We start from the raw sequence: 144,179 nt of genomic DNA, 5'->3' as shown, positions 1-144,179 counted from the left end.
GGTCAGTGTATATGGTGAATTCAGCCCCCTCAAGGTAGTGCCTCCACTTTTCAACAGCCCAAATGACTGCAAGACACTCCTTTTCAGAGGTGGAGTAATTGCATTCTGCACCACGCAGCCCCCTGGATGCATAGGCGATCACCTTCTCCCCTTCAGCTGTTTTCTGCACCAGCACGGCCCCCAAACCCACATCACTGGCATCTGTGTAGACTTCGAATGGCAGGGAGGCGTCAGGCTGCATGAGGATAGGTGCGTCCACCAGCACCCTCTTCAACTGATCAAAACTCTGCTGAAATTCGTCTGACCAGACCCACTCCATGGCCTTTCTCTTAAGACGATTCAATGGGGCAGCCAGGTCTGCAAAATGGTCAATAAATTTGTGGTACCAGCCCACAAGTCCTAAGAAACGCTGGAGGGTCTTGATGTTAGTGGGCTTGGGATATGTCGTCACTGCCCGTGTCTTTTCTGGATCCACCTGCACGCCCTTGTCCGATACTTCATGACCCAAGAACCTCAATTCTTGCCGGAACAATACACACTTTTTGAGATTAAGTGTCAGTCCAGCCTTATGTAGCTTCCCGTGCAGATCCCGGAGATGTTGTTCCTGCGTGGGTGAAAAGACTATGGGCCCTTTTTTAAGGATCTGAAACGCAAGTGGCAAAGCACAAAGCGCAAGTAACTTTGTGGGCGGGTCTTGGCGCTGTTGCTATTTTCCCGGCGGGAAAAATGCCTCTTGCGCCCGGCGCAAATCTAAAAGGGGTTGGTCTGAAGTAGCTTCATTATTCATAGGTGTGGTTTGGGCGTAACGTGAAATAAACAAATCAGAGCATCATCTCACATTCCCTTTAAGAGCAGGCGCGCTTGTTCCATGGCGGATTGCTATTATAATAACGGCGGATTTGCCAGGCGCGCGCCAGGAGTGGTTCACAGCCGAGGAGATGTAGACAGATGTCAAGACAGACGTTCTCGTCAGGGCCGCTAAAGACAGAGAAGTGACATTGGGGATGGGACAAACCCACCCAAATTAGCTTCTGTTAAACATGCATATAATCATTTGGGTAAATGTGTAAGCTTTATGCCTATTTTTCACATCGTCATGGACACAACAATGATTTCCCGCGTGTTTTAATATTTTTCTTTATAATAACGTATAATTTGCAAAAAGGAAAATGCATCTGTGTAGATGAGAGAATCATCTACAGTGTATGCGCATTGTTCACACTCTGTATTATGGCCAAGCATGCGCGCTTAAAATATCATCTGAATGTACGTGCAACGCGCCACTGACTTTAGACAAGGTTTTTTCTGGTCAGCGGCGCAATTGTTTTATGGAACTGCAAAATAGCATGAGGGAACGTTTGCGCCGGAACACGCCTCCTCTTTGCGCTGAACCGCCCCGGGGAGCGCAAGTGTATTTCTTAGTTAACCGACGTGTGTCTGTGGAGGGAAAAGTCTGCTTTGCGCCGGTGCAAAACAGGAATGACACATGTGTCAGTGTACTAAGTCAATTGCGCTGGGTGCAAGATAGGGCCCTATGACATCATCGATGTACACACAGCAGATATTCCCTCTAAGTTCCCCCAGGACCTTCTCCATCAGCCGTTGAAACGTGGCTCCGGCATTCCTGAGCCCAAAGGGCATACACTGGAACTGGTAGAGGCCCATGGGCTTTATCACGGCCGTCTTGGCCTTACTGTCTTTGGACATGGCGACCTGCCAATAACCAGACTTCAGGTCAAGCGTGCTGAAGAATACTGCACCATGCATAGACTCCAATAGCTCGTGGATAATAGGCATGGGGTAGGCATCTGGATGGGTTTTGGCATTAAGATGGTCATCTGGTTTCTTAACTAAGACCACCGGAGCACCCCATTCGGACTGTGATGGCTCAATAATGCCATCCTTGAGCATTTGCTCCACATGGTTAGCAATGATCTGCCGCTTGAAGGGCGAAACCCTGTATGCCCTGCAGCGGACAGGCACCTCGTCAATGGTGAAGATCCGGTGTTTCTCAACCCTGGTCTTGCCCAGTGTCCCAGAACACACCCTTGGCCAGGCCTGGAACAGTTCCCTGACCTCTGAAGGGTGGTCTGGAAAAACAGGCAGCATCACTCCCAATAGTGGAAATGGGTCCAAAGAACCCAGGTAAGGAATAGCTACATATAGGCTGGCATTGGAACAAGCTTCAGGCTCCTGCCTCAATGTTCCCTCCAGCGGGTGAGACAGAAAGGGATGGAAAGTATAGCCCCTTGGTCTCCCATATGAATGATGGTGGAAGTTTTTCTGAGGAAGTCCAAACCAAGGATGATAGGGAAAGCCAGATGGTTATCAGCCATAACGAACATCTCTATCGACCATATCACCTCATGCCAGATGCACAAAATCTGTGTCTTCCCTTCAGCACCATAAGTCTTCCCATCAGCGGTTATCACTCGATTTCAGTCGCTCACCTTCACGAGCCAGCTCCAACCAGAGACTCTGCGGCATAAGTGAGTAGGTGCATCCAGTGTCGAACACAGCATGGCACTGCTTTCCCCTCACCCCTACTGGGACATGGAGGAGCACCATTAGAGACTTCAGTCCCAGCTGCACTACTGCCACCACATCCGCGGGTTTCTTGGCTTCCTCAGCAGGCCCCTTGTCCTGGGTCTTCTTTAAGCCCTTCTCCTTGGCCTTTTGTTGATCTACCTTTACCCAGTATTCCTTAGACGAGGTGCAGTCTTTCTCCACCAGAGTGCCAATCTGAACCAACTGGTCCACGTTTGTGACAGTACCCCGGAGACATCCAGCTATACGAGGATTGCAGTTATTAAGGATCTTGCGCACCAACTCGGTCTCTGTGATGTCCGGCTTCCACCTATTGAAGTGATAGTGAGGAGAAGAAATAGCAGACTAAGAAATAGACATAAAGGACAGAAGAATAGAAACAGAAAGGAAAACAAAACAAAGAACCCCAACCCATGTTATGTCCCCGCATACTATGTGTCAATTCACGTCTATGTGTAATCATTTAAAATGAACCCCAATCATCTAAGAAAAGAAAAAAACTAATAAGTCTTCTACCGGTGCCTTGACTCGTTAAGTACTTAACTCCTCAAGTTCCCGGCCAAAACAACAAACAAAAATAAACGTTGATGTTAAAGGATCCTATCCCTTAGGGTTGTAAATCAGTAAGCAAGTGTTCATTGTTTGTGAGGTTGTGTTTTGTAAGTGGTATGGTATGTGTTAAATCTCCTATTTCACTCTGTATGTCCCATTCTCGGTTCTATCTATCTGGTTAGTAATAACCATTTTAACAGGTTTGGTACTCTTCATTCTGGTAACACATATGATGAGTTGTATTGCTAAGAGAAACACCAAAACTCCTAGCATAGTTAAAACGATCCATTCCCACCATGATAGATTTCCTGGAATTTGTGTTAATTTTCTCTCAGACATCAATTTAGCTATTCCATTTGCTACGATAACATGACCCATTGCTTGAATTCCCTCCTCTTGAGCTGCTTTAACACTCTTTTTAACTCTTCTAACCATTTCAAAGAGTTCAAAATTACTTTCTTCTACTAAATCATTATTCCACCATTGTGGATCTAACTGCAACAATTGCACATGTGGAACATGAATTCCACCCAAGTGGAGAGAATCTCAAGACAAAATGGATCAGGAGGAATTGGACACAACTTCCCTCCATATATCATATTTTCACTTATTCCATCATGTAGTATGCACCACTGTGCTTCTGACACCTGCCATGCACCTGTGGTTTGATCTAAAGGAACTACTTCCCAAACTGCAGAACCATTCAGAGATAGACTAAACATTGTAGAGCATGAGCAAATTACCCACTCATGTTCCTCAACACAACAGTCTGTGGTAGAAATCATCGGTGTTTCACCTTCAGCCCAATATCCATTCCTTCCTAATCCAATTACTGAATTTCCTTGTCTAACACCCATTGATTGGAATTGCCTAACTGTCATAATATTGCGCTTCCCATACTGAGGCCATATCATAGTCAAAGGTAATATTCCATTTGCTGACAACGAATTTTCATTAATGCCGATTTTAACTAATGGGACATGTTTAGCAGAAGTCAAATTAAGTTGATTACCAAAGACCACTAACAAAGATTCCGCTATTCGCTCAGGAACTTGACCCATTCGAATAACCTGAATATCTTCTACCATTTGATCCTTTAAATTCTGAGCTAAAAATAAACGCCGCACGATGTGTCTCAAAATCAGACGACTTTGTTAATGCATCTGCCAATTCCTTTGCAGCATTATTAAGATGCTGACCTGCTGCTATAATATGTAGAGTACCTTGAAGGGCCTTAGTGAGTCCTTTCCCACTCATTGTTCCCACCCACTGAGTGTACTCGCTTAGTTGATTAATTTGAGCGGTATTACAAATCGAATTGACAGAACCAAATACCCCCGCTATGTCTCCCCATATACTTCGAGATTTACGACTTTTACTACTCAGAGGATCTCTAGAGGTATAATATTTAACTTCTTTTTCTAACCAACTCCTTATTTGAGTGAAATTTCCACAATAAGACTGATCAAAAACAGTAAGAAGGGATTTCAGGTTATAATGAATGCGTTGTCGCACCATGTGAGCTTCATTTATCAAGGTTTTGGTTTCTTTTGCCAACAAAATACCATGAGCTGGTGCAATAGTTGTATTTGGGCATGTTTTAGCTTTGTTTGTCTTTTCCGCAGAAAGATAAAAACACCTTCCAATTTCCCCAGTTTCTAGTTCAGTCTCACAATATTCATTCTCATCTTCTGAATGCCATACTCGTACATAATTTCCCTTGAATCTTGTTGTCCCCGAGGAAGTATCCCTCAGAAACCCTTCACATGGCAACACTATGGGATAAATACACCCTTGGGCTAACGAGTCCCATATTGTAAGCATGTGAGTACGATTCAAAATGAAATTAATTTCCACATTAGTAGATGTTATGAGGTTTAACCCCACAATTTCACATTGTTCTTTTGAACAAATTTCTCGTCTTTGAGCACTACCAGTATACCCCCCATCTTTCACAGGCCAAAGTACTCTGCTTTTGTAACATTGATGATAAAAGTTACATCCTCCAAAGATGTCCTCACGATATTTAGCAAGGTCTTTATCATTACGTGGCACCCAATCCCATAATCCCCATTTGGAAATAAAGGGTAGATTAAAATGTTGGCCAGATTTCAGAGTCGCATTCCGAGTGATTTCTTGAACTCGAGGAGTCCATAAAGCTTGGCTTTTTTGCTTAAAAATAAGCATACCATTGTCGTTGGGTATTGAGAATAACTTGCAACCATCTCTAATCAATGTCAATGGAATTGATTCCTGAAATGGAAGCAGAGAAATAATTAAACATCACTTCTGTGTTCCCAGTCTTTAAAGATAATAGATGAACATTGCTCAATCTCAGGCCATAAGCCGTCATTATCATTTTGTTCATTCACTAAGCAAGGTTTAACTTGTGACCAATGATACCATCTATCTGTTCCTACACCCTTCCCTTTAAGGCAAACACTTGTTTCAGTTGTTAAGAGTATCTCGTATGGTCCCTCCCACCTAGGTTCTAATCCTTTCCTAGCAATACGTTTGACCATAACAAAACTGCCTAACTTGGGAATGTGTGGAATATCAGTAGTGGTATGTTTTTCATCCCATTGCTGTTGAGCTTCTCGCACTTTCTTATTATTGTTTTTAGTAGCTTTGTCCAGCATTGTGAGATATCGTCGTAACTTCTCTTGGAACAGAGTAGAATCTCCTCCTGCTCCCGCAGGTGGCGGAGCATCAGGAGGTAGAATCATTGCTCTTCCAGTCATCAATTCAAAAGGAGTTAGACCTGTTACTCTGTTTGGAGTTGCTCTCAAGTTCCACAGAATAGCAGGTAATAACTTATGCCAACCTTGGCCAGTTTGCAGAATGGCTTTGGTAAGAGCGGTTTTCAACGACCGGTTCAACGACCATTCCTGAACTTTCTGGACGGTATGGAATATGACATTTCTGTTTAATCCCCATCAATTTCATTGCTTCCTTCATCAGTTTTCCAGTGAAGTGAGTTCCATTGTCAGAATCAATTTCATATGGAAGGCCCCAGCGAGGTAAAAAATTATTCTACCATTACTCGTGCCGTCGCTTCAGCAGTGCAAGTTTTCGTAGGGAATGCTTCCACCCACCTAGTAAATCTGTCCATGATTACTAGAATGTATTGGTACCCTCCACTGCGTGATAAAGGGTCTGTAAAATCAATTTGGAGATGTGTCCATGGACCTGTTGGTCTGGGTGCATGTGACATTCGCACCTTTACAGATTTTCCCACATTTGCTTTCATGCAGATCAAGCATCTCCTACAGTAATCATCAATGTCTCTCATCATTCGTGGCCACCACCACGTCTCGCTGATTTGAGCTTTCATTGCTTTTGCTCCAGCATGCACTTTTCCATGATACAGCTGCATTAGTTCTCTCCTTGTTCCGACAGGCATCACCACTTGTCCTGTTGGAATTCTCCAGATACCTTGATCATCTTCTTTCGCTCCCGCTTTTATCCATTGTTCTTTCTCTTCATCTGTCTCCGTTTGATATGACAGAAGATGGAGCTCAGGATTGTCTTTACTGTTTTCCCTTACCAAGGTAACAGGATTAAGAGGGAGTAGAGCTGCTTCTCTAGCTGCTGCATCTGCTGCCGTGTTTCCTTGACTTTCTTTGGACTTGTCAGATTGATGTGATCTTACTTTGATCACGGCTGCTTCTCTGGGTAAGTAGCATGCTGTAATCAAACGACGAATTATGGAAGCATGCTGTATTTCGCTCCCACTGCTAGTGATAAGTCCACGTCTTTTCCACAGAGCCAGGTAGTCATGGACCACCCCAAAAGCATAATGACTATCTGTATAGATGTTGACTCGATCTCCTTCCGATTGTTCAAAAGCAAGGGCTATGAGCTCAGCTACTTGTGCTGAAAATTGCCCAGAAAGAGCTCCTTTCTTCACAACAGTTCCATCAGCTTCCACTACAGCCCATCCAGTATGTCGTTTCCCATCAACATAATAACTGGATCCATCGACCCATAACTCTTTATCTGGATTTTCAAGAGGGATTGGATTAACAGGACCAAGACTTTCCTCTTCAACTTGTTTTTCACACTCGTGTGGTATTCCCTCATGTGGTTCCAGCATCATTGTTGCAGGGTTAAGAGAAGTGTCTCTGATGATTTCCACTCTCAAATCCTTGTTCAACAATGTTTGTGTTGTTCAACAACGTCACTATACTGTGTGGAGTATGCAGTATGATAGTTTGTGCTCCTATCAGATTTTCCACAGCATCCACTGCCCATGTGGCACCATCGAGAGCTTGTATACATCATGGTTGACCAATCATAGTTACAGGAATTTTTGTGGAAAAGTATCCAACTGGTTTGTATCGATCACCTGGTTTTTGACACAGTACTGCTGAGTAGGTCTCATCTCCCACCCTGGTCCACAAATGAAATGGCAATTGTCCATCAGGAAGTCCCAAGGCTGGGGCTGAAGTCAGTTTCTCTTTCATATAAATAAACGCTTCCTCAGCTTCCGGTGTCCAATTTATCTGTTCCACTCCAGGCTTTCCTCCCTTGTACAAGTCGATAAGAGGGCTTGTGATGCTGGCAAAATCAGGTATATACTGGCGACAATAGTTGAAAAGTCCCATCACTTTCCGTATTCCTGTAACTGTTCGAGGTTTTGGAAGTTGTCGTAATGCCTCTACACGCTCTGTTGTCATTCTCCTTCCCTCCACAGATATTTCTTGGCCCAAATAGATAACCTTGGTTTTGGCCACCTGTGCTTTGTCGGGGTTGACTTTCAGTCCTCCTTTCCTAAGGGCTTGTAAAGCAACATTCAGAGCAAATATATGGCTGTTTTCATCTGGGCTTGCAATCAACAAGTCATCAACATATTGGAGGCAAACACTTCCTGAACTCTCAATTTCAGCTTTTTGCTCTGTTAAGAACTGATCCAAAGTTCTATGAAACACCACAGGAGAAAGATTAAGACCTTGTGGGAGTCTGTTCCAAACATACTGTTTTGCGACTACTGTGAAGGCTAATTTCTCTTGAGATCTTTCATCAACAGGTATAGACCAGAAAGCTGACAGTACATCTAGTACCGTGAAAATTCTTGCATTTCCTGGAATATCATTCAAAATGGTGGCAGGATTGGCCACAATAGGATGTGGTTTTGGTGTTACACTGTTAAGTCTTGTGTAATCAATGGTTATTCTCCATGAGTTATCCGATTTCTTGACAGGCCAGACAGGACTGTTAGTGGTTGATGATGTTTGTCTGATGATTCCTTCAGCTTCCAAGTCTGCCACTATCTCTTCCACGGCTTGTCTTGCTTCAGGTCGGATAGGGTATTGTTTATGAGGGGCATGTATCAGTCCCTCAATAACAACGGGGTCAATGTTGGCTCTGCCACAATCCAATTTGTGTTTAGCTCGAACATCTGGATATAAACTGCACAGAAGACCCCACACACCGTCTTTTCCCCAATCTCTGATGATTGGTTTTGCTGCACCAATGGAACTTAAATTACATGTGCGATCTTCGTGCGGTATTATCCCAGCTGTTGTAGCGATTTGACGACTGTCAGTGAATATGATCATGTTCAACAATGGAAGAATGTCCATGCCAATAAGGCTTCCTTGTGAATTCGGCCCCACCCAGAAAGATGTCCATAAGACTTCATCTTCATGTATTTGCAGAGGAACTTGTATACTTTTGTGAAATTTAGTGATACCTCCTCCAACTCCTTCAACTTCCATAGTTTCATCTGTTGTAGGTAGGTTCAGATCTGTTATTGAAATGGCTGCTCCTGTGTCGACCAAAAAGTCACATGGGTGGCCCCCTATTAATGCATTGATGAAAAGGCGATTGTCTCTTTTCTTATTAATACAGGGGGCCGCTGATTCCTATTGCGGACTCATAATTCCCTCAATGAGCTGACGGACTTGTGCTTCAGTCCACGTCTTCCCTTGAGAGGTTTTATCATGGTTTTTCGCACTGACATGTTTAAATGATGGACCTTGACCTTCTGCTCCACCTCCTTTAGCCCAGCAATCTCTTATTGAGTGGCCACGCCTTCCACAGTTGCTGCAGAAAATAATCCTATTCTTTGTGTCCATGTTGTATTGAGCTGTCGCCACTCCTCTTCGATATGACTTGTTTCCTTCTTCCTTGTTTGATCTCATAGCCATCTCTAGGCGGCCAGCCCATTGCATAATTTGGTCAAATGTCTCGCCTGGATTGACTCCAAGTGATAAGGCGTGTTGGTATTTTGTGCTGAAGCCATCCACAAGTGTGTCAGTGAACTGCACATCATCTCTGTCAGGTTGTTTCTTAGCACAGAGGGCCCATCTCTCATAAGCATTCCATTTACGCAGAGCATATTCATCTGGAGATTCATCATCCTTTTGCTTAATCAATGTCACTGATGTGAATGGAATTTTACCACTTCCCAAGATTTCTTGGATTACTTTTCGGAACTCATCTAATGCTTGCCAAAGACCCAGGTGTCTTCCCTGTCCATCAACCCACAAGTCTACCCATTGGGCCGTTGTTATCGACGCTGGCAAGCGTTCCCATCGGTCTCTTGGGATTTTAGCTGTCACAATGGTATGTACGTCTCTTAATGTCATTTGATGTGCTTCGACCAGAGAGTCTAATTCTCGCCAAAAATCTGTGTTCGGATCTTGTCTCTTCAGAGGAGGCAAGGCTGTGAGAATGGCTTGACGTTCTCCTGGTGTGAAGGGTCTCTCTTCTGTCATCATTTCAGATTGTAATTCTTCCCTTTTAACAGCAGGTGAAGAAAATTCAGGACCAACCTTGTCAACTGTGATCATGTCGTCATCTCTTGTCTCATCACCCCAGTCAGATTCATAATTGCGAGCTGGTGTACATCGTAGCATGTCTCTGTTTGGCTGGGCTGATTTAGATCTTGTTATTATTGGAGCTGCTTGTGCAGATGCAATATACATTTTGTCAACTAGACCTCCATTTGATCTCGAAGCTTGAGGCTGTGTCAAGGCTTGAGGTTTAGATGAACTTTTACATTGTTCAGGCAAAGTTGGATAAATTGGGTTGTAAGGAGGAGGCGTTACAGTTGTTGCGGATTTCACTGGTGGTTGTGAATATTTTCTTTCAGCTTCAGTTATTATATTTGTCCAATTTGGATCAAATGAATCATCACTGGTTGTATTTTCTTCATCTGAGCATTTAATAGACATGATTTTGTTCAACTTGTTATATGCTTCAATTTAAGGCTTCATTGCTTCAACAAGTGGTACTGGACCACCATTTATATCACAACATATTCCACCTTGTTTCACTATCCAATGAGCTGCCAGTTTTGGAAATGCTTTTGATTTTATCTTGTCTTTTTGGGACTCTAACCAGCTTAACTGCGCATCCATAGATGCATTGATATCCAGTCCTTTTTTCAAAAGTTTAGCTTGTTTCTTGCTCATCCGTTCCAGGTACCAAGCAGATATTGTTCTGCTATTACAGCCACTTTCTGCCATTTTGCTAAGTATTTGTCACTCTGTATCTGTGCGATCAGAACAGCAGGGATGTGTGTGTGTGTGTGTGTGTGTGTGTGTGTGTGTATGTGTGTGAAGGTATAGCAAATTCCGAAGGGAGGGGCTGCTTCACTCTCTCTCTTCTCTAAACGCTATAGGAACTCAGGGAAAAGAAAAAATTAAAGAAAAGTTAAAAACAAAGTTAACCCTTATATTTATATTTTCCCTTCTTTCTTTTTTATACCTAGTTTATCTCAGATTCATTGATTTAGTTTTTTCCTTTTTTTCTTTAAGCTTACTCAGATCAGCATCCTCAAATATTTGAATAGCTTTACGGTCAACATTAGAATGCCCGCGATCCTAGCTAGTTACAACATGCCTTTTATACTTGTATTACTTCAGCGTGTTACAATGTTTTAGAGTTTATTCTGCCCTCGTTTTTACAGCCTCGCCACATTTAACCGCGTTGGTCAATCAAGTATCGCTTGTGTCACTCTTCCTCGTCTCCTTCTGAGAACGAATCTTCAGTGTGTTGGATATATTTTAGGGATTACTCTGCCATCGTTTTTACAGTCCCGCCACAATCCAACCACGTCACAGACGTAACCAAGCAAATTTTCTAGCTTAACCGTCTTATAGCCAATTCTAAAGGGTCTTCTTTCTAAAAAAGATCCACTTTTTACCACTGCATCATTCAAATATTTGTAGAGGTTTACTGATCAGAGGAACTTAAATAAGCCAATTAAACTGAATGATCAAAATACAAATTATTTTCTTATTTTACTATGTCTGACATATATTCATTGGCAACACAACTGGGACTTTAAATAACACAGTTCTTTTAAGCAGTCTCAGTCAATGTCTCTAATCATCAGGCAGACTTAGAATTATTTTAGAATTAAATAGTCTTACCTTGAATGATTGAGACAAATGCCTGAAGATGCGATCCTGTTGTTTGTGACGCCAAATTGTAGACTTGGAATGAAGCCTTTTCACCGTTATTATTTGATTCACAGGACTGGACACCAGTTATCTTGCCAAGAAAAATCTTTATTCTTATATGTCAGGAGAGAAACCCTGAGAAGATGTTATATTCATGCCAGGTCTATGCGTTTCCGTGTTTTCACCCCGTCATCCCGTTTCTCTGCTGTTGTACATTAAGATTGAGCTTAAATACACAACTGAGCAACTTTCAACTTCCTTGTAAGGTAGCAAAAACATGTTGCCTATGGTTAAAATTGAAATGTATACCTCATGTTTCCACGTGGTACAATCCACTATTCCTATGTATACATTAGTGGTATATTTGAAATCCACTATTCATCTGTGTATCCATAAGTGGTACATTTACATAAGTTGAAACATTCATTTCCTTGCAAAGAGCATACCAACTGTACACATTTGAAGTATAATCATCATTAGAACTCTCTCCTAAGTGAATATTGCATACCTTTACACATACCTTTAAGCAGAATACATAATCCTCCCAGTTACCCTCGTGTCTAAAATATGTTCCTTAAACACGTGTCCATGCAATCTACAGTCTAACTCGTGCATTTAAACTTCATAAGATAATACAACTGATTATGAATAATAATACAGATACATAATATTTGAATAATGAAATTATATTCAAATATGAAATTTTAAGTCTTCAGGTGGATGAGAAAGTGTTCCAGTGAATGGTGTCTGCATCTGGGCACCTACCACACTATGAGCTGGTTGGCATGGAATGAGCTCTTGATCATAAGGATTCGTGGACTGAACAGTACTGTCAGAACTAGCCGCCATGTCTGGAGTGGTCATGTTGTTAAGCAAAGGAGGAGTGATCCTACTTAAACACGGGGTCATAACAGGTACTCCCATACTCAAAGGAACACCTGTTTGTGCGAAAGCGCTGGAAGAAGCTTGAGCAGGTGTTGAGCGGCTATGAATAGTAGCTCCTGTGCATGGAAGAGGCCTAGGGAGAACAACAAGGCTGGCCCGTTTCAGTCGTTCATATTCTGCTTTCCACTTTTCATCACGCCTCTGTAAGCACTCCACTAATTTTTCCTCAAACTGTTTCAGTGTTGATATCATACATTGCTCCAGCGCCTCAACACTTCAGTCAACATAACTCCTTATGCCCCCTTCTCTGTTCAATGCACTATTAACAGAATCTCTGAAGTCAGTCTCAAGTGTATCTAATCTGTCCATGGCTGAACCTAAATCATTGGTAATGGTAGTGAGAGCGGGAAGTGTGAGATAAGATGTGTTTCCCTCATCTCCAACAATTTGTTCATTCTCTTCCTGATCTGATATGTAAAGTGAACTAATCAGCGATGTTATCTCCCCCACCAGATTTCTTCTAGTGACCCATGCATCTCCCCTTGATTCATGGTGCTGTTCACTGGCCCCATGCCCTGATGTAGGTGTAGAAGCCCTGGTGCCATTCTCAGTTATTTCCTCCTGGTATTCATCAAGGTCCACCAGTGGTGCAACACTTTCTTCTGACATTTTTTTTTTTTTTTTTTACAGTGTAATACCAAACAGAGCAGAGTATTTGCAATAATTGCTTAGTGGAAGTATTCAGCGAGATCCAGGATATAATTACAAAGTAACTTCAACCAATATTCACATCACTATGGTAACAATAGAGCAAAGTTACAAAAATTGCATTTCATTCCCTGTACGGGCCACCATCTGTAACACTTCGCCCTTTAATGTTCTTTTTAAATGGCGGTGTTAATATATACGCACAAGAGGATCTTTGGAATGAAAGCAGTAATCACACTGGTATCACAACGCTTCAATAATGTCACAGACTCAATGTTTTCTCAAATAGATAAAGATGCATAAGAGCAGGTGTAATGGAATTAATAAAGCTCACAGCGACAAACAAATATTCAGATGGTGCTGAACACCATTCAAACAAAAGACGCATCAAACAGTTCCATAGAATGACGCACTTAGCGCGGTATATTATACAGGATCAATTATCCCGTGCAAACACACAATTTCCCCCTTTTGTCCCAGTCCACAAAATTAAAACTGAAAGTCCAAACTAAAGAAAACTTTCAGGCTGGCTCAGAAGCGCGCTACAGTTCTTTCCGACCAGGAAAAAGTTAGTCCGTGAGAATAATCCTCTGTTTGGAACGTAACGAAAAAAACGTAATCCACAAAAAAAAGAAAACAATGTAGAGTGTTGATCCAGTGGTATACCACGCCAAAAAATACAAGAATGAAGCTGATCTCACCAGACCCGTAACGTAGATCGTCGGGCAATGTTAACCCACACACTTAAACAGTTTGGGATCGGTCGCGTCCTCTTGCCGGCGACGTGCACATGAATAAACAGTCCAGGTGGTTAAAATATGTTATGTCCTTCTCTCCACCATTAAAGCAGTCTCTTAGGTATTGTTTGAAAAGGCTCTCAAACCATAAAGAACAAGCTTTAAATGTCCATAGCTGCAGCAAACAATAATGGCGCCATGTATTCACAACACACCTCCCTTTCTGTTGATTTCTCTTCACACCCTCAAGTAAGCTTGAGCGCACCTTCCTTCAAATTAAGGGCTAACGAGGAATTAAAGAGACATCCCCAATATTACCAAAATACACAGTGGAAACTAAATAAATTACAAAGGAATACACATGAGTATCATTCATCATACAAACATTATATATAACCCATACAATACTTTAAGCAAGCATATAGGTTGCCGTTTCAAAAGGAACACTTAACTTAATGTGACGGTGTCACACAGGGCTGAGGCAAAGAGAGAAATCCGAGGAAACAGGCAGAGAATCAAGAGAACCAGGACACGGGTGAAACGGGATACAAACACTAAACAAGACTTGTCAGAGAATGAATGAGAAAACCAGGCTTATATAGTGTGAGCTAAACAGGATAATGAGACACAGGTGAAAGTGATAATGGATGATGGTCTGGGCAAAGGATTATGGGGAATGGAGTCTGTGGAGTTCCCTCTGATGGTAATCCCGGGCACTCTCACTGGTGACCGTTACATTTATATTATTATGAGACGCATGTGACCGTGCCAAAGGAGTAATCTCCGGGAGAATCCAACAGGGGCCCAAATCAGAGTTTGACTGTGACCCTCAGCAACATTTCTAGAACGATCTGCACTGTTATTCAGAACCTGTAGACATGATGTCAACTCATTATATAGAGTTTCTGTATCCTACCATAAACTCTCGATCCTCTCACTCATTTTCTACTCTGACTTCAGAAAACTCTCTCTCTGTCAACTCATATTAGTGTAACAGCAGATTAGTGTGTTTATGTGGTTTAACTGTTCTTCAGTGATTAGTGTGTTTATGTGCTTTAACTGTTCTTCAGTGATTAGTGTGTTTACAGTATTGTTCAAAATAATAGCAGTACAATGTGACTAACCAGAATAAACAAGGTTTTTAGTATATTTTTTATTGCTACGTGGCAAACAAGTTACCAGTAGGTTCAGTAGATTGTCAGAAAACAAACAAGACCCAGCATTCATGATATGCACGCTCTTAAGGCTGTGCAATTGGGCAATTAGTTGAAAGGGGTGTGTTCAAAAAAATAGCAGTGTCTACCTTTGACTGTACAAACTCAAAACTATTTTGTACAAACATTTTTTTTTTTCTGGGATTTAGCAATCCTGTGAATCACTAAACTAATATTTAGTTGTATGACCACAGTTTTTTAAAACTGCTTGACATCTGTGTGGCATGGAGTCAACCAACTTGTGGCACCTCTCAGCTGTTATTCCACTCCATGATTCTTTAACAACATTCCACAATTCATTCACATTTCTTGGTTTTGCTTCAGAAACAGCATTTTTGATATCACCCCACAAGTTCTCAATTGGATTAAGGTCTGGAGATTGGGCTGGCCACTCCATAACATTAATTTTGTTGGTTTGGAACCAAGACTTTGCCCGTTTACTAGTGTGTTTTGGGTCATTGTCTTGTTGAAACAACCATTTCAAGGGCATGTCCTCTTCAGCATAGGGCAACATGACCTCTTCAAGTATTTTAACATATGCAAACTGATCCATGATCCCTGGTATGCGATAAATAGGCCCAACACCATAGTAGGAGAAACATGCCCATATCATGATGCTTGCACCTCCATGCTTCACTGTCTTCACTGTGTTCTGTGGCTTGAATTCAGAGTTTGGGGTCGTCTCACAAACTGACTGTGGCCCTTGGACCCAAAAAGAACAATTTTACTCTCATCAGTCCACAAAATGTTCCTCCATTTCTCTTTAGGCCAGTTGATGTGTTCTTTGGCAAATTGTAACCTCTTCTGCACATGCCTTTTTTTTAACAGAGGGACTTTGCGGGGGATTCTTGAAAATAGATTAGCTTCACACAGACGTCTTCTAACTGTCACAGTACTTACAGGTAACTCCAGACTGTCTTTGATCATCCTGGAGGTGATCATTGGCTGAGCCTTTGCCATTCTGGTTATTCTTCTATCCATTTTGATGGTTGTCTTCCATTTTCTTCCACGTCTCTCTGGTTTTGCTCTCCATTTTAAGGCATTGGAGATCATTTTAGCTGAACAGCCTATCATTTTTTGCACCTCTTTATAGGTTTTCCCCTCTCTAATCAACTTTTTAATCAAAGTACGCTGTTCTTCTGAACAATGTCTTGAACGACCCATTTTCCTCAGCTTTCAAATGCATGTTCAACAAGTGTTGGCTTCATCCTTAAATAGGGGCCACCTGATTCACACCTGTTTCTTCACAAAATTGATGACCTCAGTGATTGAATGCCACACTGCTATTTTTTTGAACACACCCCTTTCAACTAATTCAACTAATTGCCCAATTGCACAGCCTTAAGAGCGTGCATATCATGAATGCTGGGTCTCATTTGTTTTCTGAGAATCTACTGAACCTACTGGTAACTTGTTTGCCACGTAGCAATAAAAAATATACGAAAAACCTTGATTATTCTGGTTAGTCACATTGTACTGCTATTATTTTGAACAATACTGTATGTGCTTTAACTGTTCTTCATTGAGCAGATTAGTGTGTTTATGTGCTTTAACTGTTCTCGCCCAACATTAGTCATGGCCTGCGTCCTCTTTGTTTATAACAACACCACTCAAGACTAAAATATGTGAACATAATCTTTTATACATTCCATTATTGTTCCAGAAGACAAGTTTTCCTACACACACATTTGTCCTGCACCTGTTTAACTTTCATTTCTGCACCAAGTGTGTTTTACAGGAAACCTGTTTGAAAAATGCAGGAATAACAGGTTTGTCGTGTAACGGAAAACAACATTGTGTTGTCGGTTCACATTTTTACATGTTTCCAGAGCACCTCACAAAATATGAGTACAAAATATTGTGTTGTGAAGAGGGATTAATGAAAGGAAATGTGAAGCTGAATGTGAAGAGGGATCCAGTAGATTACAGGGGTGTTTATAAGGCTTGATCCCCTGAAAATATAAAGTTTTTCTACATACGAAGATATATTTCTATAGCCAAGACGTCTGAAATGGGTCGTACATTAACATTACCTGAGCGATTTAGTTGAATACGCTATGAATCTTGACTTAAGGACAAGGACATGAAAAGGCTTAATGTCGAACCCTGCACTGTAAAAAGATATGTGATCAATAAGTTATGACAACATATGCTTTTAGAATTCTTTAACTCATCACAATAAGTTAATCAATTTTCAACTATTTTTATACAAGATTCAACTCCTTTAAAGTCAGTTTAAAGTCATTTAAGTTGAAATGACTTAAACATCCAATTTGATTGTATTTAATTTTTACAGTGTGAGTTATATTTTATATAGGATATTTACTAAAATGCTCCCAGGAACATGCATATGATGAAACTAGCTGTTTTAAAGCATATCTAGCTCAGAACAGCGTTTCTGAGTGAGAATAGCATATTTCTAGTGGCAATGTAACTTTTCATGCAAAAGTGACCAATTCTGCCTAAAATGCTCCCAGGAGCATGCATATGATGAAACTAACTGTTTTAAAGCATATCTAGCTCAGAACAGCGTTTCTGAGAGAGAATAGCATATTTCTAGTGGCAATGTAACTTTTCATGCAAAAGTGACCAATTCTGCCTAAAATGCTCCCAGGAGCATGCATATGATGAAACTAGCTGTTTTAAAGCATATCTAGCTCAGAACAGCGTTTCTGAGTGAGAATAGCATATTTCTAGTGGCAATGTAACTTTTCATGCAAAAGTGACCAATTCTGCCTAAAATGCTCCCAGGAGCATGCATATGATGAAACTAGCTGTTTTAAAGCATATCTAGCTCAGAACAGCGTTTCTGAGTGAGAATAGCATATTTCTAGTGGCAATGTAACTTTTCATGCAAAAGTGACCAATTCTGCCTAAAATGCTCCCAGGAGCATGCATATGATGAAACTAGCTGTTTTAAAGCATATCTAGCTTAGAACAGCGTTTCTGAGTGAGAATAGCATATTTCTAGTGGCAATGTAACTTTTCATGCAAAAGTGACCAATTCTGCCTAAAATGCTCCCAGGAGCATGCAAATGATGAAACTAGCTGTTTTAAAGCATATCTAGCACAGAACAGCGTTTCTGAGAGAGAATAGCATATTTCTAGTGGCAATGTAACTTTTCATGCAAAAGTGACCAATTCTGCCTAAAATGCTCCCAGGAGCATGCATATGATGAAACTAGCTGTTTTAAAGCATATCTAGCACAGAACAGCGTTTCTGAGAGAGAATAGCATATTTCTAGTGGCAATGTAACGGTAACACTTTACAATAACAGTACATGAATCATCATTTACTAATACCTGAATTAATAATAACTTGACTATGAACTAATGATGAGTTAAGACATGTATTAATCAAGAGCTAATGAAGAACTAACTTAACTCTGACATGAGTCATATGAAATACTGCATGAATAACACTACCTTAATTACATGTTAGTTCCTGCATGATAGTTAATGTATTAATTAACACTTTGAGAAAAACTAAACCACACATGTTCTAGAAGCAAGATGTATGAAAATGGTACAATTTATACATTTGCCACCAGCTCTGTCACAAACATCAGTGAAAGACAGTGGATTTATTGCAATATTTACGTTTAACCTAACTCAACCAACGCACAAGGATGCATTTATAATTAAAAACAATTTGATCATTCGGTTTTGAGTGATGCCACTGCTGCTGTCCTACAATAACATTAAGCAGACGCAATTTTCCAAATTAAAATCAGTTAGCTTAGAGATGCTGATTATCACTTTTGTTATGTTATGGATTGGTTTACTGTCTTTATATCAGACGTTTGTCTGGCTCTTCTTTTGGGCCACTATCTGCACTTCAAATTATCAACTTTCCTCCTACCGTTCAGTTCCTTCTCCATCCAACTGCAGCCACAGGACCTCTGCTCTTCAACTTATTTACAAACCACCGAAAAGGACCAAATTCCTGACTTAGATGAGCTGAATATGGATAGAACATGTGTAATTGATAACTTTTTAAAGATGTGCCACACCAAGACAAGTCATGACATAATGATACATCAACAAGTCATGAATTCATGTTACTTTATCAGTAATTAATGATGAGTTAGTAATAATGTGCCCCCCCCCCCAGTAAAGTCATGACATAATGATACATCAACAAGTCATGAATTCATGTTAGTCTATGAGCTGTTAATGATTTAGTAATGTGTAGTAATGTGAAGTCATTATCTAAATAATCTCAATTAACATCTACCAAGGAGATTCTTATTTTGCAACAGTATATCCAAGATGATTACTTCAAGATACACATTACCCAGCACTTAAAACACAGAAATTAAAAAGGCAAAATACACATTTTATTTAACAAAGCTTTTAAATATCAGTGCACCTTAAATCAATGGGACAAGTTAACAGGTATTTTACAATCAAATGTTCAGTGTGTTGTCCTCTTAACAGGAAATTGATGTTGAATATCTTTTATTAGGCACCCAAGTGTCCCCCGTTAATTTTTTTCACCAAGCCAACGAGTCCACTCTATGAGAGAGAGTTGATGTTTCAGCATGTTCTCTGTCCTATTCTCTCTTAGTCTCCATACACTTGTTTTGTATGTCAACCAAGCTCTTTCCATGTGTTGTGAGTGAGCTCCACTGTGTGGGTCTACAAACCACTAGGAATGGTTCACTGTAAAATGTTTGTAGCCCATATTGGCCGAAGCCGTCCGGTAGGCTCTCCACTCATCGGGAATAATGTTAGTTCCTTGGATGCACGTTTTGCAACTATGGGGATGAGGTGAGGTCTTGATCTTCTTTTCACAAGCCGCAAGATTGGGTGTCTGCATTTATCCCTCACACCTAGCATGCCAAAGACCCATTTTTTCACCTCCATGTTGTTGATGCTCTCCCTCGTCCATACTGTAAAAAGTTAAATATTTAATTAAAAAGAGAAATACTACAATATTATGCAATTATATTCATTTAACATGTTTACACATACAAAAGGGTGACCAATTAAAGGAAAATCTGCAGGAGCTTTATAAATGGCAAACCAAGAAGTATGAAGATGAAGAAAGTACCTCTATCCACATCCATCCATCATAAACATTGGGGGCTTTTCATTTGAACAACCCTCTACATTGTGAGTAAATCACTTGCTAATCTTCACTCTGGGCGACTAACTGATATGTAATATTAGCCAATGGGCTAATAAACTCTCAGATTTTACTCGTCAGTGTGTAAGTTGAAGGCCAAGTATAGGTTTATCACAAATATATTTTCACTTGCCGAACACACAGACTGAGCGCTTCAGAGTTTCAGGATCGATGCTATTTTCAGTTCATCTCAATGGATGCACAGCACACCTGTATTTGATGTACCATAAACTTTAGTGTAAAGGCGCACGACTCATCACTTTGGTGAAAGCAGAGAGCACGAAAGTCATATGTACACATGCAGAATTGACACATTACATGTAAATGATATTTTTTGTTTATTTTCCTGTTAAAATAACAGAGATCCTTTGGATTTTTCCTGCTTTTAAGAACTGCCAATCAAACTTTGAAAATACATTGTAACATTTTACTATTCCTTCTCTGCTGTCCGACAACAGACTCACCTGTAAATGAATATTAGCCAAGATGACAAGCTGAGTTTTGATCTCTCGAAGAGAGACCCGACTCGCACTGATCGGCTGGTTTTCTTGCCTCAATGACTTTTATGTCTGCACATCCTGTGATGGTGACAAATGTCAAAACATGGTTATGCAGACAACAGTATTTTACCTGGACTAAGAATGAATAAATTGTGGTAAAAAAAAAAAATCAAAAGCCAATGTATTTACTACTACTGCAGAAGTAAAGCCCATTGCCAAAGCAGGAAGCTTTTGTGCAGTCTTTTCTGTAAAATGCGGTCTTTGTTTCATGTGCAAAGCTTACTACTTTTACTTTTTACCAATTATTAATTTAATATTAAATGGATAGTTTGCCCAAATAGCAAAATTATGTCATTAATAACTTACACTCGTGTTGTTCCAAACCCGTAAGACCTCCGTTTATCTTCAGTACTGCACATGTGTGATTCAGTGTGAAGCAGACACAGAGCATCTGAAATGAACTGATTCTTTTGGTGATTGATTCTGAACTGATTCTGAGCTAGTGTTATCAGCGCGGGTAAACCATAGACTGTGAAAGAACTATGGACGTAGTGTCCGTGACGTCACCCATATACTCCTCAATAGCGGTTTTGAAGCCTAAAGTGTGCAGAGCGGGCCGTCGCCACCTTGGCAGCGCGTCACCACGCGACCCTCCCGGATATTCGAAAATGGGCAAAAAGGCGGGAGCTGATTGCTGACGCCACGCCCACCTAGCACGACGGCATTGTCAGCAGCGGCAATCCACCTGTCACTCAAGTGGCCACGCCCTTAATTATGCAGAACTTTAAGGCTTAATATAATATAAACAGAGTTATAAAAACATTCACCCCCCTCACAGTTGTCATGAAAGGCAAAATTAGCAATATAGACCAAACTCATTTTTTGAACCAGGCTGTAAACATGTTTTTTTTCTGCTGTAAAGTTGGGCAACTTTAACATGGGGAGTCTATGGGACTGACTCCCTTTTGCAGCCAGCCTCAAGCGGCCAGTCGATGAATTGCAGTTTTAGTCACTTCCTTATTGGCTTCACTAGAGAGAGTGAGAGGTTGCCGCTCGGGGTAAACCGAAGGATTGAATCAAGGACAATCATCGCCAATGACGCATTACGTCGAGCGCAAAAACCGGTGAACCGTTTTCTTCAACCGCTTTATTGAATCGAACTGTCCGAAAGAAGTACTGGTGATCCGAGAACCAATGCAACCGGTTCTTGATTCGTGAACGAGTCATTATCTGGTCGGTGTTCATCTTCAGTTCTCTCTTCACAGCAGTTCAGTCAGTCACTGTTTGAGTAAATGAATTACTCTGGGATATTTGATTGTTTGAACTCAGAGGGAGTGTCAGCCACATTAAAAAAGTTAACAGCTTAAGTCATTTGTGGATTAATGCGTATTGGAGACGCGAACCGTTTAAAACGATTCAGTTCGATTTGGTGAACTGGTTCAAAAAGATCCGGTTACATCGAATGATTCGTTCATGAACCGGATATCACAAACTGCTGTGCTGTGAACGCGCTCACAACAGACACGGAAGAAAAGACAATGCTGAATAAAGTCGTTGTTTTTGCTATTTTTGGACAAAAATGTATTTTCGATGCTTAAAAAAATTCTAGCTGACCCTCTGGTGTCACATGGACTACTTTGATGATGTTTTTCTTACCTTTCTGGACATGGACAGTAGACCGTACACACAGCTTCAATGGAGGGACTGAGAGCTCTCGGACTAAATTATCTTAAACTGTGTTCAGAAGATAAACGGAGGTCAAGTTATTAATGACATAATTTTGCTATTTGGGCAAACCATCCATTTAATATTAAATTAATAATTGGTAAAAAGTAAAAGTAGTAAGCTTTGCACATGAAACAAAGACCGCATTTTACAGAAAAGACTGCACAAAAGCTTCCTGCTTTGGCAATGGGCTTTACTTCTGCAGTAGTAGTAAATACATTGGCTTTTGATTTTTTTTTTTTACCACAATTTATTCATTCTTAGTCCAGGTAAAATACTGTTGTCTGCATAACCATGTTTTGACATTTGTCACCATCACAGGATGTGCAGACATAAAAGTCATTGAGGCAAGAAAACCAGCCGATCAGTGCGAGTCGGGTCTCTCTTCGAGAGATCAAAACTCAGCTTGTCATCTTGGCTAATATTCATTTACAGGTGAGTCTGTTGTCGGACAGCAGAGAAGGAATAGTAAAATGTTACAATGTATTTTCAAAGTTTGATTGGCAGTTCTTAAAAGCAGGAAAAATCCAAAGGATCTCTGTTATTTTAACAGGAAAATAAACAAAAAATATCATTTACATGTAATGTGTCAATTCTGCATGTGTACATATGACTTTCGTGCTCTCTGCTTTCACCAAAGTGATGAGTCGTGCGCCTTTACACTAAAGTTTATGGTACATCAAATACAGGTGTGCTGTGCATCCATTGAGATGAACTGAAAATAGCATCGATCCTGAAACTCTGAAGCGCTCAGTCTGTGTGTTCGGCAAGTGAAAATATATTTGTGATAAACCTATACTTGGCCTTCAACTTACACACTGACGAGTAAAATCTGAGAGTTTATTAGCCCATTGGCTAATATTACATATCAGTTAGTCGCCCAGAGTGAAGATTAGCAAGTGATTTACTCACAATGTAGAGGGTTGTTCAAATGAAAAGCCCCCAATGTTTATGATGGATGGATGTGGATAGAGGTACTTTCTTCATCTTCATACTTCTTGGTTTGCCATTTATAAAGCTCCTGCAGATTTTCCTTTAATTGGTCACCCTTTTGTATGTGTAAACATGTTAAATGAATATAATTGCATAATATTGTAGTATTTCTCTTTTTAATTAAATATTTAACTTTTTACAGTATGGACGAGGGAGAGCATCAACAACATGGAGGCGAAAAAAAATGGGTGTTTGGCATGCTAGGTGTGAGGGATAAATGCAGACACCCAATCTTGCGGCTTGTGAAAAGAAGATCAAGACCTCACCTCATCCCCATAGTTGCAAAACGTGCATCCAAGGAACTAACATTATTCCCGATGAGTGGAGAGCCTACCGGACGGCTTCGGCCAATATGGGCTACAAACATTTTACAGTGAACCATTCCTAGTGGTTTGTAGACCCACACAGTGGAGCTCACTCACAACACATGGAAAGAGCTTGGTTGACATACAAAACAAGTGTATGGAGACTAAGAGAGAATAGGACAGAGAACATGCTGAAACATCAACTCTCTCTCATAGAGTGGACTCGTTGGCTTGGTGAAAAAAATTAACGGGGGACACTTGGGTGCCTAATAAAAGATATTCAACATCAATTTCCTGTTAAGAGGACAACACACTGAACATTTGATTGTAAAATACCTGTTAACTTGTCCCATTGATTTAAGGTGCACTGATATTTAAAAGCTTTGTTAAATAAAATGTGTATTTTGCCTTTTTAATTTCTGTGTTTTAAGTGCTGGGTAATGTGTATCTTGAAGTAATCATCTTGGATATACTGTTGCAAAATAAGAATCTCCTTGGTAGATGTTAATTGAGATTATTTAGATAATGACTTCACATTACTACACATTACTAAATCATTAACAGCTCATAGACTAACATGAATTCATGACTTGTTGATGTATCATTATGTCATGACTTTACTGGGGGGGGGGGGCACATTATTACTAACTCATCATTAATTACTGATAAAGTAACATGAATTCATGACTTGTTGATGTATCATTATGTCATGACTTTACTGGGGGGGGGGGGCACATTATTACTAACTCATCATTAATTACTGATAAAGTAACATGAATTCATGACTTGTTGATGTATCATTATGTCATGACTTGTCTTGGTGTGGCACATCTTTAAAAAGTTATCAATTACACATGTTCTATCCATATTCAGCTCATCTAAGTCAGGAATTTGGTCCTTTTCGGTGGTTTGTAAATAAGTTGAAGAGCAGAGGTCCTGTGGCTGCAGTTGGATGGAGAAGGAACTGAACGGTAGGAGGAAAGTTGATAATTTGAAGTGCAGATAGTGGCCCAAAAGAAGAGCCAGACAAACGTCTGATATAAAGACAGTAAACCAATCCATAACATAACAAAAGTGATAATCAGCATCTCTAAGCTAACTGATTTTAATTTGGAAAATTGCGTCTGCTTAATGTTATTGTAGGACAGCAGCAGTGGCATCACTCAAAACCGAATGATCAAATTGTTTTTAATTATAAATACATCCTTGTGCGTTGGTTGAGTTAGGTTAAACGTAAATATTGCAATAAATCCACTGTCTTTCACTGATGTTTGTGACAGAGCTGGTGGCAAATGTATAAATTGTACCATTTTCATACATCTTGCTTCTAGAACATGTGTGGTTTAGTTTTTCTCAAAGTGTTAATTAATACATTAACTATCATGCAGGAACTAACATGTAATTAAGGTAGTGTTATTCATGCAGTATTTCATATGACTCATGTCAGAGTTAAGTTAGTTCTTTATTAGCTCTTGATTAATACATGTCTTAACTCATCATTAGTTCATAGTCAAGTTATTATTAATTCAGGTATTAGTAAATGATGATTCATGTACTGTTATTGTAAAGTGTTACCGTAACTTTTCATGCAAAAGTGACCAATTCTGCCTAAAATGCTCCCAGGAGCATGCATATGATGAAACTAGCTGTTTTAAAGCATATCTAGCTCAGAACAGCGTTTCTGAGAGAGAATAGCATATTTCTAGTGGCAATGTAACTTTTCATGCAAAAGTGACCAATTCTGCCTAAAATGCTCCCAGGAGCATGCATATGAGGACGGTGCTATCTTCCGTGTCTGGGTGTAGAGGTCTGCACGGGCATAAAACACTTATGCTGCGTTCCAGGCAACCTGTAACCCGTGTTTTTTAAAGTCATACATAGGTTAGGCAGATCTATGTGTTTATTAACGTGAAAAAACATTATTATTAGGTCTCATTAAACGACTAATTAAACCCAATGTACTATTTAAATCGATTGCTGGACATCTGATTTATGATTTAGCAGTGTATTAGCAACATTCCCCCTTACAAATACGGCCACTGATAACAGCTACAAGTGCACTTGCTGTTATGCAGGCAAATCGTCAAATAGTCAGGATTTACCCTATAATTGACAGGTCAAACAGCCACCCACAAATCGGAATTCACATGAACAACAGTTAAATTATTCGTCCGGCTACAGAAGAATACCATAATTCCTCCGTTTAGACATCGAGAGTCACGCAGACCTATAACAACTCAGCCACCACACATACCTGGGAATAACGTGTATAATCCATGATGATCACAGTACACAAAACCCGTAACTTCCTTCTTCCTTCAGCAGAAAAGCTTTATGAAGATGCTTTATGAAGATGATTTTCAGCAGGATTTTCACCTGCCCACACTGCCAAAATAACCAAAACCTGGTTCAATGACCATGGGATTACTGTGTAACTACAGTGTGATTTCATGTAATATTCAAATTTTCTGACATTTAGATTTTGTGGGTTTCATAAGCTGTAAGCCATAATCATCACAATTATAACAATTATGACCTCTGACCTTTACCTGGACTGTTCCCTGCTGGAGGAATGACCTCTGACCTTTACCTGGACTGTTCCCTGCTGGAGGAATGACCTCTGACCTTTACCTGGACTGTTCCCTGCTGGAGGAATGACCTCTGACCTTTACCTGGACTGTTCCCTGCTGGAGGAATGACCTCTGACCTTTACCTGGACTGTTCCCTGCTGGAGGAATGACCTCGGACCTTTACCTGGACTGTTCCCTGCTGGAGGAATGACCTCTGACCTTTACCTGGACTGTTCCCTGCTGGAGGAATGACCTCGGACCTTTACCTGGACTGTTCCCTGCTGGAGGAATGACCTCGGACCTTTACCTGGACTGTTCCCTGCTGGAGGAATGACCTCTTAACTTTACCTGGACTGTTCCTGCTGGAGGAATGACCTCTGACCTTTACCTGGACTGTTCCCTGCTGGAGGAATGACCTCGGACCTTTACCTGGACTGTTCCCTGCTGGAGGAATGACCTCGGACCTTTACCTGGACTGTTCCCTGCTGGAGGAATGACCTCTTAACTTTACCTGGACTGTTCCCTGCTGGAGGAATGACCTCTTAACTTTACCTGGACTGTTCCCTGCTGGAGGAATGACCTCGGACCTTTACCTGGACTGTTCCCTGCTGGAGGAATGACCTCTGACCTTTACCTGGACTGTTCCCTGCTGGAGGAATGACCTCGGACCTTTACCTGGACTGTTCCCTGCTGGAGGAATGACCTCTTAACTTTACCTGGACTGTTCCCTGCTGGAGGAATGACCTCGGACCTTTACCTGGACTGTTCCCTGTTGGAGGAATGACCTCTGGCCTTTACCTGGACTGTTCCCTGCTGGTGGAATGACCTCTGACCTTTACCTGGACTGTTCCCTGCTGGAGGAATGACCTCTTACCTTTACCTGGACTGTTCCTGCTGGAAGAATGACCTCTGACCTTTACCTGGACTGTTCCCTGCTGGAGGAATGACCTCTTACCTTTACCTGGACTGTTCCTGCTGGAAGAATGACCTCTGACCTTTACCTGGACTGTTCCCTGCTGGAGGAATGATCTGCCTAACTCAACAAGAGCTGCTGAGTCCGTAGCCATTTTCAAGAAGCAGCTGAAGATGCATCTTTTTCGGCAACACTTGATCCATGAATACTAACACTTTATCTTCTATTCTATTTATAAAAATTAATAAATAAATAAAACACATGTACTGCGTTAGATTGAACTGCGAAGGGTCATAGCACTGACATTTTGTTGTTCTACTGTTAGTTTAACAGCTTCTATTGTTCTCATTTATTAGTCGCTTTGGATAAAAGCATCTGCTAAATGAATAAATGTAAATGTACAACTAATTTGTTGATGTGTTTTTGATGTGTTTTCTGCCATTTAAAGGCCGTTTAGAAAAGCGAAGACATTCTGATGCTTTTGATCGGGTCTTTAGGCTACAGTCTATCTAAGAGTGATACAAATCTGCACCAGTGCTGGAAATTAGAGAAGTTATCAAAAATCATCTTATTACTTTAATAAAGTAATTGAAATAGTTACACTAAATTGAAATAGCTTGTAATCTGTAACTGATTACATTTCCGAAGTAACCTTCCCAACACTGTGCTAAAGAGGCAAAATACACACAAAATTATGAGTTTTGCAAGACATTAAAGTATTAAATTGCAATTTGTAAATTAAATAAAATGTCCTATTGTAACAGTTATATTCTATTACAGGAGAAATGACTACAAAGACACACTTAACAACAAGAAAGGTCATGATTATCAAAAATCATTTTAAATACTATTTGGCTGAGAAAACTGTAGTTTTAGCCCGGGTGTGAATTAAACTCATCCGTCCTTTCATTCAATGACAGCATATATTAGTGACAACAAATCTACACCAAACATATTCATCCGCTGCTACTGACTGAAGATCATAGATGATAGATGTTATGGTTATGTGAGAATGATGAGGAAACAAAGAAAGCAAACAGATCAGATTCCTGAACTGGCTCATCCTGATCAACAATGGGCAGCATCATCAGTAATCAATGAAATATTGTAAAGAGAATATTTGTAGAATAGCATGAATGACACGATAGGCTTGCCACTATTCACACCCAGAACATCATATATAACCTGTGTTGTGTTCAGGTGTCTGTGTACTGAAGACTGCTTGAGCTCATAACACTGGAAACACTGCTGTGAACATCAAGGTATGTGTGTCTTTAAATAACTTTGAGTTAGTGAACTTCATATGGTCAGTGGTTATAAGGTCTACATTTAGGTAAGTGTTTGTTATTGTTACAGCTTTTAACATGGTTGTGCTGTTGTATATTTAATTATCTTCATAATAGAACATAACTTATTAAGAAACTGCATGGAAATGAAGTAATTCCAGGTGTTGAGCTCATTACAGTTCCACATCAGTTCAGTAAACTACTGTTATTTCAAAGACCCATACAGTCTACTGTAAAAACAATAAACATAGACACTCAACAAGCATATGACTTTAATAACCCATGCTCTCTCTCTCTCTCTCTCTCTCTCTCTCTCACTTTCAATTAAATTCAATTCAAAGGGGCTTTTGTTGGTGTGTTTCTGTGTACGTGTAAAATGTATCAGCAAAATTCTGCATGAAGAGATTCTGTTGGGTGTTTGTCCCAACGGGTGTAGCTCTGATGACTGAGTGGACCCCATATTTCACTACCGTACAGCGCAATGGGCTGGATGACACTGTCAAATATTTTAAGCCAGATTTTAATTGGAATTTGGAAATTATAAAATGTTCTCTTAATTGCATGTATAGCTCTTCGAGCTTTTTCTTTTAGTGCATTCACTGCCATGTTGAAACTCCCTGATGCTGATATGGTTTTACCAAGGTAGGTATAGCTCATGCTGTGTTCAATGACACCATTATTAATGGTGAATTGATGTTTGTTCTCCTGACATCTTGGGTGTTTTGGGAAGATCATGATATTAGTTTTCTTCATATTTACAGCCAGAGCCCAGTTCTGACAGTATTTTTCTACTATGTCCAGCTGTTGCTGTAATCATTGTTTAGTAGGGGACATTAGAACGAGATCCTTAGCATAAAACAGGGACTTCACCTCTCTATCTAGAAGGGAGAGGCCAGGAGCAGCACATTGATCTAACTCAACAGCAAGCTCATTGATGTAAATATTAAATAATGTTGGACTTAAATTGCAACCCTGCCGAACACCTCTTCTCTGGGTGAAAAAATCTGTTTGTTTGTTGCCAATTTTAACAGCACACGTATTTTCTAAATACATAGATTTAACTAGATCATACATTTTGCCCCCTATACCACACTGTAGAAGTCTGTAAAAGAGACCTTCATGCCAAATAGAATCAGAAGCTTTTCTGAAATCAATGAAACAAGAGAATATTTTACCAATTTTAGTTTTAGGTGTACATGTTTATTAATTAAGGTGTGAAGGGTATATATATGATCAGTGGTGCGGTGTTTTGGGAGGAAGCCAATCTGACTTTTACTTAAGATGGAGTGTTCCTCAATGAAATCTAGCATTCTTTTATTCAGAATGCTACAGAATAATTTGCCTAGACAGCTGCTGACAGAGAGGCCACTGTAGTTATTAGGGTCTGATTTGTCCCCACTCTTATGAATGGGGGAAATGAGTCCTTTGCACCAAATGTCCGGGAAACATCCTGACTGTAGAACAGCTTTAACACTGCAGCCTCTGGGGTGCTGCATTTCAGCATCTCGTTTTTAATTCTGTCTGGACCACAAGCTTTCCTCGACTGGAGAGATTTTGTCTGTGTGATCAATTCTTCCCAAGTAATTGGAGAATCAAGAGGGTTTTGATTGTCTTTAATTGTTTGTTCTAATGTTTGGAGTTTTTCTTTTATAATATTTTGTTCTGGTCTAATTTGTTTAATTGGTATGTCTTTGTAGAGGTTTTCAAAATGTGCTTTCCAGATATCACCATTTTGCATGGGTAATGTCTGTTGTAGTTTTGTGTTGAACTTGTTCCACATATTCCAGAATTGATTTTGGTCAATGGAGTTTTCAATATCTTCAAGTTTCATGTGGGTATAATTTTGTTTTTTGTTCCTAATTGTACATTTGTATTTATTTAAAATGTCATTGTATCTAATGCGTAAGGCAGGGTTGTTTGGTTGGCGGTGTTTTTCATTTGCTATATTTCTAAGGTCCTTTCTGATGGTCTTGCATTCTTTATCAAACCATTTCTCATCATTTTGCCTTCTAATAGGCTTCTGTTTCTGTTTTATGAGGTCAGCTCTGATAGCTGCCTTATGGAATATTGTGTTGATGTCATCAATCGCCTTGTTTACACCGTTTTTGGTAGGGACATATTGGGCCCTATTTTAACGATCTGAAACGCAAGTGTCAAAGCGCGAAGCGCAAGTAAGTTTGTGGGCGGGTCTCGGCGCTGTTGCTATTTTCCCGGCGGGATAAATGGCTCTTGCGCCCGGCGCAAATCTAAAATGGGTTGGTCTAAAGTAGCTTCATTATTCATAGGTGTGGTTTGGGCGTAACGTGAAATAAACCAATCAGAGCGTCATCCAACATTCCCTTTAAAAGCAGGTGCGCAAGTTCCATTATGGATTGCTATTATTATGGCGTTTTTACCAGGCGCACGCCAGGAGCGGTTCACAGCCGAGGAGACTGATGTTCTTGTAAGAGCAGTGAAAGACAGAGAAGTTGTGTTGTATGGGGATGGGAGAAACCCACCCAAAATAGCGTCGGTTAAACAGGCGTGGGAGGAAATAGCCACAATTGTTTCATCGATTTTTTTTCCTGGTTCTTGACGGACAAACCAATTTGTCAGATGTCCTTATATACATATATGACCTCAAACAGGTCTGATCCTTAATTACTACAATTAGCCTGAATAATTTGTAAGCTAGATTTATGCCTATTTTTTCACATCTTCGTGGCACACCACAATGATTTCCGTCATCTCATGTGTTAATATTTTTTTTAAGTGTAACAATTTATGATTTGCAAAAATAACTGTTGCATCTGTGTAGATTACATGAGCAAAGTGTATGCGCGTTGTGCACGCTATACATTATGGTCAAGCATGCGCCCTTAAAATAGCATAATGAACAACGCGCAACGCGCAACTGACTTTAGACTAGGTTTTTTCTGGTCAGTGGCGCAATTGTTTAATGGAACAGCAAAATAGCACCAGGGATTGTTTGCGCCGGAACACGCCTCCTTTTTCAGTTCAAGTTCATTCACTAGTTTAGCGACGTGCTTCTGTGGAGGGAAAAGCGCGCTTTGCGCAGGTGCAAAATAGGAATGACACATGCGTCGGTGTACAAAGTCAATTGCGCTGGGTGCAAGATAGGGCCCATTGTGTTTGGTCATATATGAATATGTCATTCATCAGATCAGGTGAGTTCAAGGCCATGATGAGTTTGTCTCCACTGTCTGGGGCCCATCTGTAGCCAGGATTTAACTCATACAGCTTACTGGGTTCTTTTGTTTTGGAATTTAATTGATCTGGGAGTTTAAAGAACAGATTTATTTGGTTGTGGTCTGAAAGTGGGGATTGCTGTCTGACAGTGAATGCACTGATAGTTGAGGGGTCCATGTCAGTGATTGTATAGTCTACTACACTAGATCCATGAGCTGAGGAGTAGGTGAATCTCCCTAAAGAGTCCCCTCTGAACCTACCATTAACTATGTACAGGCCTAAAGCCCGACAGAGATGCACAGAGTGGCATCTCCCTGCCACTTTGATTCATTTCACAGTCAAGGTTGTTCCGATGGGTGATGGTTGGTGTGGTAAACAGGGGGGCCTGATCAAATACATGGTTGTGGCTCTGTGGGTCGATGACATCGGGTTCAATTCCTGTTCGTGCATTCAGATCGCCAATTATAAGAACATTTCCCTGGGCCTGGAAATAGGCGATTTCTAAATGGAGAGTATCAAAAATATCTTCTTCAAAATAAGGAGAATCAACTGGGGGTATATATATTGCACACAGATAGAGATCTCTATCAGTAATGCCAAGGGTTTTATCTATCCTCAACCAAATGTGGGATTTACCCTGTTTAACTGTTGAGATCTGACTGCATAGATCTCCTTTGTACCACACCAAGATCCCCCCGATGTTCTGCCCTTACGTATGTTTTTAAATTTTATAGAGGGCACCATGACTTCATTATATCCTGGGGGACAGTGAGCGAGTGAATCATTTTTACACCACATTTCTGTTAATATAATTAAGTCGATATCTTTTATAGAATTAATGAATTCAGGGTCTTCACTCTTCAGCTCAAATGTTGAGGAGTGGAGACCCTGGATATTCCAACAGCTTATATGTAATGAGCGCATTTAAAAACAAACAAAATTAACCCATATAGTAGGACAAATATCTAAAAAACACCCTCAACTCTCTCTCTCTCTCTCTCTCTTTCTCTCTCTCACTTTCACTCTCTCTCTCTTTCTCTCTCTCTCTCTCTCTTTTAGCTGAAGGCGCTTTATCATCTCAGACGTTATAATAACTTAAAAAAATTAAATGGCATGTCATCAATTATTGCTTACGTATTAGAGTAGATATTTTGATCGATTGATTTTAAATATACAAAGTCATTTTATTTAACATTGTCCTTTGAATTGTGCAGTTTAGTTTAGTTTAGTCTAGTCTAGTTTAGATTAGTTTAGTTTAGTCTAGTGTAGTGTAGTGTAGTTTAGTTTAGTTTAGTCTAGTCTAGTCTAGTCTAGTCTAGTTTAGTCTAGTTTAGCCTGGTTTGGTTTAGTCTAGTCTAGTCTAGTTTAGTCTGGTTTGGTTTGGTTTAGTTTAGTTCAGTTCACTTCACTTCACTTTAGTCTAGTCTAGTTTAGTCTAGTCTAGTCTAGTCTAGATTAGTTTAGTTTAGACTAGTTTGGTTTAGTTAAGTCTAGTTTAGTCTAGTCTAGTTTAGTTTAGTCTAGTTTGGTTTAGTTTAGTTTAGTTTAGTCTAGTTTGGTTTAGTTTAGTTTAGTCTAGTCTAGTCTAGTTTAGTCTAGTCTAGTCTAGTTTAGTTTACTGCACCAAATCAGAAGCAAGAATCTGAAATGACAGTGGGAAATAGATGTTAGTTAAACTTCAATCTGAATCAAATTTAGTGTTGAATTCCAGCTCACTTACCAAACATATATCGGTAACACTTTACAATAAGGTTCATTATGACTAAGAATGAATAACTAAGAATGAACAATACTTCTACAGCATTTATTAATCTTAGTTAATATTAATTTCAACATTAATTAATATGTTATTAAAATCAAAGGTTGTATTAGTTAACATTAGTTAATGCACTGTGAACCAACAATGAACAAACAATGAACAGCTGGATTATTATTAACTAACATTAACAAATACTGTAAAAAATGTATTGCGTAAGGGATAATGTATAGCGAGGCGATTGTTATAGCGAATACAACCCCGACAGGCTGTTTAGGAGCCCGACGCGAAGCGGAGCCTGAAGGGGTTGTATTCACTATAACAACCGCCTCGCTATACATTATCCCGCTTATTACATGGCTACCTACCAAATAAATCAGTAATTTGACACAACGTATTGATTTAAAAACGATTTGTATTGCTTCCACTAAAGAAAATAGTCAGTTCCGTCTCTACGGTTAGAATCCTGCGTCCATGGCAACGCTCTGTTTTTCATGCCAACTGTTATACTGAGCAGCGGCTGTTATCAAGAAATAACACACTGCATTCTACATTAGAATTCAACCAAGCCATGTAATAATCATGGTTAGTTTATGTTAGTAATACATTAAAGGTAACTAATGAACCTTATTGTAAAGTGTTACTTGCCCCTGATTCAGAGAACTTTGGTGAGTCTAAACAATCTCTTTTCCATAGACAAAATGATATGTTGTCTGGAGCAAAACAAACAGAAGAACTACATGTACTTCATGAAAACTTAAAGACAAAAGGAGCCATCAACCATGCTGCACAGAAACAGAAACAGTTTAAATTATTTCAGACTGTGAATCACGCCAGAGTGATCTGGGACTCAAAACTCAAACCAAAGGGTATTTTAGGGGGGCACCTGAATATCCGAAGTATTATATCAAAGAGGGACCAAATTGAAAACCTGCTTATGAACTCAAACCTGGACTTCCTAGCGTTAAGTGAAACTTGGTTGTCTACCAGTATACCATCATGCATGATTGATATTCCTGGTTACAGTAGTTATAGAAAGGATAGACCATCACAAAGAGGAGGGGGAGTAATGGTTTATATTAAGGATACTTTTAAATGTGCTGAGGTACAACTAGATATTGCTGGATTAGAATGTTTGGCGTTAAATGTTATATTGTCCCCAAAAATGAATTTTAATCTTGTGATCTTGTATAATCCACCTTCATATGATATGTCTTTTTATAATAATTTAGAGGAAATGTTGAAGTTTTTAAATGAGCGTATTGAAACTGTTATATTTGGAGATTTTAACATAAATTGGTCAGACAAACATAGTAAGCAAAAACTGAAATCAATTATAGCAAAACACAAATTTAACCAGTTAATAAAAGGACCAACAAGAATAACAAAAACAAGTAAAACTCTTATTGATCTGGTATTTACAAATAAACCTGAACGGGTAATAAAAACATATAATCTTTTGACAGGTTTGTCTGACCATAACATGATCCTGGTTGTTAGGAAATTAACAAAGAAACGTTTGCAGAATAATTTTCATCAAATCTGTAAACCAGGAAAAGTAGGTATTCCTCAGAGCAAAATGTTAAAATTTGAAAATGATATGAAAAACATAAATTGGGATGATGTATTACAAATTGGTGAATTGGACAAAAACAGTGAAACTGTGATGAGAACTATTGAAAAAACTATTCAAAAATACACACAACCGCTAAAATGTAGACAAAATGCATCTCTACCATGGTTAAATTCAGATATCTATCAACTAATGAAAAAGAGAGATATAGCTTTGAAAAAGTCATTGCTTACAAAAACACAGACAGATATGATACATTTTAAATCATTAAGAAATAATTAGTGATATGCGGAAGGCAAAAATTGCATATTTTGAGCAATTGATTACAGAATCAGGAGGAAATAGCTCATCTCTTTGGAAGTGTATAAATAAACTTTCTAAAAGAGAGGGTACACAAAGAAAACCTTTAGTGGAGCTGAACATAAATGGTAGATTAAGTACTGATAGCACTGAAATTGCCAATGAATTTAATAGATATTTTACTCAGTCTGTGGAAGAGCTTGCTATGCGTTTTAAAACTATACAACTACCTCAAAATGTAATAAATGGCACACCCTCATCCTTTCATATTTCTGAGGTTGATGAACACAAGATACTTCAAATTATTAACCAACTGAATAACTCAAGGGCTAAAGATATATTTGGAATGGATACTGCATTTGTAAAAACATATAGTGCTTGTTTGATAAAGCCCTTGGTAAATCTGATAAATTTATCAATTAGAGAAAATAAATTCCCTTCAAATTGGAAAACTAGTATTGTAACTCCAGTTTTCAAAGCAGGATCAGCTGATGAGGTTCAGAATTATAGACCAATTTCTATTTTTCCTGCAATTTCAAAAATTCTGGAAAAATTGGTAGCTGAACAACTTATCAATTATTTAGAAAAACATGATTTACTTTATTCTAAACAGTTTGGTTTTAGGCCTAAGTATTCAACAGAAATGGCAAACTGCTATCTCACAGAATTTATTAAGGAATCCTTAGATAAAGGTAATGTAGTAGGTGCAGTGTTTTTAGATCTCAAAAAGGCATTTGAGACTGTGAATCATGAAATTCTCCTACACAAATTAAAATTATTTAACTTCACTCAGCAGGCAATGAATTGGTTTAGATCATATTGAGAATCCCGAGATCAGTGTGTTAAAATTAATAATTCAAGTTCAGCTTTACGAAATAATAATATGGGTCTCCCTCAAGGGTCAATTTTGGGCCCATTGTTGTTTTCCTTATATGTTAATGATTTTCCAAACTGTTGTAAGCAAACAAAATGTCAGTTATATGCAGATGACACAGTCATTTATGTATCTGCAAAGACTCCAAGTTTAGCCTAAGAAATATTAACAAATGAAATGTTTGGTGTGTCACAGTGGTTACAGAACAGTTGTTTGACCCTGAATTGTACAAAAACGGTCTCAATGTGTTTTTCAATCAGAAAGAAGGAAATGAGTGGTTTTATAATTAAGATCAATCAAAAGGAAATTGAAACAGTTAATAATTTTACATATTTAGGTGTTATTTTAGACTCTCATTTGAAATTTGATATGCATGTTAAGAAGCTATGTAGAACAATCAAAACAAATCTGAATTGTTTTTACATGATTAGACCATATATATCATTGAAAGCAGCCAAGTTATACATGCATGCAATGATTTTTTCACACTTATCTTACTGTGTGACTGTCTGGAGTCAGGTTTCTCAACTGACTATTAAACCTGTTAGATCCTTATATAAACAAACACTAAAAGTTTTGGATAAGAAACCAACCAGATGGCATCACTGTAGCATTTTTCAAAAATATAGTTTGCTTAGCTTTGAAAATTTTATAAATTCATCTGTTATTAAAATGTTTTTTAAATGTTTAAATAATCTTGCGCCAAAAGTTATATGCAAATTAATATCAAAACAGAGTAGAAGGGGGATCGCTACAAGAGGTGCAACTACACAGAACTGTATAGCACCACAGAGAAAAACTAAATGTGCACAATCTACATTTACAGTTCAAGGTACATTGTTATGGAACAGCTTGTCAGCTGAATTGAAAATGCAAACACAGTTGAATATTTTTCAAACAAAACTGAAAAAGTGGTTCAAACAAAAGCAGATATGTGAACATTGATGGTTGTACATGGTTTTGGTTGCTTATTTTTTTTATTTCCTTTTTTTATTTTTATTTTTTATTATTATTATTTTTTTTATTTTTATTTTTAGCCTAACCAGGGACTGGGGCTGCAAATTAGCCTTTGGCTAGAAGCCTATATGTAGAGCATCGGCTGCATGAAATTGTAGCAATGTTATACTGCATTGTCCCTTTTAAATAAACTGATAAATAAAAAAAATAAATATATTAAATAAATTGTGTGTGTGTGTGTGTTTACAGTAAACTTCACAAACAACAACAGAGCATCTTCCTCATAATGGCATCTCCATCAGAAAGTGGTGACATCAGAGTTCTCACCTGGAATATTAATGGCCTGAAAGCAAAACTTAAGGAGAAGGAGCGTGAAACTGCACTACTGGAGATCTTTGACGGATATGATATTGTGCTTCTGCAAGAGACTCACATTGGTGGTAAAGACTGGGATTTCATCAATAATGCCTTAAGTGAATATACTTTAGTAAACCTGGAAGAAAAGGAGGAAGAAGAAGACGAGGAGGAGGAGGAGAAGAAGACGATGTATATGACCAACTTCAGTTCAGCCAGTAAAGGAGTCGCCATTATTGTCAACAAACCACACACACTTCTGAAAGGTTTTTGTCAGGATGGAGAATTTGCTTGGGTTCATGTTCAGATTGATAATCAGAAGTACACGTTTGTAAGTGTGTACTATCGTGGTCTTGGTCCTAATCTGATAGGTAATCTTGTGTTGAAGATTTTCTACAGCTTCTTAACAAAAGGGTCAGATGTTTTTAAATGCAGGCTTGTGATTGGTGGAGACTTTAACACAACACTTGATTCTGAACTGGATGCAACCACACACATCTCAGACCACACTGCCAGCAGAAAAACACTGAACGCGTTCTTGAGTATTTTGAAGCTGTCAGATGTCTGGAGAAAAATGAATCGTAAAAAGTGTGAATACACATACAAACATAAGAAAAAAAATTCAACACATTCCAGATTAGACTATGTGTTCATGTTGGAGAATGATGTGAAATATGTCAAAAGTTGTAAAATCCTCAAGACCATAGCTCTGTCTGATCATTCCAAAGTGAGCCTGACTCTGAACTATACAGACAGTCAAAAGCCTAGAGAAGAGTGATTAGAAAAACACTCGTGTATTTTATATGAATCTATGCTAATGAATGGTTTCTATTTATAAGTATGCAAATTAAGCTGTAAGTCTGACACTATGTCAGAGCAAATAGTCATTATCCAGGCCCATTATCCAGAATTACATGTGTTTAAGGGTGTGTGTGGGTTTGTTTCATTTATTTAATAAGCAAAGGCATTTTACAAAAAAATGTATTATGCCTTATTTTTTAAAACGTGTGTACATGCGAGTTCACTTGAAAAGTGTCTGCTAAAGAATCGATTGAAATATAATCAAATCATTCTGTACTTTCAAAGATCAAAGTAGCTTTTTAGTCATTTTTCACTTTATAACAGAGATAGTGAAATCACAAGGGGAAAATTAACACTTCTACAGCTGAAATCTACTAATGTCCAAAACTCAGACACTCAACCTTTGATTGTTGTGATGAATCTAGATAACTTTCTGTTCTGACTCATCCTCTTCCCTTTTCCATTGGAAGTGAATGAGTTAGGTTTCTTTTGACTTCTGATAATCTTATTTAATCTTTTAATTATTACTGTTATAATTATATTTTCAAGTTATTTTACTTACCTCTGTGTGATTTTCTTTTGTCATTTGACCCTTTTTGAGCCTGATATTTTGGTCTTCTGTGGAACTGAATTTACAGAAATTACCATTCAAATGTACATGTGAAATGGTTGGTGGGGTCTATATTATGCAAGATTCTTAAGTGTAATTATTTGTTGTGGATAGAAAATGTAAGTGGTAAGAGCCTTATTTCCAATTTCTATTAAGAAATTATAAATAAAAAAAAAATAAAAAAATCTCCTGGGTGTGATTTGGTCTTCATGACCGAAATTGGTGCGATTGCCCAGCTAATAAAATTATGTTCTGAGAACGTTGTGGGAACGTTGATTTGAAATGTTCTAAAAAACGTTGAAATGTCCAGTTTGCAAAAACGTTGCTGGAACGTTAGCATAATGTTGCTGGAACGTTATCTTAAGGTTGGCATAACGTTGCTGGAACGCTAGCATAACGTTATCGGAACGTTAACCCTCTGGGGACCAGGGTGTTTTTGAGGCTTTTTTCAGTTATTTATAAACATATTAATGGCAAAGGTGTAAATTCACTCTATATAGCACAAACGGGGCTATCATAATATGTGAGCAACATGTATTTACATGTTTGTATTTTTAAGAGAATAATGTTTATAATAATAATGTGCGTGGTTATTGAAAAAAAATAAAATGAAAGTTGCTGAAATAAGACCACAAAACACATACTAATTGTGTGTTGACAATATTGTGGACACATGCATCCTGTTGTGTCAAGTTCTGGCTTCAAAATGATGTGAAAATGATCCTGCCTAATCGTTCACACAAAAAACAATACATTGATTTAAACTTTGTAAGACAGTTTTTTTGTTACAACAGGTTTATGCAGTGGGAGTGGTAATGGCCTATTAATATTAATGAGATTAAGACCAGGGGTGTGACCGACACACCCACAATGGCCCATCAAGTGAGGCAGTTTGGGGTCAGTAGATTTTTTATGTTTTTAAAAGAAGTATCTTCTGCTCTCCAAAGCTGCATTATTGGATTAAAAATACAAACAAAAACAGTAATATTGTGAAATATTATTCCAATTTAGTTTTCTATGTGAATGTAGTAAACTCTAATTTATAGTTGAAATGTCATTATCCATTTCCAATCATCCAAGATGGCGGCGCCAGTGTTTACACGTTTGTCTGTGTAGTTTCCCTGTGTTTATGTTTTTTGCTAAACGGTTACCTGATTTGGAAAATTTTCATCCTGTGTCTCAGAACTGTGTTTACAAACTTTATCGTAAACAATAATATAGCGCACTTTATCAACGAAAAATAAGCTGGTCTGGCTACAACAACAATATGAGGCTAGATCAGTTTGGATTATTCTACTCCTGTTCCTTTCAGGTAATGTCCATCCAAACCCAGGCCCAAAACTGCTTGAACTTCTGAGCCCTGACGGTTTAAAAGATAGCAGTGGTTTGCGTTTTATTCATGTCAACGTACGCAGCCTGATTAATAAAATCGATGCTATTCGTCTGTGGGCTAAACTGACAGAAAGTGACGTAATCGTCTTGTCAGAAACATGGCTCAAACCATCAATCACGAGCAATATGATTCATATCGAAGGGTATAATCTCTTCAGGACGGATCGTATGGGTAAAGGAGGGGGAGTAGCTGTGTATGTTAAGGCATCGTTGGAATGTTGTTCCATTGAATCAATAACAAAGCCAAAATTCTTTGAATTATGTGCCATTAAATTAAATCTCCCCAATGGCGCTTTTCTGACTGTGGTAGGATGTTACCGCCCACCTTCGGCTGCAGCTGGAGCAACTGCTTTACTGTCTGACTTTTTGCATAAACTGTCCAATGAGTATATTCTTCTAGGAGATCTGAACTGGGACTGGCTATCACCTTCATCAGCATTAAAAGACATATGTGATGCTTTACATTTGACGCAACTAGTACAGTCACCTACACGTCTAAATCACACAAGAATGGACAAATCGACATTAATTGACGTAATTCTGTCTAATGCTCCACATAAGTATTCAGCTACTGGAGTTTTCTGTAATGATATCAGTGATCATTGTATGGTTGTGGGTGTTAGAAACTGCAAATTGACTAAAACTAAGCCACGGTATATTTTTAAACGAAATTATAAATGTTTTAATGAGTGATTTAAACTTAGTCTGTGATATGGATGATGTTGAGCTAGCCTGGAATTATTTTAAAAATAACTTTTTAGCCATAGTTCAAAAACATGCTCCTATTAGAAGATACAGAGTGAGGGGTAGAGACAATACTTGGTTTAATGACTCTATAGCAACAGCTATTAGAGAACGGAATAAAGCATGGATTAAAGCAAAAGTAAATAATAATGATAAATGCTGGGTAAATTATAAGGTATTAAGAAACAAATGCACAAGACTAATTAAAAGTACAAAAAGTGAATATTATCTGAATTTATTAAATGAAAACCTAAATGATCCCAAACGTTTTTGGAAAGTAATTAAATCTTCTTCGGGAGACGTACCTCCTCCAACTATCCCAGAAGTTATGATAGCAAGTCAGGGTGAAGTAAGGGGTAAACAAAATATAGTAGATACATTCAACAAGCATTTTATTAATGCAGGAATAGATGCTCAGTCAACACTCCCAACCAACCCCACAGATAGTGTAACTTCTATCACAAACTTGTCTAATGTAAATTTAAATAATTTTAACTTTACTTTAATATCTGTCTCTGAAGTGCAAAATGCTCTGTTGGGCCTGGACTGTAAAAAGTCTGCTGGGCCAGACCAGATTGAGCCATTTTTTCTCAAAACTGCTGCACATTTGATTGCTAAACCCATCACTTCCATTTTTAATCTTAGTTTATACAGTGGTTCTATCCCAAAATCATGGAAATCTGCATTTGTCCTCCCACTTTTTAAAAATGGAGACCCGTCGGCCTTAGATAATTATCGGCCAATTTCCAGATTATCTGTCTTGTCTAAACTATTGGAGTCTCTTATAAATGAGCAACTAAAACATTTTTTAGCTGATAACTGTATTTTAAGTTCCACTCAGTCTGGTTTCCGGAAAGGACACAGTACAATTACGGCTGTAACCTCTGTTACAAATGATATTGTTAATGCTTTAGATGGCAAAAAGTCTTGTGCTGCCCTATTCATTGACTTATCTAAAGCATTTGATACCGTTGACCATAATCTCCTTCTGCAAAGATTGCAAAACACAGGTTTTAGTAGCACTGTGCTTAACTGGTTTTATGATTACCTGAGTGGTAGAACTCAGTGTGTGACATTAGATAACTGTACCTCATCATTGCTAGAAGTAAAAATGGGTGTTCCCCAAGGATCAGTTTTGGGTCCTATTTTATTTTCTATTTATATAAATAATTTAGGTGAACATCTGAATCTAACAAAGGCTCATTTCTTCGCAGATGACACTATTTTGTACACCTCTGCTACATCATTGAAGGAAGCAATTTATCATTTACAATCTGCCTTTAATCAGGTACAAAAATCTCTGATAGGATTAAAATTGGTATTAAATGCTAAAAAAACTAAATTTATGGTCTAGTGTTAATTTCGTCACCTATTTTTAATTTAGTCTTAGTCTTGAGCCAAATGTCCTTGTTAGTTTTAGTCATATTTAGTCATTCACATGTCTTTTTTTGTTAGTCTTAGTTTTAGTCGACTAAAAGTCTCATCATTTTAGTCTAATTTTAGTCAAAAGAAACTCAATATTTCTAAGTTTTAGTTAAACATTTTTAGGTCTTTTTTTAAATAACAAATTATTTCTGAGATTATTTCTGATAACCATTTCAGTCAAAAAGTGTTTCACACATCTCAGATATTGGTTAAATGTCATAATTACCTGAAAATGCAACTAGTTTGTTAAGCCTGTCTGGTTATCTGATTTTTAAGAGAAATATTCACAAATGAGGAACTTGTTCTGAAGAGTATTTTATTTTGAACCCACACAATTCAAAAGCTGGGGCCCAACAGACAAGACCAGAGCTGGTTGTTGCAGCAGTTCTCTGATCACCAGTACAGGACTGAGAACTGTTTCTTTCGGACACGCTCGATACAGAGAACCGATGAGCTGGAGATACTGCGCATGCGTGAAAGCACCGTCTCTGAACCGAACTTTTTTTCGGCCAACTGATGCTGTGCTGATACATGAGCACGGATGAACCGAGGACTTAAATGAGCGGCCGAATTCGGCGAAATGTAAGTTTACTTAATAACAAATAAAATCAAATTGATGAAGACCAGTTTATTCACTTTATATCCTTAAAGGGGCACTTCACTGGTGGGAACATTAATCTTTATTGAAAGTGGGTCATATATGTAGTCGAAATATATAAAAAAAATCGAATTTGGTGCCTCCTGGACCGAGGAAACACAGAAACTAACTTCAGTGTGCAGTTGTATGAAAGACAACAACTCCCACAATGCATTACCTTGACAGCTCCGCAAGCCACTCCCACTAATCCAGAACACCACCATATGCGCGCGTCCGCGTTGCTGTCTCCATATCATAAGCGGGGCGAAATGGTTCACAAAACGTGTCCTCGTCTGATTCAGAGATTTCGTCCAGGAGAAATTGGTATCGATGAATTATTTTCTGCAGACGGACTCTATCTCTGTGTCTGTAGACACACAGGCCCCAGCAGTCCGCCCAGCTCGAGCCGCGACTCGCGAGCTCCTCGTCCGCGAACCTCGGCTGCAGAAGCCCCAGCAGTCCGCCCCAGCTCGAGCCGCGACTCGCGAGCTCCTCGTCCGCGAACCTCGGCTGCAGAAGCCCCAGCAGTCCGCCCAGCTCGAGCCGCGACTCGCGAGCTCCTCGTCCGCGAACCTCGGCTGCAGAAGCCCCAGCAGTCGCCCCAGCAGTCCGCCCAGCTCGAGCCGCGACTCGCGAGCTCCTCGTCCGCGACCCTCGGCTGCAGAAGCCCCAGCAATCCGCCCCAGCTCGAGCCGCGACTCGCGAGCTCCTCGTCCGCGAACCTCGGCTGCAGAAGCCCCAGCAGCCGCCCCAGCAGTCCGCCCAGCTCGAGCCGCGACTCGCGAGCTCCTCGTCCACGACCCTCGGCTGCAGAAGCCCCAGCAGTCCGCCCAGCTCGAGCCGCGACTCGCGAGCTCCTCGTCCGCGAACCTCGGCTGCAGAAGCCCCAGCAGTCCGCCCAGCTCGAGCCGCGACTCGCGAGCTCCTCGTCCGCGAACCTCGGCTGCAGAAGCCCCAGCAGTCGCCCCAGCAGTCCGCCCAGCTCGAGCCGCGACTCGCGAGCTCCTCGTCCGCGACCCTCGGCTGCAGAAGCCCCAGCAATCCGCCCCAGCTCGAGCCGCGACTCGCGAGCTCCTCGTCCGCGAACCTCGGCTGCAGAAGCCCCAGCAGCCGCCCCAGCAGTCCGCCCAGCTCGAGCCGCGACTCGCGAGCTCCTCGTCCACGACCCTCGGCTGCAGAAGCCCCAGCAGTCCGCCCAGCTCGAGCCGCGACTCGCGAGCTCCTCGTCCGCGAACCTCGGCTGCAGAAGCCCCAGCAATCCGCCCCAGCTCGAGCCGCGACTCGCGAGCTCCTCGTCCGCGAACCTCGGCTGCAGAAGCCCCAGCAGTCCGCCCAGCTCGAGCCGCGACTCGCGAGCTCCTCGTCCACGAACCTCGGCTGCAGAAGCCCCAGCAGTCGCCCCAGCAGTCCGCCCAGCTCGAGCCGCGACTCGCGAGCTCCTCGTCCGCGACCCTCGGCTGCAGAAGCCCCAGCAGCCGCCTCCTGTTCAGCTGCTCGGCTCGTAAAAGTAGCCACGCACATCTGAGTCGAGCATCAGACTTTCAAGATCCTCTTCACCTTCCGCTATTGTCATAACTTCACATCTGTCTCAACAGCGCCTGTTAGCTTAGCTTACAAACAAGATGGTGGATATTGATTTTAGTTTCTGCAAGTGAACTCCCACCCACTGATCTGTGATAGGTCTGTTAGCGCATTAGGTCCACCCCCCTATGGGCAGGTTTGAAAGGCTGGAAACTAGTGCTTGTAGTCTCAACAGAAATCCCCCCTTTTTACACTTCCTCCTACAAGGATGCAATATGAGGTCACTGGCTATGCCAGATCATGTCTGAGCTCGGAAGCTAAGCAGGTTTGGGCCTGCTTAGTACTTGGATGGGAGACTGCCTGGGAATGGCTCATGACCCCCCCAAGTACATATATCTCAAACCTGGGATGGATCGAAAATGATCAAAATGGATGGTGCCACCTGGTGGTCAAAGTGTTATTTACAGAAATTGTCATGTACAAGGCATAGTTTATTGAAATCCTGATTGTTTTATTATTTTCATAGTTTGAGTTGATGTAGCTGATGATATTCATATGGTCAAGTGGTAAAGTGTGCAATTGTTACATTTTTGTGCTGAATTAAGAAATATGTGTACACATCATCAAAGACATCAGAGCCGTTCACAGAACTCATTTTTGTGACCACCCAGGGGGTACAGCCAGTGCACGGTGGGGTGTGTTCACACCTCTGGTAGTGACGGAGAAGAAACAAGGACTTCTAGTTGCTCTGATGGGTTTCAAAAGGGATGGGATAGTGTAAAAAAAAAAAAACAAGCATTCAGAGACTCCAAAATACTGGAAATACTTTTACAACTTTTATTTTTCACCCAGATTGTGTTTCATTTAAAAGGCAATGCATGAAAACACAAGTAAACAAGATCTGTTTGGTTTAAAGCTCGCTCACCACAACAAGGTACAGATCTACGAGCGAGAACACGAGAGACAAACATTTACTACCATTTGCAAACATTTTGTTAAACATGGAAGCTGACAGACATACAAACATCACAAGGACACGCACACATAAATAACATTAATAATAATCAAAAACACTTAATTAAAAACACAAACTTTTGATTTGTACAGGCCCAAGCCCAATAAAGAACAGGATTATCCAAAGACTCAGCTCACTAATCAACAAATAAAGTGTTTTCTTTGGCAAATTTTTGTTAAACATGAAGCAGACAAAGACATACAAACAACACACGAAAAAAACACAGATTATCTGAACATGAACAATCACTTAAGGGTTATGAAAACTGATTGTGTTAGATCAGAACTGATTAAGGCTAAAGATTGGCCTTGATATTGAACATAGGCCAGAACATGTTTGTATAAAAAAAAAAAAAAAGATACTACAAAGTGCATTTTAAGAGCAACATAAAGAATAATAAAAAACAAACAAGAACATTCTAAAGTAAAACTGGAAAGTGCATTTTTTTTAACTTTTGAACTATATAAATTGTTTGTGTTTGTTTGTTTGTGTTTCAAAGTGCTTCAAGTACAATCTAACAAACAAACAAGCCTCTTTCTCTCTCCTACAGATGGCACAGGAGAAGTGGCATCACACAGGTACGTTATTTACACAGTTATTTACACAGAACCAGCAGTATGGGTGCTGCCGACACAGTGGGTGGTTCATAGGTGGACACAGCAGGCCTTGGCCGAGTGGAGGAGGACGACACCATGGGCTGAACGGGCCAGTTCACAGGAGGCACAGGCTCTGGCTCTTCAACAAATAATCTGGAAATAAAATAAAATACACATTTAATGAGTATTGATATGATGTGTGTGCTATTTGCTTTCCACAGCCAACAGGTGAAACAAAGTGCTTATGACAACTTACCCCCGCTTCTCACCACGCCTTTTTCCAGCCTCATGATGAACGTGCTGGTACTGGACCTGAGGCCGGTCTGGCGGTGGGAGGGATGTTGGTAGCGCAGGAGCTTCCGGGAACGGTGCGTCCGACAGCACTTTCAGGTGAGGCGTCACCTTCGGCAGTACCGTCGCCCCGTAGTTGGCCTTTTTCTCCTCCCTGGCAGCGAAGGTCGAGATGGACTTGGCGTTCAAGTTGAGCAGTGGAATGGCGAGACCACTGAGGATGGGGTCGTCTTGAACTCGGTCTGCAATCCTCTTATACTGTCCCTTCAAAGAAGCCGTGACCTTGCTGGGGGAGGTGAGCTGATTGGCCGGCGCTCGGTTCTTCAGCATCTTGAGGAGGAGGTATCTTGGGATCCAGCCATGTAGGGTCATCAACGATGCTGGGGGCCTCTGCCACAGACTTTGCTGCCTCTGTACACTGCAGCCTGGCCTCTCCTTGCCGGTACAAAACGATGTTGGGGTACTGGTGTTGCTGTTGATGGCTGACCAGCGATGATTTGGTGGTCAAGCTCTTCCTGCAGACATCACAGTCAAAGGTCTCCCTGGCGACGGCATGGATCTTCAGATGCCTCGTCAGGTTGGACTTTTCAGTGAAAGTCTTGTGGCACACGCTGCACCGATGTCTAGGCTTCTCCATGTTTCATCTGGTACAGTAAAACATGAATAAATGAGTAAAACTAAAAGCAGATGAGGGCTTAAATACATTTTTATAGATCCTGCAGCCCTAGTAAAAGTAGTAACCAAAAACAACCCATTCATTCATCACTTTGTTTTTAGCATGCAAATAGCAGTTGACATGTTTACATTTCTAAAGCATATTTACACATCGAATTTCAACTCCACACTACTGTAACACTATCTCTTTCATGGTCTTAAGAAGTGAGCTAAAGTGTCTGATCACATTTTTGAAGAATTTCCAGGGATCATCTTCTCCATGTTTCATCTGGTACAGTAAAACATGAATAAATGAGTAAAACTAAAATCAGATGAGGGCTTAAATACATGTTTATAGACCCTGCAGCCCTCGTAAAAGTAGTAACCAAAAACAGCCCATTCATTCATCACTTGTTTTTAGCATGCAAATCGCGGTTGACATGTTTACACTTCTAAAGCATATTTACACATCGAATTTCAACTCCACAGTGCTGTAAGACTATCTATATGGTCTTAAGAAGTTAGCGAGAGTGTCTGATCACGTTTTTAAAGAATTTCCAGAGATCGTCAGGTCATTACAGCGGCGATTGGTAGCTCATTCATTCATTTTAAATGCATTTAGCATGCTAATCGCGATTGATATTCTAACACACCTAAAGCATATTTAAGCTTTACATTTCGAGTCCACACAGTAGTAGTACATTCTTCAACGTCTCAACATGTAAAATCAATAGTCTGGTCCCATTTCAAACGCATTTCAGAGAGATAAAACCTAGCTATTTTAATGTAAACAAGCGGAGCTAAAAAGTTAGTGTCAGTACGGCGCTGACGAGATATTACCATGTAAAACCTTCAATGTCAGCCAAATTATCACAAAATATATGGAGTTTCATTCATTACTTAGCACATAATTATACCAAACGTACCTGATAGTAAAGAAAACAGTCCAATCGATCATCAATGGCCGCCAGTATTTTTAAAACAGCTCATACAGCTAGATGACGTTTACCGATCCTCGCTCAATGATTGGCCTGTTGAGCACTGAGCTCTGCTCAGCATTGCTCAACCATTGGCTGATCGCTGCTCAGCTCTGCTCAACCATTGGACGGCTGACGATCGCTTAGGTACTTGGAGGAGAATTCGCCTGGGAATACCAGGTGCTGTAAGCTAAATTTTTCACAAATTATATAATAATCTTGCAAGAAAAAAAGAAAAGAGTCAATGCCCGGTCTCTGAATAATAGCAGGTATGGGCCTGGTTAGTAATTGGATGGGAGACGGCCTGGAAATACCAGTTGCTGTAATATTTTTGGAAATTTTTACTAATTATATAATAATCTTGCAAAAATAAAAAAAAAGTCAATGCCCAAGCTTTGAATCTTAGCAGGTATTGGCTTGGTCAGTGCTTGGATGAGAGACTGCCTAGGAATACCAGGTGCTTTAAGCTTCTGGGTTTTCTTTCCTACTTATATAATGTACTGGCGATTAGATGGGCTGGTCTTTAAATAGCCCTCTCTTTGCAGCAGCCTTCGCTTGCGGCCATACCCACCTGGCTATGCCTGATCATGTCTGAGCATGTCTGTCCCCGTGTTCTCACAGTGACACTATATATTTAGTTTATATCTATGAAGCATGTGTCATAATTATTTATTTATTAATAATGTAGAAGCCAGGAGAGAGGTAAGTAACCACGGTGTATGATACATCAAATGGTATATGTGATAATCACTTTTAAATTTTTTATTTATTAATATTGCAGAAACCAAGAGAGGGATAAGTATACACGGTATGGCCAGGAGAGGGGTAAGTATATACGGTGTATGTTAAATCATAATAGTATGTCATCATCAATTTTTTATTTTTTTATTAATATTGCAGAAACCAGGAGAGGGGTAAGTATAAACGGTGTATGGTAAATCATAATAGTTATGTATGTAAAATTATGTCAATTTAGTATTATGTGTATGGATGTATATCCACCCGTAATCACACCCGTATCCATTATAGTCTATATATAAAAAAAAAAAAAAAAAATTGTGTATGTTTTATTATAAGATAGTTGTTTATATGTTAGCCATTTATGCCCTTTAACCCACGTTACGTTTCATATAATCATATAATTATTTCTATTTTTTTCAGGAGTCCAGGGCTACGTCCACCAGGGGTATGACAGGCCGGGCTGGATCCGCGCGGGGTGTGGAATCGAGGGTTTACTCGGACACAAGACGAGAGGGGTAGGTTTTAGGTAAGGTTTTGTGGTGTGGGTTAGCATAATGGGAGGGCTATAAAGCCACTGATGATACCCAGATAGCAAATGACATGTGGCCCAGTTCTGGCCCACATCTCCCATATTCTTCTGGCCCACATACCGCGCGGAATGACGGCGATGACTCAACCTGAGTCTGGCTGACATATGTCAGCCACAACTGAACCAGATCTGGGCCACATCTCAGAAATGGTGTGGGTGACATCTGGGCCAGATCTGGCCCAGTTTTGTCTGACAGAAGTCAGCCACAACTTTACCAGATCCATGCCGCATCTCACAAACGGCATGGGCGACACCTGGCCCAGATGTCAACCACGCCATTTCTGAGATGTGGCCCAGATCCGTCCCAGTTGTGGCTGACTTCTGGGTTAGATATGGCCCATATTTACCCTTTCTAGAAACAAAAGAATATGTAATTCATCCAGAATAAAGAAAACACTCATGTAGTCTAAACTGCTTTATTAAAATATAAAAATTAGACAAATAAATATACATACATGAATACAACTGCATGTATAGATATAAAACAAATACATTTACATTATTACAAAATAAAAAATACAGATAAATATTTATAAATATAGTTAAATACACATTAACATTACATTTACATTTAGCAGACACTTTTATCCAAAGCAACTTACAAATGAGGACAATGGAAGCAATCAAAATCAACAAAAGAGCAATGATATACAGGTGCTGGTCATATAATTAGAATATCATCAAAAAGTTGATTTATTTCACTAATTCCATTCAAAAAGTGAAACTTGTATATTATATTTATTCATTACACATAGACTGATATATTTCAAATGTTTATTTCTTTTAATTTTGACGTTTATAACTGACAGCTAAGGAAAATCCCAAATTCAGACGCGGCAGAGAGGAGTGAGTATGAGAAACATTCAGATACACAGGCTGATTCAGTCTTCTGAATTGGGAGTAGCGAACATGCATTATAAACTTCTTTCAAATTAGAATCTGTTGGGGAGATAAAATGTGCAAGATAACGTATATGTACTAATAAAAACATCAAACCAAAAAAAATGTATCTTTTACTCTCCAGTACTGAAAGTAGAACTGATAAGGGAGCCCTTGATACTGTGACACAGCTCTTTCAAACTAACATTACCTTTTTTTGCAGTGGCGGTAGTTGGTATGTCCATCTATAGTTGCCATCATCTAAGGTCTTTTGAGTACTGGTATCATCTGAAGTCCTCACAAGTCCTGCAAGTCCTGTGCTGTGCAGTTTCTAATAACCCTGGCATGGACATTTGCAGAAACAGGAAGGCAAAGGGAGAAAGATTAGCATAGCTGCTGTTCATATCATTTCAGGCAATGTGCACTTTTTACTATTTCATCAATGGAGTACACTGAGTACTATTTTTAATCTAGTAGCTTTAAACTGAAATAATTTTTCTAGATCCCTTAATAAACATATTATTTGTAGTCTGTTTTTGGGGAACAAACACAGTCTCTTTAGAATGGACTGCATATGCCAGAGTAACATTTAATACATTTTAATACAATTTAACTGGGAGGAACATCATAACTGTAATTTACACAACCATTCAAGAGTTTGGGGTCTGTAAGATATTTTATGCCTTTATAAATAATCTCTTATGCTCACCACGGCTCCATTTATTGAATCAAATTACAGTAAAATAGTAACACTGTGACTATTACAATTCAAAACAACTCTTTTCTATGTGAATATTATGTTAAAATGTAATTTATTCCTTTGATCAAAGCTGTATTTTCAGCATCATTACCCCAGTCTTCAGTGACACATCTTCAGAAATCATTCTAATATGATGATTTGCTGCTCAAGAAACATTTCTGATTATGATCAATGTTAAAATACAGATGTGCTGAAATTGTTTTGGATTCGTTGTTACAGACTCCAAACATTTAATGTTAGTGTTACATGCATCAAATTGTTCAAAATCATCTGTTTAAAACAAATGCAGGTCTTTTGAACTTTGTATTCATCTGTGAATCCTGAAAAATAAAATGCATCACGGTTTCCACAACAAAAAAAAATGAAGCAGCACAACTGTTTCAACGCTGATAATAAGTTTCTTGAGCAGCAAATCAGCATTTCTGAGGGATCCATGTGAGACTGAAGACTGGAGGAATGATGCTGAAAATACTCTGCACATCACAGGAATAAATTAGTTTATAATGTATTCACATAGAAAACAGCTATTTTAAATTGTAATAATATTTCACAATATTACTCTTTTTACATATTTTAATCAAATAATTACTACAGAGGTGAGCAGAAAATAATTATTACAAATTGTTTCAACTTCAAGCGTACGGTATATTTGAGGTTTGACTTACTGTACTAGTCTTGTGGTCAATAGCATCTTGGAGATGTTGTCTTACAGTAGGTTCACTCCGACTCTGCTGGATGCAGCAGGCCATCAGCACTGAAGAATCTAGGAACAAAACAAGCAATTTGACACAGAGCCAACAATATTTAGTCTGCAGTTCCAGGTTTATTAGATGGAAACAAGCTAGAAATGCAATAAATAAATAAATAAAATAACAGATTCATTGCGATATATGTTGTGAAAAAAATGCATATTAGGTTACTTAACCTTTTCAGCGCTTCCTACATCTCTGTCAGCAGCTCCCTTCAGAAATATTGAAATCTTGGACACTCCCTTCTGTTGTAGAAGGATTATTTTATTATTCTTGAAATCGCAGAACAGTTTTATGTTTACCATAAAAGATCAAAACAACTTTAGTTTTCTGCCAATTTTCGCGCTCCTTGATAACGTGACGTCATCGATAAACAGTAAAGTGTAAATGTTAAGGTTAAATAAATTAAGCAATTTCCAATCATTCATTGAAAGATTACCAACAAAACAGTCAAAAGCTATCATCTACAGATGAAGATTTGATTAAAAGCCCAAACTTTCACAAATAAGAGAACAACAGAGTTATCATACCTGACGATACGTCGTCTGAAAACGGTAGAAATGCTAACGGACTTTTTCGAAGACATTAAACCATAAGTAATATTTGTGTGATTTTATGGACTTAACTCACCTGAAAACAGTGAAATCAGCGAGAAACGGGGTGTTTCCTCGTGACATTTGCAGTGTTGCGCTCAGTTTCCATGGCAACTCCATCCGGTCCGCGCGCACGCCCATGAAAGCACGTCACGAATTAAAAGTCACACGCTTACGTTACATAAATAAACATATGAATAAACATATGCCCCTTTTTTTATTTCAGTAAGAGGGGGCGCGGCCATTTGTAAATTTAATGTATCTGGCTTTTGGTGTCATTCCAGCTATATTAGCTGTACAAACAGCTTGTGTTGCTGTTTACTGTTGCAAACTGCTGTATTACCATGTTATTTTTAATGTATTGTCTTAATTATGAACGTACTGGTTTGTAGTGCAAACAGTTTTACCGTTTACTGCACTTTGTTCTTCTTGTTATTTCCCTATAACCATGACCATAATTCTTTCACATTCACATACAATTGGTGGATAGAATTAGATCACTACATAATTCAAAATGTCGTTCAATTATGATATTGGTAATTTAAAATTCATTTTGTAGTTCTATAGCCCAGTGCAAAATGCCAGGCCTGCACATAATAGTGGGACAAAGTGGCACTTTTAAGATTTTGTATTGTTGCTTTTACGAACACTCATATATCTATTTATGTGTGTGTGTGTGTGTGTGTGTGTAAGGTGCATCTTGAAGAAATGTGAATATCATGAAAAAAGTAATTTTTTTTTAACTTTTTTTTATTAAAAAGTGAAATTTTCATATATTTCATATATTCTAAAGATTCACTTTTCTTTGATGATTAGAGCTTAATTTAATGAATGTAATTATTGCATTTAAAAGTATAAAAAAGGAGTTAAACAAATATTATTTAGGTCAAATAAATGTGTGTATGTATTTATATTACGTGTCCTAAAATATTATGGGCATCCAGTACTCAAAATAGTTTTAGAACTACTGACCGGTAAAGTAAGGTGATCTGCCAGGACGTGTCTTCAGAAAATGGCACATCTGGTCACCTGGTATAGGCCATATCTGGCCCACATACACCAAGCCAGAACTCAGCCTAAAACCGGTTTGTCACACACGGGCCAGATCTGGCCCACACACAGCAAGCCACGACTCAAATTAAAGCCGGTTTGTCACACACGGGCCAGATCTGGCCCATAAACAGCAAGCCACGACTCAAATTAAAGCCGGTTTGTCACACACGGGCCAGATCTGGCTCACACACAGCAAGCCACGACTCAAATTAAAGCCGGTTTGTTGCACACGCGCCAGATCTGGCCCAGAAACAGCAAACCACGACTCAAATTAAAGCCGGTTTGTCACACACGGGCCAGATCTGGCTCACACACAGCAAGCCACGACTCAAATTAAAGCCGGTTTGTCGCACACGGGCTAGATCTGGCCCATAAACAGCAAGCCACGACTCAAACTAAAACCGGCTTGATGTGTGTGGGCCAGAGATGGCCCATATAACCTCTGCCGCTGCCAGAACTGAGCCAGATGTGCCATAGTTGGCCCAGATGAGGCCCGGATATGTATGCTATTTGGGTATTGCCAGGGGTATCTGGGTAGGGTTAGGGGGGTGTGGGTGTGGCTATACAAGCACATTTGCCCGGGGTATCTGGGTAGGTTTTAGGGGTGGGGTGGTATGGGTATTGCCATACCCACATGCTGATCAAAGAAGATAAGAGAAGGAAAACATCACTCATTTAGGCCTCATTCAGGCCTCTCGGATGCACCGTGTCCAAACGTTTAATCCAGGTACTCTCTGGCCTGAGTCTCTCATTCAGGGACCATGCTGGATTGGAGCGCGGTGACTTTAAACGAGGACAATCCGTGGGCCAGGAAGTGCTGGACGAGGTACCGCCGCTTGTCAATGCCATGCGTAATGTTGTGAGCATGTTGATAAGCTCGGACACGGAGTTCGTTTTTCGTCTGGTCGACGTATTGTCTCCTACATCTCGCACAGAAGACCAGGTAAATACAGTTAGATGTTTCGTGAGTCAGAGGTCTGGGGATCTTGAAAATCTTTTTGTTGTATCTGCTCATTACCCATCTGGTTTGCACAAAGTATTTACAGCGACCAACGCGGCTCTGGGGTTTGAGAGTGTTCAATTTGCTACGGACCAATACGTCCTTGAGATTTGTGTTTCGTTTATAGGCCGCAATTGGCCTGTGGTGCTGAAGGAACTTTGTGGGTCCTAGGAATTTAAGAAAATTTTCTTTTCGTGCAAACTCGTTTATGAGAATTAACATTCATGGAGTTAAACAAGACTACAATTTAAAACCTTAAAACATACCTGCTTTAATCGTTTAACCATTTGTAATAGTTAGTTTATTTACCGTGAGACACAAAAGGCGTTTTCTCTATAATACACATACACCAAAACACAACATAATTCACAAAATACATCAATTTTATTAGCTTGATGTAATCCAAATCTTTAGAATCCATTCGCTTGCAAAAAAAAACAGATCCAATTCAGCCCTTTATCCAGCGATCTTCATCCATTCTCAGCTGCGACCATAAACCTCAAATCCCGCTCTCCTGATGAATTCAAATTCAAAAATTGCACTCATTGGCTCTCGCCTGCTTCGTCACAGATTTGTGACATGCCGTGTTTCAGTTCAGCGCGCGCGCCTTCACACACAGAGCGAAGCCGGATTAACATTTGAATGGATTAATAATTTATATTCTGATCTGTACCTCATGCAAAACTATTATATACTGCCAGAGAGGACTGCGACTGCAACACATTGTCATGTGAACGACTTTTGCTACCGGTATTGATATTTTCGCAATAAATCAATTATTGTGAAATACACTTGTCTGTCTGTCTATTATGTTTTTCTTCATAATTGTAACTTACGTAGTTTCAAGAAATGGTTATGGGTAGGTATAGGGGTATAAATACATAGGGCTCAAATATATTTTAATGCTTTATTGTTAATAAAACTGCAATTTCCCTACAGCTCTGTCTATTACGTTTTATCCTTTTTAAATTCAGTATAAAATGGGTAGGTTTAGGTTTGGGAGTAGGGTTAAGGGATCTTACATTTTACTTACTGAGTAAATTGTCATGTTTTCCTTAGCAACGTTGCAGGACATACGAGGTAAAAAAAATTGTGACTAACTGTTATATGGAAGGAAAGGGAATGATCTTTTACAGATTATATGGTACGATTCTGGTAATACCATGGAAATAAACAATGCTTCATTTTACAGTACAGTTGCACTTTACTTACGGAGTAAATTGTAAAAACATCTGCAAGAACATACCCAGTATTTAAGATGTGTCATGACATTAGAGAAAACTGTTCCTGTGGGGTAGTTACCAGGTAAGTGTAAGGTAAATTATTTGATAAACCTTCAATAAATGGGTGTAGCAATGAACAATGACTATGTAAGACAAGGTAATTTATTGGAAACTACCGTCTTAATTTCAAGATAGTAATAAATAAACATGGACTGTTACCAACATAACCCTAGGATAACTACAAACCTAACTTGAATTGATGGGTAATACTGGAGGTGTTTCTAAAAATTATTATTACCAACCTAAACAGGTAACAAGTACACAGTACTTTGTTGAGTTGATATTTAACAGTGGTGTTTTTTCCCCTGGTAGTTTCTCTGTAATTGCATTCTAATCACCTTAAGTAATTACACAAAATACTATGACTTACCATATATTTACCAGGTAAATACCTAGTAATTAGTTTGTAGTTTCTCTGCATTTACATACGTGTTACCTGTGGTAATAACCAACTATAACTTACCATATATTTACCAGGTAAATACCAAGTAATTAGGGGACTGTAAAAGGAAGGGTTACCCACATATTTAACTCTTTACTTTATATTTTACCCATTCATTATGAATCTATGTCGCTTTGAGGTGCACGTGGCAACTTTTTTGTCACTAAACAGAGGTAATTGGCTAATATAGAGAGTTGCATTCACGCCTACTCTAAGATATTTTGTATAGTCCTCATAGATCTGTATACACTTGAATTAATATTCAAGTGTATGATAGTAACTTTGGTTTGGTCATGCCATGGTTTCCCACGTACACTTAGCTAGAGTAACATTACATTAAAACAGAGGTAAGACTCACCCCATTTAGGTTGGTCGAGCAACATTTTGCTGTCCTTAATGGACCCTTTTAGCCTTTACAGTCTAGGTACAATTGAACTAGTGTGAAGTATTAGCTGGAGCTCTAAAATCTTAGTTGGTGATCCATATGCTCCACTCAAAACTGGACTTTAAGTCCGTTACTAACCTGACACAGATTTAAGGTAACATACGCATTCGCTTATTCTACTTGGGAAATTAATTTCAGGGTAAATCAGAATAAAATAAAATCTAACAATTTATTATTAGTCAGGTAAATGTATCATGCAAATGACAGAATCAATTCAAAGATAATTAATGCATACCATAAAATGCTCTGAGGTAAAGAGGAAAATATATATCTGACTCAGGAAAATAGTATACATAATGCTTAGTTTCTGAAAGACATTCAGCATTACAGGCTGATCTCATTAAAAGTTGTCTTGAGCCTGTTGAAACATCTCTTTGAATAATAAGACCCAGACAGAAACCTCTTTCAAATGGAAACGTGCCAACAATGGGAATTTGCATTAATCACAGTCTCCTGAGTTTGCACCTCTTGAGGACAGAATGCCATTTGTATGAAAGACCAATCCTCCTCTGCAAGCAAGATATCTCTAAACTCCTAAAACCTTTATAACCATTTGGTTTACTTCTGTGGAGACAATACCATTGTACTAGTCGCACTGAGACATTTGACATGATACCAAACATGTATAGTGTTGTATGATAATAGTTCACATTAAACCATATCGATTTTTGGGTGAATTTCATGTTATCCCAGCATGAGGAGAGAAGAGATGGCAGATGATTAGACTGTAAGGATGAGGCGTCTTGGATGGCATGGTTACTTATGCAGTCAGGATATGTGCTTTATTTACTGTATTTGACAGTGACGCTCCAAGACGAGAGACTGCTTGATGGAGTGGAAGCATTCGCCGCCTCTCACCAGTGCCATACTGCTGCCAGATCTCCTTCATCCAGAGTTCTTGGAAGTATTGGCTGTAGTGGAGAAGCAATGCAAAGGTGTCTGTGTCATTGGAGACTATGACAACTAGCACTGCTTCACATGAACAGCCCACTCTACATGCACCAGCAACCTGGCATAAGCCTCCTCAATCCAGTTCAAGAGGTCTGGCATATCTTCGCCACCAGCTGCCTTTGCTGGAAGCACCTCATCATCAATGAAAATAGAGCTGACAATGACAGTAGCATTGGCACTGGCTCAATTGCACACCATATCCCGAGCTAACAGTTGGAGATTCCGCTTGTTCTCCTCAGACACCCAGAACTTGTCAAGATGCTGAGGGATGGGTGTGTATCTGTTCATGGCAATTATGTCGATGCATGTTGTTGAGTCTGTATGCCGCATGTGCTCCACTTCTTCATCTCGATGTAGGAATCTAGTATAAGATGGATGAACTCTGGCTCTTGGCAGAGGGATGATGTTGAGCTGATGATGGCATTGATGACAGCACCTAAAGCAGGGAATTGTGCTAGAGGCATCTGTCCCATCTTCGACATGAAAGCTACCACAACATGAGTGGCATAAGTAGACTCAGGACTCCATTGGGTGAGGTCAAGTCGAGGCTCAATCTCACAAACAAGTTTTGACTAGTTGACATGAGCTGGAAGGTCACCATCAAACAGGGGAGATGCAGAAAGCACATCATGAGAAAGTATCTGCCCCGCTCCTTAGCAATGTCCATACTCCTATGTGCCTCGGCCATGTCTTTGGATGAGACTAACTTCTGCTCCTTCATACTGATTGTCTGTGTCTTCTGTGGTTGTTTGTTGAACTGAGGTAGTTTTCTCTTTGATACAGTTGTGCTAATTTTCTGTGTCTTCTCAACTATCCTCTCATGCCTGTATAAGCAGTAGACATGCTTCCCATTTTGGAGACAGCAACACTTGGTCAACAGCCTGCTTGGTGAGCAGATTGTGCACTGGAACAGGCACATTGACTGTCACTGAGTATGGATTCTGCCGCTCTAGCACAAAGTCCAGCAGCTTTGAAACATTTTGGTTGAATTTAAGGCAGTGTGTGGTGCTCAGTGCATGCTGGAGATGGCATTCTGTCTTTTTCAAAGTGTGGTTGTTGGTGAGAAAGTTGATGAAATCAGTGATCATCCCAATCTCATGGAACAAGAGCTCAAACTCTGCTGCAGCATTTCCATTGTGTGTGGCTCCTACTACATAGTGACCTCCAGGACCCCATGACACTCACTGAATGGTCTGCTCGACCTTCATGTCACCTCCCACAGCACAGAACCAGCCAGGGCGATCCTGCACAACCCACTGGGGTCTATAGAGAGGCACCGGTAGAGCTCAGGATGTGTGAACCCTAGCACCATATGAGCCATATTGAGGATTCTATGCCAATCTTTGCAGAAAACCCTCTATAGTAGCCATGTGTAGGTTCCAGTTTCCTTCTTTTTTGGAGACTACAGCATTTTTTATGAATGCCACCAAATCCAGCCAAATTCCAAAGAATTGGCAGAGCTCTGACTTCGCTTCACACTCCTTCTCAAACTCCAGAAAGTCCTGATTCAACTTCTGCACTTGTTCAATCAAGGCCTCAAACTGCTCTGGGCAACATTGATTTGCAGCCAGTGTAGTGTGCAGTGCTTCTACCTGTGCTAGCACTGGATATTCTGCTTTGTCCTTGTGTTGCCAGAACATCTATGGAGATGGTGGTCTAGTGGGTTAAACCACTGAACTGGTAAATCAAAGGTTGCTGGTTCGATCCCAGAAGCCACCACCAGTGTGTCCTTGAGCAAGACACTTTACTCCATGTTGTTCCAGGGGGATTGTCCCTGCAATAGGTGCACTGTAAGTCGCTTTGGATAAAAGCGTCTGCCAAATGCATAAATGTAAATGTAAATCTCCCACTGGAGCGACCGGATCACATCCCAGTGAGAGCCCGGACATAATGACTACCATTTCAAATGCATGAAAAGTTCAACCTTATCCTCTTATTTTCTGTGAACACTGTCTAGTGTTGTACAAATACACAGTATAAGGGCAGACTGTAAATTTGAGTTGGTTCACATGTACACGTATTCTTCAGCATAGGAAAACGACCTTGGCCATGTCCTTTCAAGGTAAAAATCACCCAATATGGTCATATCAATGGCACAAATGAATTCCACATACCATTGCTGAAGAGCTTACACCAGCCTGGCATCACCTTTTCCAGCTCTCAATTGATACATATACAGTACCAGATCTTTGGAAGAAATCTATCATAATCACAATTCCAAAAAATTCATGCCCTCAGGACAATAATGATTATAGGCCAAGCCAGAACTACTGAAGTGATATGACATTAAACAAGGACTCCGTGACAAACACTAAAACAAACAGGGTATATATACACACAGATACTAACAAGGTGACAGGAAACAGCTGTGTGCAATGATCAATGATTAGACAGAACAGGATGATGGGAAATGTAGTGCATGAGAGAATGACACCATGGGGGACAAAGACCTCTAGTGGTTACCCAGGGAAACACAAACCAGACACTGTGACACATATCTGTTTTATATCAATATTCTCAGGTGAAAATAAAGTGTACTTGAGTCCACTAAAAAAACACTTAAATACAAGAAAGTACATTTGTAGCACATTCTTATTTTTTGTGCTAAAGAAAACTGTAACAATTATACACAATAAATACACTAATTAAAAGTATATTTTTACTTTAGTACTTAAGTGTAATTGCGAAAGTATACTAAATATCATTGATATTTTAAATGTATGTGTAGTGCATAGAAATAAGATATACTATTGAAAAAATACACAGAAGAGTTTTATTAATGTATTTCTTACAAGTACATTTTTAACGCATTAAAAAAGTTCATTGTTAGTGCACTTTTAGATAGCTATCATAAGTTTAAATTAAATTGATTTACCAGATATGTTAAAAATTTATTCACAAATGTGCTATTTAAGTACACTCTATATAAATACACTAAATAGCACTAACACTGAAATTTATTTTAAGTGTAATTAGATAGTTAACCTAAATTAATTTAGTTTAAAATACATTAGCAACGTAATAGTTTAAATGAACTGTGCTACTTAAGTATACTTAAATGCACTAAATCTTAAATTGATTTTAAGTCAAACAGTACACATATTCAGAAGTGTTTTGTATTAAAAAAAGCATGCAGCGATCACTTTACATAAAGTTTTAGCATATTTAATATCACTAAGTTATATTTGGATTTTCATGAAAAATACAGTAGATATAACCTTGTGCTTAGGCTATACTATAAATGCACTAGTATCACATTAAGCATGTTACATAAAAGTGTGCTTTTGCAATACATGTTTTCCACATTTATTGTCATTAAAAAGAAAACAGATATTTGAATAATTGATTAATTTCAGCAAAATAAAGCAACAGCTTCATGAAGTGACTGCACAATGGTGGACAATTTTACCAATATTAACATTTTAACAGTATTATTTTAGCATAAATGAGGCAGAAAATGCTACTGATAACACAGTAATAGTGTACTTTACTACTTTTAAAATACACCATTAACATAGTTACATAGTTAAAAAATATTTGAAATACATTATTTACTATATAAAAAATATGTGAGCAATACATAAATATAATTTGTATATATTATATATTGTTATATTTTAAATAATTTATAAGTGTATTTAAAAATGCATTATAGATGGGTTCAATTGTACTAAAAGGGTTAACAAAATAACATAAAAATTAAGCTGAAATAATATGTTAAAAGCATATTTTAGTTAATCTTGAGTGTCTAAAAATAGCAATTCATCAAAACTACTAAACTAGTAGTTTACTGAGAGTACACTAAAAGACAACTATACTTGCAGTATAAAACTACCAAACTAGTAGTTTACTGAGAGTACACTAAAAGACAACTTGCAAGTATACTTGCAGTATAAAACTACTAAACTAGTAGTTTACTGAGAGTATACTTCAAAGTATACTTTCATAAACTAAAAATGTACTACAAGTATTAAAATAGTAAACTACTAGTATACCCATAAGTTCACTTGCAGTACACATGAGAAATGTAATTATGAATCAGTTGTGCACTTAAAGTTTACTACTGTTAAACTTATAGTACACTTAAACATATACGTTAAAATGTTAATATTGGTAAAATTGTCCACCATTGTGCAGTCACTTCATGAAGCTGTTGCTTTATTTTGATTTATTGTTGATTACTGTGAAATGAGTAAATTATTCAAATATCTGTTTTCTTTTTAATGACAATAAATGTGGAAAACATGTATTGCAAAAGCACACTTTTATATAACATGCTTAATGTGATACTAGTGCATTTATAGTATACCCTAAGCACCTACAAGGTTATATCTACTGTATTTTTCATGAAAATCCAAATATAACTTAGTGATATTAAATATGCTAAAACTTTATGTAAAGTGATCGCTGCATGCTTTTTTAATGTAAAACACTTCTGAATATGTGTACAATGTTTTACTTAAAATCAAATTTAAGATTTAGTGCATTTAAGTATACTTAAGTAGCACAGTTAATTTAAACTATTACATTGCTAATATATTTTAAACAAAATTACTTTAGGTATCTAATTACACTTAAAATAAATTTCAGTGTTAGCCCTATTTAGTGTATTTATGTAGAGTGTACTTAAATGGCACATTTGTGAATACATTTCTAACATATTTCTGCTTAAATCAATTTAATTTAAACTTATGATAGCTATCTAAAAGTGCACTAACAATTAACTTTTTTAATGCGTTAAAAATGTACTTGTAAGAAATACACTAATAAAACTCTTCTGTGTATTTTTTCAATAGTATATCTTATTTCTATGCACTAAAAATACATTTAAAATGTCAATGATATTTAGTATACTTTCGCAATTACACTTAATTACTACTTAAGTAAAAATATACTTTTGATTAGTGTATTCAGAGTGCATAATTTTTACAGTTTTCTTTAGCACAAAAAATAAGAATGTACTACAAATGTACTATTTTCTATTTAAGTGTTTTTTTAGTGCACTCAAGTACACTTTATTTTCACCTGGGAGTATAAGTCAAGTACACTTAAGTGTAATTTTAAGTATATTTCTGAGAAGTACATAAAGTATATTTTTGAGAAGTATAGTAGACTGAAAGTATGTTGAAAAAAAGTATACTAATGGAACACTTGATTAAAAGTATTTTTCGTAAGGGTAATTATTATCGCTGTGTACAAGATCAGATTCAGTTCCATGCTTATTTTATTTACTCTATAAGCTATTCCACCTGAAAACGTGTTACTATATAAACTTGAACATGTTCGTTTATAAGACAGTGTGTAATATTATGTTTTTAAAAAAGTATTAAATAAGCAAACACAAGTACAAGCCTAGAATACTTAGAATACTAATTATACTTTTAAGTATATCTCAAACAACAAGCAGCCTTTAGGCCAAATATACTTAGACTTTTCTTTCAGTATAAGTCAAGTATACTTAAGTGCAATTTGAAGTATATTTCTGAGAAGTATATAAAGTATATTTCTGAGAAGTACATTAAAAGTAGACTGAAAGTGTACTTTATTATTTTTTAGTTTAAAAGAAGTATACTAATAGCACACTTGAATAAACTTCTTTTTCGTAAGGGTAATTATTATCGCTGTGTACAAGATCAGATTCAGTTCCATGCTTATTTTATTTACTCTATAAGCTCTGATAGCCTCTGAGATCTGCACACAAAAACAATTGGGTTCTCCAACCACTCAAAACCAAAACAGGGGGTGGGTGTTGTGAGGTTTTGCGCTCTTGCACGGCTGCACGCGAAGTCAGAGCATCAATTTAAAAAACTCACAAAACCCACCCCCTGAGCCTAGGCTGTCTACAGAGATGCGTTTATTACGTAATTCGTGGCACTATGGCGGACAAGCACCTCTGTGATTTTTCATGTCTAGGGACCCACTAACTCAGTTCAAGTGAGAAATTCCCCCAACACCAAAAACTGCAAACGGGTTTACAGGTCAGGTCCATGTCCTTTGTTTCTTCGAGTTGTCATTTCTCAGTTCAGACTTTCTACATCCGCCTTACAGTTTCTTACAAAGTGCAAAAGGCATTGTTTGTTGCCCATAGAAACCTGATCCAGTTCAAGATGCTACCATCCCTGTTTGCCTTCTCTCTGCTGATTGTCCTCATTCCTAGAACCTGACAAACTTACTCACTGCTTCATTGGACTGAGCAAACATACCATAATTACATTTCTCGGATGGTTTTATCTACAGCATGTTGATGCAAGAATCCAAATAAAAAAATCCGGTATCTTTGATATCCATTTCTCTTTGCACTCCACCCCAATTTCAAATTATACCTAGTGCAAAAGGATCTTTGCCAAATTGATCAATATTTATTGAAATATTATCCCACTTGTGTTTTACATGTGACATAGTATAAAAGTGGGAGAAGTGCTTCATGGAGCATCACTGCAGCATTACTTGACATTTTGACGGCACATTCTGAAATAAACGTAAGTATTTAGCACATCCCTACATTTCAGTAAAAAAAAAATTCAGACAGTGTATATTTTGTTTTATAACTTCCAGGTCTTTAGACTTTTTTTATGAGATTATGTTCATCCAAACATGAAAATTATGTCATGATATTCTTATGTACATGCCGTTTCAAAACTGTCTGATTTTCTTTCTTGCATGAAACACAAAAGAGGATATTTTGAGGAATGTCTCAATGTCCATAGAATGGAAGTCGGTGCGATTCAAAACAAAATTGGACCCCTCTGACGGCTTCTTGTAGTGTTACGAAAGAAAGAAAAGCATACAGTTTAGGAACAATATGAGGGCGAGTAAATTATGACAATTAAAAATTTTGAGTTGAACTGTCTCTTTAAGTGAATACAATTCTGCCGGTGAAACAATATGTATAATTTACATTTATGTCTTAATATTTATTAGACTTCATTTTTCATTATTTTATTATTATAAATCAAGCCTAAGATACTGATTAAGTGCTTTTTTTGTGCTTTTCAAATAGCTTTTTTCATTTTCTTTTAATGCACAGACATATTTGACCTTTTCTGCTGATTCATTCCCAGGATTACCATGGAAAAGCTGACACTTCTGCTTCTCTTCATGACATTCTCTCAGGGGGACGCAGCAGGTTACTATTGAAATAATTATTGTTATTACAGTGAGAGCAAAGAATACATTTTATATTCTTCCAAGTTCTTCTTATATACTTAAACAGTTTATGACATTAACCCAATAACCACCATATTCAGTGTTTAAATGACCTATATGTTGTTGGATTATTAGGCATAATCGATGATTGTGTATGTAAAAACTCTCACTGTTTCTTGAATATTATATATACAGCTGATGGCTGCCCCACTGGATGGTCAGCATTTGGACTGAAATGTGTCAAATACTTCGCAGCAACACTGGACTGGATGGCTGCAGAGGTAATGTACTTACAGCACTATTATTATTATTATTATTATGCAACATAGGTTTATGCACCTCTTTATTTTGTTGAACCCTAATTTTAAATATTCTGATTTTTTTTTTTTTTTTTTAAAGCTTTGAATAATAAAAGTAGTATAACATAAATAAGTAACACAAATCTACAAATCTTATGAGAAATGATCAAACTTGCATCAGTAACTACACTTAATCTTGGCTCATGAGTTATTCTAGGGTTTTTGAAGAAATGTTTTAGATGCCCTTTCTTTGGGTATAATTTAATCTTTAAATACACTCAGAATAATGACCCACTCGCAACACAACACATTCTGTAGTAAACTTATAAAAATAGTTCTAAACATTATGTAAAAATCGAATAAAAAATATATCTATATAGAAATGGTTGTTGCATAATAATGTTCACTGAAAAAAAAATCTATAGAATTAAAAAGTTTTTTTTTGTATTGGATTGCACATGCAGAGGCTCGTATGGTCATGATGCATCATCAGCAAGAGCCGTAAGTGTCTAAAGGCTGCAAAGAATCGCTTTAGGCCAAACGAAGAGGGAAAAACTGAAAGAAACTGCCATCAGTTCTGCCCGAAGTAAAACACCATCGCCTACGCCATAGAGCTCCATTTGACCATAATGCTGTTTAAAGAGTAGACATAGTACAACACAATATTCAGTGATAAATCTATAATATTCAGTTTTAAACATTTTTTATTAGCCCAACGCACACTATTGCGCCATCAGCCTATTTCATGAAGTGGCGATCAGGCTGTGATATTACAGATAGACTGTACTACTGCCCTAACAAATTCAACATTTTGAGCAAATATAGCTTTATTAAAAGGGTCATGAATTGAAAAATCAACTTTTCCTTGAACTTTTGATATATATATAAAGTCATTGTAATAAAAAACATCTTTGTTAGTCAAATAAAAGCTTTTATTGACAGCTGGCTCATCAAACAAGGGATCTGCGATATGGTAGATCTGTGACGTCAGAAAGACCAACGCTTAATTCTGTAGTACCGCCCACCGATTTGCACATGACATGTAATAGGTAAATAACATTGGGCTACATGTCGCTAAACAGGATCAAACTACCAAACAATCAAATTTCCTTTATAAGTTCCAAAAAACTTTATAAGTTCCTGCTCGCGTGGGTAAGACATTGTGCGTTTGTTCGGTTCATTTCACCGCGGATTCTTTTGTAAACAAGACGAGGCTGGATTTGCAGACAGAATTATATTAAAAACGATGCTGTGTCTTCTATATTGGATCCGACAGGAGTGGTACAACTCACTAATGTGATAAAAATGTATTTTATTTGTGCTAGTATTGCATTGTTACAAATTGTTTGATATACTGTGATATCTACAGAATTAACGATAACTTACCACGCTGTCAAAGGCTGGAGTATCCTTTGTATTTGAGGTGTTATTGGTTCATTGTCCTGTGATTCGTAATCAGACTCTGGGTCAAATTTGTATGGGGGAATCATTGCGGTTTCCATTTTTCCACATGGGAAGTGAACTCATGGGGGTTTAAACTCATAATATGCAAATCTGTTATCCAAGTTTACTTCCAAGTCTTCAATGTAGCATGCCCAAGCGTTTCAGTAGCTAGGCGCCAAACCAGGGTGGAAAATAGCCTATTACTTAATCCTTATGATGTTTTTTTTTTTATATGTAAAAACCACACAAACGTCAGAAGTTGACCTCAGACAACAGTATACATTTTTTAAAAGCAAGTTCATGAGCACTTTAATTCATGTGCATCTATTCTCTCGTCTTCTTCATAGTAAAATGGCAGTGGCACACAAATGAAATATATATATAGTATAGTACACATAAATGTGAAGACCCTTTAGGGAAAAACACATCTGCAATGCTAAGGAATACTTAATTCACCATTATTAATGTTACAAAACACTAAAATAATTAGTTTGATTGATATCAAAAAACAATCTGCCATTTTTACAGAAGTCCTGTCAAACTTTTGGTGGAAATCTTGCATCAGTGCACAGTAAATCTGAAAACGATGTTCTGCTGAACATGGTGCCTGGTACAACACGAACTTGGATTGGTGGTCAAGATGCTGTAAAAGTAAGTGGTTTTGCAGATGATAAAACATTTGTTTAATTATTTTTACATTTTCTTAAAGTTGCGTTGGCATTTTCGTAAAGTTACTTTACATGTTGTGGTATGGAGATAGCTTAGGGCAGGCGTACTATATATGTTGTTGTTTAGACACTTGGGATGTTGTGAGCTCCTGCCCTTGATATACAACATGACTGTTCCACGTGGCAATCACATGATCTTGTAGTCCTAGTAGGAGACTGGAGCTTTTATTGTTTGTGCCATAGATTCATATAGAATAAGCAACTGTGACGAGTGTAGCATCTAACTTTGCCTAACATTTGTTTTTATGCAGATTCAAAGTAATTCACATTTTTTAATTATCTGCCTCAAAAAGACATGTAATTGTCACAAACAGTTCTGAGAGACAAAGGCTGAGAATCCAAATCCAGTATTTATCAAAAGGGTGATCCACAATCCAGGCAAAGGTCATATACAAACAAACAATCCAAAAAATACCATTTAAAGTCCCACTGAAGTGCCTTGGACCGCACAGCTTTGTTTGATGCTGTTGTGGCAAAAATTCTCCTTAAACATCATCACTGCGTAAGAGACACTCTGAAACAAATTAGATTTTATAAAATGATTTATTCTTGCAAGAAGTTCCCCGTCACCACACAGAAGTTGCCCTGTGAAGTGAGTGAGACCTAGATGGGGAGGGCTGTGCACATTTTATAGCCATTTCAAGGTTAGCTTCAGTTGCTCTTCCTAGTAGTTTTCCACAGGCCAGGACCCATTACTGCTAGCTTCACTTTATCGCTAGCTGACCCTTAAGCCCACCCACAAACTAGATGACCTCATTTTGTTGCAAAAGGGGTTTTAAAAGAATGAGCTAACCTATTAAAGGAACACTTTTTATGAATTTTGGAAAATGGGATAAACTGCAATTGGGTGATTTTGCTTTTAGTTTTCCCCAAAACTATACAGTAAAATGACTTGAAAATGAATACAGTGATAGTCTGGGTCCCTCTGAATACATATACATTAAAAGAATGAGCTAACCTATAAAGGAACACTTTATATGAATTTTGAAAAATGGTAAAAAGTGCAAGTGCAACAATGGAGTTCGATGTTTTGGGTGAATTTGCTTTTAGTTTTCTCCAAAACTATACAGTAAAATAACTTGAAAATTAATAGTGATAGTCGGGGTCACTCTGAATACATATGCATTAAAATAATGAGCTAACCTATAAAGGAACACTTTATATGAATTTTGGAAAATTGGATAAAGTGCAATTGTATATGACACTAGACCCACCTTCAGCTGGATCCGTGACACAGATTGCTGGTCTGATGCGGGACGGGCCCGGCTGAGGATCAGCTGAATCTGAAAGAGATATTCAGTACAAATCTCCATTTCCACGAATCTTCTCTTAGCTAGAGTCAGAGCTAATCTCAATGCTAACAAAAAAAGCTGACTCACCTATGAACTGCCCCTTAATGCCAGTTTCGGCGACTTCACCGCAGCCAAAGTCTATCAGTTGGACTCGGTTCGTCGCCGTGTTGATGATGAAGTTGTCCAGCTTGATGTCCCGGTGGAAGACGCCTCCATCGAGAAAGTGCTTGGCTGCGAGCGCCTCCTGGAACATCAAGCTACGAGCCTGAGATTCGCTCAGCTTTTCCCTGAAGACGAATACGTACAGGTCTCTGCTGGGCTCTGAATACTCCAGGATGAGGATGTACCGATCTTCCTCCTCAAACCAGTCCAGCATGTGCACGATGAAGGGGCTCAACGGAGGCCGATTCAGCCAGAGGTTTAACGCCACTTCTGCAAACAGAGGCTCATAAACCCCAGGCTGGCGAAAAGAGGTCAACAAACCATCAGCTGACTTTCACTCATATTTATTAAGAATTATTATTTGTGTTTCAATGTTCTATGCCAACTTACCACTGCGATGAACCTGTCTGCAAAACAGCCTGTCGAAAGCTTCTTTATGAACTTGATGGCGACCTGCAGAAGAAGAAGTTATTTTTAAGAGCAGTAGATGAAGTCACTGATCTCTACGGGACAGTTGGTGAAGGTACGAGTGATTTACCTGCTGGTCGTCAGACTTACGGATCCCTTTGTGCACAGTGCCGAAATATCCTCGTCCAATAACTTCTTCCACCTCATAAAATTCAGACAAGGGAACTGTGAAAATGTCCCAAAAGAGCGAGTTAATATATGAGATTCAGAGTCAGAGTCAGACATCTTCACCATGTGACAAACAACCCCTACCAGCACCTAAACCTAACCATTTCAACCCTCTCCTTATTGTCCATGTACTGACCAGTCTCGGACAGGCACTAACCCTACCCAGAACAACCCTGGGTAAAACAGCCCTGCAAAAAATTGCCCGCTTCTGGGCACTCTAAATACATATACTGGGTCATTCTAAATACATATACATTAAAAGAATGAGCTAACCTATAAAGGAACACTTTTTATGAATTTTGGAAAATGGGATAAACTGCAATTGGGTGATTTTGCTTTTAGTTTTTAGGCAGAATTGGTCACTTTTACATGAAAAGTTACATTGCCACTAGAAATATGCTATTCTCACTCAGAAACGCTGTTCTGAGCTATACCTAGAAAGCAATACCTAGAAAAGACTACATAAAGGCGTCAGGCTGGCAATAGTAGTCGCTTCAAATGCTTTTTAAAAGCAGAATAAGAGGACATTGATCGCAACAATGGACTTAAATCACTCCAGAGCTTAGGACCTCTAAAAGAAATATTAAATTGATGTCTTGTAGTTCGTGTGTATGGTAAGAGTAAATTATTATTGCTATGTCTAGTTTGAAATGAGTGTACATGTGAGATAGGGATAAACAAACTCTGAAAAGAGTCTGGTAGATCTTGTTTCCTATATATAAACTTATGCATAAGTAAACATGTTTGATAAATATTTACCTTATCAATAGGGAGAACTTTAAATTTATTATAAAGGGGTGCCGAAGGTGCATATCTATTTGAATGAGAAATAAATCTAAGATATTTCTTCTGTATGACTATTAATTTCTTCAAGTAGGTAGGATAGGTAGCTGCCCAGACAATATTGCAATAATTAATGAATGGAAACAAAAAACTATAATATAAGGTTAAAAAAGCTGAAGCATGAACTAAAGGTCTGTGAAGATAGTAACACAAAAAAGTGTACACTAAAACAAAAAAAATAAATTTATTAGAGTGTGTAAGTGTACAGTGTCTGCGTTCACTTTGCCCCCATAATTTTTCTCTGCCCAGGAAGAGGCCACCTCGAAGGCCGAGGCCAATTTGTTTATTTTTGAATTTTCAAATTTTTCAGAGCCTTTTCTTTGAATATATCAAGCACTTAAAAGTGCATTTTTTGAATTTAAGCACTCTTTCATCTTCCCTTACACACTCTAATAAGTTAAATTTTTTTGTTTTAGTGTACACTTTTTTGTGTTACTATCTTCACAGACCCATTTTTTTTTTACTTTCACACACTTATTTGTGTTTTTAGCACCCCTTTGTTTTATTTTACAACACATATTAATCCACATGACCATCACAATAATCCACAAGTAATCCACATGACCCCAGTCCATCAATTAACGTCATGTGAAGCAAAAATCTGTGTGTTTGTAATAAAAGAATCCATCATTAACTTTGAACGATTTGTTTTTGCCTAAAATATAAAAAAAAATTAAAAATTCAAAAATAAACAAATTGGCCTCGGGCCTTCGAGGTGGCCTCTTCCTGTGCAGAGAAAAATTATGGTGGCAAAGTGAACGCAGACACTGTAGAACAAGCAGAAGCTCTTATCACAGCTGAATTGTTTGAGGAGGAAACAGTGCCACATCCACAAAGCCCAGGAAATCAGGGACCAGCGGGCCCTCGCACATATGCGCAAGTAGCAGCCTCCAGACCCCCAACTGCTACAGTAGCTCCCCCTACTCGATTCCAGGGCCCTCCTTCTCTAATACCTTCACAAGTCTCTGTGCGCCCCAAAAAGGGTGTACAACACATAGAGGTCCAAACATCCCCCACATTGCTGACAAGGGGACACACTGAGGGTCCTCCTCCTCATGACTGCAATCCAACTGGTTAGTGTTAACTCATTTAAATTCTAAAACTTGTGTAATTAAAGGAATATTCCTCAAAAGTTGCTGAAAAACGGACTCATTTGGAGAAAATTTGCATTACAGCAATGGATTTTCTGGACTGAATGGGTGCCGTCAGAATGAGAGTTAGAACAGCTTTTTGCTTCACATGACGTTAATTGATGGACTGGAGTCATGTGGATTACTTGTGGATTATTGTGATGGTCATGTGGATTAATATGTGTTGTAAAATAAAACAAAGGGGTGCTAAAAACACAAATAAGTGTGTGAAAGTGAAACATAAATAAATGGGTCTGTGAAGTTAGTAACACAAAAAAGTGTACACTAAAACACTAAAATTAAAAAATTAAATTGAGTTCAGTGTAGAAAATATGTATTTTACACAAGTCATGCCTGAAGAAGACACAGAAGGTTGTCGAAACGTCGCGATAAAAGGCTTGTGTACTTGTATATAGTTTAAAATCTCGACAACTTTCTGTGTCTTCTTCAGGCATGATTTGTGTAAAATAAATGTTTTCTTCTCTGAGCTCAATTTAATTTTTCTAGTGGCAATGTAACTTTTCATGCAAAAGTGACCAATTCTGCCTAAAATGCTCCCAGGAGCATGCATATGATGAAACTAACTGTTTTAAAGCATATCTAGCTCAGAACAGCGTTTCTGAGTGAGAATAGCATATTTCTAGTGGCAATGTAACTTTTCATGCAAAAGTGACCAATTCTGCCTAAAATGCTCCCAGGAGCATGCAAATGATGAAACTAGCTGTTTTAAAGCATATCTAGCTTAGAACAGCGTTTCTGAGTGAGAATAGCATATTTCTAGTGGCAATGTAACTTTTCATGCAAAAGTGACCAATTCTGCCTAAAATGCTCCCAGGAGCATGCATATGATGAAACTAGCTGTTTTAAAGCATATCTAGCTCAGAACAGCGTTTCTGAGTGAGAATAGCATATTTCTAGTGGCAATGTAACTTTTCATGCAAAAGTGACCAATTCTGCCTAAAATGCTCCCAGGAGCATGCATATGATGAAACTAGCTGTTTTAAAGCATATCTAGCTCAGAACAGCGTTTCTGAGTGAGAATAGCATATTTCTAGTGGCAATGTAACTTTTCATGCAAAAGTGACCAATTCTGCCTAAAATGCTCCCAGGAGCATGCATATGATGAAACTAGCTGTTTTAAAGCATATCTAGCTCAGAACAGCGTTTCTGAGTGAGAATAGCATATTTCTAGTGGCAATGTAACTTTTCATGCAAAAGTGACCAATTCTGCCTAAAATGCTCCCAGGAGCATGCATATGATGAAACTAGCTGTTTTAAAGCATATCTAGCTCAGAACAGCGTTTCTGAGTGAGAATAGCATATTTCTAGTGGCAATGTAACTTTTCATGCAAAAGTGACCAATTCTGCCTAAAATGCTCCCAGGAGCATGCATATGATGAAACTAGCAGTTTTAAAGCATATCTAGCTCAGAACAGCGTTTCTGAGTGAGAATAGCATGTTTCTAGTGGCAATGTAACTTTTCATGCAAAAGTGACCAATTCTGCCTAAAATGCTCCCAGGAGCATGCATATGTTGAACAGCGTTTCTGAGTGAGAATAGCAAATTTCTAGTGGCAATGTAACTTTTCATGCAAAAGTGACCAATTCTGCCTAAAATGCTCCCAGGAGCATGCATATGATGAAACTAGCTGTTTTAAAGCATATCTAGCTCAGAACAGCGTTTCTGAGTGAGAATAGCATATTTCTAGTGGCAATGTAACTTTTCATGCAAAAGTGACCAATTCTGCCTAAAATGCTCCCAGGAGCATGCATTTCACGAGTTCACATCTACGTATATTAATACCGTAAGTTTATGCGTATTTGGCGTGCTGTCCGGGTGGAGGGCTCCGAGCTCGGGATGTGGCCCGAACCCAGAGTACTCCCCCCAAAAACAAGAGAGCAAAAGGACAGCCGCCAGACTACGAACCCCCCAAAACGCAGAGATTTGGCGGGCTGACGTTTTTAGAAGTATGGTCGTTTGACCAGGAGATCTCGCATTGCCTCTGGCAGAAGTAGAGGAGCAGGCAGGTCCTGTTGGTTAATAGTTGAGGAAGAAGCAGTTACGGTGTCGGGAAGACGGGCTCCACCGTCTGCCTGCGAGGTGTAATGATATATTGACTAGATGCGTAATGTATCCGCTGGGAGGCTGAGGCTCGCTGGACAGATAGAGGAAACAAATTATATTCCTGCATCCGCTGGAAGACTGGCTCGCTGGATGAAGAACAGAAAGAGATGGATGCATACTGCGTCCACTGGGAGACTGAGGCTCGCTGGACGGGTAGAGGAATGAATAGGTATTTACAGCGTCCACTGGGACACTAGTGCTCGTTGGACAGACAGAGGAAACCAATAGATATTACTGCGTCCGCTGGGAGACTGAGGCTCGCTGGACGAAGAACAGGAAGAGATGGATGCATACTGCGTCCGCTGAGAGACTAGTGCTCGCTGGACAGGCAGAGGAAAAAATATGTATTTACGGTGTCCCCTTGGAGACTGAGGCCCAATGGACAGGTAGAAGGAATTAGATAATTACTGCATCCGCTGAGAGACTAGCGCTCGCTGGACGGACAGGGGAATCAATGGATATTTCTGCGTCCGCTGGGAGACTAGTGCTCGCTGGACAAACAGTGGAAAAATAGATGTTATTGAGTCCGCTCGGAGACTAGTGCTCGCGGACTGATGGAGGAGACAAATAGGTATTTTCTGTGTCCGCTGGGAGGCTGAGGCTCGCTGGACAGACAGAGGAAAGAAAAATAATAATGAAAAATAGATATTTACTGGGTCCGCTGGGAGACTGAGGCTCGCTGGACGGACAGTGGAATGAATAAATATTTACTGCGTCCGCTGAGAGACTGGTGCTCGCTGGACGGGCAGTGGAAACGAATAAATATTTACTGCGTCCGCTGAGAGACTCGTTCTCGCTGGACGGGCAGTGGAAACAGATAAATATTGACTGCGTCCGCTGAGAGACTCGTGCTCGCTGGACGGGCAGTGGAAACAAATAAATATTTACTGCGTCCGCTGAGAGACTCGTGCTCGCTGGACGGGCAGTGGAAACAGATAAATATTTACTGCGTCCGCTGAGAGACTAGTGCTCGCTGGACGGACAGTGGAAACAAATAAATATTTACTGCGTCCGCTGAGAGACTCGTGCTCGCTGGACGGGCAGTGGAAACAGATAAATATTTACTGCGTCCGCTGAGAGACTGGTGCTCGCTGGACGGGCAGTGGAAACGAATAAATATTTACTGCGTCCGCTGAGAGACTAGTGCTCGCTGGACGGGCAGTGGAAACAGATAAATATTTACTGCGTCCGCTGAGAGACTGGTGCTCGCTGGACGGGCAGTGGAAACGAATAAATATTTACTGCGTCCGCTGAGAGACTAGTGCTCGCTGGACGGGCAGTGGAAACAGATAAATATTTACTGCGTCCGCTGAGAGACTGGTGCTCGCTGGACGGGCAGTGGAAACGAATAAATATTTACTGCGTCCGCTGAGAGACTAGTGCTCGCTGGACGGGCAGTGGAAACAGATAAATATTGACTGCGTCCGCTGAGAGACTCGTGCTCGCTGGACGGGCAGTGGAAACAAATAAATATTTACTGCGTCCGCTGAGAGACTCGTGCTCGCTGGACGGGCAGTGGAAACAGATAAATATTTACTGCGTCCGCTGAGAGACGGTGCTCGCTGGACGGGCAGTGGAAACAGATAAATATTTACTGCGTCCGCTGAGAGACTAGTGCTCGCTGGACGGGCAGTGGAAACAGATAAATATTGACTGCGTCCGCTGAGAGACTCGTGCTCGCTGGACGGGCAGTGGAAACAAATAAATATTTACTGCGTCCGTTGAGAGACTCGTGCTCGCTGGACGGACAGTGGAAACAAATAAATATTTACTGCGTCCGTTGAGAGACTCGTGCTCGCTGGACGGACAGTGGAAACGGATAAATATTTACTGCGTCCGCTGAGAGACTGGTGCTCGCTGGACGGGCAGTGGAAACGAATAAATATTTACTGCGTCCGCTGAGAGACTCGTTCTCGCTGGACGGACAGTGGAAACGAATAAATATTTACTGCGTCCGCTGAGAGACTCGTTCTCGCTGGACGGACAGTGGAAACAAATAAATATTTACTGCGTCCTCTGAGAGACTCGTGCTCGCTGGACGGGCAGTGGAAACAAATAAATATTTACTGCGTCCGTTGAGAGACTCGTGCTCGCTGGACGGACAGTGGAAACAAATAAATATTTACTGCGTCCGTTGAGAGACTCGTGCTCGCTGGACGGACAGTGGAAACGAATAAATATTTACTGCGTCCTCTGAGAGACTGGTGCTCGCTGGACGGACAGTGGAAACGGATAAATATTTACTGCGTCCTCTGAGAGACTGGTGCTCGCTGGACGGACAGTGGAAACGGATAAATATTTACTGCGTCCTCTGAGAGACTAGTGCTCGCTGGACGGACAGTGGAAACGGATAAATATTTACTGCGTCCGCTGAGAGACTGGTGCTCGCTGGACGGACAGTGGAAACTAATAAATATTTACTGCGTCCGCTGAGAGACTGGTGCTCGCTGGACGGGCAGTGGAAGCGGATAAATATTTACTGCGTCCGCTGAGAGACGGTGCTCGCTGGACGGACAGTGGAAACGGATGAATATTTACTGCGTCCGCTGAGAGACTGGTGCTCGCTGGACGGACAGTGGAAACGGATGAATATTTACTGCGTCCGCTGAGAGACTGGTGCTCGCTGGACGGACAGTGGAAACGGATAAATATTTACTGCGTCCGCTGAGAGACTCGTGCTCGCTGGACGGGCAGTGGAAACAAATAAATATTTACTGCGTCCGTTGAGAGACTCGTGCTCGCTGGACGGACAGTGGAAACGGATGAATATTTACTGCGTCCGCTGAGAGACTGGTGCTCGCTGGACGGACAGTGGAAACGAATAATATTTACTGCGTCCGCTGAGAGACTGGTGCTCGCTGGACGGACAGTGGAAACGGATAAATATTTACTGCGTCCGCTGAGAGACTGGTGCTCGCTGGACGGGCAGTGGAAACTAATAAATATTTACTGCGTCCGCTGAGAGACTGGTGCTCGCTGGACGGGCAGTGGAAGCGGATAAATATTTACTGCGTCCGCTGAGAGACGGTGCTCGCTGGACGGACAGTGGAAACGGATGAATATTTACTGCGTCCGCTGAGAGACTGGTGCTCGCTGGACGGACAGTGGAAACGGATGAATATTTACTGCGTCCGCTGAGAGACTGGTGCTCGCTGGACGGACAGTGGAAACGGATAAATATTTACTGCGTCCGCTGAGAGACTCGTGCTCGCTGGACGGGCAGTGGAAACAAATAAATATTTACTGCGTCCGTTGAGAGACTCGTGCTCGCTGGACGGACAGTGGAAACGGATGAATATTTACTGCGTCCGCTGAGAGACTGGTGCTCGCTGGACGGACAGTGGAAACGAATAATATTTACTGCGTCCGCTGAGAGACTGGTGCTCGCTGGACGGACAGTGGAAACGGATAAATATTTACTGCGTCCGCTGAGAGACTGGTGCTCGCTGGACGGACAGTGGAAACGAATAAATATTTACTGCGTCCGTTGAGAGACTGGTGCTCGCTGGACGGGCAGTGGAAACGAATAAATATTTACTGCGTCCGTTGAGAGACTGGTGCTCGCTGGACGGGCAGTGGAAACAAATAAATATTTACTGCGTCCGTTGAGAGACTCGTGCTCGCTGGACGGACAGTGGAAACGAATAATATTTACTGCGTCCGCTGAGAGACTGGTGCTCGCTGGACGGACAGTGGAAACGAATAATATTTACTGCGTCCGCTGAGAGACTGGTGCTCGCTGGACGGACAGTGGAAACAAATAAATATTTACTGCGTCCGTTGAGAGACTCGTGCTCGCTGGACGGGCAGTGGAAACGAATAAATATTTACTGCGTCCGCTGAGAGACTGGTGCTCGCTGGACGGACAGTGGAAACGAATAATATTTACTGCGTCCGCTGAGAGACTGGTGCTCGCTGGACGGACAGTGGAAACGAATAATATTTACTGCGTCCGCTGAGAGACTGGTGCTCGCTGGACGGACAGTGGAAACGAATAATATTTACTGCGTCCGCTGAGAGACTGGTGCTCGCTGGACGGACAGTGGAAACAAATAAATATTTACTGCGTCCGTTGAGAGACTCGTGCTCGCTGGACGGGCAGTGGAAACGAATAAATATTTACTGCGTCCGCTGAGAGACTCGTGCTCGCTGGACGGACAGTGGAAACGAATAAATATTTACTGCGTCCGCTGAGAGACTGAGAGACTTTTAAATTAAAATTTTTTATTATGTTTGAAAACGGCGTATTGTGCAGAGGCTAATGCGACTGGGAATGTGGGGCATCAAAGCTGATCATAAACCCTTGTTGAAATTCACGTCGCTTATTGTGAAAACTGAACAGCTTATTTCAGTGAAATGGCTTAACATGATGACTTTGTTTTTTTTTTTTTTTTTTTTTTTTTTGTATCTGGGGGAGGTACAGAAAAGGCTCCTGCGGGAGCAGACACTGCTGCGGCAGTGAGGAGATACAAAAGAGGCTCCTGCGGGAGCAGACACTGCTGCGGCAGTGAGGAGATACAAAAGAGGCTCCTGCGGGAGCAGACACTGCTGCGGCAATGGGGAGATATGGAAAAGGCTCCTGCGGGAGCAGACACTGCTGCGGCAATGGGGAGATATGGAAAAGGCTCCTGTGGAAGCAGCTCTGCATTTAACCCATCCAAGTGCACACACGGCAGTGAACGCGCACACACCGTGAACGCACACCCGGAGCAGTGGGCAACCATTTATGCTGCGGTGCCCAGGGTGCAGCTGGGGGTTCGGTGCCCTGCTCAAGGACACCTCAGTCATGGCATGGCCGGGCCGTGACTCGAACCCACAACCCTAGGGTTAGGAGTCCACTCTCTAACCACTGGGCCCTGAGTTCGCCCTCCTTGACTGTGGGAAGAGTAGACAGGTTAGTAACATTTTCAACCTTTGTTCATTTTCAACCAATGTGGAGGAAGTTTTTTTTTTTTTTACAGTATAAAATAAGAGGCAAAAAATTATTTTACTATTGTAAATATGAGTTTATGACAGCATTTATAATTAAACCACGGTAGCCATAAATTTACCGTTGTCTGAGACGTCGTGAAATGTTCTTTAGCATCATGACCATAGAATGTAGTCATGGTTCTGCAGGGTTTAGCATGGTTTCCAGAGATCTGGAGCTGATTCTGGGTAGCTCGGTGGTTTGTGACTGTTGTCTCGTGGCGCGCTGTCTTTTAAGGGGCCGTTCACCCATCACGTCTTTTTTTTTTTTTTTTTTTTCTTCTCAGGTGCGTCCGCTCCGCATCGAGTTGAAAACATCTCAACTTTTCAGGATGCCGCAGCGCAAGAATATCAGACCTGAACCAGGAAGTTGGTCACCAGATCACAGGGTAACCAGTTAAATTGCATGGAGACACCGGTACGGTGTACATTTTAGGACATCCTCAGACCTCAGTCATTAAATGAAAAGGCGTCATGCCTCAGACTAAAAGGCTTCAGTCATTGGACAAAACGGCATCGCGCCTCAGACTGAAAAGCTTCAGGTCTCAGGAAAAACGACATCAGGTGTCAGGTCTCATACAATTAGGCATCAGACGAAACGGACTCAGACCAAAAGGCATCAGACCAAACGGACTCAGACCAAAAGGCATCAGACGAAACGGACTCAGACCAAACGGACTCAGACCAAAAGGCATCAGACGAAACGGACTCAGGTGGACTATCGCGTAGCCCCGCCCCATGTGACGTCACACGCACGCGGTTCAGAGGAAGTGTATGAAACGGTTGATGGATGGCAAAAGGAGGTAAGCCGCATCTGATATATTATATTTTAACAGTTTTATTCAAATGTTACACTAATTAAGTTATATACAGACGAGAACATGCATTTCGAGAGTCTTAGTGCACGTTTAAAAAGTTAGTTAGCCATATTGCAACTAGCGAGCTTTTATGTTGGCAAAGTGTAGTAAAATTAAAACGAATTCTTTTGAGCTATTAACAGTTAGACTGCTTGTTTAAAATGTGATTGTAGTATTTAAACATTTTTAAAACAATACAATTTGTCAGTTAATCAGCTACCTAGCCAATCAAAGTGAGTAATTGGGTCCGGAAAATAAGTATTTATTTTATACAATTTTACATAATAGAAGTATTTATATGTACATACATCTAAAACAGGGATGGGCAACTGGCGGCCCGCAATTTCTTTAAATCAATTGTAAAACGTGAAACGTAAGTAATGGAAAAATTGCGTTGAGATTATGATGTTATTACTAAATCCAACCAGGAGAGGTCGCTAGTTTCCAGCCGAAACAAGTAGTAGTAGTAGAAGCAAAGTCCTTGTAAGGTGTTCTATAGGAAAAAAAAAAAAAGCAAGAAAAATTGCCAGTGTAATTCTTGTTTTTCAGTAAAGATGGTAAACGGATCATCTTTTTACAAAGTTCAGGGACACTTATACTGTATATGTTTGTTTTGTTTGGAAACGAAAGGAAAGATTTTAATGTAAATTGTAAGATTTTAATTAAGATCTTAATGTAAATTACACACCTGCTCACAAAGAGAAGCAAGAAAGAGCTGCACTTGTATTAGTTTTACTAGTATAAAACCGTGGTTAATTTTCGTAAGGGGTCGTCAACAAAACCTTTTTGCCAAATGCATACATGTTCTTTAATATATTTTTATTCATGGTAATATGAAGGATTATTGTAATACAATTTCTAATAACTATTTTTTGAATAAGCCCTTTTTAACTGTTCTCTGAGGTTGTGTTGAGAATGTTCTGTTGGCCAGTAATCTAAAATAGGACCTCTGTAGTCTGTACATTTGTTTGTTACAAATTTAAATAATAAATACCTAATAATAAAACCTTTAAAAACTAATTACATACATTGATTTCGCTTAATAAAAAGGAAATTGAGTAGTACTAGTGATGGCCCTGACCTTGCCCCTTGGTATGAAGGAGAAGACATGCTGGTTCTTCACACTCTTGAAGTAAAAGATCAGTAAAAGTACTCCCCACTTTCCGCAAACTACAGACCGCTCAGTGAATCTTTCCACCACTGGTAGTATGCTAACATCATTATTGTATTATAACGTCTTTCAGAACAGAAATATGGAAAGGTTGAAGGTGTATGAAACTCTCAGACAACAACTGGATAATGGTATGTAAAGGGCTCTCTGTTGTAATAATGAAATTATATTAGATACAGTGTATCACCACATATACATGGTTTGGAAACTTCTGCTAGTTTTATTCACTTCTGTTTTGCCTGATTTGTAGATGAGATTACTCAAAAGGGCTTTGATGCCAGAGTAAAGGATTTATTGCTTGAACGTGGTGCAGAAGGAACATCAGGTATTCTGTTTTTTATCTTTACAGATTGGCAAGACTTATATTCATTAAATTAATTTTCTTCTATATACTTTGTTTTTCTCTTTAACATTCTAGAGACCAGCAAAACAAAAAATCCGAAGGCATTCATGGGTAAGATGACAAAAACGTACAGTGTCCTACAGAAATGTTGTCACCCTTTGTAAATATGTGCAAAGTGGGCCTAGTCTTCAACTTTTAAAGAGGTCATGGCATGCTTTTTCATCATTCTGAATTTAACATTTAAAACCTGTGGGATGACCTGATGAGGAGAGCCCAGTAGCATAGACCTCTGAATCTGAAGAAAGGAGGAATAGTCTCAGATACCTTGTCATGCATTCGTCATTATGCATAGCAGAAGATTCATAGCTGTTACTTTGGGAAAAAAGAGGGATTGAAATATTATAGACACAAATATATTTGGTAAACAAATAATTGTTTGAAAACTTTTTATATTTTTTCACTTTTAAAAAATGATCAATTGATACATCTTTGGTGATTACTTTGAATAAAAGACCAAGACGATAAACACACATGTTTCTATACCCTGGTAAAAAAGAAAAAAAAAAAGTCAGTTGAAAGTCAATCTGTCATTATAAAAGTGTTGTTTTGTTTACTTCGTTGCCAGTTCTTTCATTTCAAAATGATTGTTTAATGGAAATCATATGTCTGTATTACAGATGCAGCACAAGTTTTTACCAAGGCAAAACAATTAATAAAACCACAAGTGAAGAAATGCCAGTTTCCCCTCCGTCAAAAAGGAAAACCCCTTTTAAAGGTAAACAACAAGGTTGGGGCAATTATTAAGTGGGCTTGAAAAAGCCAACTGACTGAACTACTGCTTAGACATTTTATTAATATTAGTTAGCTTTCTCAAGCCAAACTACTGAATTGCTAATTAAAATGATTATTATTCTTTTGCTGAGACTAAAATTTCTGACTCTAACTAGTCCTAGGGCTTTCAAGCTAGAAACACCAAACTTGGGTCAGACCTGCAGAAATCTAAACACATCGAAGTCCAAAATTTACTTTGATTTGTATTTAACATTGAAAATTTAACATGATTTAACAACACTTGGACCAACTTATTATTTCTCTTGTTCCGAGATAAAAATGGCTCCCATGGAGTGGAAACCAAGAACTGCTAAAAAACCAGGAAGATATCAAAAAATCATCCTTGAAGAGGCCCCGCCACGTATAATTGTCACAGGCACTGAGGGGTATGATGAGCTCCTAAAACTTGGCCAGGAGACATTTTGGACAGACGAGAGAGAGGGGAGTGTGTTTACTCTCTGCCAAGCAGATGGGACGAGGTGGACAAAGGAACAGTTCCATCAGGAATTTGAATCCGTGGCAGAGATCCCAAACGTTTGGAAGCGAACATTTTACATTGGACGTAGAGAAATGGGTATTGTAATGTTGAAATTACATGGCATGTATGTGTTATAAACTTGCTCTTGTGCTAATACAGTACCAATTGCATGTTGTATCTACAGATGTCATTTGCCTTGATGATAGCAGCTCAATATCAGGTATGTACCATGATTTTTGATGACACTTTTTAAGTTCCGTGTATGTTTTGTAATACAGTTGCTCATTAATGATATTGTTTAGTATGTGTTCCATTTATTTATATATCACTCTCTTCTTTTCTCAGGAATTGGTGAAAGTGAAGTGGACTCATCTATGGTAACTTCAGTTTACCAATTTATATTTTTAAGTAAAGTCTTACTAAAATATTACTGTTGAATATTTGGATGTTTAGATAACACTGATGATCTTGATGGTTGTTTGTAGGATTTCCAACCAAAGAGATCCAGAAGTTTAGGAAGATGTACAGACCAAAGTGTAGTGAGGGGGTTAGGTTCAGGCCAGCATGCTGGGAGATCAGAAAGCGCTGATCAAGTTCCAGGTTCAGAAAGATCACTTTACATACATGCATACAGTGCATTCATTCAAACAGACAGACCAACATTACATGCTGATCCAAATTCAGACTCACCAGTTGCAGTGAGATTTACTAGTGCTGGTAAATCATTTAAGGGTTACTTCACCCCAAATGAAAATTTGATATGAATTACAGATTACACTAACCATGGATGTCCAGCTCCAAAAAATGTCCAGCTTCCACTTTTAATGTGGAAGAAAAACTAGATCAAGACGAATCTTGGTCAATGGTTATTTTCCATTTTGAATATTCAAAAAGGTCCTTATTTCTTTACACAAAGATAATCAACAACATGCTTTTTGACTATGCTTCAATAAATGTCAAGATTTTAAGAATAATGAAAATTAGTGCATTTATCACAAAAAAAAAAAAACTATTATATTACATTACATTTGTCATTCCTTAATGTGTTTAATTTAGTTACAATGTTTATTCTTAAGGTTTGTAAACCTCCAAATTTGTAAACAGTAGTTAAATTGTCATGCATTTCCATTATATGCATAAATCATGCATTTCATTAGTTAGTTTTGCCACTGTCAAGACAGTTTACATAATTTTAAGTAATGGACATAGCAACATAAAACTTTGAAAAGGATTGCGGTCTGTGAGATTACAAAATTAGCTCATGATTTACTTTAATTCAGTCCACTGTTGTATTGTAACTGCTACTCCTGGTCAGAAACTTCCATAATTTTATAGTTTATATGTGGGATTACTTATTTACCACTAAGTGTAATGGTGAAAAACATGAATATTTATCATTGCATAAAATTTAGTATTGCATAAAAACTAATGCCTGTAACTGAACCCAGAATACTTTAAATATACTTTATAAATTGTGTGTATGTCTACTTTTTGTCCTTCTGGAGCTTGACATATTTGGTCATAATGAACTGTACCTTGTGTAGAAAATGTTATAAACATTGTTACAAATGTTACTTTTTCCTTTTGTGTCTTATGTGGAAATAATAATACCATATGCAACAGCACAAGGGTGATTAAATCATGGCAGAATGTTAATTTTAAAGCAGTCTAATTGATTTTTCAGAGCAAAGTGCAAGTGGGTACACTCCTCCAGAACTTGTTGCAGAGAAACCCATCCAGGAAGGCATAGGATCTGCAGAAAAAGATAGATGTCCACAAAATCAAGTGTTATATGTGTCGTCAAATGTTGTAACCATATTACCATCATGTAAGTAATATTGCCAACCATAACACATAAGTTTACAATATTTTTTGTTAATTAGGATTAAAGTGGATATATTCTTTAAATGCATGAAATAATAGCAGTTTTTTTTTTCTCAAATCTCAACTTTATTAAATATAGTGTATGTTCCGCGCCTCCCATATGTGGACGAGTCGCAAATCCATTTCAAAGAAGAGAACCTGCTGGGTGAAGGTGCATTTGGAAGAGTGTATAGAGGCTACTTTCAGGGCACCCCTGCTGCCATTAAAAATATTCTCTATGGCACTGCAGGACTTCCAGACCAAGATATCCAGCACGAGATTCTGGTCTCACTGTAAGATTAATTCGATCTTATAATAAATTTTAATTTGATCTTATATTAACATTTGGGGAGAACTGAACAGTTAGGAATAACAACAGTGCATTTCTACCATGATCTAGTTATATTGTTGTCATTTAAGATTTACTTTATAATTTGCTAAATGCCTGTAACATTTCATTGTATTTTATAGCAGACTGAGCCACCCCAATATTGTTCGACTCATGGCTGCAGCCCGCACTGACAATGCCTTCCTGCTGGCCAATGAGTATATACACGGCACAACCCTGGAGGATGCACTACACAATGACAATTCTTGTGTTAAGGTAAAATAAATAAAAATCATATTTTTCATGTAACATTTGTGAAAAATTGTCTTAATATTTAATTGCTAATACTTAAAATGCCAAATCAAAATATGAGAGGGAGATCCACACTCTGTTACCTTATTCTCTTTTATTAATTAAAATGTAACACTTTACAATAAGGTTCATTAGTTAATAGTGGATAACAGTATTTAGTTAACATGAACTAACAATGAACAATAGTTCTATAGCATTTATAGATCTTAATGTTAATTTCAACATGTACTAATGCATTATTAAAATCAAAAGTTGTATTTGTTAACATTAGTTAATGCACTGTGAACTACTGTAAACGTACTGTTCATTGTTAGTTCATGTTAGTTAATACATTAACTAATGGTAACAAATTACCTTATTGTAAAGTGTTACCAATAAATGTAGCAGAGTTATCTTCACAATCTTTTTCATGCATATGTCAGTAGGCAACAATTATTTATAAATATAATGATAACTGTACATGTGTTATTGTTTTCTAATAGTAAAGCAAATCAGGCAACATAACCTTAACAAAATTGTCTCTTGGTAGTTTGATTTTTTATTTTTTTTTGTGAAGATTATGCTGTGTTGTGCGTGTATCTCCATCTTTGGTGAAATATAACTCTTTCAAACTCTTTCATAAGTCTGTTATTCAAATTTCAATTGTAATTTTTTTTTTAGCTTGAAGGAGATGACAGTTATTTTGTTGCCCTCGACATCTCGATGGCCATTGAGTACATCCATTCCAAAAATGTCATCCATCAAGATTTAAAGCCACCCAATATTTTGGTAAGACTTTTTTCTATAGTAAGTATATGTAAAAACATATACATTTAATGATTTAAAACCTATTTTGATACTATTAACAGATCGACCAGTTCTCAAAAAAGGCTGTACTGACAGACTGGGGCCTTGCCAACATCAGAGACACGGTTGTACTACGACAAGGAAGCAGACTTACTGGAGGAGGAATAGGGCCAATGGGTGGAACCTTTCTTTATATGGCCCCAGAGTGTCTGGTTGAATTTGAACAGGCTTCCAGAAGTTCTGACATCTGGTCTCTGGGAGCAACATACCTGGAGATTTTCACGAAATCAGTGCCATGGACAGTGAAAAACCAAAGAGAGTTGTGCAGTCTAATGGCCAAAAAGGTGCCACCACATGCTTTACAACATCTGAGTGACAAGTACCAGTTTATTGGTACAATGTTACACTATGATGTAGCATCGAGACCTGAAGCTTCCTCTGTGGTGCTGTCCCTAAAAACAGTGGAGGGGCCAGATTTAAAGAGCCGTTATGGTTACGAATGGTAAATGTTACAGATTATCACATGGACTGTGCAAGTTGTCATTTCAGTTTGTAGTACAAAAACCAATGTTGGTAAAATGTTAACATTATAATCACAGCCTTTCTCTCTCTCTGTCTAACACTGCTGGTATGTTTCATTATTTGTTTCAATGTATGTTCACATCATTAAACATGTTTTGCATCTTCATTTGTAGCACTTTTTTAATAATTTGGTCCCTTTATATGTATTTATTTTGTTGATGAGCAGTTAAAAAGTCCCTGTCTCATTGGCCAGCAGTTGGTATATTTCATTTGCCTCTGCAAATGTGGATGGAATGGGAGTGCCTCTTGTTTGAAGGACTGTGGTGAATTTCTCCACCAACATGAGGTAAGCCGCCAAAGACCCATCTGGTGATGATGGGAAGTTTGTATTTTGCAGAATAGCCTCTGATATTTTTCTGAATTCTTCATTTGCCACCAACAAAGGCTCATCTACTCCACAAACAAGCAGAGGTGGGTAGTAACGAGTTACATTTACTTCGTTACATTTACTTGAGTAATTTTTCGGGGTAACTAATACTTTTCGGAGTATATTTAAAGATGGGTACTTTATACTCTTACTTGAGTAATTTTTTTGGGAAAAATCTGTACTTTTACTTCGTTACTGTGGGGGACGCCCCTCTCGTTACTTTATCTTAATGCAATAAATGTTATAAATGCTTCAGTTTATTCCAAACGCGCCGTCTACTTTTCTCTGGGCAATGAGCGATGCCCATTCGCGAATGATTCATTCTTTTGAGTCAATTCTGTTCAAAGGCTTGATCAAAACAATTGGCAAACGAGTGAATTGGTTCATGAATCAGTTTGAATGATTTGTTCAGTTCCATGCTGCACGCGCTGAGCTCTGAAGCGGTTCACTCAGAGTTGTAACGTTTAAGATCATCAGCAGCGTTGAAAACGGGGCGATGGAACTGCACTGAATTGAAAGCTAATCTGCAAAGGCTATTATTTGCTTGCGATGGAGATCCTTATTAGATGAACGCGTGTGCTGTCTACTGTTTAACAGGTAATAACTTGGGCTACATTCGATTACAGTACACGATACCACTGTGACATTAGTTTGTTGTACGTGTGTGGCTTATAACAGGTTGAATGCAGCTTCCAAAAGACAAAGAATAGCCGATTAAGATTTTATTAATTTTAATACAATCACACCGGTGCGTGTACGTTCAGCGAGTCATATCATCAGCTGCTAAATTCAGATCTGTGATCGCTTGCTGGCGCTGAGCCAGACACAGACGCGTTTTTACAGCACTGTGCATTAACCAATCACACACGGTTCTGTTGAGCTTTTGAATGCAGTGGCCAATCAGAGGTGTTCCGATGAGTCATCGCTGAAATGCCGGTGCTTCCTTCACTCGCTTACTGACTGAATAAGTGCAGATGTGTGTACGAATCTATAATTAAGATATTGATTTCACAGTGTTAACAGTTTCAGTGATTTTAATGGGAGTTTCTGAGAGTGATTGAAATCTACACTGTCAGTGAAAATGATCTTTAATAATGTAAATGTTATTTGCTCTCTTTCAGAACAATGAAAGATTAGTAGCAATATTTATATCACATTAACTTTCAATGTTAAATTCACATTTAATATAAAGTCAGTCGTATTAAAAATATGTTATGGCATGACACCTATATTTGTTACTTAAGTAAACAGACAGGGTTTTATAACAAATTACATAAATTGGAGTAAAGGCTGATGAAATATATACATTTACACACACACACACACACATACATTACATACATTTTTTTCTATATAGCCTATCTAAATAAAAAAAGGCTCCGTATATATGACCCAAAGTAACTAGTAACTAACTACTTGAGTAGATTTTTTATCCGATACTCTTTTACTCTTACTCAAGTAACTATTCAAGACTAGTACTTTTACTTTTACTTGAGTAAATATTTCTAGAATTACTTTTACTTTTACTTGAGTAAAGTTTTTGGGTACTCTACCCACCTCTGCAAACAAGCTGTTCTGCATACTTCAGGAGGTCGTTGTCTACTTTGCAGAACATATCAGCAAAGCCTGCAGGAAGATACAAATTCCTTTTTCACATTGGGTACTGTTTTTCTGAACCTTTTTAATTTGGATGATAAACAGATACCTTCGGGTGGGGAAGTAAAGAGAAGGTCTGGTTTCCCAAATGGACCTGGAGCATTCCTTTGCTTGCGAATGTCGTGAGTGTTCCACAGTCTTTGCTCTATGTTCAGCTCTCTCTCAAGAAGGGGAAGGTGTGTATATTGCAGGCAATTTCTGTAGGTTAACATGTATTGTTATTTTTTTCATTTAATGAGAGCAGATACATGGGGGATGACAAGAAGTTTTAACTTACATGTGTACAGGATTGTCTAAATTGAGCATGCCAGATTCCATCATGGCCTAAAAACACACATTTTTTTAGATAAGTAAATCTATTACAAAAATGCCTTCAATTAAGCATCAATAAGCATGTGCTATACATTCCAACTGAGACAAAAACAAAGTTCACCTCAAATGTCACCTGCCATTTTTTGATCCATGTTTTCTTCAGCATACTGTTGAAGCATTCAGCTCGCTAATAAAACAAAATATTATTTCTTTTTATAATATATATATATATATATTGCATGCATTATAATATATAAATCCATTTATGCTCACATGCCTGGTTATGTACTGATGTGCCCACTCTGAAGGAGTCTCGTCCTTGATCACCAGACTCCCGGAAGTGAAATGCCACTTGCATCTGTCCGACGAGAAGATTTTCCTTTCCTCTGTCTGCCCTTATGAATCGTGGGCAACCTATAATAAATACAAGTAATATTTTCAATAATAATAATATTGTCTACTGATATAAGAAGCTCTCACCTATCATGTTCATTGTAAGATATCAAATATACTTACCACTGTGTTCCTGAATGGCATCAAAGAAGTACCTTGCAACGAAGGTTTGCTGTCGGTTTGAGGTGCCAGCCTTAAGCCAAATGATTTTCCTAGAAAACCTATTAAAGCCATTTCAAGTATGTTAACAGAAATATAAAATAAGTTAGATTACATTTCAGAGACTAAAATTACTAAGCAATGAACTTCATTAAATGTACAGGTTGTATACCCATCAATACCAAGATGTACCCAGATTCCAAAGAATTTCAATTTGTCATTTCCTACAACAAATTATAAAATATGCATCACAATAAATATATTTAATTTAATCAAAACATCAGTCAGAAAACTAGTTAATGCTCTTTACTCTACTCTGTTTTCGATATCTATGACTTTCTTCAGCATCTGTAACACTACTTTGTTTATTCATATTCACTTAATAATTAATCATATTTACCATCAATATGCCAAGTGTAATTTGGTCCACGGCTGAAGTAGTTCCTACGTTCAATCCTTTTTTTCCCAGGACATCTTCTAAGAAGACCACTGGCATCAAGTTCTCTCATTATTACAGCCACATCATTCCTAGAGAAATAACAGAGAGAGACATTTTGGGGGAAAAAAGCTTGACCACATCTTTAAAAAACAGGGTTAATATAGATAATATATATACCTGTAGCAAGGCTGGATTCCTCTGACATCACGAACCCGTTTGTGCATTGCACGGATTCCTTGCCAAGGTGACCAGTGCATAAGCTCACTCTAAATAAATATTATTTTGGATTATTACCACAATAAATATTTAACACCCACACACCCTCCAGGAGCAGGGTTGGACACCCTGGCTTAATTAGATGCATCAGAATCAACAAATCAAAGCCTTTGAGTTTACATGGAAATTACTGCCAGTGTTCAGTAGAAACACAATTAGGTTTATGGGTAGTCGGGGCCTAATGGTTAGAGAGTCAGACTCGTAGCCTGAAGGTCACATGTTTGAGTCTCAGCACCGGCAGGAAATGTAGGTTGGGGGAGTGAATGACCAGCACTTTCTTCCACCCGCATTACCCACAACAGAAGTCTCCCTGAGCAAGACACTGAACCCACAACTGCTTCCTGGGTGCCGCAGCAAAAAGTGGCTGCCCACTGCTCAGGGTGTTTGTTCACGGTGTGTTTGTGTTCACTGCTGTGTGTGTGCACTTGGATGGGTTAAATGCAGAGCACCAATTCAGAGTATGGGACACCACACTTAGCCACTTGGAGATTTACTTAAGGCAGTTATTTGCAGCTGACTGCAGGTGTTTTAGAAAATGACTGTAACTGAAATCAGGAAGTTAGTAGCTTTCCAGGAGTAGGAATGCAGAACACTGCTTTAAGACATACTGTACCATAACAGCATGGCGAATTTCATTATGGGGCCTGTCAAAACTCCTCCGTTTTAAACCAAGGGATTTTAATAATCTTCTTAGATGCCTTTCACTGCAAGATTAAAACATAAGATGCTGTAAACATTTTTTTTCTTCATTTGTATAAGGATATATTGTATATTTAACATCAGTGAAGCAGTACAATATCGATTAAACTTAACAGTAACACTTTCTATGAAGCCCGTATTTAAAACACATTATAAGAGTATTCTTATGACATTATAATGAATGCATAATGTATTATAAAAAACTTTACAATATGTCGTATCATCTCATGAGTAATCATAACAACAGTTTTAATGTTATAATATTTACTTATTTGTGATTATAGCATTTAAGATGATTTATAATACACAATGAACATAATGCATCCACTTAACTTACAATGGATTATATTTCTCATAGTTATAATATATCATAAGTCTCATATCTTGCCATTGTTAACTTGTTACTTTACTTAAAGCAGACAAATACCACTTATAAATAACAACAAACACAATAACGAAAATAAAAATAATATTTTTCTTAAACAGCCATAAGATCAGATATCTGATCAGATGAATGTGTAATATGGCACATTTGATTTTAACTATGTTTATTGTAATATCAATAAGATAGTAAGATACTGTACATATCTTTTTTTTATAATGCATTGTGCATTCATTATAATGTGTTATAAATATGGGCTTCATAGTAAGTGTTACCAACTTAACTAAGCTTAATGATTACCTGATTTTGTATCCAGAAGCAGCAAGAAAAGAGCACATTTCTCTTTGTTTGAAGCCATTGTCAAATAGCAACTTTATCGTTTCATCTAAATAAGTTAAGGGACATTAAAGTTTTTTTTTTTTTTTTATTCTGTAGAAAGTTTCAACATTCATTCAGTAGCTTTAGCAAACAGAACATGATAGTATTACGATCTAACAAATAACAATACATTTATAATATAAGCCATTTAAATGCAGGATACTTATCTCTGTATCCATTCTTGATTGACTGAAACAAACAAATATATATTTAGTTATAAGACAGAACCATTGTTTTTACAAAATCATTTAATTCAACAACTAGTGTTAGACTCATACAGGTATATTATAATTAGACTAAGATTTCAATCTAATAGCTTGAAAGAATTTGCTTTACTTTGACGTAAAGTGACCATGGTTTTATTATAGTAAAAGTATAGTAACATGTTTTTTTAGTGTAATGATTACCATTTGTATAACCACAGTTTTACTACAAACATCATGGTTAAACTATGGTTAGTATAGCAAAACCATGGTTAATCTGTGGATACCATGATTTAACTATATCAACCATGTGTGTATGTGTTTGTGTGTGTGTATGCGTGTGTGTGTGTGTGTGTGTGTATGTGTGTGTGTGTATGTGTGTGTGTGTGTGTGTGTGTGTGTGTGTGTGTATGTGTGTGTGTGTGTGTTTGTTTGTTTGTTTTTTGGTAGTACAACCATGTTTATTTTTTTACTACACTTTGCCAACATAAAAGCTCGCTAGTTGCAATATGGCTAACTAACTTTTTAAACGTGCACTAAGACTCTCGAAATGCATGTTCTCGTCTGTATATAACTTAATTAGTGTAACATTTGAATAAAACTGTTAAAATATAATATATCAGATGCGGCTTACCTCCTTTTGCCATCCATCAACCGTTTCATACACTTCCTCTGAACCGCGTGCGTGTGACGTCACATGGGGCGGGGCTACGCGATAGTCCACCTGAGTCCGTTTCGTCTGATGCCTTTTGGTCTGAGTCCGTTTCGTCTGATGCATAATTGTATGAGACCTGACACCTGACGTCGTTTTTCCTGAGACCTGAAGCTTTTCAGTCTGAGGCGCGATGCCGTTTTGTCCAATGACTGAAGCCTTTTAGTCTGAGGCATGACGCCTTTTCATTTAATGACTGAGGTCTGAGGATGTCCTAAAATGTACACCGTACACCGGAGAGCGCCTAGATGTTCCTCTGAGGTGCTCGCTCATCGCAGTTGTGCTGCCGTGGTACACCATATCGGTTTTGCAAAGGGAACAAAGAGACGTTTTATTTGTCCTCTGTTTAAAGTATTCTCATACTTTTAATAACAGTTGTCTCGGTTTGTGATAGAATGCAACTTCTTCATTCACTGTATGAGGTGGCAAAAGAATGTATTATGTGTTATTACGTCAACGAACGCATTCACTTGTTACAAAAACTGATCTGGCTTTATTAAAATGTGTGTATAATCGCGTTCAATATATGAAGTCTGAGTTGTTCAGATGAACAAAGCACAGGGTTTCTTGCCTAATTAGCATTTTAATTGTTTGGTCAGGCAGTTTGTATATTATATATTCACATTCATAAATCGGGGATTAACCTTTCTTTTACGGTCTATGGATTAAACGTGGAGTTGCTAAATATCAAAACGAGCGTATGTGCACAGTACTGTACCTATAACTGCGCTTTGCATTTTCGAGATTGACATGCTAAAATAGCAGATTAACCCAGTTTACTCTAATTCATTTTGTTCGCGAACAAGATAAGCTATGTGCCAGTTCATTTAATTCACAAACGACGTGTATCCGTTCATTCAGTTCGTTCACGAATGACAGGTGTGCCAGTTCAGTCATTTCACTCACGAACGATAAGATCTCTAGATCTAGTTCAGACTCATATGAAACTCGTTCATTGAAGGGCGTATTCGTTACTACATTCAACAAATCACATACTCTGTCACATCTCATACTCGAAGGCTATCGGCTCGATGTTGAGTAATTCTTTTACAGGATGAAACGGTTGTTACCCGGTTCACTGAGCTGCGCATGCGCTGCTTAAAGCGGTATATATAAATTATTTCTGCTGCTATGAAGGGAGGAACTTTACTGAACGAGAAATATGAGTCCGTGGATAACATGAACGATTTGTTCGCCTAAAAGATTCGTTCACCTAAAAGATTCGTTCAAAAAGAACGATTCGTTTACGAACGACACATCACTAGCACTAATGGATACATCTGGAACACTGGTTTCACGTTGTAGTATAGACTGTGGAAACAGAGGCTTCTGAAAACTATGAGAATCATTATGCAATGAAAATCATTATGTCTGTAAAACATACCAACAGACATGATTATGGCAATGACGTTAATTGCAGTTATGTGCTATTCACTTACAAGCAGTTCTAACGATATTTACTTGCATGCTTTCATATTACGGTCCTAGAAAAACTCAGAATTTACTCACACTGCTGTCCTGCGACAAAACGAGGGTATAATGATCACGCCAGTAGATGGTGAAATATGTCCCGAAATAAATTGGTCCTGCCAGAATAATTGCATGAAACTTGTCTGTAAAACCTCAGTGAGGTTTAAACATGCACGGTAAGGCAGATGATATCTTTGGACATTTCAGTGTGGATGATGACTACCTCATGGCCTGATTTAACAAACTTTAAGCCTCCTTTCCACAGCACGCGACATTTGTACACGATTGTCGCATTTCTCCCTCTCGCGGCAGGCGTGCTTAACTTTCAAACTGGTCGTGCAGTAGCCCTAACTGTTACCTTGACATGTTCACCATGGTAATAATTTGAATGAATATAATGTATAATGTATGAATACATCGTCACAAATCAGATTACCCCCTAAATAAAAACAGTAGGTTTTATGGGGCTAATCACGTAAATAATGGTTTAATAATTATTTCTGCCTTAATTATTATGAACCACCATTTTACATAAATGATATTGAAGAATAATGTCAAGGTTAACAAAATATAGGTAATTCTGACCTCGCACCGAAAGATCACATCCGGTCGGGCGTTTGCACGCGGCCTGGTCGCAGAAGTTTAAATATTTGAACGCATCCGAGGCTCAATTTGGATCTGAATTTCCACATACATATGTGATCGGAACTCCACGCGGCTCTCGCACTACTTCTGGCTGCAAACCTGTATTTACCGTCTTCATCTGAAAGTGTATTGATTTATGACGCAGGAGGCGGCCTCAAACTTCGCCTCGGCCGGAAAAAGCCGCGGTGAAAGGCTGAGCCGCTGCGGGAAGTGAAAGAGGCTTGCTGCAAGAACTGAGGAGCGGGCTGGTTGAATGCCTGCTGGTGCTGCGATTCCAGCGCTCAAAGAGAGCCCGGTCTTGATCGGATCAATTGTGGTGTCAAGCGAGGCGAGCTTTAACTTTGCACGGTCTATTGGCCACAACGTGTGGCTTGGCACGAAGAGCAGCTGTCGCGATGACGTTTGATGGTGCTCAACGGCCGTGTTTAATGATCATGGTCAGCAAAGTAGCATATCTGAAAAAATCACCGGTATGGATCTCCTTGTTGGAAGGAAGATTTCGTCTGTGATAAGATGACAGACAGCGCGAACCGGGATGCTGAAAACTGTCAATGAACAGAGATAGGTTCTGCTGTTATTTATACCTTGTCATGAGTTGATTACTGATTGGTCTCCACTTGTGTTAATCAGGTTAATGAACTGCGACTGTTCCTCCCGAACTTTGTTATAAAACAGCATATGATGAAACTAGCTGTTTTAAAGCATATCTAGCTCAGAACAGCGTTTCTGAGAGAGAATAGCATATTTCTAGTGGCAATGTAACTTTTCATGCAAAAGTGACCAATTCTGCCTAAAATGCTCCCAGGAGCATGCATATGAAGTCATTCTTAAATAAATATGAGTGAAAGTCAGCTGATGGTTTGTTGACCTCTTTTCGCCAGCCTGGGGTTTCTGAGCCTCTGTTTGCAGAAGTGTTATAACATTTTACATCTCATTGAATCAATGTTTTCCATTTTGTTCATACATACACATCATTTTTTACAATTTTGCCACATTGTGATTACAGTGAAACCTGAATGACATCTAAACTCTTAAAAACTAGTTTAATCATTTATTTTCAGTGTGTGTGTGTGTCTGTCTTTTGGATGTATTTAAATGTCATCCATACATCCTGGTTGGCCGAGACCACCCCAGAGGCACAAAGGCCTATTAATACAAACAGAGATCCCACAAATTATCAAAACTGTGTAAAATAATGCATAATTTCATTCTAAACAAGCATGCAAAATTTAAGAGAGATAGGGCAAAAAAAAAAAAAACAACAACACTTTAACAGTTATGTTTAAAAACACAGTGTTGTTTGAGTAAATGCAATTTATAACCACTAGATGGCAGCGGAAGACCACTAATGGGCTCATTCATCATTATTTTTGAATTTTTAAATTTTTCAGAGCCTTTTCTTTGAATATATCAAGCACTTAAAAGTGCATTTTTTTAATTTAAGCACTCTTTCATCTTTTCTTACACTCTTAGAAGTTTAATTTTTTTTGTTTTAGTGTACACTTTTTTGTGTTACTATCTTCACAGACCCATTTATTTCTTTTTCACTTACATACATGGTGTTTAGAAAGAAAATTAAAAAAATTAAATTGAGCTCAGAGAAAAAAACATTTATTTTACACAAGTCATGCCTGAAGAAGACACAGAAAGTTGTCGAAACGTCACGATAAAAGGCTTGTGTACTTGTATATAGTTTAAAATCTCGACAGCTTTCTGTGTCTTCTTCAAGCACTTAAAAGTGCATTTTTTGAATTTAAGCACTCTTTCATCTTCCCTTACACTCTTATAAGTTTAAGAGTCTATTTAGATGACTCTTAACCCACATGTATCTTTTTTGATTTTTTTCAGATGGAGACATCCAGTATGGTTTTCTGGAAAAGGGAGACCAGCGAGGCCCAGAGAGAGAGGCACGGGCTGAGTTAGGTAAGTAGAAATCTCTAATTTTCTTTCTAAACACCATTTAGGCTCCTAGGCATTTAGGGCCTAGGCTCCTCCCCTCTGTTTATTTATGCTGCGGTGCCCGGGGAGGGTTCGGTGCGGGATTTCCACGATGTGGTTCTTGAAGCGGTTTAGCTTGCAGGCAGGACGAATGGTCGGTCCGTCGACTCAGTGAAGGCCAAGGCGAAAAAGCACAAACAAAGGCAAAAGGGTTTTGAACAGTTTGTTGGTTCCGCCTTTCCGAGTGTTTTAGCCAATCAGATATGGTTTTGGGTGGGTCCTACACCCAATTCTCCTGTTCTTGTACTTAATTAGCATAATGTCCTTACAGTCCTTTGTTCTCAAACTTCTAAGGATTTTAGTCAGAACTTTGAGAAATTAACTTAGCTAGTTCAAAAGTCTCACACAAAAGTACATCTCACATAAATCATTTTTGCACCAAAATACTGGAAAGCAGTCATCCATCACAACCATACCAAACAGTACATATTCTGTAATTGAGGTAGATTTTCCTAAGAACTTACCTGTAATCAATATACAAAGAAAGAATTACACAGGTTCTATGCACAAAATAAAATATGCCTAATACATATGATATATTAAAGGCTACTTCTGGTGATAACTTCATATCTTTGGCAGTATTTTCTGTTTGAACAAAGAGAGTGGCTTTACTGTCTGCCAGGGGAACTTTGGAATGTCTTTTAAAATGCAAAGCTGGCAGAGGGAATGTTTCCTGTAGGTGATTCCCGTGGTGGCCTGCTGTGACTTTTCACGTCGAGATGTGTCGCAAGTGTGAGTTTCCTGATAACAGTGGGAATTTACACCTTGTGTTTGCTGATCCCTCTTTTTGATTAAAGTTAACAAAATGAAAGATGGTCTCTTTGATATTTTGCTCTGTTACTAAAATCAAATATTTGTAACTAAGCAGACATGGAGGAGCCATCTTTGATCGACAATTTTAGTCCCCAGGTTCAACTTTATGGCTCACAAATGGTTCGGTGGTGGGAGTTGGATCTCTTTGATCTTTGGGATGTGGAGTTATGTTAGTTTGGTGGGGTTCATTCAGGAATAATCCTACAGTAAGTTAAGTGTGAATATGCAATGCATAAAAACTTGATGCAATGTGATACAGGCAGACACATAATGATGACAGAAGCAAGCTGGAATATAAGGAAAAAGCATATTTTAATAAACTAAAGTAAATTGAGAAGAACAATTAAGTCTGATAAGAATAAAATAAAATAATGTAAAAACAACTGAATTAAGTAAAAATAAAAGGTTCAGTAACAAATAAACTTAAATGCATGAATCTAAATACTAATTTTAAAATATGACTAAGTCCATCTAAATATAATACTGTATCAAAATGATGAAATATAAAATATAAAAATATAAAATATAAGTAAAAAATAAGTAAGGTAAGGAAGTAAGGTCTATACAGAATGCATGAAGTCTTAAGTTCTGCTACACATGGGAAAAAAATAGACATAGGTTGTACCTACGTGATTAGAAGTTTCTGGAATGTACCTTCCATATTTGCAAAATGTTTAAGATATTTTAAGACCTATTTGGCACATTTTTGGTGTCAAAAAGATTTATTGAAGACACTCGAGAGCAAAGTGCACCTTTGGTAACTGCATTCTTGCCAGTTACACAGGAAACCCTTTTGAACTTATTGAGGTTTTAATCCTCTTCTAGTGTATTTGATGAAAGTGTAGATAAGCTGAAGAGTCACACTGATGAATGTAATAGAAACTCATTTCTGACTGTGATATGAAGAGAATCTTAAAGGAGATGTAAGAGTCTTACTCTTTATCTGCGCCATTAGATATACTGATCCAAACTCTTAATAGCTTCCTTTTTCGAGTATTTTCTCCATTCATCTGGGATCTTACCACTTGCCTTAAATCTTTTACTGTAGTATTTTTTTCAGATCTTTCTTGAATCTGCACACAAACCACTTCCAGTAGGGCAGTTCAGAGAGGTCAGAGGTGATGCTCCAGTCTGCATAAACTCCTCCTGCTCTTCTGTAATTTCTATATGGAAACCTTACATCTGGTGTGTAAAAATACTGATCACTTGCCACTAAATTTGTACAAATATCAGCACAGAGATACGTAATGTGAGAACGGTAATGTGTGCCATTAATTCCCCTCACTCTATGGAAAGGAACACTGTGATCTCCATCATGGGTTTCTATGTTGTTGGTGCAGGTGGCTCCACAGAACGGACACTGAACCCAACAACACTGACAGAAGAAATCAATCAGAAACTCATCTGATCTGAACTTATGGTCCAGATTTACTAGTAAAGTCATATTGTCAAATCTACTGCTGATGTCAGACATTAAAGCAGGAAGTTCTTTTCTTATCACATCTTCTAGGAGGTTGAAATCATCAACATCATCATGTTTCACTCCACTGAGGTCTTTTTCAGAGAAGATCAGCACATCTGAGAGCTTCTGTGTGAAACTCTTCAACCACAAACCAGCATCTCCTCTGTTCACTTGAACATGTTCAGTAGATTCATGTGTTGCTTTCATGATCTTCTGCTGCAGGAGCTCAATGTTCTCCTTCATCATGGGTAAAACATTGACACCGACTGACTTCATCTCCGATGAAACTCTCGAAGTGATCTTTGGGACTATCAATGTAGTTCATGTATTTGTCGAAATCTTCCTCTTCTGCCAGTGTCTTCAGGATGCGTTCCTCCAGATTTGATCTGTTTCCATTCAGTGATTCACAGTTTGATCTGATTTCATCAGTCAGATCTCTGGCAGTCTTCTTGTAGACACTCTGCTCAATGGGCTCTTTCAGTTTCTGACAGATGATCCCACCAAAAATGGCAGCTGATTCAGCTCCATGACAGTATTTCTGGAAAATACTGTAGTATTCTTCTCTCTTCTTCTTAACAAATTTTGCTTTCCTGAACAGTCTGTGTTGGTCAGTGATCATCTTTTTTGCCTTCTTACAGATGGAATAAACCAAATCCATGAAGAATGTTTTCTCAAACTCATAATTCACAGGTCCTTCCTGATGTTCTGTTACTCTCCTCTTGACGTAACCTGTGAGTTGTTGAATGTAGCTGATGTTGTAGCCCATCTTTGAAATGTTAAATGACTGAATCATTTTGTCTGTCTGCTTAGCAACATCTGTGACTAATGATCTTATTTGGGTTTCCTCCTCTTTAGAGAGACTGTAACCAAACATATCTTTAGCTGATCTGTAGGCATTTGTGAAAGATCCTGTAGATCCACTGGTTTTCTTTAACTTTACATAATCTGCATAACTATTCACACGGAAAATACCCTTCATCTTCCTCTCTCCTACAGGCGCATTTTCATACATGTCACGGAAAATCTCTTTCACATCTCTCATTATGTCAGTGTCTGTGATTACAGGAGTGAACATTGATGAATTTAATCTTGAATTATAATGACTTTGATCTTGAGATGGTTTTATGAGTGCTTGGCCGTGCAATCCTCTTTCGTAAGCGTCAGCTCCAGCACGTAACAAATACACAAAGATTAATGGGGACTCGTGTCACTGTGAGGACATAAACTGTGCTTATTAGAAATAATACAGGAGGAGATTTTTTTTTTTTTTGGTAATGTAATGCTTGTAGTTTTGTGTGAGGTGTAGGTTAAGGGGATAGAAAATACAGTTTGTTCAGTACAATAACCTTTTTATTGTACCCTTACCAGTGTGTATAGGCATAGAGATCTGTTTTATTATTTTTATTATTATTATAATATTAATTTCATTTGATAATATATTAGAGACAGGGATAGGAAGTCTAAGGTGAGATCTTTATCTAATCCCAACCATTTTCCAAAGTTCAGAGAGGGAGGCTCGGGCTGAGGTTAGGATTTCTGTAAGTCCAGTCGACAGGTCCTGAGGGACCCAAAGACGGTTATGCACTGTCCATCCGTTCCACTGACCGCTTTGCACAAAGGCCTATTAATACAAACAGAAAGCCCACAAATTATCAAAACTGTGTAAAATAATGCATAATTTCATTCTAAATAAGCATGCAAAATTTAAGAGAGATTGGGCAAAAAACAAAACAAAAAAAAACTATAACAGTTATGTTTAAAAACACAGTGTTGCTTGAGTAAATGCAATTTATAACCACTAGATGGCAGCGGAAGACCACTAATGGGCTCATTCAGCTAAGTTGAACAGTACTGTTGAAAGAATTCATGAATTCATGCCAAAACATAAAAAAATTAACTGTTATAACATTTTAAATCTCATTGAGTAAATGTTTTCCATTTTAGTTCATACAGATATGTCAGATATGACCCCAGGAGTGAAGGGTCAACAGAAAATCTCCAAATTAGACCGATCGAGCAGATTGGCCTCGGGCCTTCGAGGTGGCCTCTTCCTGTGCAGAGAAAAATTATGGTGGCAAAGTGAACGCAGACACTGTAGAACAAGCAGAAGCTCTTATCACAGCTGAATTGTTTGAGGAGGAAACAGTGCCACATCCACAAAGCCCAGGAAATCAGGGACCAGCGGGCCCTCGCACATATGCGCAAGTAGCAGCCTCCAGACCCCCAACTGCTACAGTAGCTCCCCCTACTCGATTCCAGGGCCCTCCTTCTCTAATACCTTCACAAGTCTCTGTGCGCCCCAAAAAGGGTGTACAACACATAGAGGTCCAAACATCCCCCACATTGCTGACAAGGGGACACACTGAGGGTCCTCCTCCTCCACCACACCGTGGAGACTGGTCTTTTGATGACAATGACGACAAAAAATTGCCCGCTTCTGGACACTCTAGAAAATAAATAAATAAACAAATATTATTTATATATTTCATTAATCATTTGAGGAAATAAAATAAATAAATAAATATCATAAAGTATTATACATTACCACATCCATGTCTCCACTGCTGGGCTCATTCTGCCATCGATACCAGAAAGGTTAACCTTTTGACCTTCCGGGTGCACGGATGTTCCTGGGAACTGCAATGACAAAAGGAGAAAAAATTATGTAGAGCAAATAGGAGTCTGTGATGGGATCCCCCCTGATCCCACACCATTGCAAAGCGGTCAGTGGAACGGATGGACAGTGCATAACCGTCTTTGGGTCCCTCAGGACCTGTCGACTGGACTTACAGAAATCCTAACCTCAGCCCGAGCCTCCCTCTCTGAACTTTGGAAAATGGTTGGGATTAGATTAAGATCTCACCTTAGACTTCCTATCCCTGTCTCTAATATATTATCAAATGAAATTAATATTATAATAATAATAAAAATAATAAAACAGATCTCTATGCCTATACACACTGGTAAGGGTACTTACCTGGACAACGCCTTTTTTTTTAAGAACAATTAAAAAAAAAAAAAAATGTTCTCTCTGTATTAAAACCATAAATAAGTTTGATAAATTTCATCACACAATGTTGAACCATACAGTAAAATAATGTATACAACACAACATATGTTATAAGATTATAAAATCATAGGGGCAATTTTTTATACATATATATTTAAAATATATTTGGGTGAAAAAATGTTTTTTCTTTTTAAAAAAACATCACAACAACATAATATATGATTATAAAATCACATAATTAATATATACACCTTTTAAAATTCACCCAATACCCAACAGAAATATAACTATACACAATTGGACAAAAGTATATACTCAGGAGACTTTATTGGAATTTTTTGAATGATATATGTTGTACTGCTCTCCTTGTGTGTTTCCATATGTGTGAACACAATTTAGCAGCAAGCCAAACTCCCTTCAAATAAAGACTGGAGCCAGGGTGTAGTTTTTCAAAACTCCTGATGTTTACTCCAATATGCTTCAAAGGAGAGTGAAACTATCAAAAACAATACACAAATAAATTGTTTTTAGTACAAAGAATACAAAATATATACACAATATAAAGGCTGACAGAGCAGAGTTACCAGTTGAGCAATTGGTGTATAAAATAACAAATAATTATTACCAATATAGCATAGGTAATAAAGAAAATATTCTCAATTTACAAATTTTACAATAATTACTTACTGACAATGCTTTCGAAGACATGAACATTAAAGAAAACTGGAGCGGCAGTCACATGGAGCTTAAAGCTTGAGAGAGCTGAGCAAACTAAAAACAAAATGCCTGCTCCCTTGCTTAGTCTGGTAATTTTCAAAATTAGAGTCCCAAGAGTGAAACACACAATGAACATAACACTCCCCGCCTGACATCTATGAAGATGTCATCTATACCAACTGTTTAAAGGAGTTTTCCTATTTTCTTAGCAGGAGAATTACTTCAGATATAGGCCTCAAGAAGGTTTTGCTGGACCCTTCTTTAGTCACTTTAAGTTCAACCTTTCGAACCTTTCCATCTTGACCAGGGAAAACACTTGTGACGAGTGCCATAGGCCATTCATTTCGGGCTACTTGATTGTCTCGATGTTTGGGTAAGGGTCCTGCCATTTGTGACGAACTTGCAGCGTTTGCAGATATTCCTGTTTCCAGCGAAACCAAAATTGGTTGGCTAGGCTCTGTACTTGCCGCCATTGGCGTTTGTAGATATCCTTTTCAGAGAAGTCTCCTGCTGGAGGTGAAGAAACTGGTTTTTGTGTTAAGAGCATTGCAGGGGTAAGAATCAAGGGTGAGTCTGCATCCAAAGAAACAGGTCTAGTCGAGAGGTCTACTGTTAATAATTGCTGTCACTTCCGCCATAAGTGTACAAAGCACTTCATCTGAGAGGTTAGAATGTCCTTCCCGCATCAGCATTGAGTCAAGAATTCTACGAGCCAGACCAATCATTCGCTCCCATGCGCCCCCCATATGGGAGGAGTGTGGTGGGTTGAAAACCCATGTGCATCCCTCGTTATTGATGTATCTTTGCACCTTTGTTTCTTTTATAACTTTGTGGAATTCAAGCTCATTGCAAGCACCAACAAAGTTGGTTCCACAGTCTGAGTGCAGTTGTTTTGCAGGGCCACGGATCGCGAAAAATCTGCGAAGTGCATTGATACAACTCGAAGAGTCCATAGACATAATGACTTCAATGTGAACTGCATGGGTGCTCATGCAGGTGAAAAGCACCGCCCAGCGTTTACTGAGAGCTTGACCTCCTCTTGTTCGGCGAGCTACCACTGTCCAAGGCCCAAAGACATCTAAGCCAGTGTAAGTAAAGGGTGGTGACACACTTAGTCGTTCTGGTGGCAAGCAGGGGCGATTCTAAGATTTTGATTTTAGGGGGGCTCAGCCCCCAATAAGGGTATGATTAAAAAATATTATTTTACTATTAGGGTAGGGTTGTATAATACTAACCTTATTGCAATCCACTATTCCATTGTATTCCCTGTATTTCATATATGGGAGTAGGAGTACTGACTGAGCCATATATAACACTGTAAAAAAAAACTAATATAGTTTTTTAGATGTGACCAGTCCAGTGAATTGGGAATGTAGATTTTTTTTATTTTTTATTTTTTTTACAATAAAGACTTCCTGATTCAGTATTAGGACATTCATGTTTATCCTTTGATGATACCACTGCTTTTTCTTATGAAATGTACGTGGAAATTGGCAGAAAATTAAAACAACATAAGGGTTCAATGACTGCAATGAATCTTGGGAACACAGTGGTATTGTGTGTGTGTGTGTGTGTGTGTGTGAGGCTGTCTGTTCTATTCTCACCTGACTGTTGCTCATTTGCAGACCTACTCCTGCACGACAAAAAAAATGTTGTATATCAATCTACAATGAAATATAAATTATTATATTTTATTTTTATTATTATTATTATTATTATTAATTTTTAGCTTTTTAGCCTTTATAATCAACAATATGGTTGGTTATACATCAAGTCAGCCCCTGAACATTTATTTCATTTCAAATCATTTAACTAACCAGCTAATATTCATTAAGAATATAGACAAAACATGTATTAATGTAATTGTCTATTGGCAATATGTTTAATCTGTTCTATATTTATTTATATTTATTAAAAATAACATCATTATCAATTTGCCACTTCTATAAATCAATTACTTAAAAAAAAAAAAAATCACAGATCCCTTTAGCCTACTCTTACTCTAATATATGTATCATGATACACTAATGATTAATTATTACTTAATACAAAATTATGTTTAATAATAGAAAACAAAATAACTCCACATGATGTTTCTCTCTCTGTGCCATTTAGTGCTTTCAGACAATGATGTGTGTCATTAATAATTTATTTTGCATGGCTGCATAATGTAATGCCGAAATACACAATAATATGTTTTCAATTTCAAAAAGTAAATTAAAAAAAAATCGTGATCGTTTTCTAAAGTATGTTTTCATGGGTGTTAATCGCTTCATTTTTGTTGGAAGAAAAAACAACTGTCACACTGTGATAAAGGCTGAAGGTGAACGCAGCGAAGACGTACTGGTATTGGATGCGAGAACACACACACCACACGCACGCACACGCGCACACGCACACACACACGCACACGCACGCACACACACACACACACACACACACACACCACACGCACACACGCACACACACACACACACACCTTGTACTCTCTGATGTTCTCTCTGCTCGGCGCCCCTGTGGATTGAAAAACGCGCTGAATCCATGCAGACTGAGATCAGGGGAGGAGCCGGAACTTGATGCAGCTTGCCACCGTCTCAAATGAGATTTTAAAGGGGACTGAAGCGATCACTAATTAATTAATCAAATAATTTTTAGGGGGGCTGGGCATAAGTTTAGGGGGGCTGAAGCCCCCCTAAAAAGGGCCTAGCGACGCCCCTGGTGGCAAGTCTGACATTTTCTGCATTTCAAGTTTACCACGAAGTTTACGACAGGTTACACATCCATGAAGAATACTGCTTATGCATCTCTTTCCTCCAATAAGCCATAATCCAGCAGCACGAATGGCCCCTTCTGTGAATATGCGGCCTTGGTGCTCCACACGTTCATGGTAGTGCCTTATAAATAACGCAGAAACGTGATGCTTACCGGGCAAGATGACTGGGTTTTTCTCTGGGTAGTTTAAATCTGCCAGTTTTAATCTGCCTCCGACTCGGAGTAGACCGTCCTCATCTAAGAAAGGATTCAGTTTTGAGAGTGGAACTTTGCTGCTCAGGTGTCCTCCCTTAGAGAGTGTTTCGATGTCCTTGTTGAATGATTCCTTTTGCACAGAGCTGATTATCACATTCTTGGCTTTTAACAACCCACTTACAGTGTGTGCTTGTGAACAAAGGTGCCAACCACTGCATGTGTTGGATTCACTGGTGGATCTAGAAGAGCAAACTACATGGATGAGCGATGCAATGGCTCTTTGTAAGGATTTCCAAGAGGAGAACCTCTGAAACCTGTCAGAGGTGAGTTGTTTATCCTTCATTCCTGTGGTGCAAGCTGTCACAATTGGCCTGATTTCTGTATCTGAATCTGGATCCACAAGCGCAAAGTTGTCTGTCATATTGAAATCATCTTCATGTGGCTTATGCAGGAATGCTGGACCTGTAAACCAGTTCGACTTCACGAGCTGAGATGCATGGATGGACCTGGAAGCAATGTCAGCAGGATTGTGCTCTGTGGGTATGTATCGCCATTGCTTTGGTTCTGAAAATTGTCTGATTCTCTGCACCCTGTTGTGGACATAGACATAGAAACGTTTAGTTTCGTTATAGATATAGCCGAGTACAATTTTGCTATCACTGTAGAAGGTAATAGCATCCGGTTTGAAGTCAATCTCTTGAACAATGAGTTCTGCTACCTCCACTGCTAAGACTGCAGCACAAAGCTCTAATCGGGGTATGGTAGGCTGGTTTTTTGGCGTCAGTTTTGCTTTTCCTAAGATGAAGCCAATGCTGATCTGTCCATCTCCATCTACTGCCCTGAGATATGCTACAGCCCCTATGGCCTTTGTTGATGCATCAGAGAAAACACAGATTTCTTTGTGAATTGCCTTTGAATGAGAGTTGGGTGTGTAAGGACGAGGAATGTGAAGGTGTTGCAAGTCTTTCAATGAATGTCTCCATGATTCCCACTCACCATGTTTCTCTTGTGGCAGTGATTCATCCCAGTCTGTTCCTTCAATGGATAGCTCTCGAAGTAGAAACCTCCCCTGTATAGTGACAGGAGCCACAAGACCGAGAGGATCAAAGAGACTATTAATTATGGAAAGGACACCACGGCGTGTGAATGGTTTGTCGTTGACTGATACTGTAAATGTAAATGTATCAGTCGCAGTCTCCCAATTCAGACCAAGGCTGCGTTGTGTAGGCATAGTTGTTCCACTGAGATCGAGGTCTTTGATATCTTTCGCGTGATCTTCAGTTGGGAATGCTTTGAGTACTTGTAGACTGTTGGATACAATCTTGTGCAGCCGCAGGTTTGATTTGGAGAGGGATGCTTGTGTTCTCTTTAGTAGGTCTATTGCTTCCTCTTCAGTTGGCAAGGAGATTAGTGCATCATCCACATAGAATCCACGTTCCACAAAGTACCGGGTGTCTGGACCGTATCGCGGAGCACCGTTCTCTGCTGCTCGTCTTAAACAGTAAATCGCTACCGCCGGGGAAGGGCTGTTGCCAAACACATGGACTTTCATCTTGTATTCAACAATGTCCTTGTTAAGGTCGTTATCACGGTACCATAGGAAGCGTAGGTAATCTCTGTGATCTTCTCTCACAACAAAACAGTGAAACATTTGTTGTATGTCTGCCATCACTGCTACACATTCTTTCCTGAAGCGCATCAGGACGCCAATGAGGCTGTTATTAAGGTCTGGTCCAGTGAGGAGCACATTATTGAGAGAGATACCTTCAGGCTGTGCGCTGGAGTCAAATACTACCCTGATCTGATCTGGTTTTTTGGGATGATAGACTCCGAATAGTGGTAAGTACCAGCATTCATTTCCCTTTGGTAGTGGAGCTGCAAGTTCTGCATGATCACTGTTGAATAGTTTTTGCATGAAAGTTACAAACTGTTCTTTCATATCTGGCTTCCGTTCTAGGGTACGTCGTAAGGAAGAGAGGCGGCTCAAAGCTTGATCTCTGTTGTTCCAAAGAACTGGCCGTGGAGACCTAAAAGGAAGAGGTGCCACCCAACTGTTGGAATTATCCTGGAAAACATCTTTCTCCATAATCTTTAGAAAGACTTCATCCTCGACGGAGAGTGCAGGCTTATTGTCATTCTCTGATCTCTTAAATAGAGTCTGGCCGAGATTGTCTTCGTTCATGTTACAGTGGGCTTCGAAGTCATGGGCTGTATGCAGAGCTGTTAAGTTACTGGTGATCTTTTCTTTAATGTGTACGTAACTTGTACAAGGAATAAACAATGAGGGTCTTCCATTTAAGGAAGATGTTCTTCTAAGATGTTTGTCTTGAAACTGGAAACACTGGGCTTGTGCACATCTCCTAGGCATACTTCACCGACCAGAACCCATCCTAAGTCAAGTTTTTGGCCAAAGGGTGTGTTATTTGGGCCATTAATTTGTTTCCTCACTTTATGAACTCTGAGTATGTCTCGTCCAAGTAACAGGAGGATGTGGGCTTCAGAATCCAGAGCTGGTATATTTCAGATGCAATATGCTTGAGGTGAAGTTGATGGAGAGCAGCTTCAGGTGTTGGAATTTCATCACGGTTGTTGGGTATTTCATCACATTCAATTAGTGTTGGAAGCGCAAGACTGATTCCACCATTTGCCGCTTCAATCTGATAGCCATTTGCTTTCCTTCCTAAGCACTCAATCAACCCAGCACATGTCTTTAGGCTGTAAGGAGTTGCTTTACTATTGATGTTGAATATGTCAAAAAATCTTGACCTGGCCAGAGATCTGTTGCTCTGATCGTCGAGTATAGCATACATCTTTACTGCATTCTCAGGATGCCCCACAGGAAACACCTTGACGAGACATATTTTGGAACAAGATTTTGTGGAAAGACCATGACAAACTTCAGTGCAAAGGGAGCTCACTTCTTGTGTTGTTGGATTTTCTCCTGCATCCTCCCCACCATGCTGTAATGGAGGCCTTCCGATTTTAGGTGTCCATGAGGGTGGACCAGGATGCAGAGCTGAGTTGTGACTGTCACTGTTGCACTCATCACATTTTAGAATGACTTTGCAATCGCGAGCAAAGTGTGATGATGAAGAGCAGCACCTAAAGCAGATCCCTTGGTCTTTTAGGTATGCTTTTCGCTCATCGATGGTTTTCAATCTGAAGCCCCGACATTTCCTCAAAGGGTGAGGTTTGTTGTGTATAGGACAGTATTTGGCTGGATCATCTTTAGAAGGCATTTTGTCTTGAAATGCACTATGAGAGATTTCAGTTTTGTGCACCAACACTGGCGTCTTGAAGTTAGAGCGGTTTACAGTGAGCCCTTCATACTGTGGGCGGCAACTACTAGAAAAGGCAAAGCTGGGATCATTACGTGTTTTAGCATGATTGCAAATGAACTGAGTAAAGAACGAGAAAGGAGGGTAAGTGACACCAAATTCTTCTTTGAACTTTGAGCCTTGAGAAATCCATTTCTCTTGTAAGGTATATGGCAGTTTTTCAACGATGGGCCTGATGCCGCGAGCAGTGTCTAAGTAGGCTAAACCTGGTAGATAGCCGTCGTCTTTGGCTGAGAGAAGCTCCATTAAAAGATCTCCTAGCTCTCTTAATTTGAGGTTGTCTTTACCTGAAATCCTGGGAAAACTGTCTAACTTCTTAAACAACGCACTTTCGATTACTTCAGGTGAGCTGTAGCATTCATCAAGTCTGTTCCAGACCATTTTCAAGGCTGTGTCTGGGTTTCCTATGTGAACTGCCCTGAGACGTCTTACGTATTCTGAAGATTCTTTACCAAGCCACTTTGACAACAAGTCTAGCTCCTCACTGGCCGTAAGACCCAAGTCTTTGATTGTGTTGATAAAAGAGGACCTCCAGGCTCTGTAACTTTCAGGGTGATCATCAAAGCGTGTTAAACCACTGCTCACCAGCTCACGACGTGCAAGATATTTCACTAGGTCCATCATGCTTGAAGTTTCTGAGTGTTGTGGCAAAGATCTGGATACACCACTGTACTTAGCCTGTTGCTGCCATTTATTGCTGACTGGTATTTCTATTGACTTTTTTTTCATGTTTCTTGGGAGTTTTACTTGTTGCAGTTTTGGCACTCTTAGAGATGGAGATGTAGAACATGCATCAAGTACGACATACTGGTCATCATTCACATGCACTATATTTGGTTCAGTTTGAGAGGTAAACTGGTTCTGATCCATTACTTGGTCTGGTTCAGATTTGCAATCATGAGACTGATCAGCGGTTAAGTCGGCCTGCTCACTGAGATATGTAGCTTGATCCCTGACATAATCACAAACACGTTTTTTTGTGATTTGTGCTGATGAAGAGTGACTTTTCCTTTCATATGGCTCCTCATCCTCAAACTCTGCTGCTGCTTCTAATATATCCGCTTCTGCACTAGCAGCTGCAGCCTCTTTTTCCAGATGTAGGGCTTCCAAATTAGCTTGTAGTCTGGCTGAGTCCACTTTAATTGCAATTTCTCTCTCTGAAAAGGTAACTCGTGCACGTGCTGCTTCTGCCTTAGCTCTAGCACGCGCTGCAGCAACACCAACTGAAGATCTTGAGGATCTTGAAGTTCTTATGGAACTTTTAGAGGATGTGTCAGATGCTCTGTTACTTTTACTTTGTATCTTTCCCAACGTGGTGTCTTTTGGATACCTTTCAGCCATGATGCTCACTATTTGCTACTGTACGCTTCTGCCAAGATGTTCAGCCAGCTGAGTTTGTCATTTCACTGTACTGCTCTCCTTGTGTGTTTCCATATGTGTGAACACAATTTAGCAGCAAGCCAAACTCCCTTCAAATAAAGACTGGAGCCAGGGTGTAGTTTTTCAAAACTCCTGATGTTTACTCCAATATGCTTCAAAGGAGAGTGAAACTATCAAAAACAATACACAAATAAATTGTTTTTAGTACAAAGAATACAAAATATATACACAATATAAAGGCTGACAGAGCAGAGTTACCAGTTGAGCAATTGGTGTATAAAATAACAAATAATTATTACCAATATAGCATAGGTAATAAAGAAAATATTCTCAATTTACAAATTTTACAATAATTACTTACTGACAATGCTTTCGAAGACATGAACATTAAAGAAAACTGGAGCGGCAGTCACATGGAGCTTAAAGCTTGAGAGAGCTGAGCAAACTAAAAACAAAATGCCTGCTCCCTTGCTTAGTCTGGTAATTTTCAAAATTAGAGTCCCAAGAGTGAAACACACAATGAACATAACATATGTGCTTGTGCAAACTTTGTATTTATTTGAATGGGTCTATAGACGCAGGATGCACTTTCAAAAGACGCTACTCCATAACGGCCAGACGATGACGTCACCCATTCAAACAGCCTGCAAGGATGGAACACACACTGTAAACATCATTTATCTCTTCATTTAAATTCACTTCTGGACCGGATTGACTCACAAAAAAAATCCTCTACAGCAGATCGTTAACTTTCCTTATTTTATACACAATTGTAAAAGCTTATTTAAACACTTTTTCGGGACGACCCAGGCCACGCCCACCTAGGCTATTTATAGAGGTCTATGCGCTAACGCAGCTCACTCGCTCATTCAACACAGCGGCAGAAGGTTGATTCTCAACGATCTCCTATTATCCTTGTTATTTCTCTATAATATGCCAATATGCCATAATATGCAATATGCCAATAATTTTTTTTTTTTCTTTCTAAACACCATGTATGTGGTGGAGCAAAAAAATCAACTGTCATCCTCTTCTTCACTCGTGAGCTGTGTCTCACTTGTGAATTTTCAGAAATGAGTTTTCTGTTGATTCTGCTCACACAACTAATGTAAGGGAAACGTCAAACCCGTATCTGTCAAATTAACATGCTAAAGAACACCATTTCTGTTAATGACGATGTAACCTCCAAGCATTTGGCGATAATATAAGTACCTGCTGAGCCAGAGATTGAAGATGATCTAGTACTCTCTAATTTGGTACAAATTCAGATAGACATTTAGAAATTCACAAATGATCTCTGATTTACCTTTGTCAGAAGCTGAGCAAGGTGACCTTTTTTGCAAAGTCACACTTTTTGGAGATATACTTCCCCAAAACAGAGTTTTACAGCATGACATAGTAGTCACAGATGTGACCCATATTAAGTAACATCATATTAATCCTGTAAAGAGAGCCATCAAGAAACAGGAGGTTGAGTTTCTTCTAGATCAGAGATGGGCAACTGACAGCTGGCAGCTCAGATATGGCCTGCAATATCTTAAAAAAACAGACCACTGAACCATATTATACTCAATGTTAATACATTTGCAAAGTGCGTCATATAAATATTATATAAATTCTAACCCCAACCAGGAGAGGTTCCTAGTTCCTGACGATAACCATATTAAGCATAGTTCACACGCTAATATGACCAAAATGAGCAAAAAAATTAAAATAAATAATTACAATGAAAATCAAGCTTTCCAGTGGTGTGTCTGCCATTTATGCCACATTTCACAAATAAATGTATGAAAGATACACTGGTGATGCTAGAGTTGCACTCATCTCATATTTAGAAGATAAAACATAAAATCAGCCAAACCTTTTTGAGTCAATTGTGCACCAGCAGGAGAGTCCACAAGTTTCTTATTGAGACGAGTTGTTTTGATTGTAGGAATGTTGTCTGAACTGAATGGTAAGTGCATATGTTTGGGGGGTGCTCAAGTATGGAAATGTATGCACTGAATTGTTATATTCTTATATTCAGTTTTTGTTAAAAATAATGTTACAGGATTACAGGAGGGTGAATTCTATTACTCTACCTGACTGCTATCCAAATACAGTATAAGATAATGTTGGTTCAGCAAAATATGTCACTAAACTGTACTTACTGATAATGTGGTTGATGTGGAAATATACTGTTAATAACTGTAAAACCTTATTTGACCCATAATGCATTGCGAATTACAGCTGCATCTTGTAAAATGTTTATACAGTAAAATTCTGTAAAAATTTGCTGTAGTTACATTCTTTCTATGTGCGATGTTTATCATCTCATCAATGGAGTATTTATTTTCTTTGAAGATGATCTTATAATAATAAATATGATTCTGTGAATATTCACAGTTGAAGGTTGCAGTTAATCCATGATTCACCTCCAGTCTTTTTGTCACGTTACAGCATGAATCTGTCATTTAGATATAAGAGAACATATTTATAGAATGTGCATCTGATATTTATTGTTTAGTATAGTTTATAGGAGGGTACTGGGCTGGATATACTGTTAACTAGGATGACCAAATGACCTCTTAAAAAAAGCAAAAATCACTTTATAATTACCAACAAAAGTTCAATGAGAACTGCCTTCTAAAAGAGCAGCATCAGGTACAGTAATACTTGGCTGATCCCTTTACAGTGCCCTAGTGAAAATATAAATTCACAGAAGAACTTCTTTTGCTTTTTCTCGGTCAGGCATGATGTGGAAATTACATCCATGTCAATGGCAAAAAAGGGTGCAAATTAGATGCTTGTGATGTTAGTTCAAAGCTCAAAACATCAGTTTTATGGAAAGAGTTTGTCTGCTAAGTTAACTGGTCAGTAAGTGTTAGCTTGTTAATGCACAAAATTTGCTAATAATTAATAATTCAGTTAATACATGAACTAATAATTTATAATTCTATTTAAAATTAACATTCAACTATATTAATAAATGCTGTAAAAAAAATATTCTATGATCTTTACTTTTTTTACCTTTTTAATGGTCAGCCTAGTTTAACATTAGAATTGAAATATACAGTAAATATACTGGAGATGAAAAGCATGATGCGTTTGTTTTTGTTGAGATACAGAATGAATCTTCCTTTATTAATCCATTGATCTTCTTCATTATTGTTTATTATTGTATACCACACTCCGTGGATTTGTTTTTGCAGATATTGAGTTTTACTGGTTGAAGTCCTCCCAGAATCCACCAGAACACTTCCTCCAGAATATCCCATGACGCTAAAGCATCTCACTGCAGCTGTCAATCAGACTGATACTGTGATCAGAAAGATGATGAACAGAAAACAGCATCATTACTGCAGTGATGAAAGAGAAAAGCTCTGACCTGAGATCAGGTAGAAAGTGAGGAAGATGAGGAGGATCTTCATTGTAAGTTGAGTTCAGTCTTCTTTCCGCTGAATGATCTCTGTGTGAATCTCTCTGTCTCTACATCTGTCTGCTTTAGTTACTTCCTCTTTATTCAGCTCTTTATCAGTAATGATCAGCTTTACTGGCTCCTCCCACCATCAGCACTGACTGAATATCACATTAATCACACTGAAAGAGTGACATCTAGTGGAGTTACACTGTCTAATACTGAGAGATCACACAGGTTTCATGTTCTCATGTAAACAAGGACAGCATCATTATTTTAATCTCCCACCAGAGGTAAACTGAATACATAACTTCAATGAGGTTCCATAGAGTCCGTACGAAGCATCAACAGCTTTTTATAAGGACAACATGTCCTTATAAACAGGTTTGTGGATTCAGCTCCATGCACAGCAGCTTTCAGACAAACAAATTTATTTTCTTCACTTTGACTTCATCAAAACAATGGCTCTATGTAATTATCAAATATTTGGCAAACATTTCATTCCTCCGGATTCATTCTGTCTTTAAAAATACTAGAAGTGAGTAAATCAGTTTAGTTTATAATTAATCAAACCAGAACACAAGAAAATGAATGTATGTTCTCTATCAACCACACTGTAAAACCCGACAAGTAAACTTAACTCAAATCGTTTGAGTAAACAGATTGTCTTGATTTAAACCATGTAAGTTTTAAAACTTTGCATTCAAGTAATTAAGTGATTAACTACCCAGCCGGCACATGACCGACCTTCAACGTTGAAATATGGTTGAAATAAGGTCAGTTGTGGTTTCAACGTTGAAACAACGTTGATTCAACGTTTAAAGCTGAATGGTTGAAAAACATCCAGCACATGACCAACTTTCAATGTTGAAATATGGTTGAAATAAGGTCAGTTGTGGTTTCAACGTTGAAACAACGTTGATTCAACGTTTAAAGCTGAATGGTTGAAAAACATCCAGCACATGACCAACTTTCAATGTTGAAATATGGTTGAAATAAGGTCAGTTGTGGTTTCAACGTTGAAACAACGTTGATTCAACGTTTAAAGATGAACTGTTGAAAAACGTCTCAGGTTACGAATGTAACCATGGTTCCCTGAGAGGGAACGAGACACTGCGTCCTCTGAAGGGACACTATGGGGAACACCTCGTCGTGACCCGTGTCTGAAGCATACTTTGAAAAAACGCCAACTCGTTGGCCGGCGACAGCGTCTGACGTCACTACCGGCGCGACTATAAATAAGCGACCGGAGAGCACGTCATTTATCTTCTTCGTGAAGCTTGCGTCCGAAGCATGGCAAGGGATCTAGAGGACGCAGTGTCTCGTTCCCTCTCAGGGAACCATGGTTACATTCGTAACCTGAGACGTTCCCCCTCAAGGGAACTTCGAACTGCGTCCTCTGAAGGGACACTATGGGGAACAGTATACCCACGCCGCCATGCTGAGGGGAGCGCAGGCCAGACCATGGCGAACACTAAGTACCAACTCTACCATTTCTATGGGAGTTTCCCCTAGGACGTTTAGACAGCTGTCTGTGACACTATCCCTTACGGCCAAAGGCCTAAGCTACATACCCAATTTAATTGATCAGGGCCTCGACCCGGGGTAGAGCTTAAAGGCTTGGAATAGGAAGGATTCCTTTAAAGGGATACGGCTAAGAAACCAGTATTATACAAGGTCTTGCCTGTCACACAGGGGCTACCGTTTGCTCTTGCAAAATTTTCCGAAGGAGCTGTCTCAACAGAACCCTGGTAGCAAAACCCTGCTAGATAGGTATTCAAGGATACCTGAATGGAGTGGCGCCCAAGATGAACGGGGCTTTACACCAACTCAAGAAAGGGCACGAAGCAACCGCGCAAAGCCCTTACCATAAAGGATTTTTAGAAAGAACGCAGAGCCTTAGCGTGCGAACTTACCACAGAGTGGATTTCAGAAAGTGCGCAAAGAATACACGTGCACACTTACCATAGTATGGATTTTAAAATACTGTTCTAGGGAGGGGTTCTCGTGGCACTCTGAAGGGGAAAAAACAGAGAACACCGTCAAATGAGAGGAACTCTGAATTCAGAGTAGCGTACTAACACGTAACCCTTTTCTGGGAAAAAGGGGCCCGTTGTTAAAACTACTGCGAGAACCGCCCAAATATCCCTTGATGAGGGAAGCAATGCTTGAGTGTAAACAAATGCACTCCGGCTGAAAGGAGCCAAAGGAACCAAAGTCTAAACATCTCGAAAAAGGGAACGAAGCTGAGCGCGTAACCCTTACCATACAGGATTTCAGAAAAATGTGCAGAGACTTGCGTGCACACTTACCACTTTAAGAAGTACACAGAATGTAGCGTGCGTACCTACAGGTTCCTAAGCATCGCAGAGATCTGAGCCACACGGGAGAGGCAAGCTCCAAACTTACAAACCTCTTTGGACGAGGGGAGCATCACCTGAGGCAGTAAAAAACAGGAAGAATTCTGTAACTACCACCTCCTCCCTTCCCACTGGATGTGACAGTGCATATAAGCGGTCAGGAGGCCCCTCAGGGTGACCTGGCCAACATTCATGAAATCTCCTGCAGAGCCGTGCCAGTTCTGATGATCAGCGAGGCTCCCACAGAAGCCCGTGATCTCGGCCGCCTAATACCAGAGCACGAGGCCGGAAGGACGGTGCTGACGGGTGTTAGTAGATGCCATAACTGAGCACTGTAAAAGAGACTCACTTAGAAAGTTAGTAGACATATGACCACCAGTAATTCAACTCATAAGTATATACAGAAAAAGGGTTACATACTCACCCATCCTCCTGTAGTGGGACCCTGCTCACAGGGCGCTTCCTTATAGTCCGGACCATCAGTAAGGTGGTTACTATGAACATAGAACCAACCAAAAACATCATAGGTCCAGCATATGAGACTGTTATGAGAGAAATTCTCCCCCACCTAACCTCGATCAGGTGGAGAGCTGGTGGTCGCAGGGGAATTCAGGCAAGGGAGGAAAAGAGCAGAAGTTAAACATAAAAAGCATTTTCTCTAGGTATCGCTCTGATTCGGACGAGAACGCTGCCTCGTCTGAATCACATCCCTCAGGTCCTGCTTACCTCCTCGCGACCCACGATTCCTCTTGCCCCTGCCCATAGGCGGGGGAGGAGCGCGAGTCGCGACACTAGCCTTCTGCGCCCGTCTTTGATCCTCAGAACGAGACGGGCCAGGACCCCTATGTTGTTCGGGCTCGGACCTGGACCTTCGTGGAATGAAGGTTTTAAAAGCAGCTGAGCGCGCCCTTGCCTCCCTGAACTTTTCGACCACCATCTCGACGGAGGTACCGAAAAGCTCAGAAGGCGAGACCGGAGCATCGAGAAGAAAGCCCCTTTCTTTCTTCCCGATGTCTGCCAGGTTCACCCACAGATGTCTCTCCGTTACTACCATGGCAGCCATAGACCTACCCATGGCGGAGGCGGCCTGCTTGGTAGCACGGAGAGAGAGGTCTGTGGTGCGGCGCAGCTCGGCCACCTGATCAGCTGAAAGGCCCTCGCCTTTATCCAGGTCCCTCAGCAGGTCAGCCTGATAGGCCTGAAGCACCGCCATAGTGTGCAATGAAGCCACAGCCTGACCTGCTGCTGCGTATGCTTTGCCATTTAAGCGGGATGTATCCTGGAGGGGCTTAGATGGCAAAGAGGGAGATTTAAGAGAGGATGTTTCCCCCACAGAGAGATAGCTAGCCAGCGTCTCTTCTACAGGGGGCATCTTCTCATAGGCATTTTCGCGCATGCCCTCGATGTTAGCATAACTCGTATGCTGAAACCGATGGATGCGAGAAGAAAATGGCCTCCTCCATTCTTTCTTGATTTCCGCATGTAAATCAGGCAAGAATGGAAGGCTCACCTGGGCTGGAGGGCTATGGTCAGATAAATAACACTCATCAAGGCGACCTCGCGGCGTTATTTTGCTTGTACGTTTCCATGGCAAGTTTAACTTTGCTGTGGCACGATCCATAACCTCTAACAGCTCCTCATACGCAGGGCAGGAGGATTGAGAAGGCTCAGCCTCAGCTTCTTCGCCAACCTCAGACATCTCCTGCTCTTCCTGGGTAGAACCCAGCAGAGCACTAACTTCAGTATCAGAAAGGGTTAATGATAACACGTCTTCCTCCTGAAGTTCATTCTCGTCCGCCGCCGAAGAGCGAGAAAGGGAAAGTCCCTCTCTAAACTCTTCAACGAGGTCCACCTGTGATCCCCACGAGCTCATTCTCCTCCGTGCCTCAACAGCGGCGGGTCCTGAGCCGCGGGAGACAGATGGCTGTCCCTCTTTCCTCGAAAAGAGAGACAAACGAGAGCGGAGCTTTTTCATGGAAAAACGCTCACAGTGCACGCAGATCGCCCCCTCAAGGACATCGCGCGCGTGCTCTTCGCCCAAACAAAAAACGCAAAGACTGTGTGTGTCATCCGGTGTCAAATAACGCTGACACGGATGCACGCACTGTCTAAACGCCTTGCTAGTGGAAGCCATGATAACAAAAGTAAAGATCGCTCTTACCGTGGTCGTTTCTCAGACGCACACTTCAAACAAAACAGTCAAATGAAGACGAAGAAGATAAATGACGTGCTCTCCGGTCGCTTATTTATAGTCGCACCGGTAGTGACGTCAGACACTGTCGCCGGCCAACGAGTTGGCGTTTTTTCAAAGTATGCTTCAGACACGGGTCACGACGAGGTGTTCCCCATAGTGTCCCTTCAGAGGACGCAGTTCGAAGTTCCCTTGAGGGGGAACTTCCAGCACATGACCAACTTTCAACATTGAAATATGGCTGAAATAAGGTCAGTTGTTTTAATGAAACAACGTTAAAAATGTTTAATGCTAAATGGTAGTTAAAGGTTAACAAGCTTTTAAATTATTTATATTAAATTATTTAAATTAATTAATTATTTTAATAGCATTTTAAAATATTTTAGTCATGATACCTATTCTAAAATCTAAAGGTATATGTTAAATATTATCATCATTAACAACAATAAAACTATATACATTTCGCTGCTTTATCACACTGAAACAACTCCCATTGGTAGTTTTATTTTATTACTTCTATCATGATTGGTTAATCTGGCTGTCATTCAGGAAACTGGACAATGAATCGGTTCGCGCCTTTCTACATTTAAAAATTAGTGCTGTCAAAATTAGCGCGTTAACGCATTCGATTAATTTGAAATATTTAACGCGTTAAAAAAAAATAACGCAATTAACGCGGTTGCAGTTTTTTTTATTTCCAGTTGTGGCCTATGTGTGTTCAACGTGCAAAGAAATATGGATAAGACCAAGGAAGGACTTTTAGACAGAAAGTTTCAGTATAAAACTCTGCCGGATTACTCTTCAGTCTGCCACAAGAAACATTAGGCTACTCTTCATTTAGTCTGCCACAAGAAACAGCAACATTAAAATCATGAACTCAAATGTCATTGTTTAAAAAAAAAAAAAACAATGACTGTAACAGTGCGTAAATCAGACCTTTCTGTAACGCTAACGTTAATAAGCTTAAACGAAAATAACGAAATAATTGTGTAGCGGAGTATTTTTTGTACACAGTGCCGCGAACTGTCAATCACTCCTGTGCGCGTGCATCACTGTCCTCCTCAGCTGCAGCAACGTGCGCTCTCTCTCTTCATCAAGCTTTAAAACAAAAAGGGGACAAAAAGATCATATTGTCTTTGTGCATAGGCTATAGATTAATTAGATAAATGAATATCTAAATTTGTGCCTTGCCATCTACGGTATTTTTTTAGAACTTAGAAAAAAGATGCTGCAGCCAATGAGCAGCCAGCGGGGGCTGCAGGACGACTCAACCTCCGCAGACAGTTTTTAATGTTTATCAGACAATAAATACTCAAGATTTTGCTTTAGTATAACTCACAACGAGTTTCACACACCTTCTCCGGCCACGTTGAGTTGTTGACACTTAACAGTGGGAAAAGCGACACATGCGCTATTCACTTGTATAACTTAAGGGTGAATGGGTAATGTAGTTTCTGCTCTGGGTGGGATGAATTAGGAAGCTTGCATTGTGAAGGGCTCTCTGAAAATCGGCAGTGCAGGTAAAAGATTAAAACCTCTATTAAAACAGATGTCCAAATGAGCGTACCGGTACGCTACAAGCACGTTCTGGGCACACGGAGAGGTGGCGGTACGCTCAAGAGCTATATTTGGAAGTGGAGGTAGTGAGTACTGGTGCGTACTGGCCCACTTAAAGCACTGGCAATGACTATACTTTGAAATTTTTTTGCAGTCCACTTAGAATTCAACATGGAAATCATTTTTGTTTTTTATTGGCATTGATTGTTTTGAAATTCAAATGGTACTTACATGCCTGTGTTTTTATTTCTGTAATAAACATGGCTTTCAAGCCAACAGTTAATTTGGAGGATATTGATGGTTTATTGCAGGTATGTTGTTTACATGAGAAAATCTGTGTTACAAGTTAAACAAAAATTCCAATAAACAATCATATTTTGAATTTAAATAGTTTCTTTGTCTTGAGTTTACATTAATTATTTACATTTTACATTTACATATCCAAAAAGTTTCAGTCTTTTAATTGCGATTAATCGCGATTAATCGCGATTAATTTAAAAAAAATTGTGCGATTAATGAGTTAATTTTTTTTAATCGATTGACAGCACTATTAAAAATATGACCGTTATTGTCGTCTTTCTGTGAGTGAGGCGGCTGACTGTGAGCTGCTGCTCGTTATAACTGACTGCTCTATCGGTCCCGAATTATTTCATATTTGCCTGTACATTTTTTATTTATTTTGAGCGAATTTGAGTCGTGACATGTCAATGGAGAACAAATACTGTGATCACAAGAAGGGTCAGGTGTTCTGCGAGGTCCTGAAAACATCCTGGCAAAATGAGGTAAGAAAATCGCTAACTTTATCTTTATTATCTTTTGAAAATAGTAAAGTATTACCAGAGTTTACAAATGGGTAGTTTAAAGGACATGTAATCTGCAGATGAATAAATACCGTGTGTCTATTTTTGCATTGCTTTATCACAGCTGATCAAGTTAGGTGCTCACCTAATGTGTTGCTGGTAAGAGAGATTTAGAGATGGTTTAGAGATTTTCCCATATTGTCCTGATATGTATCCCATGCATTAGGTGTGTTATATATGTTTGTATGCTTATAATAGTTTCAAAATGTTTTCTGAAACATATAAGTGCAAATGTCTGTATTTAAATAATATAATTTTAATGAATTAATGAAAATGAATAAATAAATAAAAGGATTGTTTAAAGCCATGGTTCTCAAAGTGTCAGGCCCCCTCTAGTTGTTATGCAGGTGAATCACTAAATTAAACTAATTAATGTTAATATATTTTAACTTAATCTTTGAGTAAGTTTTTTTTTTTGCACATTTAAGTATGTTAGAGTTAAAGTACAGTACAGTTTTGTAACTTTTGTTACATAATTACATTTAAAATTACATTTTAATTTAAACTTTTTTTTATTTACCTGTATATGTAAGCACAGTTGTAGTGTTAATGTTCAAACATGGTAAAGTGTCTGACAACAATAAATATTCTTATTAGAATAAAACTGCCTCATTTTTTTAACTGTAGACCTGTAGCTGAATAGTTTGGTCTACTACGCTGCTGAAATGTAATGTTGGTCATTATGGTGCAACTTAATATTTAATAACAAATATTTTCTGAAGTGGTACTTGGTATAAAAAGTTTGAAAACCAGTGGTTTAAAGAAATGGTATAATATGAAATCCTGCTTTTTAAGAACTTTTCAGTAAACCATTTCTTCTTTCCCCTTGTAGAGTCATTGAGGATCCAGCTTGTTCTTGAAACATTGGTAAGAAATTGTTCATCTGCTACATTGCACTGTCACTTCTGCTAGAGATGCTTTGACCTTTTGTGATAGGTTTTGATTGTACTTAGTTTATTAAAAATTTACTGAATTAGATTTTATTTGTTTTACTACACTGTATTACTAGTGTTTTGATTAAAACAGTGTAACTGGGGGCTCTGAAAACACTGCTTGTGAATAATTTGTTATTATTGTAAATTTTCATCTGAATACATTAAATAAGTGTTTAATGAATAGTGTTGTCCACTTTGTTTCCAACCTCACTGTTACTGAACTGTAAAGTGAAAATATTGTGTGATTTTATTTTGCATTCAGTTTTCAGTTAAATATATTTCACAATATCAAAGTTATTGTGAAACATTGTGAACATACCTAAACTCACTGGTTAAATCTTATGTTCCCTCCAGAAGTTTGCCCTCTGCAAGTGAACGACTCCTTGTGGTGCCATCCCAAAGAAGTTCACAATCACTCTCTCGGACCTTTTCCTGGACTGTGCCCAGCTGGTGGAATCACCTCCCAATCTCAATCCGAACTGCTGAGTCTTTACTCATTTTCAAGAAACATCTTAAGACTCATCTTTTTCACCAGCACTTAACCAGCTAATACTAGCACTTTTCCTTCTTTTCTTGTCTTTTATATATATATATATAAAAAATAAAAAAAAACCTGGCTATGCGTTCTGTACTAGACTAACTGAGACTTGTCATGGCACTTGTATACTGTTGTTGTTCGCTTGTACACCTGACTGCTTCTGTTCTTCTCATTTGTAAGTCGCTTTGGATAAAATCGTCTGTTAAATGACTAAATGTAAATGTTTATACAGGACGGTACAGAAAGTGCACAAGTGGGAGAGAGTGGAGGGGACGGCGTCAGAAAGGACCTAGCGCTGGGACTCTTTCAAGGATCACCCGAAGCACAACCACACTGTATACACTAAGGCTGCTGGTTCTAACATTTTAGAGTGCCCTGCGGTAGAAATCTCATTCTGCATTCCCCACGGTAAAGAAGACACAGTCCGGGGGGGTTCCCATCAGAAATCAACTGGTGGAAGGTTCCCTTCTCGAACTGTTCAACACATTTTCACTGCACAAATGTACACAACTCTTGTAATGAGACACATTACTAAAACATGTTTTTGACAGAAACTGTAGTTTTCCACCAAAATAAAAGATCCACTGGTTTCAGTCATAAAGGTACAAGGGTTTGTCTTGTAAGTGCTGCAAAAAATATGCATTTTTGTGCCGAATTATTTTACAAAAACCTATAAATATTATTGTATTTGGATTGTTCTACTACATGTTTTTAGCATTACCTTCATGCATACTCTGCATAATAAAGTGTGGGATTATTTTCATCTGTTTTATTCAGTATGTTTCCAAAATTTAACTGCTGTTTGACAATTTTGAGCATGTGGTAGTTTATTGAAGTTGTTTGTAAAGCCATTGCTGCCAGTCATTACATTTTTAGCCTTGCATGTACATTGTTGATCTAAATGCCAACTCGGATCTAGGTGTATTTACACACGGTGCAAGGTACGACGGGGAAACAACGTCGTGTTATCAACGCTGATTAACTTTTCAAAATCAACACCTCATTCAGCTTTCATCCCAGGGCTGCAGCACGACCCTAATTCACCCATAATGCAGGTAAGACGGTGAAACAGCGTCGCGATTTCAACGGTGAATCCACGTCGTGATTTCAACGTTGATCCAATTTGCAAAATCGAAAGGTTATTCAACGTCGGGATTTCAACAGTGAATCAGCGTTGTGATTTCAACCGTACATCAACGTCACGATTTCAACGGTGAATCAACGTCGTGATTTCAACGTTGATCCAATTTGCAAAATCGAAAGGTTTTTCAACGTTGATTCAACCATGGTACCTGACGTTGTTTCAACGTTGAATCAATGTTGAAATGCCGGCTGGGTAAGTGCTGATTGAGAATTAGTGAATTAGTGATGAACAGCTGCTGTTAACAAACAGAATCACTGAAGAAAAGAGAAACACAAGAACTACTACAACTGACTTCAGACACAGCCTTAGATGAAATCAACTGAAATAAAATACATGAAATCTCTCAAGATCTGATTAAACAACCCCACAAACAGCATCAGCAGCTCCACTTATTAATAACCAGACTGACTTTATTTCTGTCAGACGTCTACAGAAGATCTTATTGAGAATGAACTAAGGTTTAGATGTTGATTTATTGTTTCATTTGAAGTAACCATGTTAGAGATCAGTGTTTGCTTTAGTTGGGCTCTTGACCCTTGATTTCTGTCTTAGTCTTTTCTCTGGCTGTTATAACCGTGTGTTTCATCAACCATTACATCAACCATGCTCTTGTCATCTGATAAGTTTAATTAATGTGCAGGCTAGATTCACTTATAATACTTCGTCATTAAAACACAATTAGGATTTATGAAATCATAGCCACGAATTAACGTAGTAGTAAGGTCGTAGTAATTAATAAAAGTAGCTCACAAATTCTTAATTTGGTGGGAATTAATTATTAATTCATAGTTAGCAGTTCTCACTATGTAAACTTTGCACCGTTTAAACGTTATAAAATAAAACTTAATTAAATATCGATACTCACCGTCTGGTTGCTGTCCACGTCGTCCATCTTTAATTAGTGTTGATTCAGTACAGTAGGTGGCACTGTCACAAAAATACTAGGGTCCTAAAACTGCAGTCACAGAATTGCGGTCCTGTAACTGCAGCCTCCGGTTGTGCAGGAATACCCTTCTCATAAAATCTTGCTAACCCCAAATTCTTAAAGCAACCAAACGTTAATTTTGATATTGTGGGTCATTTATGTCCAGGAGTGAGAATGTTTAACACACAAATGAGGAATTATTAGATATTATGAACTAAATAACAATTTCCTGTTGTGTATAAATCATTGTGAATTATCATCATCATCATCATCATCAAAGAACTTAATTATTAAACTTAAACTTGATTTGATGAAAAAAAAAAACACATTGTTCTCTTGGAATCTGAGCATAGTAGAGCCTGTTTTGATATTTGAAATTAGATGTGCTCATTCAGTTGGTTAGATTGTGTGTGAATGTGTCTGTATGTGTGAACAGATGTCAGTTTGTCGATTTAAAGCCAGCCAGTGTGATAAATGAAGAGAGAGAGAGACAAAACGAGAGAAGCAAAATCTTTCCTTCACAACTTCTTTCTAAATGGAGATTGCTAACATAGGATGTGGTTGCCATAGTAATGTGTATCTATGGACAGAAGGGTTATTCTTGCATGCAGGATGTCAGACGGTCTCATCTGTATCAGAGTGATGAGCTGACTGACCCAGCATCAGAATGAGTTTGGCTTGTCATGTGACTGATTTGGAGCTCCTCAGATAAACACCTCTTGACTCATAGGGTGCTAAATTGAGGATCTCTTGCATTTAGATACATGTAGAAAGTGGGTAATATTTATATCTTTTCTCAGCTAACATTAATAGGTTACCCCAGACTTCTGGAGGATCATTGGCTTTATTAATTATCGTGCCTCTTGGCTCGTTTGGAGTCACAGACATCAGCTAGAGAACATCAAGTCAGTTTTGATCAACAAATACTTCAATCTTTAAAGACCCTTTGAAAAGCCAGTACTTAATGTGTTGACATGTTGTGTGAAACCGAGACATATATTCTGCATTTTGAAGGCCTGGACTGCTTATGCTATGGATAAAAAGACACTTTCTTTGCAACCAATAGATGGGAAAGGAAAATAAGCTATTATTTTTGAATCAACCAAATACGTAATCAAACCAGAATTTGCTAATTGCTAATGCTTGCAGGCTAGGGTGACCACCTGCTAATAAGCCCAAGGGGGGACAAGGGGTGTGTTTCTGAGGGACAATGTGGGACACTGCCCCCACCCCATGGGCAGACTCACTAATAGTGGTTTTACCCATTTCTAGCACATACCACCTAACATGGTATATTAATAATGTCCTATTCCCCTAAACATGTGTAATTGCTGATGTACTGTATGCTTATGACAGAATCGACAAATGCACTTCCACTTAGGATTTACTTTAGCTTTTTAATTTTATTTATTTTTCATTACAATTTATTAACTTTAAGAAGGAGGTGCACGCGCAGTCAGCGGAGGCTCGCACCTCCCAACTCACAATGCTTCCAAGATCGACTTGTCGACCGCGATCGACGGGTTGGTGACTCCAGATATAGATGAGCCACCAACTTTTTGAGCAACCATTGATTACGCGTGACACAGTCTCAATTTGTGGGACGGCATGAATTGGGCTTCAAACGCTGTGCGCGCACGCGCTACGTGGGACGGGTGGTCACCCTATTGCAGGCAGTACTTATAAACTAAAGCAAATATATATATTTTTGTATATTACTTGTACAGCTAAAAAAACAAACATTTTTATACCTAAATAGAGATAATTTTATGACACTGTACTATGATACTCTACTGAGATATGGGGAGCTTTTATTTTGAAATGTTCACAATATTTCTTTTTTAGTTTTATAAATCTAAAATCTTTTTTTAATACAGTAACTGTTGTAGGCAAACATAGCAATTTTTTACATTTAATCTATAATTAATCATTAAATTTAAAACGTTTTTTATTTATTAAGATTATTATAAACATATAACATAGCAAATAAAATGAATACAAAATTTGATTTTAAAGCAATCTTTTTTTTTTCAGCTGCTTTAAGGATGCAAATGCCAAACTGATTATAACTTTAAGTGAAGTTACATTAATTGCATTACACTTCTGCAAGAAAGTTACAACAAAATAGCATATATATACCCAGAATGCCAATAAAAACTATTTGTACAGCAATGCTGGGATACAAAACCAGTTCTTCTCAGGAAAAGCATGTCAGAACAACAATTTACTGCCATTGATTTCTTGGAGAAACAATTGTCATCCAAATGAGAGAGAAAAGGTTTGTGGCTCCCCTTGGGTTCGTATCTGGTTCTTGTGGAAACCAAATCATGCTGTTGATGGTATTTATGAGTGTGTTTGTCTGTTTTGATTCTCTGTTTGTCAAATTTGTGTGAATCCTTTGAAGGAAGGCTTTATTTAATTAGATCTGGTTGTTTCTTCTGAACTCGTGAACGTCCGCAGGGCTCTTAAAGAACTGAGATGAGTCTGGATGATATGTCATTGTTATAAAGGACACCTTTCTGAGATATTTAAAGGAGAGAGAACAAGAACAGTTGATAAAAATTCTGTCTTTTTTGTTTCACATCTTCAGACACGATGACCTGAAGGAGATGCTGGACAGTAATAAAGACTCCTTGAAGCTGGAGGCCATGAAGCGCATTGTAGCGGTGAGTAAACCACGCACATTCAGTTTGTTTGTCTTGTTTTCCAGTCTTAAATCAACATGCATATATTTGTGATGCATAATGACAGTCTTTTTTTATGAAACATTAACCAAAATCAAGCGAGTTTTTGCTTAAAACAAGTAAATGTCTGCCAGTGAGGTGAGAAAGACAAACTTGTTATGCCTTTGAATAAAGCAGAACATTTTATGATCCATTGGCATATTTTTTCTTGTTTTAAGCATTAGAAAACAGGAATTATCAAGTCCATGCATCTTAAAGGGATAGTTCACACAAAAATGAAAATTCTGTCATTGATTTCTCATCCTAATGTTGTTCCAAACCTGTAAAACCTTCATTCATCTTCAGAACACAAATTAAGATATTTTTGGTGAAATCCGAGAGCTCTCCTCTCTTACTTCTCTTACAGCAAGTGTACTAACTCGGTCAAGGCTCAGAAACATAGAAAGGAGATCGTTAAAATAATCAGTGGTTCAAACATAATTTTACGAAGCAACGAAAATACTTTTTGTTAAAACAAAAATAACGACTTTATACAGCAATTCGTCTTCTCCATGTCACCCTACAGCACAAGGGGACGAATTGTTGAATAAAGTCGTTGTTTCGGTTTTCTTTGTGCACAAAAAGTATTCTCGTAGCTTCGTAAAGTTACAGTTGAACCCCTGATGATGTCACATGGATTATTTTACAGATCTCCTTGCTACGTTTCTGAGCCTGAATCGTGTTAGGATCCTTGCTGTCTATGGAGGGTCAGAGAGCTCTCAGGATGAATAAAAAAATATCTTAATTTGTGTTCCGAAGATGAACAAAGTTCTTAAAGTTAATGTATGCTGATTTAAGAACATTTAGATATTTGTGCTAGAAAACAAGACAACATACCAAGTTAATGTATATATATTGCATACTATTTCACAATTTTCATGGTCCATTAGTAATAAAGTCCCGGCAGGTTCAGTTTTATAGCTTTATTGATGAATAGAACCATATACTGTATGTACATGAAAATCTAAATCAGATACCTGATTGTCTAGCGTTTCTGGAAGAGATATTTGGATTCATGTCGGTAATTATGTAAACAGACAGAACACAGAAGGCTGTAATTGAGGGCAGTAAATGCCGCTGTCACTGTGTGTTTTGTGAAGTCTTGGCTCTCACCGGTTTGTAACTGGTGCATCAGGTCTGACTCTATAGCAAGAGATTGCAGCGAACGCTTTGGAAATGGGACAGATATGCTGAAAGCGTTTAATATTCATGAGCGGTTTTAGTGTCTCTGTATTGTAAAGGATCAGATCAGGACTGAAATATTTATCCCTCGGAGCTCAGAAGCCACAAACTGCTACCTGATACTGTTTCCATTCACAGAGCACAGGTGGCACCGGCAGCAGGTACACGATTCCTTCAGGACCTAGCCAAAAATCACCCTATTAGTTGTTTGTCCTGTGAATGATTCATCAGTGCATGTAATAAGAAAAATGTTCTCTTATAGTAGCAAGCAATAGTGATAATATAGTACAACAAATTTATTTTGGTGGTTGTAATGTTATTGCAATAATTAAACACTTTTAATCTGCTCTCTTTTAATGAAATGCAATGCTATCCTTATTGTGTCAGTGCTAGATAACACTGAAATGGTTACATATTATGTAAGGTAGACTATGTGATATTAAGTTTCAATTAAACCATATACTGTACATTAGTATCTAAATGTCACCCTGTTTCTGTGTGTTTTCCCTCAGATGATCGCCCGGGGGAAGAACGCCTCAGATCTCTTCGCTGCCGTGGTGAAGAACGTGGCCTGTAAGAACATCGAGGTGAGTGATACGCCGAGGAGCAGCTGGAGACAGGAAGCAGCTCAGAGCTTACAGGATGTCAGCTTTTCTGGCTGTTATTAAACCTTAATCTTATGTTCATATGAAACGGCAATGAGGTTCATGAGTCACCATACGCTCAAGAGCTGAGTCACACAAATGCACTAAACCGCAGATCAGAGCTCTATTCAGCCCTCTGTGAGTTTCCAGTGATGTGTGTTTTCTCTCTCAGGTGAAGAAGCTGGTGTATGTGTATCTCGTCTGCTACGCTGAAGAACAGCAGGATCTCGCTCTGTTGTCCATTTCCACCTTCCAGAGAGGACTGAAGGTCCTAAAACACACACAAACACATTACTCAGGGTCTAAACCGGCTGCTTCATCCTGACAAAACTCTCCATCCTCTCTGATCTCTTTCACAACATCCAACACTTAAGAAAAGGCTGCACTCCTGTTTGCGTATTAAAAGTGCATAAAGTACTTTTGAGTATTCTTATTAAATAAGAATTAAAAAAAAAATAAGTTTAAATGTTTAAATTACTTTGTACTTTAGTGGTGATGCAAAGTGCTACTTTACTTTTAAATATGTAGTAGGATTATTATATCAATTAGCTTTTTTCCCTCGCTTTAAAATTCATGATTACTTTTAGGTGCATATATATTCAAAGCTTCTGTGGTTTTTCTAATAATTTAGTTCTCAAAAGGGCAATGGAGAACCATCACAAATCTCTTCCACATTGCAAGAGGATTTGGGAAACACTGAACCATAAACCACAGTACCCAGTATGGAGATTATGCTAATAGTGATGCAGCTAAATGCTCAGTAAATGGTGCAATAGTGTCATATGGGACGAAGAATGCCCTCTAGTGTTCACATAAAGGAAATACCTCTCACACCCTTTAATTCTGCTGTGTGACGTCACATTATTGAAGCATTGGTTTCTTAAATAATTCTCTACGAATCACTGTAACCCCTGATTCAGGACCCCAACCAGCTGATCCGTGCGAGCGCCCGAGACATCAGAGTGACCATCATCGTGCCCATCATGATGTTAGCCATCAAAGAGGCGGCGTCTGACATGTCTCCATACGTCCGCAAGACCGCAGCTCATGCCATACCCAAACTACACAGGTACAGTAAAGCAAGTATCTGGTCTGATCACAGATGCGCCATTAGGAGTAATTCATTGTTCATTTAGATAATACTGCAGTTTATTAGCATGCTTTTAATTTAAAGGCTGGTTAAAAGTTTTTTTTTGTTATGCTGGTCAAAAGTCTCTTTACATCCTGACAGCAATCATTAAGTTAAATTGTCTACATTTATTATATGCATGTAAGTTTTCTTTGCATTCTAGCTTTAAGTTTGACTAGTTTAATATTGAATAAAAGTAAAACAAATGCACAGGTTGCATGGGCTGATGGTCATCTCTCTCTCTTCTTCCAGTCTGGATCCAGATCAGAAAGATCAGTTGATTGAAGTCATCGAGAAGCTGCTGGCTGATAAAACCACAGTGAGTGACAGAATCATTTCAGGTCAGTCCAGAGATATGATCAGCATTCCTGATGTGTGTGTGTGTGTAGCTGGTAGCAGGCAGTGTGGTGATGGCGTTTGAGGAAGTGTGTCCGGACCGCATCGATCTGATCCATAAGAACTACCGTAAGTTGTGTAACCTGTTGATTGACGTGGAGGAGTGGGGTCAGGTGGTCATCATCAACATGCTCACGCGCTACGCCAGGACACAGTTCCTCAACCCCAACATCAACGTGAGTATCACACACATGCGTGTGTAGCCCACGAGGACATTTCCACTCTTAACGTGTCTGTGTGTATGTGCAGGAATCTCTGCTGGAGGAGAACAGCGAGAAGGCCTTCTATGCCTCTGATGATGAGGAAGAGGAAGATAAGAAAGATGAGGTGGCCCCTCTAGCGAAGAGGAAGCCGTACGTGATGGACCCCGATCACAGACTCCTACTGAGGAACACCAAACCCCTGCTACAGAGCCGCAACGCTGCTGTGAGACACACACACACACACACACACACACACAACTCTGCTATTGCTTTACTACAAATAAATTAGCATTAAATTAAATACATTTAAATTGAATTGACATTTGGAATGACATTAGTTCACTTTTTAATTTTGACTAATAATGTCCTAATTTATTATATTATTAGTTGAAGTATTGCTAAGACTTTTTCAATTACAATTCTGTATTTAGTTTGCCTCCTGAATTTAAATTTAATTCAAATTCAAGAATTTAATTGGAATTCAAGAGGCATTGTCAAATCAGTGGATTTGAATGATGACCAACCCTGTTTAAAACAGTGATTATTCTTTATATTAATATAAACTTGTGTACATAATGTGAATGAATAAAAAAATGAATGTCCATCAAAAACATAAACTTCAGATTTTAAAAGTAATTTTAAATGAATTGCTTTGGATAAAGTTGTATTCCAGATGTGTAAGTGTTATAGATTTGTTTTCATGGGTCATGTGAATGTTTTTTTTTTTTTTTTTTCGTTCAGGTTTTCATTTTCTTTTTTGGAGATTTTTCCAATTATTTTTTTTTTATTATTGTTGTTGTTTTTATTAATAAATGTATGGTTGTTTTTATTTTACTTTTGAAAATTTAGCAATTTTAGTTTACTGCCTTTTTTATTTATTTGCTTAAAGTTATTCTGTTAGTTTATGTTATCATTAAATTCTTGTTTTATTTATTTTAATTTGTTTTGGAATTATTAATGTATTTTAGTTTAGTGTCAGTTTTTTCCCCATTTTTTGGTTGTGTTTTTTTATATTATATAAATATTGTTATACTTATTTTCAAATGCATGTTTGGTTTTATTTGTTTATTCATTTATTTATTTTAGTTTAGTGTTCTTTTTTTCCAATTATTTGAATACTGTACATTTTGCTATTACTATTTTAATTTGTTTCATTCAGTGTTAATTTCGTTAACTAAATATTTTCGTCATTATTTTCGTCACGAATATATTTTTGCGGACGAAAACGAAACGAAAACTAAAAAAGAAGGCACTGATGGAGACTAAAACTATGACTAAATTGATTGACATTATCGTCAACGAATAAAGGACGAGACGAAAATAGACTCGAAAATCTAATCAGCAGAGGGAGAGATGCGAGGAATGAATTCGAATGAAGTCGGCATTCGAAGAGGTGATGTCTAAAAGAGCGACAAAATGTCCACAGCTCACTTCACGTTTGACGACGAACAAAACAAAACAAAGTGTAAAGCACGCGGAGCGCTCATTCGTGGCAACACAACCAATTTGAAAAGACATTTACAGACGAGCCACCCGGACATTTTCTCAAATGTAATTTCACAACGATGTTCTTTTGTTTATTGAGCTAAGCAAAAGTGGAAGACTGCAGTGCGTAGATGTTGTAGCATTAAATATTACGAACTGAAAAGTACTGTAAAATAGCCCCTTCTTCAAGTTAGATGAGAGCACAATACTAATATGTAATATTATGATAAATACATTTGATTAATACTAATGTTTAGTATATTTTATAATGGTCTACTTGTTGACAATATCACAAATATTTCTGTATTAGTCATGTGAAACGTGAATGTTCACATCCTATCATTATACATACTAATCTAGCAATATTTTAGTATTTAAAACATACAATATTGCTAGACAAATGAATACCTTATAAAATCTTGTTACTTTTTTTATCCACCCAACTTATTAAATATTTACTTTAAATGTATGCACTTATTGTTCAGCTCAGCTGTAAGCTTTAAGGTCCTGGACCTAACTTTATTTTTCTTTTATTGATGGTCAATTGGCAGCTAGTTATTGTTCGGTTGTGTTTTTTTATATATAATTATTTTTATACTTATTATTAAATGCATGTTTGTTTTTATTTGTTTATTCATTTTAGTTTAATGTTCTTTTTTTATATACATTTTGCTATTTCTATTTTAATTTGTTTCATTATTACGTTTTTTAGTTTAGTGTCAGTTTTTATAATTATTAGGTTAGTTTTTAATTTTATTCACACATACCATCAGTATTTACGTTGACAGAGTGCTGAAGCTGATTTGCCAGCATTATGACAATGGGACCTGTTCACACTTAACCTCTTAAAAGAATTAGTTGATTTAGCTGTCAGCATCCCATAATAAACCTCTCTCTCTCTCCGCCTTTGTAGGTGGTGATGGCAGTAGCTCAACTGTACTTCCATTTGGCTCCTAAAGCAGAGGTGGGAATCATCGCTAAGGCTTTGGTCAGGTTAATGCGCAGCCACAGGTGAGTAATCAGCCACTTACTAATGAAACTTTAACGCACTCATATACACTCACAGACATGCATGCATCTTGAGGTTTCCCTTCAAGCGTCTCCGAAAGTGTGACACCACAGTGTGAAGTTTCTCTGTTTAATGATGCAAGGCTGGTCATTGTCTGATGACATCATAAGTCAATACAGGCGAAACACTGGATGATGACACTGCGATTCTCACACAGAATTTGGCATTCGCTGCATATAGAGAGATGCTCAGACCATAAACATCATCCATTATTCACATGCATCTCTCCATTTAGCCTTTTTATGAAAATATTGCTTTCCCTCTCAGATACCTTTTAAGGGTTTTGAATGATAAACATCTTCATGATGTTGTTCTGTGTTTTGTTTCTCTGTAGTGAAGTGCAGTATGTCGTGCTTCAAAACGTGGCCACGATGTCCATCAAGAGACGAGTGAGTGATTCACATAAAAGTGTAAAAGCACTTTGACTTCCACTTGAAAAACGCTGCAGATCCAGAGTCACCAAATGTCAATTTTAACATTTATTTACATAATATGATGATTATGTATTATGTACATACTGCTTACATTGTGTTCGGCACATTGTATGCATTTAGTGTGACTGGAAAGGTCAACAAACAGGATCAAGGTTTAAACAGTTTGATCTTCGAGGATCATGTTACAGCGCATGATCATAATGCTGGAGCTTGATGTTTTGCTTCATAATGTCGGTGCATTTTAATATTTTTTGATTCAGTATATTTAAACTGAAAACTTTCTTGGGGTTTTGCTTTTTATACATTTAATGGTTTGTTCTTGAGAGATTTCTGATTTTTAAAAGTCATTCTGTAAAGGCATACTAGGACAGAAAAATTCAGTCACTATTAAAAAAAAGTCTGTTGTGTTTATATGAATGCTCTGGTGTTTTAATACGTGTGTTTTGGTCTTCTAGGGAATGTTTGAGCCGTATCTGAAGAGTTTTTATATTCGCTCTACGGACCCAACGCAGATCAAAATCCTCAAGGTGTCAAGGGGCGAGACTGGGACTCAGTTGCAGGTGCTCAAAAGGTCAGTTTATTAGATGGCTTAATTCCAAAGGACAGAGAAAAAAATAAAAATAAGCATTAACAAAAAACTATCCAGGAACAGGGCAGTCTGGAGCAGATCCAAAAGAGCCTCCTGGACGAATTCCACTTGGAAATCCTCTGATGCAATGCCCGGACAAACTGACAGGGAGGCGGGGGCACTGTTGAGGCGGGGAACTGGTGGCGCGCTGTGGCGCGGCGAAGAAGAGGAGTGAAAGCGATCGGTGATCACTAACACGGAAGGCTGGAGAGTAGCGCTGCCTGAAAGCAGGAGGAAGTGGGAGAAAACAAACAAACTAGAGGATGAAAACAAAACGGGCACGATCTCTGTGTAGGCTAAACAAGAGATGTGGATAAAGTTGAGACATGGACGAGAACAACTCGACGATCTGACAACAGACAGCACACATGAGGAGACTAAATAGAGAAGGAGTGATTATCATAATGCAGAGCAGGTGATGGTGACCAATAACAAGATAATAATGAAACAAGAGGGCGGAGACGGGCACCACGGTGACACAGAAGCACATGGTAAGTGTAAACAACACACACTAAGGGGAAAAACGGACAGATCAGCCCGAGGGCGTGACACAAGGTGCATAGAATAGAATAGAATAGATTAGAATAGAATTTGAATTCTATTAAAGGAAAAACCCTTGAAATGCTCTTTCTCATTTTTGAGGTGGACCCAGCAAATAAAATAAAATAGAATTTTAATTCTAATTCTATTAAAGGAAAAAACCCTTGAAATGCTCTTTCTCATTTTTGAGGAGGACCCAGCAAATAGAATAGAATAGAATTTTAATTCTAATTTTATTAAAGGGAAAACCCAGTGAGATGCTCCATCTAATGTTAGAGGGGGACCCAGCAAATAGAATAGAATAAAATAGAATAGAATAAACTTTCATATAATATAATGTCTTTTATTGTAATATACAATTCAGAAAAAAAAAATTATCTTATGCTTACCAAGATTGGATTTGTTTGACCAAAAATAGTAAAAAAAATAAAATAAATACTTTAAAACAACTTATTTAAAATTTTTACAAAAGGCATGGACGCAGTTATTTTTGCACCTGACCTCATCAAATATGCATTTGTAGGAGTTACCCTTTCGGTTTTAAAGATTATTGATTCTAGAGACGGCATGAACTATTTACTTTTCAAAATGATTGATTTATTTGTCACACCACACGACTTTCTAAGTGAAATGCAAACTAAAAGGCGGATAAAAATAGAAAAAAGTCATCATAACACCTAAAATACACTTGCATTACACATACAAATAAATTACAACCTAAACCTTTAAATAAAATAACTTCATGTCTGTGTTGTTTTGTCAATAAGTAACAGTATAATTCTCTGCTTCTGTTATCATATTTTCCAGCGTATCTGAATGGGGATAATGAAACATTTTCTCTATTTGTGTTCTAGACGTATATTAAGAGCATGGATAAGGATTTTGTGGCGGCCAGCATTCAGGCCATTGGTCGCTGTGCTACAAACATCGGCGAGGTCAGAGACACCTGTCTGAATGGACTCGTACAGCTGCTGTCCAATAGAGATGGTAAGATTGCAAGATGGAGCGCAAGGAAATGCAACAGAACTATTTTAGATGCCCACACTGCCATTAATTATCCATAAAATGAAATGGGTAGAACACAATGAAAACTGAAACACACAGTGCATCAGTCTGGATGAAAGCTGGGGAAACCCAACCTGAATCATTGTTTAATCAAGCGAGACAATCTCTGTCTGCATGTCATATTATTTAGATGCACACAAGTGCATTGCCTGTCAAGCATGAAACTCTTGAGAATTCAATTCCTTTGTTTCTTTCATTTCTTTTCTGTCTTTCAGACTAAACTGTTGACGCAATATGTACTGAACCTAGCGAAATATGATCAAAACTATGACATCAGAGATCGTGCCCGCTTTATCCGCCAACTCATTGTGCCCACTGATAAGAGCGGTGCTCTTAGCAAATACGCAAAGAAGCTTTTCCTTGCACTCAAGCCTGCCCCTGTCCTGGAGTCTACATTTAAAGGTAAAGGTTTTCATTTTAGTTTGATTTAGTTCTAGTTAACTCAAAAAATCCAGATTTGCATGTATATCTGAACACATTTTTACTCTTGAGATTACTGGGACCTTCAGGAAAAAATCTGAGGGGCAGGAGACAATTATAGATCTCATTTGTGATTTTTCTTTTTTTTTTATTTCTTTGCAGACAGAGATCACTTCCAGCTGGGGTCAATGTCTCATCTGCTGAACGCTAAAGCCGGCGGATACCAGGAGCTGCCCGACTGGCCCGAATCGGCGCCTGACCCTTCCGTGCGCAACGTGGAGTTGAAGGATTCTGTGTGTGCAAGGCGAACAGTTCTGACAGGGCCAGAGGGCGCAGGGGTGCTTCTCCTACAGACCACCAGAGGGAGCTCCAACATGCAAGATCTCCCAAAGAAATGCCCCAAAGCGCTGACCAAAACAATCTCTCCATTTAGCCTTTTTATGAAAATATTGCTTTCCCTCTCAGATACCTTTTAAGGGTTTTGAATGATAAACATCTTCATGATGTTGTTCTGTGTTTTGTTTCTCTGTAGTGAAGTGCAGTATGTCGTGCTTCAAAACGTGTCTGAACATCCCCTTTAAGGTAGGCATTCAAAAAAGCTCAAAAGACAGAAAATGGCCTCTAAAGATTATGCAGTTATCACCTGTTCTAACAGCTGGGAGTGACAATAGGGCTCATTTACATCTCATTTAGATAAGCCATACCCCCTGTAAAGCTCGGACAGCATACTATTAATAATAAAGGTTGATGTACTTTGTAAATGTCAGTAATTTATCGTTTTTGACTTTTATAAAAACGATTTAGAGGCTGAAATATGTGAGTTTAATCTTTTTATAGCACTTTTTTTGTAAAAATTTGACAGTCTATTTGAACTTGTGCATTGTAGATAACGTTGCAGGACACTCCTTTTAAAATCTGGCCATCATTTTTTATGTAAACAAAAAGTACATATAGATGCTAATTGTATGTTATTTGCTGGTTTTCTTCGTAAAACGTAGTGAATTGTTTTCATTGTGTAGCATTACGACTTTTTGAAGAGGATTCTGTGATAACCGTGATCATTTTGGCCACTACTGCACGCTCTAGTCTCTCTGAAAAACTGGCCGATTTCAACCTCAAAATGTACGCTTTTAAATATACCAATACTGCTATCTCAAACACGGAGAGGCTTCTTTGTGATCTCAACTAACAGATTCTGCAAAAAAAAACAAAATCACCAAATTTGAAAAAAAAAAACCCTTTTCTTTCTCATTTTGCTTGAAAGTTATTGTTCTATTGTTTGCAACCACTTACCTTAAATTGTTTTTTTCAGTGTATTAACCTTTTACTAAGGATCTGTTTAACTATATCATGATTCTGTTTTTTTAAGATAACTTACAACAGATTTGTAAACCGTTAGTAAATTACTTGATAATCATTTATGAACATAGTCATGTTTTGTAAATGATTAGTTCATTATTATGTAATCACTTGTAAATGAATTGACAAATCATTGACAAATTGTTAGCACAACGCTTATTAATTGCTTATCGATATTTTGAAAATGATTAGAGTCCAATTGTGATTTCAAAATTGTGAATTGAACCTTATATTGAATTGAATAGCTACACCCTTAATATTTTCCCCCCATTATGAAATATACATAAAAATACATTTTTCAAACATCATATGAGGACAGGAGAAGGATTCACAAGATTTGCTAGTCTGTGGCCCTGTATTTGAACGATGAACAGAAATGATAAAGGCTCACACTCAACTGTAGGAAATGTGTATCCTTGTTTCAGTATTTTACACATACAGATGTGTTGAAGATTTTAGGGTTTTCATGTAAAGAAAAAAAAAAAACGTATTATGGTATTGAAATGGACCTTGGCAAGGCAAGTTTGTTTATATAGCACATTTCGTACACAATGGTAATTAAAAGTGCTTTACATAAAAGAAAGTAAAATAATCATAAAGAACAAAAATAAACCAAGCAATTTTAAAACTTTTTAAATGATATAAAAATTGACTTATTTAAAATGAATTTAAACCCGTTAGAAATAGAAAATGATCTTAATAAAATACAGTGAATATATAAAATACAGTGCAATCAGTTCGGACATTGCATAGTGCTCATTCAATAAATGCACATCTAAACAGATGAGTTTTGAGTCTAGATTTAAATGTGACTAGTGTTTTAGCACATCTGATCTCTTCTGGAAGCAGATTCCAGCTGTGGGCAGCATAGTAACTAAAGGCGGACTCATCTTGTTTTGTGTGAACCCTTGATATTTCTAACTGATATTGATATTTCTAATTTATTTTTATTTGTTTGACCCATAGAGTCAACGTATGCATTCACCTTGAAAACTTCTTCCTTGTGTCCATATGCAATGACTGAAGAAATTTCTGGCACATCAAACTTAATTTCATCAATGCATTGGCAGAGGGAGTCAGTGGGGCTGTAGTCATTTGGAGATAAGGCTAGGTAAATCTAGGTATCATCAGCATAGCTGTGATAGGCAATTTGGTTCTTTCTCATTATTTGACTTAGTGGAAGCATATACAGGCTAAACAAGAGCGGTGCAAGGATTGACCCTTGTGGGACTCCACATGTCATGGACGTCCACTTAGACTTATGCTCTCCTAGACTCTCATAATAACCTCTCCCTTCTAAGAATGACCTCTCCTGAACCATTTGAGTACCATCCCAGAAAGCCCGTCCCAGTTTTCCAGTCTCTCTAGTAGTATGTTATGATTGACAGTGTCAAACGCAGCACTGAGACCTAGCAATACCAGCACCGATATTTTGCCAGAGTCAAAATTTAAGCGAATATCATTTATTATCTTAATGAGTGCTGTCTCTGTGCTGTGATGTGATCGAAAACCAGAGTGAAAATTGTCCAGGTATCCATTTGAGTTTAAGTATTTGTTCAGCTGTTTAAAAACTACCTTTTCTATAATTTTGCCTATGAAAGGAAGATTGCATATTGGTCTATAATTGCTCAAAATGGTGTTATCAAGATTGCTCTTTTTCAGGAGGGGCTTAACAACTGAAGTTTTCAGGGAGTTTGGAAATGTTAGAGAAAGAAGTGAGGCATTCACTACTACTTAGAGATCAGATGAAGGCATGGGCCATTACCGGTTTCAAGGTATACTGCAATTTGAAAATGTCACGGTTTCAAAACCACTAATATTTTCCATAATACCGTTCCTGCAGAATGCACTGTTTTCCATGTGTCCTAAAAGACTGAAAGAGTAGGAATCCCTCAGGTTGAGTGCAGTGTAGAGAGTAACACTGACCCCTCCTCCTCCTGTTGGTGTGAGCGAGCGGTCAGTCACATGTTTGTGTAGGATGGATGAATTAAGGTCTGGATACACTTCACATTCAGCGTTCCTTTCCGTCTCGCGCACAGCCGAGTTCCCACATTATAAATGCTATACGGATGGACCGTGCACAACCAGGTTCAGACCTCAGGTCTGGACCTTGGACGTTTCATTCCCCTAACCAGCCAGTGCCTTCTTCTCTGAGCTTTGGGCTGGTCCTTGTCGGGCCTTGTTTCAGTGAGTTGATGTGAAATATCAGTACAACAGAATGGTAAATCACACCAAAATGGATCATGACGCACCAAAAAGTGCCGATATTTAGTGTTAGAACGTGTGTGTGTGCAGACACGCCCCCTCAGAAACAGTATAAATAAGACTGAGTGACTGGAACCTTTCATTTTGTGTTTGAGCTAGCCTGAAGAAGGAAAATAAATTCCGAAACGTCGCGATAAGGCTTGAACAGTCCACTTTAAGGCCTCCATCCGTGTGGTGTATGATGTAGAGAGCCACAGAAATTTTCTAGAAGGTTCCAAAAATTGTTTTCTCCATCCAGACGATGTTGAGATCTCTTGAAGTCACAGAAACGTATTCCTCCATCCAAAACGATGTTGAGTTGTGTATAGTTAAATTACTGATTACTCTCTTGGGGGTTTAGAACGATTTCCTCCATCCATACAGATGTCGAGTTTTTTCAAAGATGTACTGCACCACACAACACCTAACCTTAACACCCATTTTGTTGTGCAAACCTAGTGGAAATAACCACAAATATTTTAGCCCCATTTTGGAATTTTTTGCATTGACTCATGGACTCGGTCGGGCTTGGATCGGTCTTTAGTGGTCAGTGGACGGATGGACCGTGCACAACCAGGTTCAGACCTCAGGTCTGGACCTTGGACGTTTCATTCCCCTAACCCTAACCCTAACTCTAACCTAACTGACTCCGCATGTCATGGATGTCCACTCAGACCTATGGTCTATACTTACATAATAACCTCTCCCTCCTAGGTATGATCTAAACCATTTTAGGACTATCCCAGAAAGCCCCACCCAGTTTTCCAGTCTGTCAAGAAGTATGTTGTGATCGACAGTGTCAAATGCAGCTCTGAGGTCGAGTAGTACCAGCACTGATAATTTGCCTCTATCAGTATTTAAGCGAATATCGTTTATTATCTTTGTGAGCGCTGTCTCTGTGCTGTGATGCGATCGGAAACCAGATAGAAAATTGTCAAAGTATCCATTCGAGCTTAAAAATTTGTTCAGCTGATTGAAAACAACTTTTTCAATGATCTTGCCTATGAAAGGAAGATTTGAGATCCGTCTATAGTTGCTCAATATGGTCTAATCCAGATTGCTCTTTTTCAGGAGGGGCTTTACAACTGCAGTTTTCAGGGAGTTTGGAAAACTCCCAGAGAGAAGTGAGGCATTTACCACTTCTAGGAGATCTGCTTCTAAGCTGTTTAACACACTTTTGAAAAAAGATGTGGGAAGTGTGTCAAGGGCACAGGTTGATGTTTTAAGGTGCTGTACGGTTTCTTCCAAAATTTTGCCATCAATTTCTTCGAAATCAGACATAGTAACTACTTTCTCAGGTTCAGGTCTGACCTGTGTGACCCCAGTGCATCTCAAGGATGTGCTGATCACCTTTCTGATATTATTGATTTTCTCAGAGAAGAAAGCAGCAAACTCACTGCACTTGCTGTCTGAGAGCATTTCACTGGGAATCTGGCTTGGGGGGTTGTTAGTCTCTCTACGGTAGCAAAAAGAGTGTGTGTGTTGTTTAAGTTTCTGTTTATAATATTTGAGAAGAAAGTCTGTCTAGCTTTGCCTAGTTCAATATTGAAAGCATGGATGCTGTCTTTGTAGATGTTATAATAGATTACAAGTTTTGTCTTCCGCCACATGCGCTCAGCTTTTCTGCATTGTCTTTTCATATTTTGCACTGCTGTTTCTGTTGAGTCAGATCAAAAGTATTTAAAACAGTTTTGATTTCTTTTGTCATATTGGTTTCTGCATTATCTATGTGAATGTTAAAATCTCCAGCAATGGCAAAACAGTCAAACTCTGAGGTAATTGTTGATAACAGTTCTGTAAAGTCCTCAGCAAAGGCTGGAGAGTATTTTGGAGGCCTGTAAATAATGATAAGTAAAATACGTGGAGCACCTTTTAACACAATACCCAGATATTCGAAAGACGGATAATTCCCAAATGATATTTGCTTACATTGATAGACATCTTTAAAAAGAGCAGCTACACCCCCACCTCTCCTAGCAGTTCTGCAGACACTCATAAAAGTAAAGTTAGGAGGAGAGGTTTCATTGAGAATTGTTGCACTGCAGCTGTCTTCTAGCCAAGTTTCATTTAGAAACATAAAATCCAGGTTGTATGTGGTTATTACAGTTTTTTTCAATTGTTTACACGCAATTTTGAAAACCGGGTTCTTTTTGTCAAAATATAATCACAATTATCCAAACACCACACTCAATTTGCATAATTCCTAGATTGTTTACAAAATGACACACTTCAGTCAAAACATACACACATATTTGTGAAAATGCTATTAGTTTTCATTTAACCAACACAGTCCTCAATGATCAGACACTATTGCAGCCAGTTTCACTCTGCTGTGATAAATAAAAACCACATTTGTAGAAAAACTAATTTTAGGAAATAGCATGTGCTAGATTTTTCCTCTACCTCCTTCTCCTCTTCCTCTACCTGGGCCTCCTCCTCTACCTCCTTCTCCTCTTCCTCTACCTCTGCCTCCTCCTCTACCAGGGAAAGAGTAAAAAATACTTGAGCGTGTTGTTGCCTCTCAACTTCGTAACCATCTCACAACCAATAACCTCTTTGAACCCCTTCAGTCAGGTTCGTAAATTTAAACAGCACGGAAACAGCGTTGGTCAAAGTAACCAATGACTTGTTAATGGCCTCGGATTCTGGTTCTACCTCACTTCTCATTCTTCTTGACCTTAAAGCTGCCTTGGATACTGTGGATCACGGCCTCTTACTTTCCCGTCTAAAAACTGCTTTTGGTGTATCTGGTACAGTTCTGGACTGGTTTAAATCCTATTTTACCGACCGTACCCATTTTGTCTCGATGGGTGGCTTTAGGTCTGATACTTGCTCGGTGCTCACTGGTGTTCCTCAGGGATCAGTTCTGGGTCCGCTGCTTTTTAACATCTATCTATCTATCTCCTCTTGGACATCTGTTGCAATCGCTCGGTCTTAATTACCATTTGTATGCAGACGACACTCAAATATACATCCACTCTAAACCTGGCGAAGATATTGATGCTTGTTATCTTTCTGGCTGTATTTCTGAGATTAAGGCATGGTTGAATAATAATTTCCTTTGCTTGAATAGTGGGAAAACTGAGGTTATGCTTATAGGTTCCCGTCATCAAATTCGCAAAGCCGCTCAACTATCCATGTCTGTTGATGGCGCTGATTTAGAGATCCTGAGTAAGATGAGGAACCTTGGTGTAATTTTTGACTCCTGCCTCACTTTTGATCATTTTGTACAGAGTACTGAGAAGGCATCTTTTTTCCACTTTAGAAATATAGCCAGACTGCGTCCTATCTTAAACTTGACTGTTGCTGAAAAACTGATTAATTCATTTGTGGTCACAAGACTGGATTATTGTAATGCAGTTCTAGCTGGAGTTTCCAAATCCTCAATTAACAAATTGCAATATGTCCAGAACTCGGCAGCCCGGATTCTGACGGGAACCGGAAAATTCGAGCATATTACTCCTGTCTTGAAATCGTTACACTGGCTACCGGTTAAGTACCGTGTTGACTTTAAGATCATGATGTTAACTTATAAGGCATTACATGGCTTAGCACCGCAATATTTGTCTGGTTTACTGAACAGCTACACTCCAACACGCAGACTGCGATCTTCACAGTGTCATTTATTAACTGTTCCACAAACGCACCTAAAATCTATGGGTGACAGGGCTTTTTCTGTTTACGCTCCAAACCTTTGGAACTCTTTACCGCGTGAACTCAGGGAAGCACAGACTTTGGGTATTTTTAAAGTTCTTCTCAAAACGTATTTTTTTAAACATGCATTTAATTGCTGATGCCTTTCCGTTTGGTGTATCGCAGTTTTTATTATTTTCACAGTTGATGCTTTTATTAATTTCTGTTTTATGCATCTTTGGTGGATTGTGATTTTATGTTCAGCGCTTTGAGAAGCCACTTTTAAAGGCGCTTTATAAAATAAAGCTTATTATTATTATTATTACCTCCTTCTCCTCTTCCTCTACCTCTGCCTCCTCTTCTACCTCCTTCTCCTCTTCCTCTACCTCCTCCTCTATCTCCTTCTCCTCTTCCTCTACCTCTGCCTCCTCCTCTACCTCCTTCTCCTCTTCCTCTACCTCTGGCTCCTCCTCTACCTCCTTCTCCTCCTCCTCATCCTCTACCTCTGCCTCCTCCTCTATCTCCTTCTCCTCTTCCTCTACCTGGGCCTCCTCCTCTACCTCCTTCTCCTCTTCATCTACCTCTACCTCTGCCTCCTCCTCTACCTCCTTCTCCTCTTCCTCTACCTCTGCCTCTTCCTCTACCTCCTTCTCCTCTTCCTCTACCTGGGCCTCCTCCTCTACCTCCTTCTCCTCTTCCTCTACCTCTGCCTCCTCCTCTACCTCCTTCTCCTCCTCCTCTACCTCCTTCTCCTCTTCCTCTACCTCTGCCGCCTCCTCTACCTCCTTCTCCTCTTCCTCTACCTCAGCCTCCTCCTCTATTTCCTTCTCCTCTTCCTCTACCTCTGCCTCCTCCTCTATCTCCTTCTCCTCTTCCTCTACCTGGGCCTCCTACTCTATTGCATTCTCCTCTTCCTCTACCTGGGCCTCCTCCTCTACCTCCTTCTCCTCTTCCTCTACCTGGGCCTCCTCCTCTACCTCCTTCTCCTCTTCCTCTACCTCTGCCTCCTCCTCTACCTCCTTCATCTCCTCTTAGAGCTCCCCCTCTCATTCTCACTCCTTCTTCTTCTTCTTCTTCTTCTTCTTCTTCTTCTTCTTCTTCTTCTAGCTCCTTCCATTTTTGTTGAAGACAGGTGAACTCACCTGCTGCCTTTTATAGCACAACTGAGTGCTGCGTTTTCAAATTACCACATGTGTGCTTCCACATCTGGTGGATGTGATTATCCAACTCGTTCATTAGTGTGGTCATTGGCAATCCGGGGCTTTGTAATGACAAGGAAGTAACCTCACAATCAGCCCTGTCACACATACTAAGAGCGTCCGCCCCTTTAGCCAGATCAGTGACCTCTGAATCTTCTTCCTGGGCTTCCCTTATTTCAGACAGGGAGGA

General features: G+C 38.9%; 4 protein-coding genes and 4 long non-coding RNA genes across 10 annotated transcripts; 4 read left to right on the top strand and 4 right to left on the bottom strand.

The window, feature by feature from the left end:
* Positions 1-49,878: 49,878 nt before the first annotated feature.
* Positions 49,879-52,565, bottom strand: LOC127942773 (uncharacterized). Of its 3 annotated transcripts, none has more exons than XR_008149411.1 (5): positions 52,495-52,565; positions 52,041-52,109; positions 51,781-51,878; positions 50,567-50,695; positions 49,879-50,415 (listed from the first exon to the last, which is right to left on the bottom strand). It is a non-coding gene; the product is annotated as an uncharacterized LOC127942773 (long non-coding RNA). The 3 variants fall into 3 exon arrangements; XR_008149410.1 differs by lacking the exon at positions 52,495-52,565 and adding an exon at positions 52,395-52,458; XR_008149409.1 differs by lacking the exon at positions 52,495-52,565 and having other exon boundaries at positions 52,041-52,213.
* Positions 52,566-64,048: 11,483 nt separating this feature from the next.
* Positions 64,049-86,059, top strand: LOC127942763 (uncharacterized). Its single transcript, XM_052538715.1, has 18 exons — positions 64,049-64,110; positions 64,693-64,757; positions 64,973-65,058; positions 67,048-67,170; positions 78,690-79,205; positions 80,504-80,561; positions 80,681-80,755; positions 80,849-80,884; positions 81,451-81,548; positions 81,878-82,178; positions 82,267-82,302; positions 82,428-82,459; positions 82,568-82,682; positions 83,767-83,910; positions 84,046-84,238; positions 84,417-84,549; positions 85,246-85,353; positions 85,434-86,059. Exons 6-18 carry the CDS (start codon positions 80,513-80,515, stop codon positions 85,875-85,877), a joined length of 1,764 nt encoding a protein of 587 aa, XP_052394675.1. The 5' UTR covers positions 64,049-64,110; positions 64,693-64,757; positions 64,973-65,058; positions 67,048-67,170; positions 78,690-79,205; positions 80,504-80,512; the 3' UTR covers positions 85,878-86,059.
* A 1,810-nt stretch (positions 86,060-87,869) lies between these two features.
* On the bottom strand, positions 87,870-92,160 carry LOC127943012 (uncharacterized). Its single transcript, XM_052539099.1, has 13 exons — positions 91,852-92,160; positions 91,178-91,203; positions 90,937-91,021; positions 90,169-90,259; positions 89,457-89,545; positions 89,241-89,368; positions 89,013-89,064; positions 88,805-88,902; positions 88,562-88,702; positions 88,410-88,471; positions 88,254-88,300; positions 88,026-88,174; positions 87,870-87,946 (listed from the first exon to the last, which is right to left on the bottom strand). The coding sequence occupies exons 1-13, from the start codon at positions 91,878-91,880 to the stop codon at positions 87,870-87,872; spliced, it is 1,074 nt and encodes a 357-aa protein (XP_052395059.1). The 5' UTR covers positions 91,881-92,160.
* A 9,609-nt stretch (positions 92,161-101,769) lies between these two features.
* LOC127942777 (uncharacterized) lies at positions 101,770-104,445 on the bottom strand. The gene is made up of 2 exons (XR_008149417.1): positions 102,015-104,445; positions 101,770-101,823 (listed from the first exon to the last, which is right to left on the bottom strand). It is a non-coding gene; the product is annotated as an uncharacterized LOC127942777 (long non-coding RNA).
* On the top strand, positions 103,007-105,578 carry LOC127942784 (uncharacterized). Its single transcript, XR_008149424.1, has 3 exons — positions 103,007-103,132; positions 105,214-105,334; positions 105,463-105,578. It is a non-coding gene; the product is annotated as an uncharacterized LOC127942784 (long non-coding RNA).
* LOC127942761 (uncharacterized) lies at positions 104,538-110,185 on the bottom strand. Its single transcript, XM_052538711.1, has 2 exons — positions 110,091-110,185; positions 104,538-109,899 (listed from the first exon to the last, which is right to left on the bottom strand). The coding sequence occupies exon 2, from the start codon at positions 107,377-107,379 to the stop codon at positions 104,737-104,739; it is 2,643 nt and encodes an 880-aa protein (XP_052394671.1). The 5' UTR covers positions 107,380-109,899; positions 110,091-110,185; the 3' UTR covers positions 104,538-104,736.
* A 9,653-nt stretch (positions 110,186-119,838) lies between these two features.
* On the top strand, positions 119,839-121,503 carry LOC127942782 (uncharacterized). Its single transcript, XR_008149422.1, has 3 exons — positions 119,839-120,016; positions 120,927-120,961; positions 121,384-121,503. It is a non-coding gene; the product is annotated as an uncharacterized LOC127942782 (long non-coding RNA).
* Positions 121,504-126,128: 4,625 nt separating this feature from the next.
* Positions 126,129-136,099, top strand: LOC127943011 (AP-3 complex subunit beta-2; the record flags this gene model as incomplete). The annotated part of the gene is made up of 13 exons (XM_052539098.1): positions 126,129-126,302; positions 128,054-128,128; positions 128,358-128,453; positions 129,106-129,254; positions 129,567-129,633; positions 129,704-129,886; positions 129,960-130,136; positions 132,312-132,409; positions 132,802-132,856; positions 133,357-133,428; positions 134,924-135,064; positions 135,350-135,536; positions 135,717-136,099. Coding segments are annotated over 13 exons (1,788 nt in total), but the record flags the coding sequence as incomplete, so codon positions are not given.
* Positions 136,100-144,179: the final 8,080 nt, after the last annotated feature.

Source organism: Carassius gibelio, chromosome A22 (genome assembly GCF_023724105.1).
Source record: "Carassius gibelio isolate Cgi1373 ecotype wild population from Czech Republic chromosome A22, carGib1.2-hapl.c, whole genome shotgun sequence".
Lineage (NCBI taxonomy): Eukaryota > Metazoa > Chordata > Actinopteri > Cypriniformes > Cyprinidae > Carassius > Carassius gibelio.
Note: the sequence above shows the minus strand (reverse complement) of the source record. Positions and strands in the feature narration are given on the sequence as shown.

Coding starts and splice junctions, on each gene's coding strand:
- LOC127942763 (XM_052538715.1), top strand. CDS start 80,513: ATGGAAAGGTTGAAGGTGTATGAAACTCTCAGACAACAACTGGATAAT. Junction 81,549..81,877: donor AAGGAAAACCCCTTTTAAAG/GTAAACAACAAG, acceptor TCTTGTTCCGAG/ATAAAAATGGCTCCCATGGA. Junction 84,239..84,416: donor CACGAGATTCTGGTCTCACT/GTAAGATTAATT, acceptor TGTATTTTATAG/CAGACTGAGCCACCCCAATA.
- LOC127943012 (XM_052539099.1), bottom strand. CDS start 91,880: ATGAAACGGTTGATGGATGGCAAAAGGAG. Junction 91,022..91,177: donor AAGAATGGATACAGAGATAA/GTATCCTGCATT, acceptor TAACTTATTTAG/ATGAAACGATAAAGTTGCTA. Junction 89,369..89,456: donor GGAATCCAGCCTTGCTACAG/GTATATATATTA, acceptor TTATTTCTCTAG/GAATGATGTGGCTGTAATAA.
- LOC127942761 (XM_052538711.1), bottom strand. CDS start 107,379: ATGCCTAGGAGATGTGCACAAGCCCAGTGTTTCCAGTTTCAAGACAAA.